The sequence below is a fragment of the Rattus norvegicus genome, chromosome 7 (genome assembly GCF_021556685.1).
Source record: "Rattus norvegicus strain SHRSP/BbbUtx chromosome 7, alternate assembly SHRSP_T2T, whole genome shotgun sequence".
Taxonomy (NCBI): domain Eukaryota; kingdom Metazoa; phylum Chordata; class Mammalia; order Rodentia; family Muridae; genus Rattus; species Rattus norvegicus.
The window spans coordinates 92374573-92518751 of NC_141540.1; the positions used below are offsets into that span (position 1 = coordinate 92374573).

At 39.3% G+C, this 144179-nt stretch overlaps 1 protein-coding gene across 5 annotated transcripts; it reads right to left on the minus strand.

The window, feature by feature from the left end:
* Positions 1-23086: 23086 nt before the first annotated feature.
* LOC148004792 (uncharacterized) lies at positions 23087-106714 on the minus strand. 5 transcript variants are annotated; one of them, XM_087559499.1, is made up of 5 exons: positions 106226-106692; positions 105693-105920; positions 41705-41757; positions 39375-39523; positions 23087-24198 (listed from the first exon to the last, which is right to left on the minus strand). In XM_087559499.1, exons 1-4 carry the CDS (start codon positions 106500-106502, stop codon positions 39479-39481), a joined length of 603 nt encoding a protein of 200 aa, XP_087415625.1. In that variant the 5' UTR covers positions 106503-106692; the 3' UTR covers positions 23087-24198; positions 39375-39478. The 5 variants fall into 5 exon arrangements, 1 of the variants encoding a protein (XP_087415625.1); XR_015624809.1 differs by lacking the exon at positions 106226-106692 and having other exon boundaries at positions 23088-24198; positions 41705-41881; positions 105693-105806; XR_015624807.1 differs by lacking the exons at positions 23087-24198; positions 39375-39523; positions 41705-41757 and adding an exon at positions 84994-85973 and having other exon boundaries at positions 106226-106714.
* Positions 106715-144179: the final 37465 nt, after the last annotated feature.

Sequence of the window (144179 nt, forward strand, 5' to 3'; positions counted from 1 at the left end):
ATAAAAGTCAAAAGGAAAAATCGTATTATTTTTATCTTATGCCAGAGAATACACTGAGTCCTTCAAACATATTGTCACCTTTATTCTTCACGGTTACCTCATAAAACATATACATGAATCTGTATATGTTGTAATTATATCAAGAAGTTACAGGATGCCAATAATTTGCTTAGGACCATGAAGTTGACAAGGCAAAGACAATTGCTCAATCTGTGCCTACCTGACTCTACATTTCAGACTTCCAGCTACCAGTGGCATAAGCCTTTTTCCCATGAGAGGCTGAAGCTGTCTTTGAACTTCCAGAGTAATAAAGCACCCCTCTGTTTGATACCCTAAATACAGTCTACCTTGTGTCGAATTCCCCTTCAGAGATTTAGATTTACTTCTGAGACTGATGTATTCTTCATGATGTAATATTTTCATTGTATCATATCTAGGTTTCCTTCAATACCTGTAGGTAAGATGGAGCACCAATGATCTATCTCACCAAATACATACATGCATACATGCATACATACATGTGCAAATACATACATATATTATATATATGGTATATATGTAGTATATGTATACATAATTTGTTCACTCTCACATTTTACCTGAGATGCTCTTAAGATGGAGTAATTCTCCCTCCTCATATATCTCTTTCCAGTATGCCAAAGAAATAACATAGGAAGAATTCCAATAAATATAATGATATGGCTCTGTGTTACCCTATAGTTCATTGAATAAGAGAAATGAGACATCGTTTTCTCAGTCTGGCCTTTTTGTTGTTCCCACAGGACTAGAGAGTCTGTGTTCCTAAAGGTGCTGAGCAATATTTTATAGATAGTAAATAATCTCAGGACCAGGGCAGAAATCTCCCTATTCATGTTTGATGGCTCCATATTCCAAGTCAGAAATGGTGTTCGATATGTTCCTGTAAATACAAGTAAAGAAAGGAAAGAGAACTAAGAAACTAGGTAAAAAACCAGCAGGTGCACAGACTACTGGGATCTGTAACTTTAAGAGACACCTACCAGATAAATTATCCATGTTTACTAGTACATGTTGACTACAAAACTGGAAGATCAAAAGAAGAAGAAAAGTTAAATTAAGAAATAATAATATTTCATTTCTTTCTGAGAAGTATGCAGTCTTACTATCTAGATCCCTGCAAAGTCTTTGGTCATAATTAACTCATTCACCCAAGCCAATTCCACCCAATTCCCATCCAAAGACATGCGGAACATTCAGTCTTCTTCCTATTATCTTGTTCTTGCATACTTCTTTTCCACTTTAAATTTAATTTCTCATCTAAATTATTCCCACAATCACTTTCTTCACAAAATAGATACAATAGATTCCAAAACAAAGCTCAATCAATGGAATCATGGCTAGTTTATGGCACATTCAATGCTATTCCTTCTTAAAGACAAGCTATTACTCTGTACCCTGGCTCTTCATTTAAAAAATGGGGGAAGAGGGAGTTGTATAGAGCAGTTGGGCTGTAAACTTACAGCACTATGCCTCTGTCTGCTTTTCAAGTGCAAGGATTACCATACGTGATGTCACACCTGGCTGACATATGTCATCATTTTAGGAATGTGACATTTTACTCTCTTCAGTCAGCATTATTTCTCACTTAAATCAAAAGCTTCTCTAGTGTAGATCATTCATGTTCCATAGTTTGTGGGATATACAGCATTTTAAATGGTAGAAGAGACCCCGATTAAAGATAATGACAGAAAGAAACCACATATTGCATTGAAGTAGGAAAATTCCTCCTACCCTAAATTTCACAGCAAGGTCCATGGCAGTGCTGGGGAATGAGTAGGGAGCAGGCAGTGGTAGATGATAAAGAGGAAGAAAGGTACCTTTAGCAAATAAGTGTGAATCCTAGAAAACCAAGAATTATCTAGAAAACTCTCTAGTTTGTAGACATTGAAGAACCTCCATGATAAAATTGGGATTTAGTAGGCCTGGGTATAGGCACAGATAAACATCTTTAGGAAGGATTTTGAGGAAACTCTTTTTATAGTTAGAAGCCCATTCTGTGAGAAGCACTAGGGAAGAATGTTATACCATGGCACTTCTAAATTTTTGCTGTGTCTAAGAATCCCTCCTTCCCCCATGAAAACTTGGTAACACAGATTTCAAGTGTAACTGATTCCCTATGTCTCTAAAACCTGCATTTTTGCAAAACCATAGGTGACCTTTCTTAGATGACTGAAAATACAGGAACAATGATTTTCAAACATACAAGAGAGTCAACTAGGAGATCTAAAGAACCCATAACTGACACCCAGATACTGGCCCCTAGAATGCCGATTGTTTCGGCATAATTTATACTATGATTTAGAAAGAAAACACCAGATTATCATAATGTGGAGCAAATGAATATCTCTCATGTGGCAAAAATTCCATACCTTCTGACCAAATGAGTTAGATGTTTTAATAAATAAGCCAACTTCCACATGACTCAATACAATAAAAGTTTGCTTTTTGTATAATACACAGTCTGGTTGTATCTTAGTTAGGATTTCCATTGTTGTGAAGAGGCACCATGACCACAGCAACTCTTACAAAGGAAAACATTTCACTGGGGCTGGCTTATAGTTTCAGAGGTTTAGTCCATATCATCATGAAGGGAAGCATGGCAGCGTGCAGGCATGCAGGATGCTGATGAAGGAGCTAAGAGGTCTGCATCTTGACCTGAAGGCAGCAGAAGGAGACTGTGTGACTGGGCACAGCTGGAGCATATATAACATCAAAGCCTGCCTCTACGGTGACACGCTTCCTCCAACAAAGCCACACCTCCTAATATTACCACTCTCTATGAGCCAAGCCTTCAGGCACACAAGTCTATGGGGGCCATACCTATTCAAACCACAACAAATGGTGTCCCTATTGGCATGGCTGTCCAGAAAAGTCTGCTCCAGGTAAAGACTTAGAGACTGAAGTGATTTCCACCTTTGGCTGCAGGATCACTCTGGTGCCATGTAGTTGACACACGAAAGATGATGGGCCATGTCCTTCAGATTCTTGACAACCTTAATCATTCCACCAACCTGAGTAATCAAGCACATGAGTAATGCAATTGCAAGAAAGGGTGAGGAAAGTAGGCAGCATTAACAATTTGTCTCTCTGAGTGTGTTTCGGGCACCACGCTAGAAGCAGGAAGAGGTCACAATAAATATAAGCCAAGGTATTGATATTAGTTATTTTTACAATAAGCTCTGACCAATGCAAAACATACTAAATAAACTCAGAATATCTGTTAGAAGCTATAAGATTGTTATCTTTGTTTCTGTTTTACCCAAAATACTATATTCAGCAACCAATAAACATTCACTCATCCACAACTCATTACAGCAGAACGCCATTGATGGTATTAAAAGCTGTTAAATGTAATTGCTTTCTATGAATGTTTTTATTCTAAGCTATAACAACTAATTTATTTAGGAGAAAAACAGAAAGACAAGTGTTTTTTAACCCTTCAAGGTAGTATGGAGGAAAAGGAAAAGGAATCTGCTCAGACCACACTATGTCATTCAGTAATGCTTCAATACACTGACATTACTACTTTATATATTCTCCCCCATCACTTTATTATCATGGATGCATTTTTAAAACTCATTCTGGAGCTTCTTCCAATAAGATGTCAACTCTCAAAACCAGAGTACTCATCTCACAATTTTCCCATATATCTCAGACTATCCTTTGATAAACATCTGTTGAAACTGGGTTCACCGGGGTGAATGTGACAACCTGGGGCTGGCTGTTGCCTCAAGTGTTTCCTGTGAGAATCATTGTTTCTTAAGTCGCTATCCCTATGAGAAAAAGATACCCAAAACTCCTCGATGAACTCACATGAGAAAGTGGAACTTCTGCGAAATGAGAGTAAATTCAGACTCATGAAAATGATTAAACATCTTCAGAAGGTTTGTAGGCTTAGAATTTTCCATTGGTTCAAATCATTCTTTTCAACTTAACACAAAACAAATACACACACACACACACACACACACACACACACATGTATGTATATATATACATATATATACATATACATATATATGCACACATTATGCATATAAACCCCAGCTGTAGATTTAATTTTCCAACAGTCCATTTATAACCAAGGATCTATATTCTACAAATATTTGGCCAGTTCCAGAACATGCCTATTTGTTTGGCTGGTTTCCTCATTTGTATTTCTTGATTTCTTCTCTCTCTCTCTCTCTCTCTCTCTCTCTCTCTCTCTCTCTCTCTCTCTCCCTTCCTCCCCTCTCCCCCTTTTTCCCCACGTGTGTGTTTGTGTGTGTGTGTGTGTGTTATTTGCAGAAACTGGAGAAAAATACTGGGTTTCAACTCTATTGTTCTCTGTCTTATTCCCTTTTTTCTCACTAGACCAAGAACGAGGCTCAGCAAGTCCATGTATTACCATCTCTGCCTCCAGCCCCGTAGCACTGGATTTACACGTTCACACCATCATATCTAGCATCTTACATGGATTCAGGGATTTGAACTCAAATCTTTATACTTGTCTAAGTAACACTCATACCACTATGCTATCACTCCAGGCCATTTTCAGGAAATTTGAAAGAGAGAAAATAAAATTCAAATCTAGTTTCCCAATTTCCAAACTACAACCATCTCACACTAGTAACAGAACCAATGTGCAGGATAAAAATGGCACATGTGCCTGCAACATTAACTAAAATCTTAAGACATTTTGTACCTAAGGAAGCACTCATATGTTATGATGTGGAATGCAAATTTTCCTTACTATGTGGTTACAGAGAAATCTAAAATGTTTGGTGGGCTGCTTTAGACAATGCCACTAGACCCCTGAGGCCAATTGTATTTGCTTCTGAGGAAACATATAAGACACATTGCCCCTCTCTATGCCATAATGGCCATTATGAAATGCCAAGTAGAGCCATTATTAGAGCCCATTACCGGAAATCTGTCTGCAAAACTCCGTTCAGATGCAATAATGATTTAGGCAAGTCAGACTTCCCAGAAATGAAGGAAAGTGCTGAAAATAAATAGAAGACAATAAATCTCTTAATGGTACAAAGGGGAAAAATAAAACGATTATGTTTTATCTGGCAAACATATCATGGTCACTGCTTTTGGTAATTCTCATGTTTTCCACTCTGTAGAAAAGAGTTTAACCTTGAAGAAAATTCAGATTGTAATTCAGAACACAATGGCCCAATTCAGCTTAATCTAAGATATAGAAACCAGCCATCTGTAGAAACCTGTGGGTCAATAGTCTCCTAGGTATATGACTCTAGGTAGGTAGGTATTTTATGAGTTCACAATGTAAATTATGTAACGTCCTGATGCTACAAAATATTGAAGTGAATCTCTATCTATGAGGGCCCTACCAGAATTGTCCTTAGATGGAAAAAGGGCAGAAAACAAAGTAGCTTCTTATCTAATCATATCTTAATCCAGCATCAATTGCAAAGCTCCTGTCAAGCTAGTTCAAGACAGTTAGCTAGCCGCAAAGTGAATGAAGGTTTTTATCAACCTTAAGACACAAGTATTACAAACAGACCAGTCTTGGGGTAGCTGAGTCGCAAAAAAACCAACAACAACAACAACAACAATGTGCATGGTTAAGATGACATATACAAAAAGAATGAAAACAAAAAATAAAGGCTTATTATTTACTGACCTTACAAGTGAACTTCCCTATGTCCTGAAATAGGGTAGATTTGATTCTCAGTTTCTCCTACTAGATTTTAGAACTTTTTAAATTTGAAGGTAGATATTTTTCATACAATATATTTTGATATTCCATCCCTCATAGAAGATGAGAAAAAGGGACAGACAGAAAGACAGAAAGAAACCCATGAAGGAAACATTTTCAAGAACAAACTTGGTTGCTACAAAGAGGAATAGAAGAACTGTGGACAGCAGGCAGTATTTGGAAATACCATATTTTCTTGTTTCCTATGTATCACACTGGTTTCTATCACATATTTTTAATTGAGGGAAGAATTCAGGAAGAAATTAAAGCATGTGTACATTGTAGTTAATGTGGGATTCTAGCCATGATCAGTTCTCCCCTGGCATTCAGGGAATTGAGATTATATGGAATTTGGGTAAGACAACTGGACCATCCTCACCTGCCCTGAACTCTACCCATCTCAAAGGTGCCCAGGTCCCACAGCAATGATTCTTATAGATACTAGCTATGTCTGGTGGCATAGATCATTTTCAAGGAAGACAAATGTTGAAGCAATAATGTTTATTTTGGCAATTATAATCAAATAATAATAATAATAATAATAATAATAATAATAATAATATAATAATGCAAGAAACAGTTGTTGACTAGTTCCTAAACCTGAGTGAAGTCCCTTTAGAGGTTAGAGGAAATCATTGAGAGAGCCTGTGAGAATCACAAATGATAATGAACATGTGCATATTATTTCATAATTTACAAATCATGCTTTCATACCTCATTAGCTTCTAACAATAGCCCTGTTAGCCTGATACAGCAAGAATTATTAGTGTTTGCATTTTACTGAGTCTCAAGTTTTAAGAAAGATGCCCAAAGTCACTCATCTGGTAAGCATCAAGGATAGGAACTCAAAAGCAGAACTTCTGGCTCTAAATTTTGTGATTTTTTTTTCCCCATTGAAATGTATTGCCAGTTTGGAACTATGATAGCTCAGTTAATCAGTCATTATGAAAATAATTATCAAAACTTACTTAACAGAGAGCTTGGAAGAATTAATTTCCGATGTTGTAAAAATCACAGGGGTGGGCTACAGAGAGGACTCAGAAGTTAAGAGCACCTTGCCTCTTTCATACAACCAGAGCTCCAATCTCATCTCTCATAGGCGATGGCTTAAAGGCCTACAACTCTAGCTTCACTCACACATTCTGGTCTCTGAAGGCACCTGCATGTACACACACTCAAAGTCAAGCATACACACATACACATGGATAAAACTAAAATAGTTTTTTAAACAACAGTGTTAACCATAGCCAAAATGTAGATGGATTATGGGGAGATGACGTCTCACAGGGCCATGACCTGTTCAAGAGGCCAGGGAAACCTGTTAGCACTTTATTTGTATCTATGGGCAACCTTCTACCAAGTGCAGGACTTTTGGTAGGTCTAATAGAAGAAAACAGTGTTCTAATTCAGAACACAATGTTTCTTGTGCTCTTGGGTTGTTGGTTTCCTTTCGTGCAACACCTGCATAGAATGTGGAGAATGAGAATGGATTCTCTTACAGAATGAAGAACCTATTATTTCCACATCTTTGGCCTGGACTCTTAAGGATGATAATTTAGAACAGATGATGAGAAATCTTCTCTTCATATAGCCATATAGAAGTTTTGTGAGGATGGAGGCTGCATGCTTTTTCTACAAATGAGTCAGTTCAATCTGCCATTGCAGCACGAAAATGACTGTTGACACATGAGCATGACTCTGCTCCCATAAAACCTTATTTATAAAAGAGTCAGTAGCATGGGTTTGACACAAATCTCCTGCTGTTTTCAACATTGATTTGGGTTTGAACCATATCCATATGGCTAAACCCCTATGTATCCTCACCTAAATTTTTTTTATTGGATATTTTATTGATTTACATTTCAAATGTTATCCCCTTTCCTGGTTTCCCCTCTGGAAACCTCCATCCCATCTTCCCTCCTCCTGCTTCTATGAGGTTGCTCCCATCATAAATTTCTAAGTGATTTTGGGCCTTAGCGAAGGGAGGACATGGAGTACACTGTTGGCTAACACCTTCAATTACTTCAGCATGTTGTTTTACACACCCTATGATGATTTGAATAAGAATGGAGCCCATAGGTTGATATAACTAAATATTTGGTCTCCAAGAGTGGCACTTTTTGAAGGGATTAGGAGGTATGTCCTTGATGAGGGAAGTATATCACTGTGGAGTGATAGCCTTTGAAGTTTCAAAAGACCATGCCAATCCCAAAGAGCCTCTCTCTCTCTCTCTCTCTCTCTCTCTCTCTCTCTCTCTCTCTCTCTCTCTGTGTGTGTGTGTGTGTGTACACATGCTACCTATAGTCTGAATGTAGTTTTCAGCTATTTCCCAGCACCATGTCAGTCTGCATGCCTGCCATGGTTCTCAACATAATAGACTAATCATCTAAAATGTTAAGCTAGCCCAGTTAAAAATTTTATGGCCTTCCAGTCTCCATCTGCACCCAAAGCTAAGGTTATTCTACAGCAATCTGGACCTGCCAGGGGAGAGCTGGCAGCACAGGAACACTCTTACTCCTAAGATCACAGGCTCATAAACCCACAGGAGGGACAAGTCAGAGACCAACTAACATCAAAGATAACCAGATGGAGAGAGGCAAGCAAAAGAACCTAAGCAAGAGATATCAAGAATCCTGGGCATCATCAGAATCCAGTTTGCCAACCACAGCAACTACTGGATATCACAAAACACTGGAAAAGCAATATTTGGATTTAAAAATCACATTCATGATGATGATGATGATGATGATGATGACGATGATGATGATAGAGTACTTTAAGAAGGACATAAATAGCTCCTTTAAAGAAATACAGGACAACACAGGTAAACAAGTAGAAGCCCTTAAAGAGGAAACACAACTATCCATTAAAGAGTTACAGGAAACCACAACCAAGCAGGTATAGGAATTGAACAAAACCATCCATGATCTAAAAATGGAAATAGAAACAATAAAGAAATCACAAAGAGAGACAACACTGAAGATAGAAAACCTAGGAAAGAGATCAGGAATCATAAAGGCAAGCGTCACCAACAGAATATAAGAGACTGAAGAGAGAATCACAGGGGCAGAAGATACAGTAGTCAAAAAAAAATGCAAAAAGCTCCTAACACAAAACATGCAGGAAATTCAGGACACAAGGAGAAGAACAAACCTAAGGATAATAGGTATAGAAGAGAGCAAAGATTCCCAACTTATAGGGCCAGTAAACATCTACAACAAAATTATAGAAGAAAACTTCCCTAACCTAAAGAAGGAAATGCCCATAAACATACAAGAAGCCAACAAAACTCCAAATAGATTGGACCAGAAAAGAAATTCCTCCCATCACATAATAGTCAAAACACCAACTACACCAACTGCAAAAAACAAAGAAAGAATATTAAAAGCAGTAAGAGAAAAGGGTCAAGTAACATATAAAGGCAAACCAGTCAGAATTATTCTAACTTCTCACCAGAATCTATGAAAGCTATAAGATCCTAGACAGATGTCATACCTAAAAGAACACAAATGTCAGCCCAGGCTACGATATCCAGAAAATCTCTCAATTACTGTAGATGGAAACATCAAGATATTCTACAACAAAAACAAACTTACACAATATCTTTCCAAAATCCAGTCCTACAAGGATAATAGATGGAAAACACCAACACAAGGAGGAAAACTACACACTAAACAAAGAAAGAAAGGAAGAAAGAGAGAAAGAAAGAAAGAGAAAGAAAGCTTTCAGTAAACACAAAAGAAGAGAGCCACATAAACATAATTCTACTTCTAACAACAAAAATAACAGGAAATAATAATCATTATTCCCTAATAACTCTAAACATCAATGGACACAATTTCCCAATAAAAAGATATAGATTAACAGACTAGATACATAAGCAGGAACCAGTGTTTTGCTGCATACAGGAAATGCACCTCAGTGACAAAGAAAGACACTAGCTCAGAGTAAAAGGCTGGAAAACAATTTTCTAAGCAAATCATCCAAAGAAACCAGCTGGAGTAGCCATTCTAATATTAAATAAAATCAAATTTCAACCAAAAGTTACCAAAAAAGATATGGAAGGACACGTCATACTCATCAAAGGAAAACCCTATCAAGACAAACTCTCAATTCTGAATATCTATGCTGCAAATGCAAGGGCACACACATTCATTTAAAAAGAAACTTACTAAAGCTCAAAGCACACATTGCAACTCACACAATAATAATAGAAGACTTCAACACCCAATGCTCAGCAACAGATAGATCATGAAAACAGAAACTAAAGAGAGACACAGTGAAACTAACAGAAGTTATGAACCAAATAGATTTAACAGATGTCTATAGAACATTTCATCCCCAAAAAAGAGAATATACCTACTTCTCAACACGTCATATAATTGACCATAAAGTCAATCATAAAACAGGACTGAACAGCTACAAGAAGACTGAAATAATCCTATCAAGACCATCATGGACTAAGGCTGGTCTTCAGTAACAACAAAAACGACAGAAAAGCCCACATACACATGGAAATGGAACAACGCTCTATTCAACTTGGTCAAGAAAAAAATAAAGAAATTAAAGACTTTTTAGAATTTAATGAAAATGAAGGCAAACATTCCCAAACTTATGGGATACAATGAAAGCAGTACTAAGAGGAAAATTCATAGCTCTGAGTGTCTCCAAAAAGAACCTGAAGAGAACATACACTAATGGCTTGACAGCACATCTGAAAGCTCTAGAACAAAAAGAAGCAAATACACCCAAGAGGAGTAGATAGCAGGAAATAATCAAACTCAGGTCTGAAGTCAACCAAGTAGAAACAAAAAGAACTATACAAAAAAAAATCAATAAAACCAGGAGCTGGTTCTTTGAGAAAATCAAGATAGATAAACCCTTAGTCAGAATATCGAGAGGACACAGAGACAGTATCCAAATTAACAAAATCAGAAATGAAGAGGGAGGCATAACAACAAAAACTGAGGAAATTCAAAAAACTATCAGATACTACTACAAAGCCTATATTGAGCAAAAGAAGTCAAAATATCACTATTTGCAGATGATATCACAGTATAGTTAAGTTCCACCAGAGAAATACTATAAACAACTTCACCAAAATGGCTGGATATACAATTAACTCAAACAAATCATTAGCCTTCCTTTACTCAAAGGATAACAGGCTAAGAAAGAAATTATGGAAACAACACCCTTTACAATAGTCACAAATAGTATAAAATACTTTAGTGTGACTCTAACCAAACAAGTGAAAGATCCTTATGACAAGAACTTCAAGTCTCTGAAGAAAGAAATCAAAGAAGATCTCAGAAGATGGAAAGATCTCCCATGCTCAAAGCTTGGCAGGATCAATATAGTAAAAATGGCCAACTTGTTGAAAGCAATCTACAGATTCAATGCTATCCCCATCAAAATTCCAACTCAAATCTTCATAGAGTTTGAAAGAGCAATTTGCAAATTTATTTGGAATTACAAAAAAAAAAAAAAAAGGATAGCAAAAACCGTTCTCAACAATAAAAGAACTTCTGACGGAATCACCGTCAGACTTCAAGATGTATTACAGAGCAATCATGATAAAAAATACTACATGGTATTGGTACAGAGGCAGGCAAGTAGAACAAGGGTATAGAATTGAAGACACAGAAATGAACCCACACACCTATGACTACTTGATCTTTGACAAAGCAGCTAAAATCATAGAATAAAAAAAGACAGCATCTTTAACAGATGGTGCTGGTTCAACTGGAGGTCAAGAGGTAGAAAATGCAAATCAATCCATTCATATCTCCTTGTACAAAGCTCAAGTCCATGTGGATCAAAGGCCTCCACATAAAACCAGATACACTCAAAGTATTAGAAGAAAAAGTGGAGAAGACCCTTGAACACATAGGCAAAGAGGACAATTTTCTGAGCAGAACACTAATGGCTTATGCTCTAAGGTCAAGAATCAACAAATGGGACCTTATAAAATTTCAAAGCTTCTGTAAGGCAAAGGACATTGTTAATAGGACAAAATGGCAACCAGCAGATTGGAAAAAGATCTTTATAATCCTACATCCGATAGAGGGTTAAAATCTACTATACACAAAGGACTCAAGAAGTTAGGATTCAGAGAATAAATAACCCTATTGAAAAATGGGGTACAGAGCTAAACAAAGAATTCTCAACTGAGGAATACCAAATGGCTGATAAGTACCTAAAGAAATGTTCAATATCCTTAGCCATCAGGGAACTGCAAATCAAAACACCCCTCCTCATACCAGTCAGAATGTCTAAGATAAAAAACTCAGGTGACTGCAGATGGAGGCAAGGATGTGGAGAAAGAGGAACCCTCCTCTACTGTTAGTGGGATTGCAAGCTGGTACAACCACTCTGGAAATCAGTCTGGAGTTTACTCAGAAAATTGGACATAGTACTACCTGAGGACCCAGCTATAACACTCCTGGGCATATACCCGAAAGATGCTTCAACATATAACAAGGACACATGCTCCACTATGTTCATAGCAGCCTTATTTATAATAACCAGAAGCTGGAAAGAACCCAGATGTCCTTCAATAGAGGAATGGATACAGAAAATGTGGTACATTTGCATAGTGGAGTACTACTCAGCTATTAAGAAAAATGGCTACATGAAATTCTTAGGTAAATGGATGGAGCTAGAAATTATCATCCTGAGTAAGGTAACCCAGTCACGAAAGAACACACATGGTATATACTCACTGAGAAGTGGATACTAGCCCAAAATCTCTAAATATTGGTGTAATTTAAAGGGATAGCATTGTCTCTGAGGTAGACAAATGATAACAGAATGGACATGGAAATTGGGAAACATAAACAAAAATGAATAGAGGGTTTCTATTTCTGATTATTCAGGTCTTGATGGAATGTTCAAATGGAAAGAGAAAACAAACAGCTTGTTACTTAAAACAATACATCCAATTAATTCCAAATAGATTATAACCTAAATGTGAAAAGGTAAAAGTAGGGTTTTTAGTTATGTAAATACATATTCATATTATCTGAGCTGAGAAAGCATTCTCAAAAAAAATTTCCTCTAAGTACAAATCGCAAAGGATTGTGTTAATAATGACTTCACTAACATTAACCACCACAATAAACACTTGAGATTTTCCATGCTCACAAATAATTACCCATATTTCTTTATAGCCAAATTCTCCACCAGTCCCTGGCTCCTGACACTTGTCCATCTTCTTTGTCTTGACAAAAAATTTTGGTAATTCCAAATTTGTGGCATACACTGTTTCTTATTTCCTTTAACATAATGCTTGGAAGATTAGACAAGATTATTCTCTAAGTGCCAATTTATTTCTTCTTTTAATTCCTAAGTGTTTCTCTAACTAGACTGAACTATAAAGTTCATTAGTCTTATAAAGGAATGGATCAGCGAGTGCAAAGTCCCACTGCACTGACTACAGTGGTGGATTCTGCCGGTTGCCAGTCTGATGGATGAAATGTGAAGAAAAGAAGACATGGAAGAAACCAGACTCGGGAGACAGAAAACAACATTTCAGAATATTTTAATTAAGAATATTGGAGATATGAAAAATTTTTAACACAAGAAGAAACTACAAGAAAAACAATTAGTGAGAAATCACTCTTGGAGTTTAAAATAGCAGTGATTCTTATTAAAAGATAAACATTCAGAACACATGAAGTTTCCAAAAGCTAAAATAGGAAACACAGAGAGAGAAAATGGGAATGGCCAAGTAGAGAGGTTTAACATTCCGTGCACATGAATGCCAGAAGGAAAAGAGGAGGGGACAGTACAGCAAGATTACAAATAAATACCATGGCAGTGGAGGGACCAGGAAATCCACTGACATTGGGGTACAGGCATGTGAACGCAGGAGAGCAACTTAGTGCACACCTACAGCGCACACATATCACTGGGCATTCCAGAAGACTGGGCTACAAAAGAAAGACATGGGGACTAGAAAAATAAATTAATTAAAGAACCAAGAAAAAAGTAACAACAGAATTTTCACCAAAAGACTATCTTCAAAACACAGAGGGAAGGAGAAGCCACTGGCCAAGCATTAAGTCAATCAAGCTAATAGTCAAAGTCCATAAAAATGAATGTCTGCATGCAAATAAGCAGAAAGTCAAACTGGCTTGTTCTTTCTGATATTCCCATTTTGAAATGTGCTCTAGCAATGCAAGAGAAAGAGATGAAGGGAAGATTAATTTCAAAAGTGAAAGACAAAATTAAGTCCCAGAAAAGACACCCTAACTTCTTAGGATGAAGCCATAAAACACGATCCCAATTGGAGCAGGAGTGTTGAGGCGTTTGCAGGGAACTACAACAGAACACATGAGATGAACATTTGAAAATAATTAAAATCTGTGGCTAGCAATTTAAAAACTGGTCCCAGCTAGAAACTTGAAGGAAAACAAAAGTCTTTGTAACAAAGACAGGCAGGCAATCACGGTATACTATTTAGTTTCACAGAAAACAATATTTATGAATCATGATGACAAAATAACCCATTATGATTTAACATGATTAAAACACCATCAAACCATAAATAAGCAAGAAATCAATAAATACTCTATCAAGACAGAACAAGCAAGACAGCCACTGAGAAGGAACGGTTGGGGGTAGAAGGTGACATTGGTAGTAGTTCTCATGTCTCAGTACAGATCTTTTGATATTGCTTGAGTTTTTATGTAAATACACTATTCAGCTGAAAATTCAAACACCGAACTATTTTAGAAGAGCCTTACTTTCACAGTTATACCAAGAATCAGGTCAAAGGAAATATGGCTTCATAGAAATTTCAGAATAGACTATAGTGTTAACAGCCATGTTTATAGTTACAAGTATCGACTGGTGTTTCTGTTTGCCAGGTCCTATTCTAAGTGCTTCTGAAACACAAAGCCAAATAAAATCTGATATATACCTTTATGTAGGCCTTTCTACCCATTTCTCTACATACTAGCTACCAATCCCCAAACTCACCCCTTCCACATTCATTTTATGTAGAATTTTTAGATTAGCTTTCTTAAAATGGTAGCTTGATTTGATTGTACTCTATACTTAAAAAAAACCAAGTCTTTATTGTATCAAATGAATCACACAGAAACCTCATTAAATCTCTGCTGGATTTCCCTATGAATTATTTCTCCTACACATTTCCCAGTGAATTTCCCCCAAACAAGCCCTTTTGTAACTTTAGAAAATATGCACTGGTTACATTTTCTCCACATGGTCTCTGAGCTCTCTTACCTTGAAGATAAAATGCTTCCTCACCCACTACCTTCACTTCTCAAGGTATCTGAAGAACAGGTGGATGGCCCAGCTCTGCCTGTCATCTTATGTCACAGAGAGCATTTCCCCTTCAGTTGCATGGTGCTCTATTTCTTTGTCTAAACTGCACACTTTCTGACCAATGTCCCCCAGTTGATCAGTGCCACCAACTCTTATCTCAGGTCTGTCATGTGAGTTCTCACCAACTCCTTCCTACTCAAATGAAATGCCTTTGACTACAGCTACTTCCACTGATGACCCAAACAGTGGCCTCTCTTGATGGTTCCAGTTCTCCTGGGCTGTGCTGACTCCGTTTGCCCTTCTTCTTTCAGCCCTGGCATATACACTGTTGTTGCAGTCTTTTGATCAGTTTAATTCCCCCTTGATCATATCCGCATCTCTTTAAGTACACACATCAGTAAGTTTTAGAGCATGTGAAATGGTGAGAAACTCTGAATGCCACCAAGAAGAAAAGCTATATGAGCCATCTGGGGTGAATTCTCTGGGCCACCAAGATGCTCGCCCATATGACATTCATCTGTCTTCCCTTCTATCTAAATGCATGCCCTCTTTGTCCCAGACCGTGGGCTTTCTGAGTAATAACACACTGGATTTATTTTTACATAGGTGTTTAGAAAATTACTTCTAATGTGTATGTTCTATATTCTCCACTGGTCCTGGGCAGTTCCTGGATGGTCCAAGCATTTTGCAGGCACTTTCTGTGCATCGATGTCACTTTGATTAGAACTACTGAGAGAACACAGTCCTGACAGCAGTGAACAAAGGGAGAACACAGAGGATTCTGAGGATGAGAGCACTTTGAACAAGAGATGTGTGAACCCAGAAGCATTCTGAGATTGGCATCATGTCTTTAACTAGTTTTCAAAGGAATCAGACTTGGCCAAAACCAAAGAGAACTTTGCCAAGCACTTTTCCCCTTAATTTTTAAACCCATGTGTATTTTAAGGGAAATTCAATCCATATGTTTCTGATTCATTTACACTTAACTCATCAAAATGTTGTTTTGTAAGAGTTATTTGATGTCCCAGTCTTTTGAGCTTTTGTAAAAAAAAAAATGTTTTTGCATCCTTAGAAATAGAAACTCTCGGGTTGGGGATTTAGCTCAGTGGTAGAGCGTTTGCCTAGGAAGCGCAAGGCCCTGGGTTCGGTCAGCTCCGGAAAAAAAAAAAAGAAATAGAAACTCTCTCTTTGGGCAACACACATACACACACACACACACACACACACACACGCACACACACACAGGATCCCTCAAAAAATTGAAGTCATTGCAAACCTCAAGGCCCACAAGGTTCCAGAGATGTCTTCCTGGTCTGATGTGACTTCAATCTCTGTAGTAATCTTAGGGATTTTTGTCAAAGAGGCACAGAGTTGCACAAGGATATAGGTCTGACTGACAAAAAAAACTGTAAGACAAGGATAATTAAAAGCTCCAAAAAGGGAGACATAGATGTCGAGGTTGGTAGAAAGATGAGAGGAAGCTATAAATCAGGTACCAGAAACAAAGAGGATAGAAGAACAAAATGTCTGCGTACAGTTCAAAGATGAGGCGGGGAAAGAAGAAAATGTGCAAATATATGTCATGGAGCAATTCCAACAGACCTGCAGGATCCTGACTTAGAAAAGCAAATGCCCTGGCCATTAGGGAAGCTATCCTTAAAATATGTTCCTAATTATTCTGATGCGAATGGGTTCTTGAGCAATGGTCATTTTTACTACCCACTCTAGAGGCTTGCTTCCTTGGCTTCTGTCACTAAAGTTAGTGCCACCAGTGCTGATTTCTGTAGGCTTGGCATATTTCCCTCTCCCATCTCCATTATGGAACACATACAGTCAAAATACCAGTCTCCAATGTGCGAGAGAAGTGGATATTTACAAAAACAAATGACCAAGCACAGAGATGGCTTATTCATGCTCCACATTAACATACCAGCAAGTCATGACATTGATGCCCACAAAACAAAGCCAAATCATACTTCTCCAGCTCCCTTTTGGTAAAACATACTACTTGAGATGCCATAAAAATAATAAAATACAAGAAAGCATAAAGCACTGAGCAAAGACAAGGAGGAAAGAAAGCTTCCCTACAGAGTGGAAAGGTGAATAACAATCACTCCAATGGTGGGAGAAAATTTGGGTAAAATGTTTTAAATTTGTAGGGAAGAATATCCAAGGAGACTAGGAAGGGGACAAGCAAACAAAGAATGAGAAAGCCACACCAAAATGCTGCCAACACAGTTACATGTTTACAAAGTGAAGAAGGTGGGACATCTAAGGAAGATGACACCACAGTAGGGTAGCAAGGGCATCAGATGAACATTGTCAAATCACACTATGTGCTTGTATGCAAACAGAATAGTGAAATGCATTATTTTGTAAAAATATTAATATATGCTTATAAAATGAGAAATGAAGGAAGTAGGAGAGGAAGAGAATGTGGAGATGGGGAGGAAGCAACAATGCCTCTAGAAGTGGTGGCTCATAGGAGAACTGTAAGTTCAAGGCTGCATTGTAAAACTCAGAAGATAAGCAAGGAAAGACATGACAGGAGTTTGCTTTTTCTTTGAGAGTAACTTCACCTAGGAAGTCTAAAGTAAGAAAAAGTCAAGCTAGAAAAGGATTACTCATGAAAATATGAGAGACCTTTCACAGCTATCCTGCAAGCATGGTAAATGAGGAAGACATTCCTACTTGGGGGCTAAAATCAGGTAGTGTTCTCAGATGTTCACTATGAAACAGAATTACCTAGTCCTATTATCTGCTCTGTCAAAAGTAATGGCAGTATTTATCTATGTTTATTCTCCCCCGCGGATATGAATTCCTTTAGGAGATAGATATTGGTTCCTTTCTTTGTACCATAGAGGCTGACTCATCTTTAACATTTAACTCATAATTAGGGAATATTTGTGGAACAGAGTTAATAAGCCTGCTTAAGAGAACAGTGCCATATTGCATCTTTGCTAATTCTTTCCTTGTGCATTCAACCTCCATCAAGCAAATTGGAGGCCATTCCCCCTCCCTCCAAAGCCAATATTGATTAAATGTGAATATCTATTCATTGGTTGTCTTCTTTGAGAATATAACCACACACCAGAAAAATAGACTCATGCTCCTTTTTTAATTCCCACCCATTCTTTGCAGAAATGAGTGGACATTGTTAGTGTCTAATTAATCCATCTCTGGACCTGATTCTCCATCACCACTGAGCTCCCTCATGCTTTGTCATGGCCAGTTCTTATTTGTCAACTTGACATAGTTAACTGGGAAGAAGGAATCTCAGCTGAAGGACTTCCCAGATCCATTGTTTCTGTGGCCATTTGTCTAGATTGTTAACTGGTATGGGAGGGTCATCTTACTGTATATGGCACAGCTCTGGCATGTGCTAGTGATGATGATATTATATATATCATCCTCTCAATGTCTCTCAGTCTTGATTCCCAGTCTTTACCTTGAGTTCTTGCTCTGACTTTACTCAGTGATAGAATGTATCTGGAAGTGTCAGCTAAAATAAACTTTTTACTCCCCAAGTTGCTCTTGTTCAGACTGTTTTATCACAGCTACAGAAAAGCAAACTCTAACACCCTAGCATGTTTTTTGCAATTCTAGAATTGAGCCACAGTCACCCAGCACACTCTGGGATTCCTTATCATCATCTGCTCCTCCTCCCATGACCTCAGATGAGTGTCTTGATTTGTTTCTGGTTATTAACATTGTTTCCCCATGCTATAATCTGGCATGCTATAATCCAGTCCATGTGAATGACAATGTCACCTAACACCAGCAGTCACCAAACTGCTCTAAAAGGGACACGCCTCCTGACACAGAAAAATCACAGCCAGAATCATTGGGAAAGACAGTGAGCAGTGTGCTACAGGTCAAGCCAAAATGAGCATTTCCTTTTTTGTCCTTTTCTAATTACTAATTTCTTATAGATGTAAGAATATATTGATTTACACAACCATTTAGAGTCATAAAAAAACTCAATCTAAAAAGACCTTCCAAAAATGATGTTCAAAATGTGATTAGTGATGAAATCTCTGAGAATCTGATGGAATCCAGGAGCTCTGATCATACTTTTAGAACAGTGTGCTGCATATTAAGAGCTTGACTTTAGTGTTCAGCTAAGCAAATGAAACCCTATGTCAGTGATGGAAACCACAACATGTTAATGTCAATGACATCTCAACTACCTTCAAATACTAAGACCCTATGGTTTAAAGGTATTAATAATATGAGAAGTCTATTTGTTAATGTTTGTCATATGTCAGGTCCTATATCAACTGCTTTGTTTGTGCTGTTTTTATGACAAAATGGTTAGCTTGGTTTTATAACATCTCAGTAAGGTAGTAATATAGATAGGAAACTAAGTTGTGGAAAAGCAGTGTGCTACTGTGAGAGTTACACAGTGTGTTAGAAAGCCAAAATCAAAACATAATAACTGTCTACCAATGTAACAAAGAAGGTTAGATTATGACCCCAAGTACCAGTTGAATATTGCCATGCCAACACTAATGGTGTCTTGTGGTGTTGGTCATGAATGCCTGAGCAACGATTACTTCAAATGTTTCTGATCACTTTTCTTGTGGAGTTAACCTCCAAGAATATCAGGGCACTCATGAAAGCACTATGGTCCAGAGGAAAGGTATATGCCATCCACTAGCATCTCAATGGTCAGAATGAATCATGTGGTCAGAAGGAAGAGAGATAAGAATTACAATCTTAACCAGGTGGCAGCTTTCAAAAAGTCTACTTATTATTGAAAACTCAAAATCTACACTAGTACCAAAAGCTCTGTATGCCATCAGACAAGAAATGAAGTGTCATTTAGTCATGAGTTTTCATACATAATACAGTCACGGTGTGGGGATTAACCCGTCTAATACCATTGCTCACTCCTACCTACTTGGGATGTTGAAATTGGTCTAGGCTTAGACCTACAAAAAGCATGCCATTTTCTATACTACCACAATCCACTAAAACAGGGTTTCCACGTACCCCCTTTACTACACAAATCATTCTAATCCAGAAGCTTAAAGTAATAGAAACAAATTGCTTTGATTTTTATGTCCTCAAGTCTTTGTGGAAGGTCCTTTCTGGTTTGCCAACTGCAGACACTTTTTCCATCAACTATCTCATTTGGTCAGCCTTTCATATAGAAGTTATTTCCTTTGGGACTTTCCACCTGACAAGATGGACTGCCAGCATGCTTAGCAAAACAAAACTCCAAACTCAACCCCCAGTCATAGCCTAGGGCCATGTTAATAAGCAGGGCTGGGGGTGGAACTGAAATTCACCTTTTCTTCTAATTGTAATGGCACTGCACCCTTCCTGTCACAACTCCCAAATCTGCATGACAATTATCTTGAACTGCTAATGAAAGCTATCACAGGCTGACCTCTCTGTTGAGCAAGGTGATCTGAAAACAAAAGGGACTATCACAAAATGATTCCGACAGAGGCAGCCATCCCTGAAAAGGGCACACTAGTTTCCAAGAGGCAACGTATATGCCTTCTTAAAAAGCATGAAAATTAACACACATCAGATTTCCCCCTTCTGAAAAGATTTTATTAGCAGGTAATAAATAAGTAAGGCCCTGAGTGGGCAGGTATAGAAATGGAAGGCCAGTGCCTTAAGGACCACCTTCTATAAGCCTCGTCTTTAACACTGTGTTAATGATGGCTACAATCTGTACAAGACTATTTAGAAAAAGTACAGGCTAAAACAGTTTTCAAGCATCATTACTCTTTACCTCATAATGACCCCATAGTGTGGACATGGTCAGTATTCCTTGCTGCACATGAGCTGTCCAGGCCTTGCAGACCATGTGCTAACATCATGTACAGCTGACAAGCACCAAACAGAGATTTGAACAGATTGTCCCTTGCTGTGACTTCATGAGCCTGCTTATACTTATTCTTTCTTCCTTAACACCCAGGGTAAGGCAACAGCAAAAGGTTATGGGACTCTCCCAAGTTGTACAGCCTGAGCGATTGAAAGAGACCCTATGTCAAAACTTTTAAAGACATATAGAGGATTGGAGACATAGCTGGAGGATAGGGAACTTGTCAAACACACACAGAGCTCTGAGTTCAAACCCTTACACCTTTAAAAAGTAAAAAGGGAAAAGGAGAATTATCTGTAGAGCCAGCAGTGATGGACGTGATGATCTCTTCCTTAGCAAAGACCACTTACAGCAGACAGGAGAGGGTGGGCTTTCCCCAAGCACTTCTGTCCCTTTTATCTTATAAACTCCTTCAAAAGAGAGGACATCACAGAGATGAATCCCTACAGGACGGCACAGTCACATCAGATCTGCTTCCCTACTGTTGTTCTCAGTCCACTGATCCCTCCACTGTTAACCTTGGGGGCTGATGACAAACGGGCTTCCCACTGGTTTCCAGAGGATTTTGAGGCACGTTCTGTGGGAGCCTGGTACAGGTGGGTGAGAAAGCCTCACAGGACTTGCTGCTGTTCAGAGCCATTCTCTTTCTGCAAGTTTAAGGCAGCACACCTCAAGCCCTTTCTAGCCACATCTCATACCACTCGGGGTCACCACTACAAGGATATTTCCATCCACAAAGGCAATGCGTGTCCTATACTTCTAGGACTAAGTGTGGCACCTTTCAAAGAATGTGCCACCTGAAGTTTGGCTCTCTGTGCTTTTCATTTCCCCAGCAGGCAAGGGGAATAAAGACAGCCAGTCACTTGTGAGTCTGGCAACCTTACAAGAATCATCTTAATAGCTGAGGAACTGTTGAACAGCAGTGTTGAAACATTTTTCTGATTTAAAAATACTGCACCAATTGCTCCCCCAAATGTCCCGCCTACATAGAAGACTGAGCTGGGAGATGTAACTGCAGCAAGACAGCAAGGAAAGCAAAGGGACCCATGAGGCCAAAGTGACAGAAACATGACCTATTCCTGTGGTTCATGGTACTTCGCAGGTAGAAGCAGTGAGCACACAATTCTCTCCTATAATTTATGTATCTGGGTAAATCTGAGAAGAAAAACAAGAGCTGAAGACTTAGGGAAAAATTAAAAATCACACCCCATAAAAGGTGACATACTACTTTCAATAAAGACGAATAGAATGTACATACCTCTGAGACAAACCATGTGGTCGCCTGGGCTACGGATGTAATTGTAGTGACGGTGGTGGTGGCCGCTAATATTGACTTAGGTTCGAACCTCTCATTCTGTGATTTGATTATCCTCAAATACCCAAGCTGCAAGAGCAGCAGCCAAAGCAACCTCATTGTTGTCTTACTGACTCCTCCAGCATCCTGAGGTTGTGCTTTAGACTCATCTCTTGGATACAGAAGAGTAAAAGTGACGCTGGCCTTCTGCTGTCTTGCCTGGCCTCTCCACCACCTCAATGCAATTGATAATTTTACCTCTGACTCTAGTGGCTACAGGCTCCAAGAAATAAAACTAATGTCAAGAAAGAATAAGTGCAGCTGGGCAGGATGGCACACAACTGTAATCCCAGCTGCAGAAGGTAGAAGCAGGAAGAACACCACACCTGAGGCCAAGCTGGGCTACATAGTGAATTTCAACCAAGCATACACAGCAAGACCTTATCTTAAAGAAAGAATGAAAGAAAAAGAAAGAAAAGAGAAAGAGTCAAAAGCCCCCCTCCCCACTTAACGCATCATCTTTGGACTAGAATATTCCTAGGAATATTCCAAATATGTCTATCTCTCTCTAAATATCCCTGGATCTTTCCACCATGTGAGTTAACGCCTTAGTCTTGGAGGACACAGCCGTTCCTCCCAAACTGATGGCAGACTGTGTTTAGCGTCTCCTACTGCTGTGCTTTAGCAGATGTGCTTTATTTTCTGAGCTATAATCTTAATATTACTGACATCCCCTGGAACATTACTAGGCAAATGTTAAAGGAAGCCTTTGATACAGTTTTTGAAATGTGTAAATCCTGTGGTCAACATAGCCTGACATTTCAGTTTTTAACATTTCAGTGGGGGCTCGTCCTCTTCCTGATGGTAAGTATACAGAACTTCCCTGAGTTGTTTGGAAGCAATTGTTTTCTTTCGTGAGCACTTGATTTATTTACTTTGTCATTCAGCAAACAGTTGATGAGTTCCTATTAGGTCTTCTCAGCATTGCAGTTATAACAGTGGTGAACCTATTAAAAGAGACATTTCTTTACTCCCGCAAGACCTCACAATGTTGTAGAAAAAGACATAGTTTTACATTATGTAAACAAAGTATAAGTGTAGAACAAATTTACAATACAAACCAAAAACCTAGAACGTATCTGTTATATAATAAAAGCAAGATAAGGCAGAATTTATAATCGCATTCAGTTGGTGGTGAGATCAATATAAAGGGATACGCCCACATATTTCTTTGATGACTCAAAAAAAAAATCATAACTACAGTGGAATGTGATACATTTATAAGGAGATGGAATGTATCAAGTGAGTTGTTCTGGAGACACTGGTCTCCAGAATTTTGCTACAGTCATCTCTATCCATCATATGACAGCACAAGCACCAGTGGTTAACAGGCATATGAATTTAAAAATCATTGATCTGAGAGGTCAAAGAGTGCAGAGTGTTTCTTAGTTTAGATATAGTAGCTGAGAAACGCATTTCTGAAGAAATGCCATTGAGAAAAGCTCCTAGTGCACTGAGGAGAGTGATCCTGACAGCCAGTAAAAGAGGAAGCTTATATCTCCTAAGCCCTGAGGCTCCCTGCTACACAGACGACTCACGAGTCCCTGACCACACCCCCTGCCATCAGGATAGACGTCCCATATCCCACCTTCCACACTACTCCATATTCTAGTGAACTTGTCCAAGCTATTTGCCATGTCCCCATTACTGTCAGGTGCCAAGTTTGGAAGACGAAAAAAGAAATCAGGTGTGGAGTAAACGAAATTGACAAACAGAGGAAGAATAACTCATACAGTACAGAATGCTTTCAGGCAATCTTCAGGATCCCTGCACAAATCACAAAGAGTCATCAGAACTCAAGCGGGCATCAGGACGAGAACAGAAGCTACCAATGCAGATCTGATGCGGGGTTCAAAGCGGACGGTGCTCACTCCACAGATGACTTTCTGACACATTTGTACTTCCTTGTATTAAGCATCAGCATGGAAAGCTGTGTGTAGAATCCTTTGAAAACTGCCTCCCATTCTGGAAAGAACACCAGAGAGAGAGAGTGTGAGAAATCAAGAGATAGACACGGAGGACAAGATGTCTAGAAAACAAAATAATAAAATTTAAGAATTTTCCTAACTTAGCAAAATGCACCAACCTATGACTGTTTTCTCTAGAAATCGAGTTCATACAAGTTCAACGTACAAAAGGGAAGTGAATATTCATAAAGTTTATTTTCCTGAAAGCCTTGTGTTTGAAAGGAAGTCAGATTGAATCATTTACAAGTCAGGTGTGGGAATCTGGGTCCCCTTCCAAGTACTCAGTCTGGTAAGAGTTTGTACTTCAGAGCTCGTGGGGGTCCCTGGCAAACAAAGGTTTTTGAGAGGAAAAGCTACAATAGCATTTGCTGCCCTGTCAACAAGGCAATTCCAGAGGTAGAGAATTCAGCTCTGAGGTGCAAATACTGCTGTGGACATGATGCTGGGCCCTTACAGATCCAAACGCAACTGCTTCTGACCTGGAAGTTGTTCTGGATCAGGCTGACAATCAGTTGGAAAGACAAAGCTGATGCTAACTGTGTTCTAGTAGTGTCCATGTTCAAAGGAACTGGGACGTCGAAGACTGAGAGTCAAGAACTGAGAAGCGATGCCAATTAAAGAGAAACACAGAATTAAGTCTGATCGGAGTTTTCCTTGGCTGCAAACAAGTGGGCCAGTTCATGCTACTTCATAGACCAACACTCAGTGCCTCAGTCTGGGCCATAGGAGTTTCTGGGATCTTCTTGAAGCTGTTTCTGGCCAAAGACTTAAGGCCTGAATTCAAGAACATGGAAATGCACAAGTAACCTGTCTTGTTTTCCTGAGCTAAGAGATTGGAATTCTAGGAAAACAGATAGTAAGGATAGTAGGAATCTGCTGCTGCCACTAAGAGCTGTCATCCAGGGTAAAGGTGAGGGAATGACTCAGGTTTAGTTTAAACAAAGTACCGAAGGTTCAAATATTTTAAAAATTGTTTATTTACTTACATTCCAAATGTTGCTTCCCTTCCCCGTCCCAATCCAAGAGTTCTTCACCCCATACCTCTTCCCCTTTGCCTCTGAGAGGGTACTCCCCTACCCACCCCCAACCACCCCAGAAGCCCCCTACCCTGGGGCATCAAGTCCCTAGAGGATTAGATGCATCCTCTCCCAGTTGGGGGGTGGGGGTGGGCATGGGGGATGGGGACAGACCAGTCCATGTGCATTCTTTGGTTGGTGACTTAGTCTCTGGGAGCTCCCAAGGATCAGGATTAGATGAGGGTCAAATCTTTGAGACTTTTTCTTTTTAAATCATTGACCAACCTGAGCTCTTTCTTACATCCTTCTCAACAAGTCCTTGAGTTGGGAGTTTGGAAGCGAACAGCTCCTCAGAACTTTTATTATGGTACCCAGTTTCTATACCCAATGAATAACGGAGAAATCATGGTGCATAATGAAGATTTATAAGACAATGTAAATGAAGAATTTAGCATGACACATGGCACAAACTGTGTACTTTTCAAAACAATGTCTGTTTGCTACTAATACCTAGATGATTCTTAATTAAAGTGTAGATGTGGGCTTAAAGAAAATCTCTAATGCAGCGTTTACAGACATTGCTGTTGGAAGAAGTGTTGGATTGTGTTCTGGGACATAAACTTTTGCTTGTGCCCAGTCATTATTGAAAATATATTTTAAATGTTTCCTTTATTTTAAGGCTATCATACAGGAATACAATGAAAAATAACTCTACATAACCCCTTTACTCCTCTCTAACTCTTCCCCATATCATAGTTCTGATGTACTCCCTCTACCAGCTGCTGATGTTTTTGTTTTTACAGGGCATTAAATTCAGTTAGTGCTGCCTAGTAGTCTATGGGTGTAGGCCTATCCATGGGAACATGGGAAATCTGTCACTTGTCACTCCATCAAAAAGAGAAGTGTTCTTCCTCCCCTGGACAGTTCCTATTGCCATCAGCTCCTCAGAAATGGGTGTGGCTTGGGGATCATCTGCCCAATCTATGCCGGCATTTTGGTTGGCTCGGTGTTTTATAGGTCTTGTATAAATAACCACAGCTGATAAGAGTTTGTGATTACAATAGCAGGCCTTCTCCACAAGATAGCATTTCATAGCAGGCACCCCATCCTCTGAACAAACATTCTTTCTACCTCCTCTCCTGCAATGTTCTCTGAGACTTCGAGTTGAGAGTAATATAGATCTCTCAATTAGGGCCAACCACTGAGTTTCTTTCTTTCTTTTTTTTTTTTTTTTATTAACTTGAGTATTTCTTATATACATTTCGAGTGTTATTCCCTTTCCCGGTTTCCGGGCAAACATCCCCCTCCCCCCGCCCCTTCCCTATGGGTGTTCCCCTCCCAAACATTGCCCCCATTGCTGCCCTCCCCCCAACAGTCTAGTTCACTAGGGGTTCAGTCTTAGCAGGACCCAGGGCTTCCCCTTCCACTGGTGCTCTTACTAGGATATTCATTGCTATCTATGAGGTCAGAGTCCAGGGTCAGTCCATGTATAGTCTTTAGGTATTGGCTTAGTCCCTGGAAGCTCTGGTTGCTTGGCATTGTTGTACATATGGGGTCTCGAGCTCCTTCAAGCTCTTCCAGTTCTTTCTCTGATTCCTTCAACGGGGGTCCTATTCTCAGTTCAGTGGTTTGCTGCTGGCATTCGCCTCTGTATTTGCTGTATTCTGGCTGTGTCTCTCAGGAGCGATCTACATCCGGCTCCTGTCGGTCTGCACTTCTTTGCTTCATCCATCTTGTCTAATTGGGTGGCTGTATATGTATGGGCCACATGTGGGGCAGGCTCTGAATGGGTGTTCCTTCAGTCTCTGTTTTAATCTTTGCCTCTCTCTTCCCTGCCAAGGGTATTCTTGTTCCCCTTTTAAAGAAGGACTGAAGCATTCACATTTTGATCATCCGTCTTAAGTTTCGTTTGTTCTAGGCATCTAGGGTAATTCAAGCATTTGGGCTAATAGCCACTTATCAATGAGTGCATACTATGTATGTCTTTCTGTGATTGGGTTAACTCACTCAGGATGATATTTTCCACTTCCAACCATTTGCCTATGAATTTCATAAAGTCGTTGTTTTTGATAGCTGAGTAATATTCCATTGTGTAGATGTACCACATTTTCTGTATCCATTCCTCTGTTGAAGGGCATCTGGGTTCTTTCCAGCTTCTGGCTATTATAAATAAGGCTGCGATGAACATAGTGGAGCACGTGTCTTTTTTATATGTTGGGGCATCTTTTGGGTATATGCCCAAGAGAGGTATAGCTGGATCCTCAGGCAGTTCAATGCCCAATTTTCTGAGGAACCTCCAGACTGATTTCCAGAATGGTTGTACCAGTCTGCAATCCCACCAACAATGGAGGAGTGTTCCTCTTTCTCTGCATCCTTGCCAGCATCTGCTGTCACCTGAGTTTTTGATCTTAGCCATTCTCACTGGTGTGAGGTGAAATCTCAGGGTTGTTTTGATTTGCATTTCCCTCATGACTAAAGATGTTGAACATTTCTTTAGGTGTTTCTCAGCCATTCGGCATTCCTCAGCTGTGAATTCTTTGTTTAGCTCTGAACCCCATTTTTTAATAGGGTTATTTGTTTCCCTGCGGTCTAACTTCTTGAGTTCTTTGTATATTTTGGATATAAGGCCTCTATCTGTTGTAGGATTGGTAAAGATCTTTTCCCAATCTGTTGGTTGCTGTTTTGTCCTAACCACAGTGTCCTTTGCCTTACAGAAGCTTTGCAGTTTTATGAGATCCCATTTGTTGATTCTTGATCTTAGAGCATAAGCTATTGGTGTTTTGTTCAGGAAATTTTTTCCAGTGCCCATGTGTTCCAGATGCTTCCCTAGTTTTTCTTCTATTAGTTTGAGTGTGTCTGGTTTGATGTGGAGGTCCTTGATCCACTTGGACTTAAGCTTTGTACAGGGTGATAAGCATGGATCGATCTGCATTCTTCTACATGTTGACCTCCAGTTGAACCAGCTCCATTTGCTGAAAATGCTATCTTTTTTCCAGTGGATGGTTTTGGCTCCTTTGTCAAAAATCAAGTGACCATAGGTGTGTGGCTTCATTTCTGGGTCTTCAATTCTATTCCATTGGTCTATCTGTCTGTCTCTGTACCAATACCATGCAGTTTTTATCACTATTGCTCTGTAATACTGCTTGAGTTCAGGGATAGTGATTCCCCCTGAAGTCCTTTTATTGTTGAGGATAGTTTTAGCTATCCTGGGTTTTTTGTTATTCCAGATGAATTTGCAAATTGTTCTGTCTAACTCTTTGAAGAATTGGATTGGTATTTTGATGGGGATTGCATTGAATCTGTAGATCGCTTTTGGTAAAATGGCCATTTTTACTAAATTAATCCTGCCAATCCATGAGCATGGGAGATCTTTCCATCTTCTGAGGTCTTCTTCAATTTCTTTCTTCAGTGTCTTGAAGTTCTTATTGTACAAATCGTTTACTTGCTTGGTTAAAGTCACACCGAGGTACTTTATATTATTTGGGTCTATTATGAAGGGTGTCGTTTCCCTAATTTCTTTCTCGGCTTGTTTCTCTTTTGTGTAGAGGAAGGCTACTCATTTATTTGAGTTAATTTTATACCCAGCCACTTTGCTGAAGTTGTTTATCTCTGGTGGAACTTTTGGGATCACTTAAATATACTATCATATCATCTGCAAATAGTGATATTTTGACTTCTTCTTTTCCGATCTGTATCCCCTTGACCTCCTTTTGTTGTCTGATTGCTCTGGCTAGAACTTCAAGAACTATATTGAATAAGTAGGGAGAGAGTGGGCAGCCTTGTCTAGTCCCTGATTTTAGTGGGATTGCTTCAAGTTTCTCTCCATTTAGTTTAATGTTAGCAACTGTTTTGCTGTATATGGCTTTTACTATGTTTAGTTATGGGCCTTGAATTCCTATTTTTCCAGGACTTTTATCATGAAGGGGTGTTGAATTTTGTCAAATGCTTTCTCAGCGTCTAATGAAATGATCATGTGGTTTTGTTCTTTCAGTTTGTTTATATAATGGATCACGTTGATGGTTTTCCGTATATTAAACCATCCCTGCATGCCTGGGATGAAGCCTGCTTGATCATGGTGGATGATTGTTTTGATGTGCTCTTGGATTCGGTTTGCCAGAATTTTATTGAGTATTTTTGCGTCGATATTCATAAGGGATTTCTTATTTTTAGCATACTGATGGTAAAATCTTAATGTATAGAAGAGAACAGAATAAAAACCATTGTATATCATGTGGACAAGATTACATGCCAGAAAGGTAGCATATAGCATGTTATATTCATAGGATATTGGATCTAGAACACTCAAAGTACCAATCTTTGAGAGTAACTAAGTCCATAATATAAAATGAAATTATATTTGGGTATATATTACACATGTCATTCTATAAAATTATTTTGTAGATATACTATCTAATATTATATAAATCATTATTATGCTGCATTTTTCAGGGAAAACATAGTTCATGCTCAGTACATATATAACTTTGCATTTTCCAAATATTTTCAAAATGAGGTTGGTTAATTACATGGAAAGGATCTCATAGACATGAAAGACAGTTTGACTCCCTTTAAAATTATAAAAAGAAGGCACATATTAGTGATGTAGAAAATACATACCCAATATCTAACAAAGAATAAAAACTGAATTTTAGACAATTAAGTCTAAATATTTAATAATGGTGGTTGTTTCTTGACTCACTTTCTTCTTTTTGAAGTAATTTCTTAAACTAACTCAATATATTCCACTGTCTTCTATCTGGTTTTTGATTCCCAACAAACAAATACATGTCTGGTGAAAATGATTGTTTCTTTTCTTCAGAAGGATAAACATTTGAATGAAGTCCGTGTAGACTTGAGACAGAATAGCCTGTTTCTTTCTAGGAAATCAAGATCAAGATGCTGTATGGTTAGGAAAATGAGTTCTAGAGAATAAAATACCTTACAGCTGAAATGGGTTTAATGAGGAATTCATCTTTGGAATGAGAGTGTGTGCCAGTGTTTAAAATATATTGTGTTATTATCCATATGTCATTATTCTCATAGGTGATCTTAAGCCCTTGTCCTAATACATTCCCCGGCTTTTGTCATTGTCTTAATTAAAAGGATTATTGTCATAGTAGCAAAGCATTTGGTGAGGGGAACATTGTTAATGAAAGCTACAGAATTGACCCCACCTCTTGACCGCTTATCCTAAACCCTGTGACTAAGCAGGCATAATGTCGAGGTGAAACCTAGAACATTTTCCTAGGGGAAAGCTATTGAAGTTTCACTATTATATTTAACATTATCTATTGCTTTAGGATCATGAGATGGGTTCTGAAGGATTGAGAATGCCTAAAGTTTTCATTTGGGACAATGGCCTCTCCCAGGATTCAGCAATTTTTATATGAAGGAGAAAAGAAAAGAACAACAAATATCCATGTTGGGTCAGTTCATTCTGATTGCTTCTCACTGACAATTTTATGGTGAAAAAAAAAGCTGGATTGTTTAAAAAATATATTTATAAAAATAATTGCTTATGATACAACTCACCTATTATCACACAAGGAAAAATTTTAAGGACTGATGATATTAGGGTCATCAAATTTTTAAGAATTCCCTTTGATATTTAACATAATAGAGTAAATATGGTTGGTCTTCTCATTAATTTTCATATTTAATATTCAAATAACATCAGTTCTTTTAAAAATAGGTTTCCTAAAAGTTTGAGAACTGAAACTCAATGGTGGAGAATCACTTGTATGCAACTACTAAAGAATGACGATTCTGAATCTTAAAGTACAGTTCATTACCTATCTAGGAGAACCTGGTGTGCTAAATGGAGCATTCTGAAACTCTATCATAAACAATAATTAACACTTGTTTCAATAAATACAATTAACAAGTTAACTAAATAGTGACTACCAAAATATCAGTTCCTTCATGAGAACAGATGCAATGTTTTCATGTAAGTGGAATTGTTCTTCAAATAAAACAGTCCAGAAATGTAAGTACTTTTTAATTAGAACAAAATTCTATAATATCTTATAAAGCATCTCTTTACATGTCTATTTTTTCTACTGTAATTCTGTGAAATGGGTTGCTTTCATTATATTTTTCAGTGTACTGGGGAACGAACCTGGTGTTGTAGGCACATGCATCCATGTCTCCAACACTATGTAAAGAGGAAAAGCATGAACTTTTGAATTAGAAAGTTGCTTCTCAGAACTACTATACTAATCAGTTCTTATACTCTGTCTTACTAACCTTTCCCAGTGCTGAGATGCCAAAATAAAAACAAAAACAAACAACAAAAACTTGACAAAAGAAAATTAAGCAAGGAGGTGTTATGTTTTGGCACTAGTGAAGGGCTACTCCATCATGGTAGGGAAGTCAAAGCACAGAAGCTTGAGGCAGCTAGTCACATCACACTACACTCTGGATGGAGAGGAAAGAATGCACAAAAGATTTTTCTCTACATTTTATTTGTGGTTGCATGTGTTTTAGTGAGAGTTTCTACTACTGTGATGAAACACCATGACCAAGTGGTAAGATGAGGAGGAAGGGGTTTATTTATTTGGTTTACATCTGCAGATCACAGACCATCATTGGAGGAAGTCAGGACAGGAACTCAAACAGGGCTGGAACCTGGAGGCAGGAACTAATGCAGAGACTACAGAGAGGTGCTGCTTACTGGTTTGCTTTCTCATGGCTTGCTCAGTCTGCTTTCTTATATATAGAACCCAGGATGACCAGCCCAGGTAGGGCACCACCATTGATGGGCTGGGCCCTCCCTCATTGATGAGTCATTGAGAAAATACCTTACAGGTGGACCCCACAGAGGCATTTTCTCAAAGGAAATTACTCCTTCCTCTTTGACTATTGTAGCTTGTGTCAAGTTGACACACAAAACCAACCAATATTTAGTATAACCGGGTGTTTCAAACTCCTGCCACCTCAAGTTCTCTACCATGACAGACATTATGTGGAGCCATGATGCAAGAAATACCCTCCCCTAAATCCCCTTTATCCAGGTGCTTATCTTAACATACCTGTGTAGGCACTTCAATTAATGAAATCAAGAAAATCCCTCACAAGTGTCCCCAGAGACTTGTTTCTTCATTAAATACTGGTCCAGTTAAACTGACAACCAAGATGAAATTTGGTTTTACGAACTCTATGACAAAACTTTTGTTACGGGTTCAGAGTAAGCACCTATGACTTACACCAACAGCTGTTAATGCTTAAATAGCAGTAAGCTTTTTCCCTCAGTGTTACTATTAGAGCCTGTGAATCACAGAGTTTTGAAAATGTTTTTGATGATTTAAGAGGAGTTGCGATTTAGTTTTTGACCACTGTTTTAAAAGGTATCCAAATGTATGAAGCATTATCAAGTTATTCCCTCAAATAAAAACAAAAATCCATCTTCGAATCATGAAGATTCTTCAAATCAAAAAAAAAATATAGGCTGGTCTTACCAAAAATTCCAAAGCTGAAATTCTAGAACTGTTTTAATCAGTCCTAGTAATAGAAGTATACATGCAGCCGCTTATGGAGATGTACTGCAATCCCTCACAATGACCTGTGTCTGACCTGGGAATAAATGACCTGTAATTTTCCTTCACTCTTTACATTTTTGGTAAAGCTTATATCAGATCCAGGCCAAACTGATTATTGTTCAGACAAATTTCATGAATGTTAGAACTTAGTAGGGTAGAGGGCAGATCCAGTTGAACTAGATATTTCCTATCAAAACTACCTGAAACTTTTAAAAATCAGATATTTTGAAAATATTCATGGATGAGATTGACCAGGAATGGCAGAAATCTAATAACAGAACTAATTTTTAGTGTATGTATGGAAACTACAATGAGTAAGCAGCCTTACTACCGACGGTCATGTAATTTTAATCGCATTTCATTTCTACATCATGGAACTGGTCATAGCCACATTATTTTTAATTCTTCTAGCCCAAGAGCTGAAATATTAAGGCAAGAAATCTGGAACCTTTCTCTCCTGCAGCTATTTAAAGTTGACTTTTTAGCTAGGGCAATTCATCAACTGAATCTCAGTAGTCCTTAATTACATCCAGCCACTGTACACTCCATGAAGCAAAAACAGAAAAACATGTAGTGCTTCATACTTTCTAGCTCTTCCCATACTATGCTTGGCAAACAGGTGATTGTTAGTGTATTTTAGAATTAGTTAAAAGTCATGTTTAGACTGTAACCATGTAACTGCTTGTGAAGTTCATAGTCAAAGGCACTTTCTACTCCATGCAGAGCCCCTGTATCACCCTTGGGAAAGGCAGAAAAATATTCCTTTGTCTACACTAGGTTAGTACACCGAATGAACTCCCCTTATTATTTTTAGATGATGATAACTTCCCATATGAACACAAAAAAGTTCTTTCACATAATTCACCACATTGTCACAGCTCACTACCACAGTCAATTAATGGTCCCAGAGTTTCCATTGTACTTCACTCCCTTGCCTTGAGATCAAAAATGTTTCAGAACAGTCTCTTTCTGATCATTGATAAATTTTCTATTAATTAAACAAACCCTTCTGAGAAGTTGCTATCATGTTTTTCTTTGCAAATATCTTGGAAACATTTGTTATGCTGAACTCTTTATCCTCAGGATAATGACATTCTACAATTATTCTAAGTCTAGAGATAGCTGGTATTTCCAGTTTCTTTTGTGGCTTGATAAAAGGCTGTAGATAGCTACCTGGCAGACTAGTGGAAATGTTAAGAAAACATACTTCAGCCAGAAGACAGTTACTAAATATGGTGCCTTGGGTTTTAATAAAGATAATATTCTCTCTTACTTTATTATTCCTGCTTTGTGAAATGGCTAATTGGACTCCTGGTGATTAGGATCCCTCACTCTCAGAAACATTTATAGTAACCTGCTATGTTAGAAAGAATCTCTACAGTTTTGCTTCTTTCTTTTCTGCTCATTACTAGGATTAATGAAGATCCAGCACTTCCCCTGACCTCAGACATATACCATGACTGGCTGAGAAAATTGATAAGTACACTGTTGTCTTTGATTTTCCACGCTGTCAGTGTTCAGAAAGAGGCAGGATGCAGGAGATAAAGAAATAATGAATTAGAGTTACCTGCGGGCCTTTCATTCTTGTGCAAGTCCCAAGTGAAGAGTTTCTACACTATTACCAAGAAAAATACATTGTTCCCAAGGGTCAAGAACTTGTTCTGACAAGCTGCCCCTTCAGTGCTGCCCTGTCTGTCCTGCTTTCTGGAGACTCAGCTTTCAGCATGTTAGCTAGGTGGAAGGCCTCTGGGGACCAGAATGCTGGGTTTATGTGGTCTTGTACAAGGTGCGTTTTGTTGGTATTCCTTTTGATTATGCTAAAAGTAAAAATAATAAGTAAATAAATAAATGAACAAACAAATAAGTTGAATGATCTATTAAAAGAGAATGAACTCTAAACCAAGCCAGGCTAGCAGATTTGTTGTCATTGTTGATGTTGTTGTTTGTTGTTTTTGTTGTTGTTGTTGTTGTTGTTGTTGTTGTTGAACTTCTAGGAGAGTGAAGTTGCATATTCCTGTGAACTTTACACTCACTATTAGGGAGAGGCAGAGATTCCTATATACCCCTTGGTTCTTACATAGCCTCTTCAGTTGACTGCTAGAAGAAAGGCATAAAAGTATTGTCACTTTTGCATAGACCTCAGAATCTCCATATCAGACTATGGGCCACAGAAAAGACCAAAGCAAAATCACATTGTACTTTTTGAAGAAAGAACAATAACAATGTGAAAGCATCAAGCAAGCTGTGCACCACAAGGCATTTAAATTTGTGAGACAATGGCAGGGCAAATGAATAGGAGTCGCGAGTAATAAAATTCTAGCTCTTACTGACAGATCTGGAAAATGAAAGATCCTTCAGGTTACCTCCTAGAGTCTGTTTACTGGGGCATAATGTGGTCCCAGTTACCAGGATCTTGGGGTGGATGCTAATTTCTAGCCTTGGGAATGACATCCTGCTGGGAAAAAATCATTATGGCGCACAACATACAGGAAATCACAGAGCAAGTGGCTTTTTCTGAGGTTACAGCTCTTCAGTTGATTTCAGTCTGAAATAATCAATACACTAATTTGGCATGTTTTCTGGTGGCACACCTTTAACTCTTTCAGCAATTTAAAGCAGCAGGAAGCAAACTATGGGGCACTTTTTGAGCAGGAGGCTCTTGCCGTCTCAGATTCCACATACAGGATGAAAATTCTAAGAGTAGTCTCTGTACTTTATGTTCAGTGTTTGGTAATTAAAACTGTTCTACAAGTGACTTAAAAGGACCAGTACCGAAGTGACATGGAAGTTATAAATATGCAAGCCTGCATCTTGAAATTTTATCAAATATAAGCTCCTTAGTTTCATCCTGATATTCATACTGCTCTAGAAATCAAATTTCCTAAGAAAAAATAATTGCAAGCTCTTGTAGTTATTTAAACAAAGAAGGTACTCAGCAACAAATGCTGAGGAAATGCATAAATGAGAGAGAAGGGCAATTCTGACAGGCAAGGAGACGCTGAGCTGTAAGAGCAAAGACAGAAAAGCAGGGGGAAAAGGCCAGTCACACAAGATTTCTCTTAGAAATTCTGACAGTGGAAGAAATGTGGCACAGAAATGTTTGTATTATCAATGCAGAGTGATGGAAATGTTAGCTGCAGGAAGCTGGGAGCCAGACTCCTGGGGGAAAGGCTTTGATATATCAGTGAAGAAGAAAAGGAGGAAGAAGGAAAAGAAGAGGAGGAAGAGGAAAGGGAAAAAGGAGAAGAGGACAAAAAGAGAAAGGAGGAGAAAGAGAGGAAGAAGAAAGAGAAGGAAAAGAGGAGGAAGGAGAATGAGAGGAAGAGGAGGAGGGAGAAGAAGAAGAAAAGAAGGAGAAAGAAAAAGAGGGATTGAAAGAGAAGATTAACTAAGGAGGAGGTCCTATTTGTGCTGTACATTAAAGTTGTCTGGAGCGCTTTAACTCATTATCATGTCCGGGTCATATTCCACATCGAATTTCCTAGAATGCCTGGGGATGGGAATACGATGCTAACAGCAGCAAACATGCCATATGATCCAGTGTGAGTGCAACCAAAGTTAAGGACACTTATTTATACCAAACAGGTAAATTGTTTGTGATCTCTTCTTTCAGGCAATCTCATTGAGGTGGTTGGTTGTGAACACTGGCAATGAGAGAGCGCAATAAACACTTCAAAGGCACCAGCTCATGTTGAGGTTGACTTAACACAATATTACTTCTCCAAGTCAGCATCTCCCTGCCTCCAGGGAGCTCTGTGAAAAATATATTCGTAGCAGTACAGTCATTTCTGGGAGGCTTCTTTCCAGAAAGATGCAGACAAACTGGAAAGGGCTCAAAGAAGAGTAACACAATGATTATAGGCCTGAGGGGATGGACTTATGGAGAAAGATGAAAAGAATGAAATATGTGAACCTAAGGGACAATTAATGTGGGGAGGGGTCACGATAACATTCTGCTAACACCTGAAGGGTAGGAACAGCAAGGGCAGGAGCAGATTGCTCTGGACTCTGGAAAGGGTATTCACCAAGAATAATAGGATGGCTTTAGGAAAGAAGAAATGAAGGCATACTGTCAGCTAATCCGTGCTGACCAAATGAGCTAATGAGCCATGCAACTGCCTCCAAAGGAAAGGCAGCAGCCACATCACTTGAGTTCCTATTAAACATGTTTGAACAAACACTTAGGAAGCTGATTATTAAGAGCAATTCTGTATGACCTAGACAATGACAAGGGGTTAGACCAATAGAAAGAGACAGAAAAAAAAAAACCTCCATAAATGTTTAAAGAACACAGAAAAGGACCTTTTTTTTTTTAACTCACTGTGGTTGAAGACCAGGAAGATGCATAATATTTTACATTCATTTTTATGTGTAATAAGTTTCTTCCTTAGTTTTTAACAGAAACACAGTGGTGGTCTGGATGGAAAGTATTTGAAAAGAATTTATGTATAGAAATTGCTGCTATTTTCTTATACTTTTAAGCATAATTTTTCATATTTTTTCTTTAAAAATATTCGTAATAGTTACTTGAGACCTCTGTATGATATTTTTATTTATTCTTTGAAAACTTCATGCAAGTATACACTATATCTTGATCACATCTATCCCTTAATTCTCTACAAACTACCCCAAGTACCCACCCCTCATCGACTCCTCCAAACTTCCAAATACCCTCTTTTTGTTCTAAACAAGGATATCTTATTTCCCTGAAGTAAGAACAATTGTTGAAATCATGAACAACTGTTGGTAGTCTTGAGAAGCACAAAATTCAGAATGATAATCATAGCTAATCTTTAGAACATTTTCTATGTGCCAGATACTGTGTTATGATCATTTCTACTTACTGTCTAACTGAAGTAAGTGCTCTCTGCAGACCCCAAAGAAGGCTTTCCCATCATTCATAAAAAGAAAGCCACTTTTCAGAGACCAAGTACTTTAATCAAAGTCACATAGCTAGTAAAAGAGTGGTGAGAGGTGACATGAAAACCGAACTACAGGGCTGTAGAATTATCCTTCCTTCTTGTCTTTATGGAATGCCCACAATTGCAAACCAAATAAAAGTCGTCGTCCCATAAACCCCCCTCATAAACTTCATCTATAATATTGTCATAAACTTTATCTATATAATACAAAGGACTCTATTTCAGAGTTACTGTGTTAAGTAAATAATTTTTAAAACACTTATAATGATACCTACATTTTAAGATGACTGTCATGATAAAAAATAAATCATTTTAAAAAATCCATCTAGCTCAACTTGACACTGAGTAAGCTTTGAAGAAATAAAACACATCACAGCCTCAAACCTATAAATCAGCTCTTTCAACACCAATTCCTCCTCCTATTTTTTTGTGTAAATCTGGCGATCATCTTTTTTTCTATCTCCCACTCTCTGAGTTTCTAATAGATCAGGGGTTTTTCTTTTCACCCATATGAAAAAATAAATTAATTAATTTCCATGTTTTCATACCTTGAATACTAAAGTGTTTTAAGAGAAGAAAGGGACTCTTGATGTAAATGGAGCATCCATAACCTGAAACTCCAAAATTTGAAATGCTTCAAGATGTGAATTTATTTTATAGTTATCATGATGTTACAAATAAAAAAATCCATTCCATGAAGCTTTGTTTCATGTATGAAGTTCTTAAGATTGTTGTATAAAATGTCCACTAAGCTGTATGTATATGGGGCAAATGAAACAGATGAATTTTGGTTTCAGCCTTGATAGCAGGAGGTTGAATCTTTACTGGATCCATGTTTTCATGTTTTCTGTATCCCTGACAAGCTGGTTTCTAGGTCCTCACTGATAAGACATAGGCTGCCTGTCCTAGGTCTAGCTGATTCCTAGAGGTACCACAGGATGGCCCTCGGCCCTTCCTCCATATGCACATCAACCACTTTAGAGTCCATTCTCCAGCGGCCTCCTTAACATACCTAATATCTTCTCTGACCTAATGAATAGGGCATGTTAACGAGAGAGTTCATGCCAATAATCAAGAGTTGGCCCAAATTATTCATGGTCTTCAGTCCCAAACCAGCTCAGTTTGTTTATCCTTGCTTGCTTGTTCCTTCCCATGAAAACCATAATAAAGGATGAGACCATGCTCCCCAATCCTCACCTCCTCTAACCCAGCCCTATGACCAACTTGCTCCTTTAGTTCTGTGTGAGGTAACACAATGACATGTTCCTTCCCAAGAACTCCTTTAGTGGTCATCCTCTCTTAATACATTGATAAAAATAACCTCATTGCCTTAAATCAATGATATCATCTAAGGGAGGACTAGCATCTGAGGGACACAATAGCAGAAACTAACCAGAGACCTTAGAAACTGAAGGAATTACCATCCAAGTTTCAGATTACAAGTTGTGGAGTAAATATTTAAGTATAAATGTATATAATCAAATTTTCTCAGCACCACACAAATCATGCTACCTAAACAGCTGCCTACTCCTCCTTAGCCTAAGACTGATCCTGTTTCAAAATGAGTAATCTACATTAAACTCATAAACACAATGAGTTATGATCCCAGAGCAACACTATGAAGTTCAAAGCCATCCTTGGGAGAACACACCCAACAGGCAGAGACACTTGAGGCACAGAAAGACCTTTCCAACTTACTGATAAGATAGTGAAACTCAGAAGTAAAGCTCTCAGGATGACACATCCCCAGTGAGTCCTGTTGAGATGTGGAACACATGAATGGGCACGGAGCTATTCCCAGATCATCGCTCAGACTTGCTTGCTTCCAACAGAAAGTCCTCACAGGTCTGTATGGAAGTAAGAAGTACATGTATTATATCATTAAATCAGAGATGAGATTTCTGTTTTCTGCAATTCCGATGTGTCTGACCATCTTTAATGAAACAGCTGCAAAAGAAGAGTTCCCTTTTTTTATTTAATCAAAGTAAGTAACCAAATAATAGGCAGCCCTCTAGAGTCATGTTAACTTTTGCACAAGTATTTCTAGGGACTGCAAATTTAAGAGTTCAGGGACTGTTAATCTAATGATTTCCAAGATGCAGATGTTTGGGGAAGTCTTTTTATGTACAGACTCCACACTTCTAGTCTCCATGCACCTGGAGGACTGGGCTCTCCTAGATATTCAGAAGCACCTGCCGTTTTGGAGCGTCCTCAGAGGCTGGCTGTGCATGAGGAAGTATTACTGTGCTGGGGAGGATGCAAAGGTATCTTGAGCAAAAATGTTCATTTTCTCAGATGCTGGCAAGTAAGGACAAAGGTTTGACAGTGACTAATAAGGAAAATGTTAAGGTGGAGTTGAGACTTAATGGTTTAAAAGCAGTCACTCCAGGCATGTAGCTGCAGTCACTCTGAAACTGAGTTAAGCCCATGGTGATGTGACAAGGAAGGTCATATTACTTATTATATGAAGTATACTGCTTTATCTGCTTCTCCTTTAAACAACTCCAAGGCGTGAAGTGTTCTGAAGCATATGTTGACTTGTTTGTTTGGTTTTTTTTATAATTCTGGGACTAATCATAAACATTGAATGTCTGGGCATGTCCACCAATAAGTAGGTCACATTCATATGTCTGAATACTATAATTAAAGAGGAGTATCTGGTCCAAAGGATATTAACAGGAGGAAAGGGATCAAAACACAGAAAGTGATTACTTATGATACAACTGGGCCAGTCTTCTTTCTCATGTAGGGGTTAAGAGGTCACAATATTAATTTAGCGCTGGGCACTTTGTTAGATGAAATGTGATAAAAAAAAAAGTTATCAAGAAATGTTCTGTTTCCAATGGAGGAAGTGTGATGGAACCTGAGAAGCTGGCTCGAGAATTCCAAAATGTCACTTCCTGTCCATCTACAGTTACAGTGAATCCAGACTATCAAAGGAAAATGAAGACACTTGTCACTGGCCCCTGGCCTCTGGCTTCTCCAGTGTCTCCATGAGGAAGAATGGAGATGTGAGGTAGCCCTAGAGGGATGCATGCTGTACTAAGAAAGAACAGACGCCTCAGTCTGTACAAACCTTGCCATGCAAGCAGGGGGATCTGAGTTCAGAGGCTCAGCACTTGGGGTAAAGCTGGACATGGCATTGCAAGCCTACAGTCTCAGTAATAGAGAGGTGGAGACAGGTCTTCTCCAAAAGCCCAGCCAAGCTAGGCAGAGAGATCCAGTCTCGGTGTGAGGGTCCAGCTAAAATAGGACTGTGCATGGGGTTGGAAAATGGTTCATCAATTAAGCATGCCATGCTCCAGAGGACCAGAGTTCAACTGCCAGTGTCTACAGCAGGCAACCCCTAACTTCCTGCAACTCTAATTCCAGGGAATCCAAAGCCCTCTTCTAGACTCAAACACCCTTTCTGGCTTCCGTGAGCACCCACATATGTGTGACATATACTCACAAAGATACACATAAAAAATAAAATCTCTTTTAAAATAAATAAGGTGGTGAACAATTGAAAGCTTACACAATATCAGTTTCTACCTTCCATATGCATACGTACATACAAGTATGCATGTGCGCACACATGCACACACATACACACATACTTTTAAGTACCCATATATAATTATCTCAGTGATAATTCAGAACAATTTACAGCAAAAGCGATGTATTTCAAGTTCAAGAAAAAAAAGACACCAATACAAAGTCTTTGGGAAGTTTTTGTCATTTAATTATTTTGGACTGAGTTAAATTCTTTTGAATTTTTATAGTAAGTAACACAAAAATAATTCACTCCAAATAGTCCAAATTCAAAGACACAATAGAAGAAACAATGGCTTGTTCGCTTACTATAAATTTGGACAAGAAATCCTTGCTTTCTAGCTTTAATGCTACTTATAGAAGCTCACCTCCTTTATTATATTATTCAATTTTAACAAATTTTGAAAAATAAGGTCTTATTTATAAAAACAAACAAACAAAAAGAAAAGTACTTTTTACAAAAGGAATCATTGTAGCTGTGGTCCATAGCTCACCTGGTCTTCCTCTGGCTTCCAGTGGCTCATCTCCGATAGTCTCAAGTTGCATTCTGGGAGAACCACAGAAGGATTGGCTTTACTTAGATAGAAGAGGTGAGCTGAGGATCTCCTGTGGGAAAACGTGATGTACTCCAGAAAATAAAATGTCTTGCATGATATTAAAGGTATCACACTCTTTAAAGAGAAAGTGGAGAGCAATAGTCAGAATAAGAAATATAACTGAAGTATGTACCAGGTGCTAGCATTACTGAGAGGCCCAGAAAGCAGAATCCCAACAAACAAAAGAACAAGCAAGGGTAAGTTTGGGAAACCATAAGTTCTAGGAGCCTACCAGATTAAGAGTTGAAGGTGTGCTGTCCTAAGAGATCAGAGACAGTAAGCTTAACGACTGTTGTAAAGATGCAACGGAACGTTTCCACAGAACCCCATTTTTAGCTCTCCAGTTTCCCTTTGCAAATTAATTGTCTACAATCAAAACTTGAGCCTGCAGATCTGAAAACCTTCAATGCTCTTCTCACAGAAATAGATGTGAGTGAGAGCTAGGGTCTTAGGAGGTTATGCACCAGAAACTACTTTAAAACAGCACCTTGAAACTAAAAACATTTGTGAGATTTTCCTCCCGGAGATGCATGTGACTATTCTCACTTAAATGACTGAGTTTTGCAGGCATAATTAAGAAGTTAAAAAGAGCTTAGGAGAGTTATCAGACACTGAAACAAATCTTAAAACGCATTGCTCCAATAACCCTTCTACTATAGACTTGTAGCAAATACTCTGTCCCTTAAATCTACTTAAAATAGTGAGACCAAACTATAGCAGACTATCTGAGAAGCATCCTGAGGTCCTAGAAGTTTGTAGTGATCGTGCATCATTACACATGTGACCTCTTCATTCACCACACTTGAAAGCGAGGGTTCCGACCAACTCCTGTGGCATGTCTGGCTCTGTCACAGATGTAGGTTCATCAAACAACTCTGCTACTGACATGTTCCCCAAGCTAATCAGCCAATAGGCTCAGCTGTTTTTGGAAGGCCGCCCTTTTTATGTGCTGGCCCAGTGACAAGGAAGAGGAAGGAATACTGAAGAGAGTCCTTTATCTCTTGAAAACTTGAAATTAAGCAAAAAAAAAAAATGTTCTGAGTTGAGTAGAGAGATTTGCAAATAAGGAATATTTTCCTAATTTTCAATCCTACACACATGAAAGGAACACACCTCATTATTTTATAATAGCAACACTTACTAGAACATTCAACAGTATGTCAGGCATTATTGGAAGTGCTCTACCCTGTAAGTCTTGTTTTGATTCAATCCTTAAGGCCACCCTAAGGAAACTAGAGCTTTGCATGTGACCACTGAGCAAAGGCAGCCTGACAAACCAGTTAGGCTGAGCTGTGTGACTCTAGAGGATTTGTTTTGCCTCTTAGCTTTATCTATCCCCAGGTAACTGCGCTCTCCCCTTAGGAAGAATAATTGCACATTCTCCCTCAAATCTCCATCGTCGCCATCTCCTCTTTCCTCCATTTACACAGCCACAACACTAGTTTAAAAGAGGGCTCACGTTCTGAGGCATCTGTTTTGTGTACTTGAGGGGACAGACTTAAATGAAGTATATAAAAAATCATGGACCCAATAGATTTCAAATATATATATATACATGTGTCTATATAGGCAAATGCACATATTCACATATATACAAACACACTCTTAAAGTGAGCAAGGATATCACATAATTGAAAAATCTACTGCTAGAAGTTGAATCAGGGATCTTGATTTAAGGCTCAGAGGCAAGCATCCCATCACTGAGTTGTATCCTGCGATGAAAGGCAAGTGTTCCATCACTGAGCTGCCCCCACAGCTCTGCCTAACCCCCGACTTTTTAAACTATTGAAATCACTGTACACGTACAAAATGTGAAAGCATGTTATTTGTATTCACTGACATATTCATACACTTCCATAATTTTTCCTCTACCCTTTGCCACATGCCCTTTGATGAGCTCTTCAGAGGAGAGCAGCTTTGTGAATAGCCTTGGGTAAAGAAAATGAGAATTAACTCTTTCTCCAGCAGGTTGAGGGCTGTTAGAAATGACTGAAATTGTGTTTTCAGCTTTCTAGTTCAGCCTTGTAGCCATACGGAAGTGTGAGACTTCTGTCAAGTTTGGTAAAGTCTTTCGTGGGGAAGGTATAATATTTCTTTTGGAATAGTTTAATTACTTATCCTAAATATTTTTTGAACCATCAAGACTTGTTGAATAGTCTATTTCTGATGTTCTCCTTGAGAATGGTACAATTTTTATGTTTCATCTCACCAATAGTAAGAAATTAACAGTTTCCTAATTTAGACATATAACCCACTTCACTTCATTACTTAAATAATCAAATTGTCCACGAACTATCAATTTACTTCTACACAAAATTTGTCTCTTCTGCCTAATTAATGTCTGAACTTTGAAAATACTAGCAGCATTAAACCGTTCACTTCATGGTATTGGGATATTGTCTAATCATCTTCTGGTTTATTTTTATCAATTTGTTGTGGATTTTATTCTTTAACCTGGATTTCATTGATTCTGCATCAAAAATAAAAACTATGAAAGAAGAATCTCTCATTTACATAATGGAACATTTGGAAGATGTATTTTCAGATTACACTTAAAAGGGCATATGCTTGCCTCAACTGTGACTCCTCAACATGTTAAAATATTCCAGAGCCATTTCAATGTCACTCCCATGTAGAACTGTGGTAGAAGGAAGGCTGAAGAAATGGGCATCTTTGTATTCTCAACAAGGCTGTTGGGGAGCTTCATGACTGATATTCATGCTTTCCCAAACCCCTCTACAAGCTGTTTTCATACGGCATCTTACAATGCTTCTAAATATGGAAGTTAATTTATATCACACTCAGCATAAAACCTATCTTTGTCTTCTCATTTGATATGAACCAAAGGGCAAACTACTTCTTACTAGATATGATACTCATTCTGTAATCCAGTTCACTGGCACATCTCCTATCATCCCTATTGCCCTTCTGCCCTCCATGACTCATGTTCCCACAAATGAGTGAGTTGCTATCCTGGTGAGAATTCACAACTTGGGAAACAACACATCTAGTCCAGCTCTGAGGTTGCAGCATCATCGTGAGGACACAGGTGCTTAGGATGGAGAATAAAGACAAGTTGCACATTTTCATTCTTCCCAAAGCCATGGTTGCAATCTTTCTTACTATTACAAACACCATTCTGGAGAAAGCACCCCCTCCAGAAGACCAGATCTATTGTGAATCACCGTATTGTGCATATGGTACCCATGTATACATACAATATGAATAAACAAATGGCAAGGGTATTTAGCTATAGTAGCTTGCCTACATTACAGATATTTTATCAAATTACAGTCTGCATTTAGAAACCTAGCTAGTAATTAAAATACAACGTATGGCAGAATGTTGCTTAAATTAAAATAGCAATGAGAATCTCTACAGTTTTAGTCAATGATTTCTTACAATCCACCGCAATCAGAAAGAGTCAATGTTTTCCAACATTTTATCAAGCAATAATGTTACTGCTCTCCCTGGTTCGGAGATGAGAAAATGAAAACAAAAGAATTGATTCAGGTCATGCGTGATCGATACAACCGCCAAAAAGAAGAAAGAAAAAAGAAACTACTCTTGCTATTCTTGAGTGTTTGTTCCCTCACCATATTGGATTTATTTCCTCTAGACAGCCACATCAAGCATTTTTGGCCATATAAAACCCAACTCAGACAAACAGGAAAATTTGGTGACCAGATGAATTTAAAGAATTGATCAAAAGGAAAAAATGGAAAGGAAATCTCCCCTGTTATCTGTCCACAGGACATGAGCAACATGGAGTTTGATAATGTCTACAATGGCTTTTCTTTCTTGTATCACATGACAGGACATTTGACAGGCAGGTCATCTTTCAAAGGCAGTCTCCACAGCATTAAACCTCTTGGCACTTAGCTGATGATAGTTCCTTCAGTGATTCCCATCATCTGATAGAAATTTAAGTGCAACCTAACTCAAGCCTCTCTTCACAAAATGACGAAAATGAGGATGCTTCACTCCTTCTTTAAAAGGGGAACAAGAATACCCTTAGGAGGGGATAGGGAGACAAAGTTTAGAACAGAGGCTGAAGGAACGCCCATTCAGAGCCTGCCCCACAAGTGGCCCATACATATACAGCCACCCAATTAGATAAAATGGATGAAGCAAAGAAGTGTAGGACGACAGGAACCAGATGTAGATCTCTCCTGAGAGACACAGCCAGATTACAGCAAATACAGAGGCAAATGCCAGCAGCAAACCACTGAACTGAGAATGGGACCCCCATTGAAGGAATTAGAGAAAGGACTGAAGAGCTGAAGGGGCTTGAGACCCCATATGAACAACAATGCCAACCAACCAGAGCTTCCAGGGACTAAGCCACTACACATGGACTGACCCTAGGCTCCAACCTCATAGGTAGCAGTGAATAGCCTAGTAAGGGCACCAGTGGAAGGGCTGCCAAGGCTGGACCCCCAGTGAATGGGATTCTTTGGGGGAGGGTGCTAATGGGGGGAGGATAGGGATGGGAACACCCACACAGAAAGGGACGGGGAGGGGTTAGGGGGATGTTGGCCTGGAAACTGGGAAAGGGAAGAACATTTCAAATGTAAATACTCAATTTAGTAAAGATGGGAAAATTTAAAAAAATTATATGTGGAGCTAAAATAAGTATTCTGAGATGGTCCATATTATTATTATTATTTCCATATTGTTCATTATTGATCATCTGCTCAATGTTCCATTAAAATGTCTAATACTTTGGATACTATGATCTAAAGTCATTTAACTTGAGACAACCACAAATACATTTTGATTGTCTGCTATATAGTATGTACCCAAACAGTTTCACAATGTCATCTCCTAGAAGTAAGCACAGTCCCCTGAAGGCATGATATTGTTGTTATATATATCAACTTGCCTAAAATATCTTTATTTTACTATTAAAAGTAGATTCTTCTACAGCTTACCGCTCTTCACTTCTTCAAGATCCCCACCCCTAACGTACCCACTGTATTTGATCCAGTAGCACTCTTTCTCCCTTCAGAAAAGAGCAGGCCTCGAATAAACAACAGAACACACCAAAACACAATTTTTTTTTATTTTTTTTTATTTTTAATTCCCTTTTATTTTTTTTATTTTTTTTATTAACTTGAGTATTTCTTATATATATTTCAAGTGTTATTCCCTTTCCCGGTTTCCGGGCAAACATCCCCCTTCCCCCTCCCCTTCCTTATGGGTGTTCCCCTCCCAACCCTCCCCCCATTGCCGCCCTCCCCCCATAGTCTAGTTCACTGGGGCTTCAGTCTTAGCAGGACCCAGAGCTTCCCCTTCCACTGGTGCTCTTACTAGGATATTCATTGCTACCTATGGGGTCAGAGTCCAGGGTCAGTCCATGTATAGTCTTTAGGTAGTGGCTTAGTCCCTGGAAGCTCTGGTTGCTTGACATTGTTGTACTTTTGGGGTCTCGAGCCCCTTCAAGCTCTTCCAGTTCTTTCTCTGATTCCTTCAACGGGGGACCTATTCTCAGTTCAGTGGTTTGCTGCTGGCATTTGCCTCTGTATTTGCTGTATTCTGGCTGTGTCTCTCAAAACACAATTTTTTAAGCTAAGGCAAAAGCTTTCATTCTGAGGCTGGGCAAGGCAACCCAACAGAAGGAAAAGAGTTCCAAGAGCAGGCTAATGAATCAGAGATATATACCTGCTCCCACAGTTAGGAGTCCCACAAGAATCCAAGCTAACAGCCACATCATATACACAGAGGCCCTGCTGCAGACCCCTTCAGGCCCTGTACATGCTACCTTAGTGTCTAAGAGCCCATATGTGCCTTGCTTAGTTGTTTCAATGAGCTGTGTTTTCCTGGTGTCCTCCATCCCCTCTGACTCTTAACAATCTCACCTATATCTCTTCAACTGGATTCCCTAAGCTTCAATGTTACGGACCTGGTGAAGATCTCGATTTAGACCACCTCTCTGTAGGTTTCTGCACCTGCTTCCATCTGCTGCCAGATAAGGCAGTGACCTAAGAGTATAGCAGAATATCATTAGAAATAATTTCATTGATCCCGGCCCGCAGCAGCTCTCTGCTTCCAGACCCCGTGAGAGAGAGAAACCCAACCGCCTGGTCAGGTGGGCACTCCTGAGGCTGCAGAGCGGAAGAGACCACCAACACTGCTCACCCCTGCCCACATCCCTGGCCCAAGAGGAAACTGTATAAGGCCTCTGGGTTCCCATGGGGGAGGGCCAAGGAGTGGCAGGACCCCTGCCTGAGACACCTCCGGAACCTGAAGGAAACAGACCGGATAAACAGTTCTCTGCACCCAAATCCCGTGGGAGGGAGAGCTAAACCTTCAGAGAGGCAGACAAGCCTGGGAAACCAGAAGAGACTGCTGTCTGCACACACATCTCGGACGCCAGAGGAAAAAGCCAAAGACCATCTGGAACCCTGGTGCACTGAAGCTCCCGGAAGGGGCGGCACAGGTCTTCCTGGTTGCTGCCGCTGCAGAGAGCCCGTGGGCAGCACCCCACGAGCGAACGTGAGCCTCGGGACCACAGGTAAGACCAAATTTTCTGCTGCAAGACACCTGCCTGGTGAACTCAAGACACAGGCCCACAGGAACAGCTGAAGACCTGTAGAGAGGAAAAACTACACGCCCGAAAGCAGAACACTCTGTCCCCATAACTGACTGAAAGAGAGGAAAACAGGTCTACAGCACTCCTGACACACAGGCTTATAGGACAGTCTAGCCACTGTCAGAAATAGCAGAACAAAGTAAAACTAGAGATAATCTGATGGCAAGAGGCAAGCGCAGGAACCCAAGCAACACAAACCAAGACTACATGGCACCATCGGAGCCCAAATCTCCCATCAAAACAAACATGGAATATCCAAACACACCAGAAAAGCAAGATCTAGTTTCAAAATCATTTTTGATCATGATGCTGGAGGACTTCAAGAAAGACATGAAGAACTCCCTTAGAGAACAAGTAGAAGCCTACAGAGAGGAATCGCAGAAATGCCTGAAAGAATTCCAGGAAAACATAAATAAACAAGTAGAAGCCCATAGAGAGGAGACACAAAAATCCCTGAAAGAATTCCAGGAAAACATAAATAAACAAGTAGAAGCCCATAGAGAGGAGACACAAAAATCCCTGAAAGAATTCCAGGAAAACACAATCAAACAGTTGAAGGAATTAAAAATGGAAATAGAAGCAATCAAGAAAGAACACATGGAAACAACCCTGGATATAGAAAACCAAAAGAAGAGACAAGGAGTTGTAGATACAAGCTTCACCAACAGAATACAAGAGATGGAAGAGAGAATCTCAGGAGCAGAAGATTCCATAGAAATCATTGACTCAACTGTCAAAGATAATGTAAAGTGGAAAAAGCTACTGGTCCAAAACATACAGAAAATCCAGGACTCAATGAGAAGATCAAACCTAAGGATAATAGGTATAGAAGAGAGTGAAGACTCCCAGCTCAAAGGACCAGTAAATATCTTCAACAAAATCATAGAAGAAAACTTCCCTAACCTAAAAAAAGAGATACCCATAGACATACAAGAAGCCTACAGAACTCCAAATAGATTGGACCAGAAAAGAAACACCTCCCGTCACATAATAGTCAAAACACCAAACGCACAAAATAAAGAAAGAATATTAAAAGCAGTAAGGGAAAAAGGTCAAGTAACATATAAAGGCAGACCTATCAGAATCACACCAGACTTCTCGCCAGAATCTATGAAGGCCAGAAGATCCTGGACTGATGTCATACAGACCCTAAGAGAACACAAATGCCAGCCCAGGTTACTGTATCCAGCAAAACTCTCAATTAACATTGATGGAGAAACCAAGATATTCCATGACAAAACCAAATTTATACAATATCTTTCTACAAATCCAGCACTACAAAGGATAATAAATGGTAAAGCCCAACATAAGGAGGCAAGCTATACCCTAGAAGAAGCAAGAAACTAATCGTCTTGGCAACAAAACAAAGAGAATGAAAGCACACAAACATAACCTCACTTCCAAATATAAATATAACGGTAAGCAATAATCACTATTCCTTAATATCTCTCAATATCAATGGCCTCAACTCCCCAATAAAAAGACGTAGATTAACAAACTGGATACACAACGAGGACCCTGCATTCTGCTGCCTACAGGAAACACACCTCAGAGACAAAGACAGACACTACCTCAGAGTGAAAGGCTGGAAAACAACTTTCCAAGCAAATGGTCAGAAGAAGCAAGCTGGAGTAGCCATTCTAATATCAAATAAAATCAATTTCCAACTAAAAGTCATCAAAAAAGGTAAGGAAGGACACTTCATATTCATCAAAGGAAAAATCCACCAAGATGAACTCTCAATCCTAAATATCTATGCCCCAAATACAAGGGCACCTACCTATGTAAAAGAAACCTTACTAAAGCTCAAAACACACATTGCACCTCACACAATAATAGTGGGAGATTTCAACACCCCACTCTCATCAATGGACAGATCATGGAAACAGAAATTAAACAGAGATGTAGACAGACTCAGAGAAGTCATGAGCCAAATGGACTTAACGGATATTTATAGAACATTCTATCCTAAAGCAAAAGGATATACCTTCTTCTCAGCTCCTCATGGTACTTTCTCCAAAATTGACCATATAATTGGTCAAAAAACGGGCCTCAACAGGTACAGAAAGAGAGAAATAATCCCATGCGTGCTATCAGATCACCACGGCCTAAAACTGGTCTTCAATAACAATAAGGGAAGAATGCCCACATATACGTGGAAATTGAACAATGCTCTACTCAATGATAACCTGGTCAAGGAAGAAATAAAGAAAGAAATTAAAAAACTTTTTAGAATTTAATGAAAATGAAGGTACAACATACCCAAACTTATGGGACACAATGAAAGCTGTGCTAAGAGGAAAACTCATAGCGCTGAGTGCCTGCAGAAAGAAACAGGAAAGAGTATATGTCAGCAGATTGACAGCACACCTAAAAGCTCTAGAACAAAAAGAAGCAAATACACCCAGCAGGAGTAGAAGGCAGGAAATAATCAAACTCAGAGCTGAAATCAACCAAGTAGAAACAAAAAGGACCATAGAAAGAATCAACAGAACCAAAAGTTGGTTCTTTGAGAAAATCAACAAGATAGATAAACCCTTAGCCAGACTAATGAGAGGACACAGAGAGTGCGTCCAAATTAACAAAATCAGAAATGAAAAGGGAGACATAACTACAGATTCAGAGGAAATTCAAAAAATCATCAGATCTTACTATAAAAACCTATATTCAACAAAACTTGAAAATCTTCAGGAAATGGACAATTTCCTAGACAGATACCAGGTATCGAAGTTAAATCAGGAACAGATAAACCAATTAAACAACCCCATAACTCCTAAGGAAATAGAACCAGTCATTAAAGGTCTCCCAACCAAAAAGAGCCCAGGTCCAGACGGGTTTAGTGCAGAATTCTATCAAACCTTCATAGAAGACCTCATACCAATATTATCCAAACTATTCCACAAAATTGAAACAGATGGAGCCCTACCGAATTCCTTCTACGAAGCCACAATTACTCTTATACCTAAACCACAAAAAGACACAACAAAGAAAGAGAACTTCAGACCAATTTCCCTTATGAATATCGACGCAAAAATACTCAATAAAATTCTGGCAAACCGAATTCAAGAGCACATCAAAACAATCATCCACCATGATCAAGTAGGCTTCATCCCAGGCATGCAGGGATGGTTTAATATACGGAAAACCAGCAACGTGATCCATCATATAAACAAACTGAAAGAACAGAACCACATGATCATTTCATTAGATGCTGAGAAAGCATTTGACAAAATTCAACACCCCTTCATGATAAAAGTCCTGGAAAGAATAGGAATTCAAGGCCCATACCTAAACATAGTAAAAGCCATATACAGCAAACCAGTTGCTAACATTAAACTAAATGGAGAGAAACTTGAAGCAATCCCACTAAAATCAGGGACTAGACAAGGCTGCCCACTCTCTCCCTACTTATTCAATATAGTTCTTGAAGTTCTAGCCAGAGCAATCAGACAACAAAAGGAGGTCAAGGGGATACAGATCGGAAAAGAAGAAGTCAAAATATCACTATTTGCAGATGATATGATAGTATATTTAAGTGATCCCAAAAGTTCCACCAGAGAACTACTAAAGCTGATAAACAACTTCAGCAAAGTGGCTGGGTATAAAATTAACTCAAATAAATGAGTAGCCTTCCTCTACACAAAAGAGAAACAAGCCGAGAAAGAAATTAGGGAAACGACACCCTTCATAATAGACCCAAATAATATAAAGTACCTCGGTGTGACTTTAACCAAGCAAGTAAAAGATCTGTACAATAAGAACTACAAGACACTGAGGAAAGAAATTGAAGAAGACCTCAGAAGATGGAAAGATCTCCCATGCTCATGGATTGGCAGGATTAATATAGTAAAAATGGCCATTTTACCAAAAGCGATCTACAGATTCAATGCAATCCCCATCAAAATACCAATCCAATTCTTCAAAGAGTTAGACAGAACAATTTGCAAATTCATCTGGAATAACAAAAAACCCAGGATAGCTAAAGCTATCCTCAACAATAAAAGGACTTCAGGGGGAATCACTATCCCTGAACTCAAGCAGTATTACAGAGCAATAGTGATAAAAACTGCATGGTATTGGTACAGAGACAGACAGATAGACCAATGGAATAGAATTGAAGAGCCAGAAATGAACCCACACACCTATGGTCACTTGATTTTTGACAAAGGAGCCAAAACCATCCAATGGAAAAAAGATAGCATTTTCAGCAAATGGTGCTGGTTCAACTGGAGGGCAACATGTAGAAGAATGCAGATCGATCCATCCTTATCACCCTGTACAAAGCTTAAGTCCAAGTGGATCAAGGACCTCCACATCAAACCAGACACACTCAAACTAATAGAAGAAAAACTAGGGAAGCATCTGGAACACATGGGCACTGGAAAAAATTTCCTGAACAAAACACCAATGGCTTATGCTCTAAGATCAAGAATCGACAAATGGGATCTCATAAAACTGCAAAGCTTCTGTAAGGCAAAGGACACTGTGGTTAGGACAAAACGGCAACCAACAGATTGGGAAAAGATCTTTACCAATCCTACAACAGATAGAGGCCTTATTTCCAAAATATACAAAGAACTCAAGAAGTTAGACCGCAGGGAAACAAATAACCCTATTAAAAAATGGGGTTCAGAGCTAAACAAAGAATTCACAGCTGAGGAATGCCGAATGGCTGAGAAACACCTAAAGAAATGTTCAACATCTTTAGTCATGAGGGAAATGCAAATCCAAACAACCCTGAGATTTCACCTCACACCAGTGAGAATGGCTAAGATCAAAAACTCAGGTGACAGCAGATGCTGGCGAGGATGTGGAGAAAGAGGAACACTCCTCCATTGTTGGTGGGATTGCAGACTGGTAAAACCATTCTGGAAATCAGTCTGGAGGTTCCTCAGAAAATTGGACATTGAAATGCCTGAGGATCCAGCTATACCTCTCTTGGGCATATACCCAAAAGATGCCTCAACATATAAAAGAGACACGTGCTCCACTATGTTCATCGCAGCCTTATTTATAATAGCCAGAAACTGGAAAGAACCCAGATGCCCTTCAACAGAGGAATGGATACAGAAAATGTGGTACATCTACACAATGGAATATTACTCAGCTATCAAAAACAACGAGTTTATGAAATTCGTAGGCAAATGGTTGGAACTGGAAAACATCATCCTGAGTGAGCTAACCCAATCACAGAAAGACATACATGGTATGCACTCATTGATAAGTGGCTATTAGCCCAAATGCTTGAATTACCCTAGATCCCTAGAACAAACGAAACTCAAGACGGATGATCAAAATGTGAATGCTTCACTCCTTCTTTAAATGAGGAAACAGAATACCCTTGGCAGGGAAGGGAGAGGCAAAGATTAAAACAGAGACTGAAGGAACACCCATTCAGACCCTGCCCCACATGTGGCCCATACATATACAGCCACCCTATTAGACAAGATGGATGAAGCAAAGAAGTGCAGACCGACAGGAGCCGGATGTAGATCGCTCCTGAGAGACACAGCCAGAATACAGCAAATACAGAGGCGAATACCAGCAGCAAACCACTGAACTGAGAATAGGTCCCCTGTTGAAGGAATCAGAGAAAGAACTGGAAGAGCTTGAAGGGGCTCGAGACCCCAAAAGTACAACAATGTCAGGCAACCAGAGCTTCCAGGGACTAAGCCACTACCTAAAGACTATACATGGACTGACCCTGGACTCTGACCCCATAGGTAGCAATGAATATCCTAGTAAGAGCACCAGTGGAAGGGGAAGCTCTGGGTCCTGCTAAGACTGAAGCCCCAGTGAACTAGACTATGGGGGGAGGGCGGCAATGGGGGGAGGGTTGGGAGGGGAACACCCATAAGGAAGGGGAGGTGGGAGGGGGATGTTTGTCCGGAAACCGGGAAAGGGAATAACACTTGAAATGTATATAAGAAATACTCAAGTTAATAAAAAAAAAAGAAATAATTTCATTGATTTTTCTATTTTAACCAGTCATATTTGGCTCTATCTTAGGTCTCTGGACTATAGTCTCCAGCAGCCAGACAATGTTGAATGAACATGGACTCCCTCTCATGGGTGAGGGTCTCAAGTTAAACCAAACATTGATAGGTCACTCCCACAAGTTCTACCTCACCATTGACCTAGCACACCTTGCTAGGATTTGTGGCTGGGATGGTGTTCATGTTTCTTTTTCCATAGCCTGCAGAGAACGTTCCCTCACCAAAGAGACTAGAACATAGGGGTAAAGTTCCATACAGACACCTGTTTGACCACTCTGTATTCTATGAAGTGGGTAAATGTTGCCCTCAGCAATGTAGACTGTTGTAGTTAGCATCGACTTGGGTTGTTTGAGGGATCTCCAAGGGACTGCTTGGCCAACAACTCAACCAAATACAACCCTGCCTGGCCATTGGAAGCCTTGCTGGGTTACAAGAAATGGCCAGTTGAGACTCAGTTTCCCCATTACTTGGAGTCCTCACTAAGATCATCCTCATAGATTCTAAGAGGCTTCCACTGCACTACATTCCCACACAGCCCCACAAATGTCCACCAATTCCACAGTCTCTCCCCATACTTTCCATCTATCCCATCTCCACCACACCTGATACTTCCCCTTCTTGTTCCCATCTCCACCTACTCCAGAATCCACCCATAAAATCTATTCTAATTCCCCTTCCCCAGGATATGTCCCTCACAGCTATTTCTTTACCAAACCTCCATGAGTCAATAGTTTACAGTTTGGTTCTCATTTACTTAGCTGCTAATATACACTTATAAGTGAATACTTAACCATATTTATTTTTCTGGGTTACTTACTTGGGATTTTTTTTTCTAGTTCCATCCATTTCTTTTTAGGTTTTCCCAAATGGTAGAGCACAGGTGTTTAAAGTTTGTTGTTGTGATTACCTGAATTTCCTTGGTATCTGCTGTTATACTCCACTTTAAATCTTATTTATTAATTTGGATATTCTCTCTGTGTCTTTTGGCTAGTATAGATAAGTGTTTGTCTATCTTGTCGACTTTCTCACAGAACCAACTCTTCCTTTCATTGATTCTATTTTACTCTTCTTTCTCTTTGTTCTATTTTATTAATTTCAGTGCAAATTTTATTATTTCTCCCCATCTACTTCTCTTGGGTTTGTTTACTTCTTTTTGTTCTAGAGACTTTGCTGGGTTGTTAAGCCGCTATTATGAGATAGCTCCATTTTTTATGTATGCATTTAATGCTATGGATGCTCCTGTTTTCATTGTGTCCCATAAGTCTGAATATACTGTATATTCATCTTCATTTAATTCTACAAAGTCTTCCATTTCCTTCTTTATTTCTGCTTGACCCATTTTTCATTCAGTAGAGATTTGTTTGGTTTCTATGAATTTGTAAGATTTGACCCATTTTTCATTCAGTAGAGACTTATTTGTTTTTATCAGTTTGTAAGATTTCTGTTGTTGTTGATGTAATCTTATGTCATGCTGAGATTTATTTCAATTTTCTGTATCTTTTTATACTTGTTTTGTGTCCAAATATATAGTCAATTTTGGAGCAAGTTTCATGAGGTATAAAGAAGGTATATTCTTTGTGCTTGGGTAAAGTATTCTGTAACTATCTGTAAGATCCATTTGGTTTATAATGTTAGCTCCAGTATTTCTTTGTTTAGAAATACCCTGGTCATTGGTGAGAGTGGAATATTGAAGTATCCCACTATCAGTGTGCTTGAGTCAATATGTAATTTAATGAGTAGAAGTGTTTCTTTTAAAAATAAGTGAATGCCCTTGTGTTTGGGCATAGATATTGTGAATTGAAATGTGTCTTGGTGGATCTTTCCTTGAAGAAATATGAGTTTTCCTTCATCAAATCTTTTGATTAGGTTTGGCTTGAAATCTATTTTGTTAGATATTAAAATGGCTACACCAGCTTACTTCTTAGGTCTGTTTGCTTGGAATATCTTTTCCCAACATTTTATGCTAAGGTAATATCTATGCTTGATGTTGAGGTATATTTCTGTGTGTGTGTGTGTGTGTGTGTGTGTGTGTGTGTGTGTGTGTGTGTGTGTGTTTGTGAGAGAGAGAGGGAGGGGAGAGTGTGTGTGTTTTCCTTCTTTTGGCTTTACTGGTCTGAGATTATTTATTTCTTATGTTAGTTAGCCTCCTTGGGTTGTAGTTTTCCTTCTAGTTCCTTCTGTAGGTTGTAGACATATATTGTACAAATTTAACTTGTAATATCTTGTTTTCTACATCTATGATGATTGAAAATTTTGCTGGGTATAGTAATCTCAACTGGCATCTGTGGTGTCTTAGTCTGTGGCACATTTTTCCAGACCTTCTGACTTTTAAGAGTTTTCTTTAAGAAGTTAGGTGTGATTCTAATAGGTCTGCATTTATATGTTACTTAGTCTGTTTCCTTTGCAGCTTTTACTATTCTTAGTTCTGTAGATTTAGTGTTTTGGTTACTATATGGTGAGGGAACTTTTTTTCTGTTCGAATCTATTTGGTGTTCTATAAACTTCTTGTATCTTTACAGGCATCTCCTTCTTGAGGTTAGGAAATTTTTCTTCTATAATTTTGTTTAAAATATTTTCTGGGTCTTTGAAGTGGGATTCTTCTCCTTCCTCTATTCCTATTATTCTTTTCATAGTGCCCTGGATTTCTTGGGTTTTTGTGTCAGGAATTTTAAAGTCTTAATTTTTTTTAACCAATGTATCCATTTCCTCTATTCTACTTTCAGTGCTTAAAATCCTCTCTTCTCTTTCTTGTAGTCTGCTGGTAAAGCTTGCCTCTTTAGTTCCTGGTCAAATTCCTAATTTTTAAATTTCTGGAATTCCCCTAGTTTGTGTCTTTTTTATTGCTTCTATTTCAATCTGAGGTCTTGAACAGTTTTATTCATTTCCTTCAAGAATTCCTTTGTTTATTTTCTTCTTGGTTTTCTTAAAGGGATTTATTCATTTTTGTCCAAGTATCTGTCTGTTTTTTCATGATTTTCTTCAAAAGATTTGTTTCTTTTCTCCAGTTTGTGTGTGTGTGTGTGTGTGTGTGTGTGTGTGTGTGTGTGTGTGTGTGTACGCGCGCGCACCTCAGGATTTTTTAAATACTCGACCTCCTGTGATAGACTAATTGGGCACATGTTGCTCTGGTTATTATTTATTTGTGTTTTGACTTTAGCATCTAGGCATCTAAGTTTGGGATGATTAAAGGTCTAGATGCTGACTTATGGAAGATCATAGGGTATGGTCTCTGGGATCCACTAGAGGAGAGGAGGGGGAGAAAGGGAGTCTATAGCTGGGACAAACATGAGAAATTGGGTCTTCTCGGGAAACAATGAGATCAGAAAAGGTCTGTGGGCATCCTACTTGCCTAAGACTTCTTAAAGGACTATGAACATCCTAAGAATTAATTTTTTAATTTACCAAAAAGTCTACACCTGAACTGAGAACAAACTGAGGATGTGTTAGATACGATTTTTCCCCTTAGCAAAGTTATTGCCCAATACTACATTTCTATTTTCCATCCTTTGGTTCTGTCTTCTTTCCCCTGCCTTCCCTAACAGTCAAGTTGAAAGGTATAGTACCACAGTTCCAATATGTGAGAGCTCAGATATCTCAGAGCCTGCTAAATATCTCTGCTAAATTAGATTCGGCTGGGCATAATTTAATATTGTGCTGGTAAATTTAGGAGGAAAATCACTTATTCCTCAAATTTATAGGATATTTGGGACCAATCAATACACTCTATTGGTTGATTGTTCAACTAAGACTTTTAAAACAATAATTCTTTATCAACTGTCCCACAATCTTTCAGGAATCAGGGCAATATATTCTATTAGCTGCAATGATAATGAAGAATAACACAGGTGTTTAAGACAAATCCTTAAAGAGATGGTTGCTCACCACTTTACTTCGTCTTCAAAGCATCCTAGCAGACATAAAGGAGCTAAGATCATCTAGACAGAAAATATGCATATTAAGAAGAAAGAGTGTGGGCTGGAGAGATGGCTCAGCGGTTAAGAGCACCCGACTGCTCTTCCAGAGGTTATGAGTTCAATTCCCAGCAACCACATGGTGGCTCACAACCATCTGTAAAGAGTTCCAGTGCCCTCTTCTGGTGTATCTGAAGACAGCTACAGTGTACTTATATATAATAAATAAATAAATCTTTAAAAAAAAAGAAGAAGAAGAAAGAGTGTGTTTCAGAGATGTTCAGAGTGAGTAAAGCAAGGAGAAAGAAACAGGAAAGAGGCAATATGGCAATAATATAAATCAGGCTATATTGTATACAAATCCCCATTTGTACTAATGTCATCATTTGGGAGGTTTTACCCTTTCTTGACTGAGGTTATTATGAGAATGAAATGAGATAATGAATGAATGATGTAAACCTTAAATCCTGACATGCAACAAATAATACTTAGAATTGAAGGAAACATCAACATGGAATACTCTGTCCCCATAACAACTCTCATCCATCTTGTCTACCTACGGCCATCACCGTGGCCCCACTAGTAATGTCTATTGCTCTTGGATGCTGCAGATTTCTTACCTTGATAAACTGTTTTCCAAAGTCTCTTTTTCTCCTGAAATTACTTTCAAGGATGCATAAGATTACTTGTGAAAAGAGTCTATTTGTGCTCAAATTTAAATGGGAATTCATTAAGTTAGTATTGCTTCTATTTTCGAAGCATGTTTCTTAGTGTAGTGAAGTCTTAGATAAAGAATTTACTGTAATGGCAAGGGTTTCAAACACAATGGCAGCCTTATAATGAAGTTGACATGCATTCATCTTCAGACCCCTCTAATGAACTCTAAGTAGGTGGCTTACTCTTCCAATAAGAGGAGTCATCCCTACAGCCAACACTAGAGCAGAGATCCAGTTTTGCATTCCATGCATTTTTGATCAGTGTGGGTGGAAAATTTATGCCATCATCCAATTTATTCCTGGCATATGTGGGTCATGTGTTATTCAGCATTTTGAGATGTCTACATAAATAATAAGGTTAACTTCATGTTTAAGGTCATGGAGCTAACCAAGCTGTAGATGTTGTTCAAAGACAGAGTCAATGAAGTTATGAGTTCTTACAAGACACAAGCAATAAAGTCGAGCAATTTTTATAAGGAAGTTAAGAGGAATCCAACTGGTTTCTTCCAACATGGGAAACTCCAACCGTCACAATGCCTGAAGGCCTTGAAGGGCCCCACAGTTGCCAACTCATTCTTCCGTAAGAGATGTGACTATCCTTGTTGCCCACAGTGCATTCTTCAACAGCAACATTTCCAAAAACCTATGAGTTTTCTAGGATCAGATAAAGGAAGTTACAAGAGTCTATAAATAAGAACATCTTAATATGGTTATGTGTCTTGCCCACTTGTAATGTGAAAAGGATGCTGTGTAGTGGTCCTTGCCCTGGGTCATCAATTTGTCAGAGCTCACCTATACAATGTTTGAACTGTGGAGCCTTTTACTCCACAGTTTCTGAGAGAAATAAAAAATTACCTGGGGAGCTATAGAACTTGGTTGATTAATACAGTGATAGGTGTGGCTGGCTGCTGTTTCTAGGTGCTTTGATTTTCTTTTTTAAAAAAGTGCTCACGCTAAAGACACTATTCATTATAAGCAGGACAGGGTGTGGTACTCCGGTGTTTCCATGTTTAGCAATTACAGGCAGAAACTATTAAGTCCTTTGAAACCAAGTCAAAAAGCAAGCCTAAAATAAGAAGGGCCACACCCCTCTCTGTGGACTTCCTTCCCCTCCCATCTTGATTTATAGCAAAATGTTTTCAATCTTCCTTACCGGAGATTTGTTAAAATCTCAGCCCTGAAACCCTGAATGAAAATAAATGCTAACTTGATAACATCTTCTTCAAACAAAATAAAAGTAGCATTAAAGTAAAATAAGTAAATTGTCAACATAAGTAGAATTAAATCTGCCCAGAAACCTTTATTTTAAAGGTTGGTATTCAAATTTTGATTCTTCATGTTGAAACAGATGGGCAAAACAGGAATAATTCTTACAGTATATCACTTACAAACTCATTATTCATACAAAAGATTTATGCCTATAAAGTATCAGCAAAATGACTTTGCTCCTCATTTTCCAAATATATATGAACATAAAACTCCACCTGAGGATCCAGCTATCATCCCGAGGTAAATAACCTCTGTTTTCCTCTCCCTCTGACTAGAGCTGACAACAATCTTCTGATTCTGCCCTCTGAATCTCACATTTATCTCAGGCTGGAACTGGGGGAAATGACTCATTCCTTCATCCTATGCTTCCGCAGAACTTTTGGACTTTTGGTTCACACTAAAATCTCTATGTCTGGACTCAGACTCCAAATCCTAAAGGTACTCTTCTCTTTCTTGTCCTGTTTCTCTACAGCAGACATTCTTAACCCCTACCCTACCTTGACACACACAGCCTAAAAGTCGTTTGTCCTGAGTTATAGCGCTACAGTTGCTCTGGGTACTCTATAGTGCTTGGCAGCATCACCAGCCTCATCCTACTGGTTGCCTGAAGCAGTAGCCACTCCCCAAGTTGAAACAAAGATACCTGTAGACCTCAGTTAATTCCTATGAATAAAATCTCTCGGCACTGCCAGAAAAAATCGGCTGCCAATTGCATCCTACCTGTTATTCTTTTACAGCTCCCTAAAACTGTCCCTTGCTAATGTTCTTCCTCTTTCATTACTGTGCAACCAACCCCAGACAGTCAGAGAACACAGAGTATACTTTATCTTTCTTGAATACATTTTTGAGATTCGATATGTTAAGATATGTCAAACTCAACCACCCACACCCAATACAGAGGAAGAGAAATTTTTAAAAAGAAATCTAAAAAATAGTTCTGGTGCCTCAAAGTCCTAAGTGGCTTAGGTAAAATGTTTGTAATCTGGGAACTTTAATATTGACTTTATCTCTAGGAGCTCAACACTGTGAGTTTAGAATAGAAATAATCACATTATCATTTAGCCGTTAGATAATCTCGAAGTGTGGTGTTAGGAAGGATATTGTGTTACACTAAGGAATGACCAGTTGAATGAGCACAAATGTATGATCTTACATACACTCAGACGAAATCTCACCTTAGCTAGTGTGAAATTGGGAAATAATTATGTCTAATGAATGAATATTTCTATATTCTAACTTTTTCCAAAGTGACATTTGAAAGATTCAAGTGGCGAAATGCACAGCAATAACCAGTGCTTGGTAAATGTGCTCATAAGAACATGAATGTTTCTTAGCAATGACATGAAGCTCCCTGCTCTCAGAGGCCAAGCCAGTACCTTGAACCCTATGTAAGACCATGCCTATAACACCCCAACACTCCTTGGAGCCTGCCCAGCTTCCTGCAAAAAGCACCCTCTCCTCATCTCCACATCCTAACCCAGGACTACTGCAAAAGCCCCCCTGCTCTACCAGAGGCCACACTGGAACCTGTAACCCTCAGGTCATGTTCCCAGAACCACAAAGGCAATGCTTGTACCCAGGATCCCAAAGGTCATACAGACCACCAAAACAGCAGTGGAGGGACCCTACTAGACCAGAGGACTCAATGTCACTACAAGAACAGGCTACTCAGACCAGAAGACCAGAGAGGAAATAGAAACCAAAGAACAATGCACTCATCAAACAAAGACCAACTCAGAAATCAGCACCTAAACCTACCCCAAACCCAGATGCTTAGAGGACAGTGTAAAAACTCAATCAACAGCATCCAGTACAATATGGTGCAGCCAGATCCCAGCTATCCTTCCGCAACAGCACCTGAATATTCCAATACACATTTAGTACAAGAAAACAACCTTCAAATCAACTTTATGAAGATAATAAAGGTCCATAAAGAAGAAATGAATAAATTCCATAGAGAAATCCAGGAGAAGACATTCAATGAGAGGGAATGAATAAATCCCTTAAAGAAAGCCAAGTAAAATAAACAGATGAGAAAAAAAAGTTCAAGATCTGAAAGTGGAAATAGGAACAATAAAGAAAACACAAACTGAGGTAATCCTGGAGATGGGAAATCTAGGTAAGTGAACCGGAACTACAGAGGCAAGCATCGCCAACAGAATACAAGAGTTGGAAAAAAAGAATCTCAGGTGTAGAAGATACAACATAAGAAATTGATACATCCATAAAATAAAAGGCTAAATCTAAAAAATTCCTGACACAAAAATCTAGAAAATATGGAGCAGCATAAAAGACAATACCTAAGAACAATAGGAATAGAAGGAGAAGAATCCCAGTTCAAAGGCCCAGAAAATATTTTTAATAAAATCATAGAAGAAAATGTTCCTAACCTGAAGAAGAGCCTGCCTATAAAGGTAAAAGAAGCTTACAGAACACCAAATAGATTGAACCAGAAAAGAAAGTCCTCCTGCCACATAATAAAATGCTAAACATACAGAACAAAGAAAGAATATTAAAAGTTGCAAGGGGAAAAGGCCAAGTAACATATAAAGGCAAACTTATTAGAATTACACCTGACGGGTTGGGGATTTAGCTCAGCGGTAGAGCGCTTGCCTAGCGAGCGCAAGGCCCTGGGTTCGGTCCCCAGTTCCGGAAAAAAAAAAGAAAAAAAAAAAGGAATTACACCTGACTTCTCAATGGAGACTCTAAATGTCAGAAGGGCCAAGGTGTCTGAGATCACAGATGCCAGCCAAGAAAAAGTTATACCCTGCAGAATTTTCAGTCACCATAGATGGAGAAAACATGACCAAGTCAAATTTAAGCAATATCTATCCACAAATCTAGTCCTAGAGAAGATACTAGAAAGAAAACTCCAAAACCCAAGGAGGCTAACTATACCATGAAAACAAGGGAAATATATAATCTCCTAGCAGCAAAACATTTTTATAGGAAAAATGTGGACCAAGAACAGTCTTGAAGAGAAGCAGCGAACTTCCATAGGTCCAAACACCATATAAAAATAGAATGGCTTTAAAGTTACATATTCAAAAGTTTACTGGTGTCCTATTAATATTCACAGATACATGTTTTAAGCTTCTGCTATTAAAGTAATTTAAATCATTTCAGCATTCACCTGAGTCACCTTTCTATGAGCAATAAGGATCAAAGAAGAAATGGTGAGAGTGGCAAAAAACAACCCCTCACCTCCCAAGAAAGTGACATTATAGAATCTAAGAAAAGTTTGTCACATAGGGTCAATAGGCAAAATGTGAGATACCTAGCTGAACTGAGAACCATAGGACCCATTGGTAAGAGGAAGTCAGTTGTTGGAATAATTTCAGATGATACAAGATGGAAAGGAATGTGGTGGAAGAAAGCTCTTGCAAAGGTGAGATTGAATGCCAAGAAGATCTAAGATGTTAGGCTGAGAAAGTTGACCCATCTACCAGTGAAAGGGAAGGGAAATGACGAAAAGATGGGTAGCCAGGTAATGACTCATTCCTGAGACATCGAAGGTGTTCTTGTTTAAGAAGTTAGTATATCATGGACTATTCTACCTCTTTCGAAAACTGCCACTTTTTAAAACCCATTTTTTTCATGTAGAGAAATAGACAAAAATTGATATGCTTTGTAAAGCATGGTATGGTACGGTGGGGGTGGGGGTGGTGCCTCAGTGGGCCCATGCTGAGGCATCCACCGCCATGAGATACCGGCAATATGACAGGTCTAGTACAGAATGAAGTTTATTTGGGGGCATGGGAAGGAGGGGTTGAGAGGGAGTAGATGCAGAGAAAGAGAGGAGACAAGAGGACAGTGAGCCAAGGCAAGAGCGAGAGCAAGAGAGATAGATAGATAGAGAGAGGGATAGAGAGGGAGAGAGAAGAAAGACAGGAAAGAGGTAGGGAAGAAGAGAGGGGAAGAAAGGGGTTAGAGAGAGAGAAAAAAGTCAGAGAGAGCTAAGAGAGGCCAAACAGTCCTTTTATAGCAAGCCAGGCCTACCTGGCTCTTGCTAGGTAGGTGTTGGGCAGGGCCTAGGAGGGATGTTAACATAGTTAACAAAAATGATTAAAGAACTGTGATTCTTTGTATTCCTCCGTATTGTTTTGCTAATGCATGATTCTTTTTATGCTCTATGAACCCACAGACACTGTGAGAGCATGCATACACACATAAGAACACCCGGAAGGAGATTTTCTAATGTTCTCTGGTTCTCTGCTCTCTGGTTCCTTAGCATTTTCTTGTGCTGATAACATTTATATTTGTAGTAAAAATCAATACAGAATGCATTCAACGAATACAAGACTTTAGTGAGAAAACTTTGAAGTAATTGTGTCATTTACAGAATTAGGGATTTTTCCTTTTTAGCATGATACTATCTGAGAATCTCCTGCTCAAACGGTGGTGTCTCTCTGTCTCTCTCTCTCTGTCTCTCTCTCTCTCTGTCTCTCTCTCTGTGTCTGTCTCTGTGTCTGTCTCTGTGTCTGTGTCTCTGTCTCTGTCTCTCTCTCTCTCTCTCTCTCTCTCTCTCTCTCTCTCTCTCTCTCTCTCTCTCTCTCTCTCTCCTGTGCGTGTACCTGTGCCCCAAATGGTAAAAGTAGTTGATACTGCACCTGGGTGAGACTGCCTAGCCACCTGCTAGGTTACACAGCCCAGTTGTTTCCCAGGCCTATGGCAGACTTCAGAGGTGGAGAGACCAAGCCTGACAGACCAGTTGCAAAGTGCAGAACATGCCTCAGGGCCTCCATTCACCATACAATTTGCCTTTAGTCCTGTGCCCAGCCTAAGCACTGTGAGACTGACCTTTCCATAAGGTGAGTTCAGCAACAATCATTTGGCCCAAGCCATTGATTCTGCCTGGTGCCAAATTCTACAGTCACTTGGTTGACAGCCACTTGGCATGAGTTTTTAGGATCTCTGAATAAGTGTGTGTGGGGGGGGGTCTGTGTTTCCCCATGCTCTCCTTAGTCGCTATGCAAAGCTTACTAGAATGGAGAATAATTTACAAGTGTGCCCCTTTTCTCTCCTCTTAGCCATTGATATAACACCCCAGCTGCACTGGAACTTCAGCAGTGGCCTCTAAAGATGGGGAAAGGGAGAAAGAAAAACAAAGACTGTATAAACTAGAGGAAAATGAGGGCAAAAATAGATAGAGTATTCTGAGTTAAGATATGAAATGAGGTCAATATGCCGCACAGTTGATGTCATTTCTTTTCTTCTGCCTCCATTTTTTCTTTTCTACTTCAAATGACAGAGGCACCAAAGTGAAGAAAAAGAAAACCTTCTTTTTATTATAATTTTCAGACATCCCTAATTTTGGGGTTTTTTTAGATTAATTTCTTCATATCAGTTAGAGTAGCAAAAGTTCATTGTAGAACTCTTTGAAGTATTTTATTTCAGACTTACACTATACAGAGATAAGATTTGAGCTAATATTGCCAGATAGACAGCTAAATGAATGCCTTTACCGTGTGACCAAGGGTCCATTTCCCACTGCTTTGAGAAGAAAACAGAGATTAAAATTATAATCAAGTTATTATAAACATGCTTATCTATCCTTATAAACATGTTCTTTCCTTGTCTTCCTAACTTCCAAGTCTAACGTCCTTCTGCAGTGAGTAATATACGCAAACTATTTCATCAGAATAATTTTATTTGTGAAAAGAAGCATTCGTTTCTCTTTTTTATGTCACAGAACTACTCCTAGAGTTGGCTTTACAAGAAAGTGATTATAGCTACTGTGCTAACCCAATCTTGGAGCACCCCTTGCTCTAATGAAAGCCACCTAAACATATCCAAAACGATGTTTCAAGGACTATTTTTAGGCACACGCTATAAACTCTACAAATATTTGTTGTTTTCTCCAATAAAGAAAAAAATCAATCTGTACAGTTAGTTTCTTACCACTGCCATAAGTACTTAAGATTAGTTAATTTAAAAAAGAAAAAGTTCATGAGAACCCATTTAATATAATTTTTCACTTATAGTAGGTTGCCACTGGTGCTTTGATCTGGTGTTGACACCATGTATATCATGGTAAAAATTGAAAGAAAAAAACAAAAGAGATCCAGGACCTCACTAACCCTTGAAGTGGAAGATTCTGGATGTGTCATGTGATGCAGACTCACATGGTGAGTCATAAGACAGATCCACATGATGTTTGCTGAGGGAAGACACGTGGGAGGACAGGTGATGTTTGGAGAGAGTATAGAAAGGATTCAATGGGCAGTCATGGAGCATTTGCATAGCTAGCCTTACAATGTTTCGTTGGCCTGAGTCTTCGTCTTTGCTGATTTTCACTTCATTGAGAGAAGCACTGCAAAGAACTTCTCCCGCCATCCCAGCTGGACCTGGTCACTCCTGTTGACTTGTGCAGATTTGGTGGTAGCTTAGCTATTTCTGCTAGATTGTGCCATCACTGCTGACTCGTGTTATCTTGACACTACTGATCTGGACTACTGGTATCCTGATGAACAAAGATTGGAATCAGCCCCAAGGAACTACTAAACATGTCCAAATCACCTTACCATCTTTTCTGCCCTACCTTTGGACGTAAAGTGAGGTCGAAGCATTTAAAAACTCTTATTAAAAATAGTTTTTTTTTTAAAAAATCTAAGCCTACAAACCTTTAAGGAAACATTCACAAAAACCTAATTTACATGCACTATGAACTTCCCACTAAAGTTTCTACCATATTCCAAGAGTGTCACAAGGTAGGAACCAAGCTTTTAAGACATGAGCCTTGGGGAGTAGGGGCACTTTCAATAGCAATATTAAATAAGACCTAAGTTTTATGCACATAAGAAAATAAACAATAGAAACAAAGTAAACATTGGTGAATCTTTGTAAATAGCCGGCAACTATAAAAACATTAATTAAATGAAGAATAAAAAACCCAACTTCCACAAACACAGTAAAACTGACATGACATAAGTAACCTGAGATGCTTAGGTACGACTCCTGAATTTGACAGCACAGATGGAGAACACCATGGGAGAGGAACCAGAAGGAGTGTAAGAGCAGAGGACCAGGAAGGATTATGTCTTCCAGATACAACAGGAAAACCACTTTTATAAAATATCAACAATATGGCTGCCTCAACAAAACTCCAACTGTGACAATGCCAGTTGACATGTCAAGGTGTTTAGGAGAAATCTCAGAGACCCTACTCCTAAATGAAGAGCAATTTGTAATTAATGATGGTGGAAAGTGGGACAATTCATCTTCCTCATGGATGAAACCCCAGTACCAAACAGTCAGTTCTGATAGCACACATGCATTGATATGAAACTAAGAATCAGTGGGTTTTATTTAAATATTTATTTGTATGTATGCATGTACATGTATATGAGTGTGTATAATAATTCTTAAGAATAAAAAATCATGAATTTGAGAGGGAGCAGGAAGGACAAAGGAGGTGTGAAAGCAGAAGGGGGATATAACTTATTTTAACTTTAAATTTTTAATATAAAAAAGAAAATCACAATGTGACAACAATCATGAAATCAGGGTTTAGAGTCTATTAGATGATTAAATGATAAGTCAGCTAAGCATTCTACTTCGATAAACACTTTCTTCTATTTGCACTCACACATAAGCATGTTTGTTTTATTTATTAATGAACGAAGCTCCTATGGTACACAGGTACAATTCCATAACAAGTAAGCTATAACATGGTGTCAGAAGTATTTTTTGATGCTTTTTGTATCTGCATCTTTTGCAGCCATTTGTTTTATGTATTTTTCCAAGGTTAACTCAAGATAGCTTATTATCTTCTGGGTATGATGCCTTTTCCAAATAAATCATTGTGGGAGTATCAATATTCAATTTCAAAGGGGACACAACTTAAACTCAATATTTTATAATGTGTTTGCATATCTTTCTATCTTCCTTTCTTTGAATAGACTCTGCTTAGTAAAGTTTCTTGAGATAACTCTGGCTCTGACCTGAAACCCCTGTGTGCTGTTAACCTGTCTTGCTCTTCAAAATTCACAGACGATGCCTGCACTGGCTAGGTTTATGTCAACTTGACATACGTAATGAGAAAGGAGAGAGCCTCATTTGAGAAATGCCTCCATAAGTGCACACTGTAGGCAGGACCATGGGGCAGTTTCTCAATTAGTGATCAATAGGGAGATGGCCCAGCCCATTGTGGGTAGGGACAGCCCTGAGCTAGTACTATAAAAAAGCAAGCTGAGCAAGTCATAAGGAGCAAGCCAGCAAGCAGCACCCCTCCATGGCCTCTGCATCAACTCCTGCCTCTAGGTTCCTGCCCTGCCTGAGTTCCTGCCCTTACTTCTTTTGATGATGAACTGTTAATTGAAACTGTAAGTAAAATAAACTTTTTTCCTCTGCAAGTTGCATTTGCTCATGATGTTTTGTCACAGCAATAGTAACACTAAGTAAGACAAGGTTTTAAGAACTGACAAAGAGAAAGGTGATTCCGGTAATGTACTTTCCCTCATCTTTCCAATTGTCATGTTGCTAGGTTAGGTGGTCATGGTGGTTGTTTTTCCTTATCTTCCACAATATTTTAGTAGGTTTGTTTTTGTTGTCCTAGTTGTTATAATCTCATCACTTTATTCCTCACCAAATTTTAGCCATCTAGATCAAATTTTATGGTCATCAAGGTGTCTCCTCTACTCACTGGCATACCATAGAAATGTTCTTCTCATACTTAGCATATATCTCCATCCACTACCACACTATTCAACTTCTGACTTTGTTCTTCTCTCCTCATTCTATAGTTTCTCCAGAAATAACTTCTCAACATGGATTAAAGGATGAGGTTACCATATGCATTAAAAGAATAATTACAAACGATAACAAATACAAAAGTCACACCCTCTCAACAAATAGCTTCCTTGTTTTCTTGTAGAGAATACTTTTCAGTTAGCCATAACATTGTTTCGAATATTTCTTACATAAGCATGTGTGCATATAATTAAGAAACAATAAATAGTAACAATAATTAACAAGCGTAATACAATACTCAGAGTTTTCTATTGTTTTACTCTATATAATGTAAGATTTTCATGATATGGGAGATACAGATTTTCCCCTGAAATTTGTACCATTTTTCTAAGATAATGTGTCAAAAATGCAATTAGTCAATTGAAGACCTCTTTCCAAAGCATGCTTCAAAAGTCATATGATTGGATTTCTATTATGGCAATAGCTATTCTGCTATAATTCATGGTTATAATGACTTCATTTCTAATGTTTTTTACCTTAACTAGTATTTGAATTATGTCAATATTGTACCCTAATGATGGTTATTAATATGGTATAATTTCAAACTTTAACCATTCTAAATTCTCTACTCCACAAATTCCAGAATTTTTCATACACTAATAAAGTAATTTGAGCCAAAGAGAGAAAAATAAGAGCAAATAAAGTCCTGCGATTATACTACTGTTTTTAATTATAAAGATGAGCTACCTATTGTCTGCCTATCATCCTGTGGTCTTGTGATTCCTGTGTTCTTTCCCACCTGCCTACTATGGATTGTAAAGCTCCATTAGGTCACTATTTCACATTTAAATATCTGACTAATTAAAGCTTATCAAGGAGAGATGACCGATGTGGTATGTTTTGTATAAAGAAGCTATAAAATCCAATATCCTTCAGTCTGTCATAATGTTTTATTGCATGAAAAGTCTAGATGGATCTCTTAATTGTTCTGCAGGCATTTAAAGGTCATTAAACCTCCTAAGTATGATCTTTCAAATTGTGGCCATACATTAACCCAGTGGTTCTCAACGGTCCTAATGCTGCAGCCCTTTAATTCAGTTCCTCGTGTTGTAGTGACCCCTAACAGTAAAATTATTTTCATTGCTATTTCATAACTATAATTTTGCTACTGTTATAAATCTTAATGTGAATATCTGTGTTTTCTAATGGTCTTAGGAGACCTTCATGGAAGGGTCATTCCAATCCCAAAGGGAGTTACAAAGGGGTTGCAACCAACTAGCAGCACAGTCACTGTTAGGTGCTGTAATAGTGACTGTAATAGCATTCGCATTATATATTTAATCTCACAACAGTATCTGAATCAAGGTTCAAAAATTCATTTCTATATCTCCTTATATCCACCCTTTGAAATGAAGGAGACAGTGTGGCCTGGCGACTGAAAATACACATTGGGAAATTCCTTTGAAAAATGGCCGACATGTGGAGAGATTTTATCTTGAGTATTAACAAACTCAACTACTTCCTATGAATTGTGTCAAGGATATTTAAGGAAACAACTGGAAATCCTACTTTGCTCACAGGGTTGATAAACTTTTAGGAATGTGTTAATATGATTCATCTGAAGATATACATAATTGGTCAAATTATGAGCATCAGCTAGTCTGCCCTGGCACCAGAAAAAAAAAACAAAAAAACAAAAAACAAAACAAAAAAAAAAACTCAAAGGAGTGAGCTACCTCTTGTTTTTCCAAGAGACTAAAAACTATTACTCCTCAGACTTGAACAGATCTTTCTCTCCTTGTAGAGTTAAGTTTGGATTTGTTACATCTCCTTCATGACCAGCATCACATCTTAGACTTTAATTTTTTATCCTTTAGAACACTCTTATTGACACTTACCAGACAAATATAAAGTACTCACACATTTCTGACATTAAACACAGAAGACTTTCTCTGGACAGCTACAAATATATATACCTGATGCTACAAAATGTCTCTGCGTGTGTTTTAATATGTGCTGATTTCATCTTTTAACATCTGTCCACCATGTTTCAGGGACCACCAAGGAGACTGCCTCAGAGTAAGCAGTAAGCTACACATTAAATCACTAAGACACAACTTCTGCAGGACTCTGGAAGAGGACAACAAAATCTGCTTCTATACTTAGGACTGCATTGCCAGCACAAAGAGCATGCTGGGAAAAAATTTGTTCCTTCATCTTTGAGATAGAGGGAGTATATTCAGGATTCGTGTTTCTGTATTTATCACTGCCTATAGGTCATCAAAAGATATCTGATTTTTAAATACATGCAGCTGTAGTCTGCTTACAGATCACAATGTAAGAGCGCATGCACTACTTTACACAAAGGTCAAGCACAAGCTGATTTTTTTTTAAGTTTATAGGATTTTTTTTTATTCTTCTCTCAGATATTACATACCCTGTACAGTGTCCCCTCCCCCCAAACCTCTCCTCTCTACCTCCTTTATCCCACAAGTTACCTGCCTTGTCTTTCTTCAGAAAAGAGATCTCCCAGGGATATCAACTAAACATGGTCTAGCCATGTTTATATAAGCTACAGTAACACACGATATCTCTTATAACTATACACCATCATATCAAGGCTGGGCAAGGCAAGCCAGTAGCAAAAGTGTCCCTGAAGCAGGCAAAAGGGTCAGAGACGGCCCCAGCTCCCACGTTTAGGAATCCCCGAAGGACAGCAAACTACTCAGCCACAAGCTGATTTTTAACAAACAAACAAACAAGGACATCAGAATTGTTTGATACACACGTTTTTCATTTTTTGTGGATGGAAAATGATGGGGACCAGTTCTGCACAGCCCTTTTGTGCCAGCATTATGCTAACACTGGTTGATTGACTCATGAGACTAGCCCAATAATTTCAGGGTAGGATTCGTGTGTAGGATTCGTGTGAATAGATACCCTGTTTCAAGGAGCCTGTTTTAAAAACATCTTGTCTGGAACTAACTTTTAAAGTATTTTGTAACTAATTTCCAAAACTTGGATCCATTGGATCATAAGCAATTAAAATGTTATGAAGGGTAAAGATGTAACTTGGTGACGGAGGATTGTCTAAGATGTTTGAGACCCTAGCTCATTCTCAGTACTGGAGAAAAAAAAATTTTTTTTAAATATATGTGAGATTTTATGAAGAGATTTGAGTCTTTCAGTTTCTTGCAACAATAGATTTGAAAAACATAAGTTACTAAATAGTGACTAACTCTAGCCCATTTTATTTTTTCTCCATCTTTATTAAATTGGATATTTCTTATTTACATTTCTTTTTTTTCTTTTTTCTTTTTTTATCTTTATTAAGTTGAGTATTTCTTATTTACATTTCTATTATTATTCCCCTTCCCAGGAATACATCCCCCTAGCCCCTCCCCTTCTATATGGGTGTTTCCCTCCCCATCCTTCCCCCATTACCGCCCTCCCCCCAACAATCACGTTCACTGAGGTTCAGTCTTAGCAGGACCAAGGGCTTCCCCTTCCACTGGTGCTCTTACTAGGCTATTCATTGCTACCTATGAGGTTGGAGCCCAGGGTCAGTCCATGTATAGTCTTTGGATAGTTAGCCCATTTTAAAAATACAGAATCTTTGGATATTTTCAAGAATCCTGAAGTCTATGTAATTTTTTAAAAGGTCAATATAATTTCTCTTATGGAGCTACTAGAAAAGACTTTTAAAACAGAAAATGGGACTCTACAGTTTGGGATAAAAAGCCAAAGATGCTGAGAATCACTATAATTTAAGCACTGATTTGAGACAGTTTTTATAAGAGAAGCTACTCGTCATAGACTTCTCCTGTAGCATCCCCAACAATGTAGGACATGGGGACCCGTCATCATGTAAAACATCACATGACTACCATTTGCTACAGAACTTGGTAGACCGCATTGAAGATTTCCATTTGCTAGGTTTGCAATACAAAGTGTAGCATTTTCAAAGAGTTTCTGTTTTTAACACTGCTGACAGGACACTTGTTTCAACCCATCACACAAGTGAATGATGCATTAGTGAAGGGATAGCACCAGGAAGACTGCTCCTGTCTTTCACTAGACTGGGTTAGTAAGAAAGGTGCATCAAGTTGCTCTTCCCCACTGTCACAGATGAAAAATTAAGTTTTGTCCTTTTAGCCACTGCTTAAAGTTCCCTTAGTAAAACTTGTGCCCGTGGTTTAGCACACATTCTTCTTGTTTTACTTGAAAATCTCATGGCTCATCTCACAAGAATTTGTGTCTAGTGCAAATTGGCATCTTCCTTTCTCAGGACTTGAATTTAGATGATAGTCTAACACTTACCAAGAAAGGAGTATGTATAAGGATGTTTTATCTACATATATGTCTTGTACCACATACATCGCTGGTGCCTATAAGTACCAAAGAGATGATTTGATCCCCTGCACCCAGAATTGCACAGAGTTTTGAGGTGTCATGTGGTTGTGTTTCTTCTGGAAGAGCAGTCAACATTTATGTGCTGCTAATCTATCTTTCCAACCCTCATATATTTTTCATCAATTATTCTGCATCTTGGACTTCATCAAAACAGCAAATCTATGAATAATAAAGATAGACCAGAAATCAGTAGTTAGCTGCAGACCTATTGTTAAATCATGTCATGTAATACTCTAGTGGATCACGTCTACATTAGATCATGAAATAGCTGTTACAGTCATTACTTGTCCTTTTCCAGTGAGGTACTTTCCAAGTAAAGAGGCTGTTAGGTTTCTGGTATAGCAATTCCTCCAAAGGACATTTTAAATATTTCTTGTTTATTTTCTGTTTAGATTCTGAAAGTCAATATTGAAGATTCTCTGAAGATGTGAAGTTGTCACAAAAACAATATATCATACATATCTACCACTCATCTATGATAGTTTCCCCTAGGTATCTCAGAAACAAAGGCTCAAGGGTGCTTTCTGATCAATTAGTTTCCTTTCCTTTGAAAACATAATCTACTCTTAAACCATTCTTGGAATAGTTGTCTTTTACTCTCTGGAATTAAACACTGTGTGATCCTCTCATGTAAGTAATAAAATTGATTTTTGAAAGACCATCTTGGGCATATGAAATCTCTGACAAGTTTTAAAGTTTAGTAATTTTAGAAAAGCAATCTAAGTGAATCTACTGGCATTGCCATTTTGAAGCACCTACAAAATTTTAACATCTGAGTAACAGCTAAACTCCCATGAGATTCTTGTAGTTATTAGAAAGTGATAAGTATTTTAACTCATTAACCTTGATTTATTAACACATGTAACAATCTTCAGAGTGAACAGTATGTTGCTTAGAAAATTCATTCAAATATTGTTCCACTTCTTATGTAATATTGAGGCTTTTTTCTTTTTTCCTTTTGCAACTCACATTTTTATGGGATATGTTATGTATTTACATTTCAAATGTTATCCCTTTCTCCTTCCCCCATCCCTCCTCTCCCCTCCTCTGCATCTATGAAAATGCTCCCACTCCCTCCTCAATTCCCTGGCACCAGGGAAAGGAGCCTTCACAGGACCAAGGGCTTCTTCTCCTATTGATGCCAGACAAGGCCATCCTTGCTACATATATGGCTGGAACCATGAGTCCCTCCACGTGTACCCTTTGGTTGGTGGTTTAGTACCTGGGAGTTCTTGGGGCAGAGGGTCTAGTTGGTTGATATCATTGTTCTTCTTATGAGGTCCTTGGAGTGACGAATTCTTGGCAGTACATGAGGCCTACTTTATACCTGAATTTGTCACCTTGTTTGTCATGGCTACCCATGGTATTAGGAAAGTTGTGTGTGTGTGTGTGTGTGTGTGTGTGTGTGTGTGTGTGTGTGTGTGTTTGTGTGTGTGTGTTCACATGCCAAAAAACATGTAGCAATACTATTCTTTATTTAGCTGTCATCAACATTCAAGCTCTGCCATTGGCTGTGCAGCATTTAGTTTTGAAATGAGACAATAGATATGTGTCGAACCTTAGAAATAGAATCTCAGGCAAATACAGAAAAAAGCTCCATTGATATTATCAGACAATTTGTTTTACAGCAAAGCCATCACCCATAACCTTAAAATACTTAGCATATATTTTCACAAATGGACAAGTGGTGAAGTGAGGGGAATTCAAATCCCTTACACTGTTGTTCCTGTCACATTAGCCCATAACATTCCTTAGTGGTCAGAAAAGAACAATAGTCCATAATTCCTCCATGGAGAAGGATTTGGCTACAATGTGCATATTCACTATTCTCTCAAATCTTATCAGAAAGCCAAGAATATTCCCATTGTAAGGACTATAAATTGAAGCTCAAAGAGATAAACCTTCGTAGTCCAATAGAAAACCTTCCAAAGGGGCTTAAGGACCATATTTCTTATTTTGTCAGGCACGAGATCATTTCCCTTCCCATATGGTTGGCTTGGTTGCTATCCAAGTGAAGCAGGATCTCTTACCTAAAAACATCATTTTCCAATTAACCATATTTATAGTAAAGGAAAGAGAATCTTCAAGGAGTCAGGTCTGATCTCTCCTGGAGGCAAGCTACTGGGTTTGATGGAGCAGAGGCCAAATGGGTAGTGACAAATCCCAAGTTTTTATGCCTGGGTTCTTTGAGCGCCTAAAAGCATATGGAATGAGATTCTTTCCCAAGACATCAGAGTGATGACAGAGAGAACATGAGTTTCAGACTCCCAGGATTTGAAGGAATGAAATGTAAGGGATCTTTGGGGAGGAAACAGTAGAAAGAAAAAATAAGAACGCAAGGTCTGTCAAAAGATAACTTCAACTTCCATGTAAGCTGCCTTTTTCAGAGAAGCAAACTTGATTCACAGAAGATGAGTCATGGGAAACAGTAGCTTGAAGGTGGCACCAAAACAATAGATAAATTATAAACCTATAAAAGTAGAGGGAGACACTGAAAGGAATAGAAAAAACATAGTTTAAAAGAAAATTTAGTTTTCACTGTAGACAGACCTTTGTGGACAAGAGGTTTTTTAGGACAAGAGGTTTTGTCTGTATAGATTTTTGCACAAATTCTTCATCCTCATCTTAACTTCTTCCCTAGTTTGAAAGTTGGGCTATTTGGCAGATAATTGTGAAGTATATTAGTCAAGAACTTAGCATGCTACCTGCCATGCTACATATTGGCCAACAAATATTAATTTTTGTACAAAACAAGTCTAACCTAGAATGTCACCTAAAGAAGTATACCTCAAGTTATGCACATTTTCAACTACTGCGTGCCTGAGTATATATTGCATAATAAAACTACATTAAGATATTTAGTCTGCTAGGCATACAATAATCTGACTCCAAGTTTGACTTCTTAACCTTATAATTTCTGACACATAGTAGAATATAACTTTATATTTAATAAGAAAGCAGTTTGAGATGAAAACATCTGGACCCCTTTTAGCATATTTGCTTCATATACTCTCTGTCTACAAGAAGGGATCTACTTCATAGGCATTTTGCAAAATGTTATTTAGAATAGACATGTAAGCATAAATGAGTAAGACTGTTTTGTTTTAACCAGACCTCAACTCAACCTGCTCAAAGGAAGGAAATGGAGGTTAGTTGCTACTATACCATTCTATTTTTTCCCCAATAAAATAGAAACTTTTAGTACTATTATCTACTGGATTAAATATTACTTCAAAAACTTTCCATGGTAATAATGAGATCAGACACTCACTCATCTGTAACCTCTGGCTTGACATTATTTAAGGAACAATGGTATCCCTGATGTTGGGTAGACATTCAAGATTATGTATCATTATTGTAGACAGGCCGTGGAGTAGCAGTGGCCTTTGAAAATGAAAGGTCAATAAGTGAAAACTGTTGATTGCTCCCAAAAGCCTCAGTAATTCATTTTGCTTGTAACTCAGCATTCATTAATTATAAGAATTCTTAGCACGAAGATCTGCCTAGCAGTCTTTGGCTTGTCTTAATTAGCCACTGTTAAAACTGTCAAACTATGTGCTATCATTACTGCTTACCAAGAAATGCCTACTGTATTCATATGGTATTTAAGAAAGCAACCATAATTGCTATAAACATTAAGTATTGTTATTATTTGCACTTGTCTATGGTCACTCCAAAATGTCCCTAAGAATATCAATGAACATCTCCTTTATGTTCACAAATTCTTCTAAACAGTCTTCCATACTAGTTGCTTATATCTATTAATATTACAGCTCAAAATCAACTCCCAAAAATTTGAATCGACAAGTGAGCTGTTCATCAAGAGTCAACTGCTTGAATGCACAACTGGCTGGATTTTATGTCTTTCCAACAGTTGTTAGCATCGAATGGAGAAAAACCATTGCTTCCAAAATGATGAATGAATAGATTTTCCCCCAATTTTCTCATCACTACAAGTAACAGCCATGAATATTATGTATAAAAATCAACACAGGTTGGGGCATGGTGACACACACCTTTAATCCCAGTATTCAGGAGGCAGAGGAAAATGAATCTGAATTAAAGGCCAGCCTAGACTACAGCGAGATTTCCAGGACAGCCAAACCTACACAAAGAAACCCTCTCTTGGAAAAAAAAGGAAAGAAATAAAAAAGAAAATCAACACAAGGAGGTATTGAGAAGTAGAAAAATGAAGGCAGGTTGTCTAAGACTTTAGCATGGTGATGAGGTAGCAATACTTCCTTTGCACGTGACGTATTATAGAATGGAAGCTAAAGCAATAGCATAAATGGGAGCAGACAGCAGGGAAAAGCCCAAGAAAGTTTATTCTCTCAGGCAAAGGACCAGGAAGGAAAAGAGCATCCTAGAAAAACAGAAAGCTTTGACATTGTACCAACACCACAGAAAAACATGTGGTTATACCTGTATTTGTGCCACCAAAGGCCAAGCAAAGGAAGTGCCCTCAATGGAAAGGGTCAAGGGAGGACAAGTAGAAGGCTGCAGGGGATGCTTCTAAAGGAAACCATGGTGTGAGTGGAAACCATTTGGCTAAATCTCCTTCTCTAATCCCTTATAAGTATGCAAATCTTCAGGCATCTCAAAATATAAGAAGGAAAAGCTCTCTTCTTTTTAAAATTCCTTTCCTTACTAGCCAGAGAGTTTTTGGATGAAGCAGCTTGACACAGTTCTCTCATTATGCACGGGGAAGCTGGTGTTCACATCTCCTAGACAACAGCAGCCAAGAGGACTCACTGAAGTGTTCAGCAGACAGCAGTTGGAGAAAGACCACAGTAGGACATGAGAAAAAATATAGAGAGTCCTATGTTAACTGTGCTTTGCTGAGAGTATATAGGAGTATATGGACCAATCCTTTGGCAACTGTCCCCAAAAAGCTAGGGAACATTCTAGCCATACCCATTTTGAACTAATAAAAGTTTATTCAATCAATAAAAGCATTTGGGATTTAATCTTAAAATTATGGACTAGTTAGAATGATGTTTTATACCTGTCCATTGCTTTTCATCTAGAACATACACACAACTTTTTGCATACACAAAATCATTCACAAAAAAACATTTCAAGACAAATAGAGACTGAACTATCCACAATGATTGGGACCAGAGATGTATGAAAAATATGGATTTTAATTTTTGCAAATATAAAATAGGATGTTATAAGCTATGGCCCCATGTCTAAACTCAAAAGTCATTTGTCAGAAATAGTTCATTCACACTGAGAATCATCCGATATACTCTTGTTAACACACCTGCACTTTGATTGATAGCAGTGTGTCCCATGAAGTCAGGTGTGGCATTTTTCACATGCGGTGTCATGTTAGTGCCCAAAATGTTTCAGATTTCAAATTCGCGCATTTCTAGTCTTCAGATCAAGGATGTTTAACCTGTGTAGAAATAGACAATGGCCTAAACACTGAGTTGTGCCCTGACTTTTACCGATCTACATCAACACGCTCAGTGCTCCACCAAGTCTAGTCCTTATCTCTGCATGTTTACCTTGGGTCTCATGTCCTCCGTTGCTGCTCAAACCTTCTGACCCTCAATGAGGAGGCTCAAAGGGTATTCCCCAAAAGCTAATTATACTTCAACCTCTGTGTCCACATCTCCAGTCTTGGTGTGCAACCATGTTGTCAATAAACAGCATGGATTAGAGTAACGAGTTCAACAAGGCATACCCAGAACTGTCAAGGCTAAGGTGAGGCTTAGAAAGAAAGCACACATCCATGTGCATGAGCACCTGTGACACACATGGAAATACCAACACAAACAAGTATGTGTGCACTATATACATGGTCATACAAGTATAAAAGAGCAATTCTACCATACAAGGAACATCTAATTTATGGGCATTACTAGCAAACTGTAGCACGTTTCTTTGAAATAACATGATGAAATGGGACTATCACGGTTATGGCAATCACCCAACGCTGCCTATTCTTCATGGAAGATACAAGAGCTAAATGTGCAAACTCCATTACCAATTTATTGGCATCGCCATTGATTCATCTGTAGTGTGAGCAAGGCCCACAGGTGTTTTAGTTCTCCTTTCCTTCACATGAAGAACAATTAGCATACAGATCTCTAAAAGTTCCTCCAACCTCAAACCTATCACTTAATAGCCTTATAAAAGCATCTAAAAGAATCCCAGCTCCTTGATTTTTAGCCCTGCAGATAAGGGCAAGGGACTCCCCTCTATTCCTCAGTTTTCCTCGTTTGGCCTAGTAACAATAAGGCATTCCATAAGTGCCCACAAAGATTCAAAGGATATTAAATATAAAGTGTCCTGAGAGTATGGTTACACAAGTGCCAGCAATGACTACTTTTTATTAATTAATTTGTAGGGATACATAAGTATTCTCCTCATGTATTCTCTCTCCTTAAGGTCAATGCAGATGCACAGTACAACGCATTTATATAATCTTTCTGATAATTCTCTTTGTGTTCTCTTCATAAATTATAAAGCTACTTGCTGTAGTACGTGCTTTTAATAGCGGCAATGAGGAGGCAAATATGTAAGATTATAAATTTGAGATCAGCCTGAGCTCTATAGTGAGTTCCAGGTCAACTTAATCTGTATTGCAAGACATAATAATAATGATGACGATGATGATAGTGATGGTGATGGTGATGATGATGTCAGACTGTCCCCAAAGCATACTCCTCAGAAGTAAGGAGTCCAAGAGAAATACATTATGACTCCCAAGATATTGCTACATTATATAATTCTCCCCTGACCATGAAAAATGTATAAGTATTTTCAAAGCTTTCTAACATGAAAATTACCTACACAATTTAGGAGCTGCCAAGAAGGCTGTTGGTCCTTGCTGTTCAAATATACTGGGAGATCATGAACACAGGCACTTGATTCATGATGTCTTTTGTGAGACCAAGTTTCTGCATTTCTAGAAGCCTTCGGGTGCTGCCTGTTTGTCCATGAGCAGTACTTTTAGGAACAGAACACTAGGCTGTGACAATGAAAAACAGACTTCTAAGTCACTAAGGTGATTGAATTCTTTGGACCAAACTCTTGTTAATTGACCAAATCTGGAAAATATCTTACTCAACACAGGATACAATGACAATCCTGTGTATAAAGTCCTTTAGAACTTAGGTGGAATTCTAAGACGAGTAAATCTAGGCACACAGAAGGCTCCATATTGACAGACGTGTTTCTTATGATTGAACAAATCATATATGGTATTCATGGTTTCATACGATTGAATAAATTATATAATAAAATTTGCACAACGACAGAGATGGACTGACATGGTCATCATAAATGAACATGTATAACTGGAAATACCTCCTGATTTTACCTTGGACAACTGCCAAAATACCTGTGTTCAAAGATGTTTCACTCTCGTTGGGTTAAAATTATGAGATTGCAATATTGGTGTGGGAGGGAAAAAAAAATGATGTGCCGTACATTTTCTAGGTTATAAGCTTTTAGTGGTGCCTGTGGTCTGCCATGATGTATGTGACTCTGCCCCAAAGAGCCGGTTCTACCATAATCTCACAACTTAACTGTACAATGTCTAAGGACTCAAGGCTGAGATTCTAAAAAGGCGGTTCAGGAAAGCCGTCAAATCTCAGAAGCTGGATGGAACACAATCCTAAGGGATCCCACTTTATGTGTGGACTTGTTATAGAAAATAAAACCTATCCCTTTTTTATCGAATATTCTATGTATTTACATTTCAAATGTTATCCCCTTTCCCCCTCTCCCCTCCCCCCTCGCCCTGCTTCTATGAAGATGCTCCCATAAAACTATGAAGAATAGCACTGTTTGCATGGAGGCACCATAGTAGAGAACAAATGAGAAGTATAGAAAGGAAAGCAAATGATTCCAGGACTGAGTGTTTCATAAAGGACTCCAGAAAAAAAGAGCGTACAGCACCTCCCTGAAGATGCAGCCGACTTAAGAGCTCTCAGAGCAGCTGGGTGCCTGTGATGCCTGAGGAAACCTTCCTCCAGGCCTGAAAGATGTATGACTTCAGGATTTCAGAGCTTTCCAAAAATACTCAAAACACAGAAAACACTTCTCCGCTTTGCCAAAACACACCAGGCCTTTGTTTATGCTACATTTTCCCCCGTCTATATGTTAGAAATAATAAGGTCTTCTTACAGCATTGATAAGACTGAACATGGGGCGAGGGAAACGGGAGGCAGCTCAGTCGATGCTGTCTTGGAATCCTCCTTCACACCTCTTTCTGAAATGTAAGTATGGACGGGGTCCGGCTTTTCCAGTCCAAATGATTATGGCTGAGGGCGGTTGGTATGGAAGTCATTTCCCTTCTAGGTGCAGTAGCTGCTTTCCACAGACTCAACAAAGACATGAAATATCATTAACATCTGATTCTGAAAAGGTTGACAACCACTTCTTTGTTTGAGCCAGCAGTCTGGGGAAAGCTGCTACACATTACTTGATCATGAGCAAAATTATACCTATTAGGCCCTGATATGAGTATTGGAATATTTCTCTCATTTGTGCACAGTGTTGGAGCCTGAATATGCCTATTGTTTTCACAGTATCCATTACATATTTTAAATGGCATGGAAAGATCATATATGTAAACATGACTTCAGCTGAAGCTGAGTGGTACTTGGCACAGCAAGAGAGGCTGTCGGACCTCCTTGGGCTCTGGTTTCAAGGCAAAAGGTGCCAAGAGATTTGGGGGGATGGCTGATGGTTACAAAAAGAGTGAGTGGGATTGATCAATAGGTGCCCCTGCATTAAGAAGTCTGGATTCCTTCCTCTGACACAGGGTGCACACAAAGCTACAGGGCTCACAAGCTCCTCTACTTTGCAGCATGCAGAAAGGATGAAAAGACTTGCCTAAGGGTCTGAAACAGCAAGAGGGAAGGATCTGGAAAAAGGAGAGAAGGCAGGCTGGGTGCAGCTCCAGGATTTATGAATAAAAATAGAAGGGGGCAGGGAAATGCCTTCAAATTTTAAAAGTGTTTCTAAAATAGCCATTAATAATCACATTCGGGAAGATAAAAGCAAGAATTCGAGCCCCCCCCCCTTGTTTCTCCGATGTTTTTCTTTCAGTCTTCAGACTAGGAAATGGAATTAGCCTAAGAACATGAAATCAACTGATTGGGAACTCTTGAAGCTTCCCGGGGTCAGGAGGCACACTTCATGCAGCACCTCCTCTCTGTGCTGTCACAGGCCTTGCAAGCTGAGACATTTCTGCACACAGGAGGGGGATGTTTCCAGCAACCTGTAATCTTAATCACTTGCAGAGCTAAGTACAAGCCTCCACCCCAAGATCTAAGTCCCTGGAGCCCCGGGTCGCATGTTGGAATGTTTATTGACATTTTTCTAAGAGCCACTCTCGAATTATCCCTGCATTTCACTCACCATTAGACCATATTTAGAGTGCATTTTCTGCCTTTTTAGATTAGACTTAGATTTCCCTGATAACCAGGAACATAAACATAAGGAATAAGTCGTTATTTGAAGAATCTGGGCCATACAGAAAGACAAAAAAAAATTTCCTCTAGGCCAAAAGTACACTAAAATGTTTATTGTGTTAAATAATTCTGTTTTCTTAATAGATGGCTGACACTCATTTTATTCTGAAAACCTGGCCTTAGGCAACCTTAAAATAACAAACTAATGGCTGTTTATTGCTGGGGAAGGGAGCAAAGTTACTTCTTTAACTCTACTGAAGTTATTCAGTAACAAATCAAATCAAAAGACGTATTTTTGAAGCATCACCAAAGTCCCTGTGTTCAGACAAAGCAAGGCACATAAGAGAGGGATTCCCTTCCAGGAAAATTGTGATCTTCTTACAATGTAAAACTGCAGGAAAAATTTAAATGATGAAAAAAAGCACATATGGAAACACTATGAGAGGCATTGACACATGCGTTGCACTGGATATCAGAGCAGAAGAGAGCCTGCCTGACATCTCTAGCAAGGAACAGAGACCTGCCTTACCGCAAAATCATCATTATTTACTAGAATTCAAACTTGGACAATGGGTGGAGATCTTTCCAAATCAATATTGTAAATAGTTTTCTTTCAATCCATCTTCTTTGCTTATGAAGAAATTTTCTTCTGAAGTATGAATTCTGTTTGTCAATAGGAATCTCTTTTCGAGGACATTAGCAGACATTTTAAAAATCTATCAATCCCATGACATTGAAAAGAATACCATATGGTACTAGACATTTAGGGAAAACCAGCTGCCCTTACTCCAGCCTGTTATGTGCACAAGGTTTGCACTGTGTTCTGGATTCTAGGCCCCTGGAACATGACTGTTTTTCTTTATAGGACTGTGTATCTGCACACCTCTACCAACACAGATGTGAACACATACACACAAACACATGCATGCACATATACACGTGCAGCCATACACACACACGCACACACACACACACACAAACACACATCATAACTAACACACATCATAACTTTACAAAAAAAGTGTAAATAACTTTTTCCCGTTAGTAGTAGAAGACAGCTATTATTTTTCCTCCCTCTAACACAGAAATGACTTAGAATATGCAAGAGTCCAGTGGGTAAACACCATACTTTCCACTGGGGTTATGGTTTTATTAGATCCAAATAAAAGGTTATTGCACAGTAACTCTTCAATTAGCTCACACCACCACTGGACAATGGTGGCAGTGTTTTCTAAGGTTTGATGAGGATTCCAGGTGTTCAGAGCTCCTGTGATTATTCTTACAACCCCAGTCACTAGCCAAGCTGCTATTTTAAGTCCTAAGCACAAGGAATTTGTTTATAATATTTAAGGCAGAACAATATCTAAGCTATTTGAAAAAATACTTTCTTGTACAAAGAAAAGAGCTACCCTGTACAAGCATTCAACAAGTGCGAGACAAAAAAGTTCACAAGCACCTATCTGAGGCATTGCTCAACCCATCGTGCCAAGCACAGCGAGAACTGTGTAAAAACTGACTACAACTCAGAGGAAATAACCCAAGGAGTTTGTAAATCTTCACTAGTTCTTAAGCAATCTAGTTGTATTTAGTAGTTCATAACATCGGCTGATCTCTTTTCCATGAAATGAAACCCGACCTAAATTCCATTAACACCTCCTCCTTAAGTCACTGTTTCTGCAGCCACTTGGGTCTCCTCTCATTTGAGTTCTTTCTATAGCCTCAAGTAGAAGAATGACAACCTGGGGAGTAGCCATGTTCAAAATTCACTTTGGAACAAAGTCTTTGCCCAACTTCAGCTCTGCTGGTGATGCAGATTCATTCCTGTGTCACTAGATTGAGTGATCACTTCAATTCTTTGTAACCCAAATCTGTGCTTCTGTCCTTTTCTGAGAAGCATGCTTTCTCCTCTCACTGACTTCCTCTTCTTCTTGGGATCTCCAGACACCAGAATACAGCTGTCTTAGTAATCATCTTTTACACCTGGAAAGCCAACATGTTTTTTGCTTGACTGAAATAAAATGCCTGGATTCAGGACATCGAGCAGCGTCAGAACTATAAACTCACCCATCACTAGCATATACAATAAGTATATAAAAATAATTAAATATAAAAGGTAAGTTATGTTTTATACTGACTAAAGAGGGAAAGCATGCAAATTGTATGCATTCAAATTGTAACAAGGATTTGATTTATTACATTAGAATCAAGTAGAGTCTCATGTATTAAGCAGCCAGTGGTTATATATCAGAAAGGAAGTCAGAATCCAAAGCCATGTAACACAGGAGGGGGTACATACTTAGTTTATTTTCTCAGATTAAATATCCAACTTTCCAATTGATGCAATCATAATTGACATTTTAATAACAATCCAGACAGAGAACCCTTTGCACACTGGATAATATACAGTCATTTGACACCGTGGGTGATAAAATGGTATTTAAATACCATAGATGCCAAAGAAAAAGCAAGCTCCCACTTAAAAGTCAGTCTAAGCCAGAAAATAGAAGAAGAAGGAAACTAATTTCTCTCAACAAAGTTACTTGCATCTTAAACTTAATAGGATAAATGATAAAACTTTCATTTATGCACACTACTATTTTCTATTTGCCTTATATTAGTTAAGAATAAACATTTTTAAATTTCCTATATACAGTAGAAGAAAGCAGATGCAAGGAATATTATCTACCCTCACACCCAAAATTTATCTATTTTACCAGTTTCTAAAAAGCCAAACCAAAATGTTCCTCTTACATGCAGAGAAAAGGGAAAAGTCAGCCTCAACCTGGTATATTGAACACTTTCATGGAAAGTTACAGAATTCTGATCTCAATGCAGTGGCAAGTGTATTCATGGAAATTCCCATTTACATGTGTTGACTCTTTACCATGTGTTAACCAATCATCAAAATACTACAGATATGTCAGTGATATTTTATGGGTGCAGTATCTGACATTCTTAGGAAATACAGTCTCATAGCAAACTCCTGGATCCGCTGGCTCTGACAATCTTCCCCACACCTCTTCCACACGATCTTTGATTCTTAGGTGTGGGAGTCTGCTGTAGATGTATCCACTGGGACTGAGTTCCCTCACTCTTCATTTTGGCTGATCGCTGTTTTCTGTCATTACAGAATGGTCTCCATCTGTTTGAAAGAGAAGTGTCCTTGAAGAGGCATGAGAACTACATTTTTCTGTGGTCAGAAGGACAAATATTAAAAATGTAGTTAAAGACTGGGTTCAGTTAGCAAAGTGGAAGTTGTAGGTCCTCCTCCATGACTTCACTAGCACTGGGGTAGTTGTTTATGTTTCTAGTAGCGGGCATAATTTCCCTCTTGTTGAACAGGTCTTAGAGAGTTGTTGATTATTGCCGAAGTACAGATGTCACTACTGTACTCTTGTGGCTATTGTGGCAAACTAGTCATTATTATAGTTCATCAATGTCATTATTAGGTAGGACTGTTGGTTGCTTCCCACCACTGAAAGCTGGCATGGCACCTTCTGGTTCCATGAAAGCTAAGCCTTAGACAGGGGCTTTCAGTCAGTTCCAGTTCAGGGGCCTCTGGACTGTGTCTGAAGTGAATGGAGTCTCTAGCAATAGGGACTTACCTTCCTCCTCTAGAGGTAAGCAAGGACAACAGCAATATCATGTAAAGTTTTGGTAGTCTCTTGGTCAACACTGACCAACAACTCAAAAGAGAGATGCCTCATGCCTGGTGTTGGGAGTTATTGTTAGATGGCCCTTGACTTTTGGAGAAAGCATATCAACCTAGATAGAAACTTTTTTATTGAAATGATATACACATATTTATATAATAACTCATGTATATTATAGGTATTTTAGGTAGACAGGTAATACTATGACACCCTATTACTTTCTCAGACTCCCTTACTGCTATTTTGCCCTCTTCCCTACTGTTCCCCATTCTACTGCTATCTCATCCCCCATCCTCATAGAATCTCACCGATATGACTGGCTAAACATGAGCTGAATAAGAACAACAGTAGGCATGCATATGTTGGGCATGGAGCACAGAAAGCATCAACATTATACCAAGACCTACAAGCAACTGAAGAATGCTGAGAACCTTAGAGATCATCTCCCTCAGGGAAGAGCACACTAATTGCTTATCTAATGCCAACTGGCCAATCCTGAAAACATACATACTAGTAGGATTATATAGACTGAGAAGGCTACACTTATGTACTTAGGAATATATATGTACACATACACGAATATATATACGCATATATATGTATGTATATATATAAACATAAATATGTATAGAACAACAATTAATGGAAAAAGGAGACCATGAATTTGAAAAAGAGTGAAGAGGGTGACTGGCAGGATAGGAAGGGAGCAAAAGGAAGGGAAAAATGATGTAATTACTGTATAATCTCAAAAAAAGACATAACTAAAACATGTGTGCGCACACACACACACATATACATGCACACACATGTACACTGTAGAGTTTTTGTCTCATATTAAAGAAGAATGAGAAGCCTAGTCATATCTTGGGCTCCTTAACTAGACAACTACAAAGCTACACTGTCCTGTGCCCTTCTCACTTGTAATCCAGAGCACTTTCTACCACACATTGCAGTACCTGCTTCATAGATGTGAGCAGTGACTGTGGATTCCTAGCCCCTCCACTCCAGAAAAGAGAACAGCTCTTGGGCAGCCCTGATGGGTCAGTTAAATCATACTCCATCATTTGATTTCTCACATCTTTAGAGTGTGCCAGATCTGCTTTGCAGGAATGAGAGCTGAGATGAAACGGTGGCAGTTTGGGGATGGAAGATGTTATAGGACTTCTACTCTAGGCAAGTTCCTGTTCTCCTTGAAGGCCAGTTACGGACATCACTTGGCTCTTCCTTTGCACTGAGATCCCATGGACCTTATTAAGAGAAAGATGTCTACACTACATGTGGAATTTTGGCTCCTTTTGCCTCTCATTTCTTATATAAACTAGAAAAGATGGGCACTTAGAGAAATGAAAAGTAGCTTCAGGTAGTTAATCTTGTGCAAATAAACCTTTAAGGTGGGACTCACTCTGGACCCAAATCCCACCACCATCACCAAAATTATCAGTAAGTAAAGACGCTTCTCTTCCCAGCGATCTAGCTCTATCAAGTTTAAAACATCATTCATGAATGAGGCTCCCTTACTGTCTTCTCCATCTAACCCACTTTCAAGTTTTTCCACCACCCTTCAGGCAGATGTTGTGGTTGTTGTTGCTGTTGCTGCTGCTGTTGTTTTGTAAATTTCAGTTATTTCACTTTAATTCCTCCTCTATTTTTATATTAGAAAATAATACTGTGTATATTTTTCATAATCCCCACAGTCTACCTGGTGAATGAAAGACTTATTTAAACGGAAAAATAGAACTACTACTCCAGACAGATTTAAAAGTGGACACCCCAGGAATACTGAATCATCTCCCCAAATAAACCTAGAGAGGAATTATCCTGATAGGAAATGAAGTTGTTTATAATCAAGGTGACTCCCCCCCCCCTCTCTGGATGAGGATGATGGGAGCATATGACCAACAAACATTGAAGTATTTTTCTGTGCTGTCATCAAACCGTCATTTAATCACCCTGTCCCCATTAGATATGTAGAACTGGTATAAATTGCTCTTGTGATGGTTTTTTTTTAATGTAATAACCTACCCACGAATCTACCACAAAACTGTTATAAATTCTGTCAGTATTTGTATGTATATCTAGAACAGACTGGCTTGGAATTCTTGCAAAATCTTGGATACTTATCAGCATTAGATGGAATTCCACTGCCATCCCTTCCGCACAGATAAGTGCAATCCTTATGCCTCACTGAGGAAACTCTATAACAGATGGAGACCATTCTGTCTTAGATTTGATAGAATGATCTTCTCACCTGCTTTAAGTCTTTTTTAGAGTTTCCTCAGCCACATTCTTCTCTTACCTTCCTTTGAACATTCGCCATCCCATAATTTGAGTCATTTCCCAATAGTCCTAACGCTCTTTCCTGCCTCAATTCTTCTAGAGGAGCAGACCTGGCTTTAGGAAAAATTGTTAAACCTTACATGGCTTTGAAGGATTTGAGAATATCTTGGCATTATTTCAAACCCTGAACACTCTTTTCCATTTTTATCAGTTCTATCTTCTCTCTCAAAAATATCTAGAATAAGGACAGCATCTGTCATCCAAACCCATCACCATTTGTATACCACAAGCATGTATGGGTATTCCACTACACAAGTAAAGTGACACTTCCTCTAGGAAGCCTTTCTAGCCACACCAGAGACTAAACTGCTGTATTTTTTTCTACAAAGAAGTAAATGTTTCTAGAAAACTGTCTTTACATTTCATGTGGCATAATCAAAAATTTTAGCCCCCAAAAGTTTGTCTGAAATAATAGATTTTGAGCTATCTTGTTTGTGGAAGGATTGCACTGTGAATTACAGAGGATGACTTCAGTTGACATTTGTTGAGTAAAATGAAAGGGTAAAAGGATGGAAATTAAAGGGTTTCAAAAAAGACGTTGATTCTCATCTTTTTGCTCATCTTCATGAACCTCTATCAACAACAAATCTTGAGATGATTTCTGAAAACTTTGTGTTCAAAGGTTCATCAGAGCCACATGGAAAAGTATGGCAAGCAAAGCTCCTGTGCTTTCCCTGAAAATGGATGATTCCTCTCACACACCTTTGCCACCACATCGCCCACAGGCAACCTCTATCAAAGCAAGAGGAAGCTCACTGAGGTAAGAAACACCTCAGTGAATAACAGCATAGACAAGTGAGTTGTGCGGAAAGGGTCAGACCTCTGTTTCTTAACATCTCATTGACAAAGACTCTTAATGATGCCCTATTCTAAGTAGGCAGGGAGGCAGGGAGGGGGGAAATGGAGTGTTTCTATTCAGAAACTTAATCTCCGAATTTGAAATGGCAGCAAGTTGAGTAAGCTGAAGTCACAGGCAAGAGAGCTAACAGGCATTTGCTCTGTTGCCATAACAAGACTAATTTCTCTGAGAGGATGCTAAGCAAGGCCGCCAATCCCGAAGGTAAAAAAGTGAAACCAAGATTGAAAGTAGTAGAAGATGGGTATCAGGTAACATCTTCATTTGTACTGAAACTTTAATTAGGAGGGTAAATGCTCATTGCAGGCTTCGTCCTTGTGTTTCTTTGGCTACAGGATTCCAGTGAGTGTTAAAATCATTACCGAATGGCCTCAATCTAAACAAGCACCCACCTTTTCCATTTTGCACTGAGATGAAATTACTTTGCTATATACAATTAAAAAGAGAGAGAGAGAAAAAGAAAGAAAGAAAGAGAAAGGCCTGTTGTCAGTTTCTCTTTTCCCAGGGGTCTTATAAAACCTCACACTCCCTACTCTCTGCTTTTCAAATTTGGATTGTAGACTTCTTGGAAGAGTTTTACATTAAGAACTTGGGCTCGAGCCTGACTTAAGTGACAGCAGCATGCCTGCCCAGTGCAAAGCTGATTTTCCATGTGAGCACACACAGGGCCATCCCATCTCAGCACAGCAGCTCTGACAAGCATCTGAGTGAGGGGAACTGAGACCCCAGGGCTGTTTATAACAAGAGTCATCAAGGAACTGAAGCTGGTTTAGCTGAGGGAACAAAGCTGTAAGAATTGACAAAGAAAATGATGCCCAGAATGTAAGGAAGAAGTATTTTCCTTGGGAGGAATGTCTCTCCTATATTTTCAATTTCTCGGGATGTCTGGGGCTCACTTCTAATTGACAGACCAGGAAATGCAAAGTTTTTCCAGGCAGCTAGGATCATTAGTATGCAGGAACCCAAGGCTTTGTGCCTAGAGCAACTTTTTATTATGAAGAAGATAAAAATGATGTATTGTATATTATATTCCATAAGCCGAGATCATGAGTAGCATAATACATGAAATGCAGCCTCGTCCCACCAACACCATCTATCAACAGGTTTCTTGGTGTCATCTGAGGGCACCAACGTCTTTTCTTCTCACTTTCTTTTTTTTTCTTTTCTTTTCTTTTCTTTTCTTTTTTTCCATTCTGTTTTTCTTTCAGGAAGTGCACACAATGAAACCTGTTAAGCAAATAACTCTAAAGAATGGTGGGAAACAAATTAAAATGAATAGTGTTTAAATAATTAGCACCTGCCAAAGGAAAAAGAGGGACCTTACTGCTGAAATTAAATCAGACCCTCTAACATCCAAAACAGATGACAGTAAGCCATTTCAAGCAGTCAAGACAGGAAGCTGTATTTTAGTTCTTGGAAAGCTGAACAACTTTCTGAAAAGTTGACCAAAAACGAGTCCTGTTTTGATTTAGTTAATTCCACTACAGAAAGCTGGGTTGTCATTAAACCTTTGCTCCAGTTTACTAATACTGCAAATGAACGGCTTAGGACATAGTTCAAAATATATTCCTTTTTCGGTAACCTATCGATATATGCTCCACCTGGTTGCTGTGAGGCCTTCTAAGTAACAACTGAAGGTAGTGTCTTGTTACTGAAAAAAAAAAATATTATCTTTGCCAAGATTCTAGTCAATAAATACAACTCCCAGAACTAATGCCAAATGGAGAAATAAGGACGCTTTTGCTTGCCCACCCAGGAGCTGTAGAAGGACTATTGTAACCTGGACAAAGATTGAAGTCTTCACACACAAAGCAAATAATCCATAATTCTGTAAACACACGAAGAAATCAGGGTCTAAAGGAACTAGTAAAAGTTCTAGCAGCTTTCTGCATTCCTATCCCACCTGGAGTTTTATGCCCAGTACTTGAACCACCATTGAGTGGCAGTCCTCATGGCTGTGGCTTGCTTCCAGCTCACCCCCTGAACTGCACAAGAGCTGAGAATTCCAGCAGAGTCCTCAGCTCAAAGTACCCCCACCTTGTCACAGCTTGTCTGCACAAGGAAAGGCCGACTGTGGGGGGCTGTAGTTGAGGAATGCAGGCAACAGTGAGGATGTTCTCCCCTCCTTGTATTAATGGGACCATTTGTTTCAATCAGAGTTAATATCATAAGCTCATTCCTATAAAGAAGAAAAGTTCATTGACAACCAAGATACTTAACATTAAAACATGTTTAGCAATTAACCACTTTCACTGAAAACAGTCTATTTTAGGTTTCCCCGCCTTATTATTTAACAGGCTTTTTTTTCCTTCCTAAATGATACAGAGACATCGTTTCCAGCAAGGCCTAACTGCTTACCAAGAGTTCAGTTTTGTTAGAATCAAGACAATGGCGATGTTTATACCATGAGAAGCAACAAAATTCATTGTGGAAACATTTTCTGGAAGAAATTATCAACAGATCTAATAGTATGTTATTCAAAAATTGAGTTGGTGCTGGCTATCATAGATCAGAAATAATCTAGTCACTACAAGGATGACGTGACAGAAGATCTTCAATCTTCTTTCCTAAGAACAAAACTTTCCCATACATTGAATTTTAACCTTATTAGAGGGTGTGCTAATAGTGATCAAGGAAGTCAAAGGTATAATCCTTGGAGACAGGAGTTTAATAAGCTATTTTCTCAGGCCAAAGCAATCCATATATACCCTTCCCAAACAAAGTGGGTTTACAAATACAGTGCAGGTTTCTAGTTGTTGTGGTAAATATTAAAAACATCTGAACCTTTTCTCCCGCGCCAGCAACAGCACTGCAGGGCCACATGACACTGTAGGGTATCTTTATCTGAGCCGCCAGTCCCAAGTACTCTCTGAACCAGGTGATCTGAGAGACTTTCCAGCATGACACCCTGCCGTGCTGCTCCCCAAAGTTAGTTCCGGCACTGCAGGGTCATATGGAACCAACCTAAAATCATGGTTCTAGAAGTCCAGCAGAGTCTGGTCTATCACGACTCCCTGCCATGGATTCTGCTCACACTCCCCGAAACTGCCCCCTGGTAGTTAAAGTATAAACTTTCAACTACCCAGTAAAATCAAGACTCAATAAGCTGTAATTTAACAATCAGATTTATATGTTAAATTCTCAATTCACAATACAGCCACACAATAAACTCACAACCAAATGATAAAGATATAAACAACCCACCTAGATAAGATAAATCGACCTATAGAAATCCATCCCTTAAAAAATACTCATAACAACCTGTATCTATGTAGAGATGCACGGCAAGGATCATTTACATCTGTCTCCATGTTGCCTCTATCGTTTCTGCTTCTCCCTCTCCTTTAAAACTTTGTTCTCTCGTACCCTTCCTTCTCGCCCAATGACAGGCCTTATTCTATCTTGTGTCTGCCTTCACCTACATAACGACATCAACCTACATCTAGTGCCATCTACTGCCAAAGATATAGCCCCAGCCTCATTACACTGGACTAGGCAGGAAGCACTAGGACCACAAAGAGCTCCTGAATCATGTCTTGAATGACAACTGCAGAAACCCAAGCCCATCTAATACCAAATAGGTATTTTTTTCTAATCCCACCTTTAGAAAAAGCTTTTAAAACTCTGATATAGATTCCCTGAGAACCCGCAGGCCACTCCTACCATGGAAGCAGGCAGGCCATCTGCAGATATTCACCTCTCAGTCAGTTCTTCCAAGTCCAACCCCAAGCTCTGCAGCAGACCACCTGCTGTGACTTTTCTTTTCTCCCCTCCATCTCCAATGGATCACACAGATCTTCCCCTCCTAAGTTGTTGTTATGCCCAGATAAAGAGGGCCCCACACACCACCAGGGACCACCAGGAATCCAACTTGTATGCAAAAGCAAAGAGTAGCAGGGTGAGGGACTTTCCAACTTCATAGCTACATGACTGGTTGACATTTACGTAGCACACTTCTATTGGCTAGTTATGATTTCGGTTTGATATGTCAATGGTTGTTAGCTTAATCAATCTACTTTCCTCTGAAGAACTGATTGATTGTTGCATGGCTATTTACCCAGGGGAATTGTGATTGTTACCAGAATGGCATGGCTCCTGGAACATGTTGGAGTTTTTCTAGTAGCTGAGTTCATTCAGAGGGCAAGTTAATTATAAAATGGAGTGTTACAGCAAAATGGAGTTTATAATGTTAAGCTGGGCCCTTCATTCTTTCCTCTTACTCATTGCTTTATCCCACTGCCAATTCCAGCAGTCATTTCTGTGAACCCACAGTTCATCCATGTCATAGAAGCAATTAGGTTAACTACAGATCTTCACCTATCCCCAGCTCTTCTGAAACCAATCAATCAGTCATGTCCTACTCTGTAGCAGATCATCTGCTGAGACCTCCTCACTCACTGACTCTACTCATACAGGACTAACAATATCCTGGTGGAATATCCTGCTTTCCTTCCTCCTTTGGATCCCCTCTGTACCTACTCCCCACCATAGTCCATCCACATCCCTAAGAGTCAGCTCCTAATAGCTAGGAACACATTTTACCTGTATACACACACACACACACACACACACACACACACACACACACACACACACACACACACTTCTTCAGTCAGTCACTGAAAAAACAGTAGGAGAAATAAATGTCATGGTCAAAGAAATTGTTAAGTCTAAACACTTCCTGGCACAAAACATGCAGGAAATCTAGGATACTATGAAGCGAGAAAATCTAAGAATAATAGGAATAGAAAGAGGTGAAAAAAAACAGATCAAAGGCACAAAAAAATTTTCAACAAAATCATAAAAGAAAATTTTCCTAACCTAAAGTAGGAGATGCCTATCAAGGTACAAAAAGGCATACGGAACACCAAATAGACCAGAAAAGAAAAGAGAATCCATTTGGCATATAATCAAATCACCAATAAGATCATCATGTGGCTTTTGTCTTTCGGTTTGTTTATGTGGTGGATTATATATACTGATTTTCATATATTGAACCTTTACTACATTTCTGGGGTGAGGCCTACTCCATCACAGCCGCACAACTCATTGAACATGGAAAGGTCAAGCTGGTGCACCTACATAGAGCCATCATCCCATGTTATAGTAACTCTGGTATGGGAAAGTACTCTTCAGGCTACTGAAAGAGAAACGTTATAACAGTCCAACCACAAAACTTTTGATAGTGTCCTGCCTGCAAGAAATACTAGTGCAATGGTGGAACAAAATTTGTGGGAGAAAATAACCAACATCAGATTTGACTCAAGGCCCACTCCAGGAGATGAAAGCCATAACTGACACTGTTTGAGTGACCAAGACTTTGAGACTAGCTAGCCCAGGACCCTAAAGTAAAGCCAAATATTACTGTTCTTTTTTTTAAAAAAAGTAGCAATAACATGACTCCTAATTGCATTCTGCTATATTCATAGATCAGTGCTGAGCTCAGCTATCAGCAGAGAAGTGTCTTTCTGTGGGAAATGGGAACAAATACACAGATCAAGTGAGAAGCTTGGGAACGCTCATCCCTAAATGCAATGTCTTCATCGAAACCCTCTCCTCAAAGATCAGGGAACCTTATGGAAGAGCAGGAAGAGTGTAAGGGACAGAGAAATGGGCACCATCATGGAAATAGGGCCCTCTAAATCAACATGATCCGCATACATGTGAACTCACAGAGACTGAGGCAGCATGCACAGGGCCTGAACTGGTCTACACTAGGTCCTTTGAGTATATGTTATGGGCTTCCAGTTTAGTGTTTCTATGAGATTCCTGAAGATCTGAACAAGGTGGTCTCCATTCTTTGTTCCTTTTCTTTGGCTCTTTTCCTTCTGTCTGTTTGTTTCTTGTTTGTTTGTTTGTTTATTCCAATGTGTTAGTTTTGTTTTGTTTTAATATATTTTATTTTAATCCTCTAGAAGCCTGTTTGTTGTCTAGTGAGAGAGAGAGAGAGAGAGAGAGAGAGGGAATAGATCTGGATGGGAGGAGAGATGGAAAAGAACTAGGAGGAGCAGAGGATGAGGAAACTACTCAAAAGATTATATTATGAATGAAAAAATACCTATGTTCAATACAAGGAAAAATAAATAAATAAAACTCTGTTATATGGTGTCAGCGCCAGCACCGACACGGTACCGAGAATCGGGCGAAAGCCTGTGGGATGAAAGAAGCACACACACACAGGTTATTCGTGTCAAGTCAGAAGAGGAAGAGAGCTTCTGGTTTCTTTATTGACCAAACTATATATCCAAAGAACACCACTTAGCAGGTATCTGTCAAGCACAGTGGGGAACCCTGGCTGAGACTTCCGTAACAAAGGACCGACTATGTGGCCTGAATAAATTAGGGAAATAACCAGGAAGGCCAGCCTAATTCTGACTCAGGTGAGAAGTACCTGGCCAGACTGCTCCCAGTTGGGGACAAAAGGCTTCCACATGCAAGGGCAGGGCTCAGCAGGGGTCAAACCTTGTTGGAGACCCAGAAGGGTCTTGTTTAGGCTGACAACATTCTGTGAATGTAAACTTCTTGTGCCACACAGTGACAAAGCAACCAGGCCCAAATCCAATATGGCTCCCACAATATGGGGAATCAATTGTAGTAGTGAATCGGTTAGTCTGTTCTATGCTTCCAGCAGATCATGCTTCTAGCCATCCACCATTACCTCTGGATTCATGAGTGAAAGACATACATACACCAGCTAATTTTGATATGCCTTGACTAGCTCAATAGTTGGGCCTTTCTAATCCTCCCCACAGCTAACAAACATCTTCCTTTGCTATTCCTGAGTTAATATCTTTTAAAATCTGTATTTTATCTTTGCTTCCCTGGCTTCTTCTGGGGGGCCCTCTATCTTTCCTGCCCAGTGCTTCTTGGCAGCCCTTCCATGGGATGCTTACCTACATTTTGGCCATGATATTCTTTCCTGATGAGGTCTGCCTATCTGGCAGCCCTCTATTTTTTCCCTGCATTCATCCCCTGGGAACCTAGAAGTCCCACCTCTTTTATCCTGCCCAGCCACTGGCTGTTTATTGATCAATCAAAAACCACTTGGGGACAGGAACCTTCAGCATTTGGACATGCAGATTCCAGATTTGAGGGGCCGAATTAATAAAAGCATTGAAACCAATTCCTAACAATCAATTATTAGTCTTATATAAATTTAAAGTTCAGTGAAACCACATAGGTTAAAATGTCAGTATAGCCTTCCAAACAAGCCTATAGTCTCTTTCATCTTTAATGAATGTAATTCTGGTCATACTATGTGGTAAAGCAATTCCTAAGGCTTAGTCATAATTTGTTTTGGAACTTGAGGACAAGCCTTAAGGCACAGATACTCGATATGAGAAAATGTAGGTGTCTTTCCATCTGTAGCACAAATTCACAAGATGTGTATAAAGTCACCAATGAGTTAGTTTTTCATATGAGAAATATATATTCATGTAAACAAAAGCCACCAAAAGCATTTAAAGCTATAATCACATGCATGGAAATTAAAAAAATGAATAAACTTTAATTAAGACAGTGGAAAATGGAGAGAAAAAACAAAAGGGATGGGAAAGGGATGGAATGTAGGGAGGGAAAGTGAAGTAAGATAAGGGGGGAGAAGGGAGGGATGTGGGGAGGATGGAAAGAAGAAAGGAGAGGGGAGAGAGAAGGAATGAAAGATGGCTCTTGCAAAGCAGCTCATTGTATTGTACAGTGTATATAAACGATTAGAAAAGCTGGGGATTTCGAGTAGGCAAAACTAGCTAATGCTAGCTTGGGGGTCATGCTCATGCTGCTATAGTTTTCTGACATAGAACTCATGTCTGATCTTCCAAAGATGTGAGTGACCTGATCTGCCCCCACCCTCCCCATTACTTGTCTTTCATCACTAGCATAGGACCAGAGATGTCTTTTTACTCTTTTTCTTAGGCCCAGCTTTCATCTTCCATCGTCCTTCTTCATTCACTTCCAGATCAACTCTGAATGCATCACAGTGTTTCCCACCGCAAAGCTACTTAGACTGGACTTCAATGCTGGTGTTCTGACCTCTGAGCTATATAGCTTACAGAAGAGCTTCATGTCTTCATTTTGTATCTATCATTGACTAGAACTTTACTGTCTGCCTACTGTGACCTAATCATTACTCCAGTGGCATTCAAGAATAGAAATATGATTAACTTACTTTCCTTAAGAAGTTCATTCCTCATCTTGCAGCACACTCTTGGGGATATAACCCAAGACCTACTGTTCTCTAAGCAAGGTTTCTACCACCTAGCTACATTCTCAGCTGCAATGTTACTTTTAACGTCCAGAGCAGTTCCCACTAACTTTCTTGAGCTGGCCTTAAATTCTCTGTACCCAAGGGCAGTCTTGAACTATCCTACTTCTGACTCCAGTTTAACTAGGACTCAAGGCATATACAGCCAGGCATGCCTTAAACTCATGCTCTAGTATAGTCCAAATGAGCATTTTGAAAGGATAAAATATGCTTGATTTCCTTAGCTCAAAGCTGAACTTGACAAGTATCCAGTCAGCTGCAGTGTAAAAGGACATCACCAAAAACAGCTGCATAAAGAGGGAAGCTCTGGCTCTTCCCTCAGAAAAACAGGAGAAGTCACATAACTGTCATTTTTATAGAATACGCCTGTGTCAATCATAGTCCCAAAAGGGCAACCACAGACAGTCACCTCCACCACAAGTCCAGGCAGAGTTACCATAGAGTGGCATTGCAACTGAGTGCACAAGAGGCCACAGACTTTGACAATAAGTAGACCCAAATCTTTTTGGTAACTCTCCTCCAGGTGGATCTAATAAGAGGGAAAAGAGAGCAAGATCAGTGAAGTCAGTGTAGACTCCATGGTAAGTTCGTGACATCGCCCACGTTTTTCACTCTTCTGTTTATCGACACAGCTCTTACATTCCATTTCTTTCTTTTACACCTAAAATGCTTTCCCTCCTTTGCCTCAGATATCTGCCTTTGATTTCTTTGCTTTTCCTCACACCATTTAAATGTTGCTCATCCAAGAGAACATTTAAGATGGACTGCATAAAATAACAGAGCTTTACCTTCTAGCATATTCTACCTACATCATAACTTCCACTACTCTATCTTCAGGGCACATAATTCCACACCAGGATGTGGACTTCTTTTTTCTTTGCCAAGTGACACTGAATCCTAGAACAGTAGTAGCAATTTTGACTTTGTGATCACCAAAGGGACTCTGTTATCTACAAGATTTTTACCCAACATGCTACTCTGTGAGACTTAAAGCAAGCACTCGGTGGTAGAGTTTTTATGTAGCACACAGAAGGTCTTGGGTTGGATCCCCATCACCCCAGAAGTAAACAACAAAGACATTCTGTCGATATCACATAAAAAGTCATAAAACCCATTAAAATCCCCTCTAAGATCACTAGGACTGTAGAGTCATTGAAGCCTGCTCCTGGCAGTCTTAGCAGTTAAAGGAGTCCCTTGGCCTACTAGTTCTGAATCTCTATTAAATTCTGTATTTATTTACATTCCAAACATAAGATAACATGCTTGTCATAAATTGTGCTTGAATTCTTTCTTTTTAGTGGAGACCTTTTTGGATAAGCTTACTAGCTTCCTTTAATTTATCCTCTGAAGAAGTGGTTCCCAAAAGTCAACTTGTGTCAAAAATATCTAGTAGTCCCTGAAACCCTGATTATTGGACCCCACCTTAGTGCTCCTGGTTCAATAAGCCTAGGGTAAGGCCCCCAAATCCTAATTTCTAACATGTTCTCAATGCTGCTGGTGGTTACATTTTGAGAATTCCATTTCATTTTAGTGAAGCAAAACACTCATGGCTATACACTTCTCACCTTCATTCTGATGCTGGCTTGGATGACTCTATAATGTATGAGAGAACAAAAGAAGAGAGAAAGGGAGGTAATTGTAGCATTTACTACTTAGTTTAACAAACTTGAAAGTTATGTTCTGGGAGTGTGGGTGAATATTGCGTTTTAGTTCCATAATGAAATCTGGGCTTCAGCATCATTAACCAATCTGCTTCATAATGAAAATTAATTATTATGGTCATTAGACTAAATGGTTTCTGTCATCTGCAAAGACATAATTGGTACAGAAAATTGTTTCACAAGTGTGAAATAATCAATCAGCAAAGCCTGGCTATACTCAGGATTTTCTTTTCCACTACTTACCAATAAAGCCACCCCAAAGTCACTTTGGAGCTGAATGAAAGGTGGGGAAAATGTGATTATTCTAACAGAGATCTATCCATTTTAATTCATAAAGCATTATGTTTTTTAAATATTTATTTTAAGTGTGTGTGTGTGTGTGTGTGTGTGTGTGTGTGTGTATACAGGTACTTGAGAAGGCCAGTTGGGAGTTACAGATCCCCTGGAGTGGGAGATACAGATGCTTTAAACTGTAGAATGTGGGTTCTAGGTGACAATATTCCTCTACAAGACCATCTTCACTCATAATCACTGAACTATCATTTCAGTCCTATAAAACATTGTCTTTAAACTATTGTGGTAGTTCAAACAAGAATGGCTCCATAGTCTCATATATTTGAACCACTTGTATCCCATCTAGAAGAAATGTTGAAAGGATTAAGAGTTGTGGCCTTGCTAGAGAAGGTATGTCACTGGGGATGGACTTTAAGATTTCAGCAATTTCATTCCCATTGTCTGTCTCTGCCTCCAATTCACAGACAAGATGCAATCTCTCAACTCTACCTGCCACCATGACTTTGCTTTGCCATGATGGACTCTAACCCTCTGGAACCATACGCTCTAAGTCAAAAATGCTTTTTTTTCTAAGTTGCTCTTGGTCACAGTATTTTATCACAGAAAAAGAAAAGAGTAAGGTAACTATACTGTTCTCAGTTCCGAGGGAAAGACAACCCCAGAGAAATTCTGAGATGGATTTACCAAAGCATATCCTGTAAATGGGGCACCCTTTAACAAGCTGAAAGGAATAATAATGTGACAGATGGAAAGAGAGTGGGGAATCAGTGAAGGAAGAAAGGGCAGCTGTTCAAAGTTGAAGTACAAGAAGACGGCCACCCTTGGGGCAATACCTATTCTATGGACTCACCAGTGTAAGGTGTCCCTTCCTTGTCCATACAACTAAGCTTTCTCCTTCTTCTGCCTGACTGAAATCTTCATTGATCCCTTGAGATGGTCAGGAGCCCTTGATTGACATTTGGCATTCTTCAAAGACTCCAACTGCATCTTTCATTTTATACCACAATCTTTAGGAATTTAACTCTTATTTTAAGGCTACTTCCAAACATACAAATCTGCCAACTCCTTCAATAGTTACTTATTAAAAACCTACCTCAACAGAGTATAAAGCTTAAAAACAGTTATTAATTAATGGGATATGTGAAGAAAAAAGCTTACAAAAACCCCCCTTTCTCCTTCACCCCTTAATTGTTTAAAATCTGATCAAAACGACTAAAATAAACAAGAATAATTCTATCAGAACAATGCAAGCTCATGCATCACACAGTGAGACTATAAAAGCAAGTTAATTAGTGAGGAAACTATTCCTTATAGATGAGCGTGAAGCGATATCAAATGCAGACAAGATGCATCTGTGAGTAGAGATGAATACCCCCATGAATAAAGCACTGATTTTGACCCCAATACACTCACGAAACAATTGGATGTTGAAATGCTCAGAGACAACTGGAATTATTGAAGTTGATAAATAAATTACTAAATCAAGCTGTCTCAATCAAGCATTATTTGTAAGGGTACCATACTACCAAAGTTTATCATGTTTCCTTTGAAGAAAAGTTCTCCATGAAGAAATGTGGCTAATTGTACATTGTTCTAAGTAGTATCAGATGGAGAAGGTAGCAATTTTGGGACGATTGCTCCAAGGATAACAATACTGAACAAACATACACTAATAATGGCTTAGTATGGATCCAAAAACGGGGTCAGCTGTTCCGTAAGTGCTTCTGTCCCTCCTGTGGGAGACTAAGAGGAGAGATACCAAACCCAAAGCCTGAGCTTTGCTCACTCTCCTTTTGGAGCATACTTGATGCCCTGCCTGCAAAGCAATCATTTGACTTTCTGAGAGTTCCTTCATCACTACCAATGACAAAAGGACTTGAACAGAGAAAAAACATACATAGTAAATGTGCAAAGTCTAATTGTCTTCATTAAACGGAAAAAAGTGACACACACATCCATCTCTTTGGGAATTAGCTGCTTGCATATATTTGAGGGATGTGGCTGAGTACAGCTTTTAATTTTTCCAATTCCCATTGTCTGTAACGAGTCTTTTATCATCTGGAAGTCTGAATTCACATTTCTGCCTGTACCAGTTTAGTTGTTTCTTTCCACTTGGCAAACTCTTAAGATTTTCCTGTTGTTCTCCCTGTGAGGCATGAATTAGCATAGTTGTGCAATGTTTATTGTTTATTATTCCTTTATATTTTGATGTCATCCCTGAGGATGTCAAGTCATCTTCCTAATGTCATACGGGAAGAGCCAAAGGTTTCCATCAAGGGGGAGTGAAAGAAGATGTAATATCTGATAGGTGCCAGAGGCTTTATTTGTAAAGTTGTTTTGTTTCAAATATATTTATAAAGTTGACCTCTGAAGGACTGTTTCAATAGCAACCCTGAACACACACACACACACACACACACACACACACACACACACACACACACCCCTCATTATTTCAGCTGTAGACTCAGCAAAGCAGCTGCAAAGAACAGAACTCCACATAAGGAGACTTCATAAACTCTGTGGTCACAAGGTCCACCTTTGGAGGGCATTATATTTTGGATTCAAATCCTAGCAAGGATCTTCTAGGAACATGACCTTGAACCTCTTATTTGGCCTCGGCAAGCCAGAGTGACAGTCTCCATGAAATCAAGAATAAGGGGTGTTCCACCCAGGATCATTGTGGGATACAAATAAGACAGTGTATATATAAGATGATTTGCAGGGTCCATGCAGAGCACATTACTAAAATACCCAAATATCAGAAAGGAAAAGGAAGCTTTTTAATGATTAGAAAAGCTTGGGAAATTGAATCAATTATGATGATCAAGAGGTAGACTATTCTTGTCAGTTACTCAGTCTCCAGTAGAATGAACCTTTATTCTTCCAACTGTTCACATCTCTATTCATTCAAATCATTTTGTTCATCATTCTAACAATCTTCCCTCAAGGCTGTCAAAAGACAGGAAGTAAAAATCATTTTAGGACTATTTCAGAGGTATAATACAGGTGGATTGGGGAGATAGTTGAATAAAAAAATGGGACATAAGCTATTAAAGATTCAATTATCTCTATTCTTACTTCTCCCACTTGAGGAAAGTCATGAGTGAGGTAAAAAATGACAATGCATTAAAGTGCCTCAGGGAATTCTTAGGGGAGAGTAAACATGCAATCTTAAAGCAAGGTACCATTATATTATTATCACACTGCCTTCGTTTTAATAAGAGATTAAAGGGTTCCCATTCATAACAACCAGAGTTGCTTCAAAGTTTCCCACGATTTCTTTGAAATTATTTAAAGTAGGCTTCCATTTAGAACAGTTGGGAGTTTACACTGAAAATCGGAAGTACCTTTCATACAATCATAAAATTAATTATGCACTTGTTTTCTCAGTTTTGTTTCTTCCCAAGCCAAGGCAACCTTAGCTTGTCCTATTAAGCTCTTAACAAGGAGACTCTAACCATGGCCCCTTACTCCATTGTGTTCTAGGATATACTCCCCAAACTCCTTTCTTCAAAGACCCCAATGTTAATCATTATAACAAAATACCTGAGAGTTTTCAGATTTGAGTTTATAAGATACAAGACTTACTTTGGCTCACTGTTCTAAAGGTCTCAATCTGTTCTGCATGGTCTCATATCTTTGACCTTTGCCAACGTGAAACACTTTGGGAGGAGGGCCTAGCAAAACTCTGCACCCTAACAACCAAGAAATATCCCATAAGTCTGCACCACCCAGTATCTCTTGTATCTCCCAAACCACCACTAACATCTTAATACAGAGATGTTTGGAGGTGACTGAGAGCATTGTAGAAACAGAGAGGACACAGTACAATCCCAGGAACACTGGGGGAGATTGCTAAAGAGATCTCCATCCTTCTGTTCGTGTACAGATTGAGTTTTGCACAAGGAGACAGTAGTGTGTGGAAATACAGAATGGCCTCAGTCATCACAATTGGAAAGGGGAGACATACATATCCATTACCTTTTTCCTTACTAATACCAAAAATCCAACAGGGAGAACTTAAGAGAGGAGGTTTTACTCTGCCAAATAGAGAGATTACATTGTGGAGAAAGCACAGCGGCTGTCAAACCTTCCAAACAACAGTGCTGTGTGGTGGCTCCTTGCTCACATCCCAGTAGAACAGGGAGCAGAGGGAACAAGAATGCTAGCATTCAGATTAATCCTACTCTTCTCCCCCTTATTGAGTCTAGAACCCCTGCCCATGATATGGAGACACCAACATTCAGCATACATCTCTTTCCCTTCAGTTGGTCTTATCTGTAAATTCTTTCATAGAAACACCCAAAAATGTGTAACACTAATCCCTTGGGTATTTCTTAATCCATTCAAGTGGACAATAAAAATTAACCATTACAGAAGGGAGGGAAATGATGAGTGATGTCAGAAAACCCACGACACTCCAGACATCTAGCAGAGCGGTGTCAGCACATTGCTTTATGCCATCAGTCTTTCCCATCTGACTCAGTGACCAGTTACAGGCATAGTGGGCTCTCTGCTCAGGAACCGAAGCTGGTCTGCCTTAGTACACATGTGTGACGACAGAGGTAAGGCCTTCCTTTCATAATACTGAGGTACCTCATCTCCACTCTCTTCCAGAACAATATCATCTCCCTGGAGAAAAATCCACAAATATATGGTGAATGTCCTTATCAGGACAGAGAAGTGAGTCCTTGATAATTAAGTAAGACAAAGCATAACTACAGAGAAGTGAGGTTCAGAAGTGAAGAGCAATCATTCTCTCTCTCTCTCTCTCTCTCTCTCTCTCTCTCTCTCTCTCTCCTAATGTCACTTCTTTTTCATAAATCCTTATATCCACCAGAGCAGGTGCCAGCTTCTTCTTAATCATCCAAGGCAGAAGTTGAAGAACCACATCTGATTTCCTCCTCCACATTCTGACTTTCACTCAATCATTTGCAAGTCCTACATAATCTGTCCCCCTAATAGTTTCCCTAGCCATGTCTTATATCACCATCTGCTCATACACTTTAAGGTTGACTCTCATTACTTCTGATAATAATTACATCTGTTTGTCCTTTAAAACTCAGAAAGTGCTAACTCCTTCCAAGATGCCTTTGAGAATTCCCAGCCACAAAGTTCTCTAGAACAACTCTAACCATCTTTATACAATGGCTGAGTTGATTGGTCATTTTCTGCACTAAAATTTAGGTTGGTAGAAACAAGGTCAAACCTTATGTAAGTCTGTATACCAAGATCTAACCATCTCACACCCAAAAAGACGCAGAACGTGTGTGCACAAGACTCATCTATTACCTACATATGTATGTGAAGTGTTGACCTGGGCTATGGAGCCAGGAAGAAGGCTCTCCCTTCTCGAAGCTTAGGTGCAATCTTGAAAATGTAGAGGATGGAGATGCCGCAACAAAGGAAAGAGAAGAATCAAAAACAGATCTCAGGAAGCTAAGAAGAAAATTAAATTAATGACAAAAGTGACCTACAACAGTGAGATATACGTGAATTTAGAAAGAGGAGACAATATAGAGGGAATAGGGATGTAGATGGCATGTTTCCTAACCAACAGTGGTAGTGACAAATTCATTTAGAAGAAAGCCAGAAAAAGATGTGGCCTGACCTAACAGGAGTTAATGTGGCCAGGGAAAAGAGTCAACAGGTGAATAAACATTTCGATTATCTAGTGTAAATCAAAAATTAAATATCTAGGAAGGCATGAATAAATTTCTTTTCAAATGCTGACTTCTCAACTTACAACAGTCTCTCCAAAATACGGCAAGAGATAGGCAAGATGATAAAAACATACTTCTGGCTTCCTGGTTGCTGCCGCTGCAGAGAGCCCGTGGGCAGCACCCCACGAGCGAACTTGAGCCTCGGGACCACAGGTAAGACCAACTTTTCTGCTGCAAGAAAGCTGCCTGGTGAGCTTGGGACACACGGAAGCAGAATTCCTCTAGGACCGGGCACGTTCTGTGTTTACCGGAAGTCCCACACCCTCGGATCCCGGCCCGCAGCAGCTCTCTGCTCCCAGACCCTGTGAGAGAGAGACCCAACCGCCTGGTCAGGTGGGCACTCCTGAGGCTGCAGAGCGGAAGAGACCACCAACACTGTTCACCCCTGCCCACATCCCTGGCCCAAGAGGAAACTGTATAAGGCCTCTGGGCTCCCGTGGGGGAGGGCCCAGGAGCGGCAGGACCCCTGCCAGAGACACCGCCAGACCCTGAAGGAAACAGACTGGATAAACAGTTCTCTGCACCCAAATCCCGTGGGAGGGAGAGCTAAACCTTCAGAGAGGCAGACAAGCCTGGGAAACCAGAAGAGACTGATCTCTGTACATACATCTCGGACGCCAGAGGAAAACACCAAAGGCCATCTGGAACCCTGGTGCACTGAAGCTCCCGGAAGAGGCGGCACAGGTATTCCTGGTTGCTGCCGCTGCAGAGAGCCCGTGGGCAGCACCCCACGAGCGAACTTGAGCCTCGGGACCACAAGTAAGACCAACTTTTCTGCTGCAAGAAAGCTGCCTGGTGAACTCAAGACACAGGCCCACAGGAACAGCTGAAGACCTGTAGAGAGGAAAAACTACATGCCCGAAAGCAGAACACTCTGCTCCCATAACTGGCTGAAAGAAAACAGGAAAACAGGTCTACAGCACTCCTGACACACAGGCTTATAGGACAGTCTAGCCACTGTCAGAAATAGCAGAACAAAGTAACACTAGAGATAATCTGATGGCGAGAGGCAAGCGCAGGAACCCAAGCAACAGAAACCAAGACTACTTGGCATCATCGGAGCCCAATTCTCCCACCAAAACAAACATGGAATATCCAAACACACCAGAAAAGCAAGATCTAGTTTCAAAATCATATTTGATCATGATGCTGGAGGACCAGTTAAACAACCCCATAACTCCTAAGGAAATAGAAGCAGTCATTAAAGGTCTCCCAACCAAAAAGAGCCCAGGTCCAGACGGGTTTAGTGCAGAATTCTACCAAACCTTCATAGAAGACCTCATACCAATATTATCCAAACTATTCCACAAAATTGAAACAGATGGATCACTACCGAATACCTTCTACGAAGCCACAATTACTCTTATACCTAAACCACACAAAGACACAACAAAGAAAGAGAACTTCAGACCAATTTCCCTTATGAATATCGATGCAAAAATACTCAACAAAATTCTGGCAAACCGAATCCAAGAGCACATCAAAACAATCATCCACCATGACCAAGTAGGCTTCATTCCAGGCATGCAGGGATGGTTTAATATACGGAAAACCATCAACGTGATCCATTATATAAACAAACTGAAAGAACAAAACCACATGATCATTTCATTAGACGCTGAGAAAGCATTTGACAAAATTCAACACCCCTTCATGAAAAAAGTCCTGGAGAGAATAGGAATTCAAGGCCCATACCTGAACATAGTAAAAGCCATATACAGCAAACCAGTTGCTAACATTAAACTAAATGGAGAGAAACTCGAAGCAATCCCACTAAAATCAGGGACTAGACAAGGCTGCCCACTCTCTCCCTACTTATTCAATATAGTTCTTGAAGTTCTAGCCAGAGCAATCAGACAACAAAAGGAGGTCAAGGGGATACAGATCAGAAAAGAAGAAGTCAAAATATCACTGTTTGCAGATGATATGATAGTGTATTTAAGTGATCCCAAAAGTTCCACCAGAGAACTACTAAAGCTGATAAACAACTTCAGCAAAGTGGCTGGGTATAAAATTAACTCAAATAAATCAGTAGCCCTCCTCTACACAAAAGAGAAACAAGCCGAGAAAGAAATTAGGGAAACGACACCCTTCATAATAGACCCAAATAATATAAAGTACCTCGGTGTGACTTTAACCAAGCAAGTAAAAGATCTGTACAATAAGAACTACAAGACCCTGAAGAAGGAAATTGAAGAAGACCTCAGAAGATGGAAAGATCTCCCATGCTCATGGATTGGCAGGATTAATATAGTAAAAATGGCCATTTTACCAAAAGCAATCTACAGAGTCAATGCAATCCCCATCAAAATACCAATCCAATTCTTCAAAGAGTTAGACAGAACAATTTGCAAATTCATCTGGAATAACAAAAAACCCAGATTAGCTAAAGCTATCCTCAACAATAAAAGGACTTCAGGGGGAATCACTATCCCTGAACTCAAGCAGTATTACAGAGCAATAGTGATAAAAACTGCATGGTATTGGTACAGAGACAGACAGATAGACCAATGGAATAGAATTGAAGACCCAGAAATGAACCCACACACCTATGGTCACTTGATTTTTGACAAAGGAGCCAAAACCATCCAATGGAAAAAAGATAGCATTTTCAGCAAATGGTGCTGGTTCAACTGGAGGTCAACATGTAGAAGAATGCAGATCAATCCATGCTTATCACCCTGTACAAAGCTTAAGTCCAAGTGGATCAAGGACCTCCACATCAAACCAGACACACTCAAACTAATAGAAGAAAAACTAGGGAAGCATCTGGAACACATGGGCACTGGAAAAAATTTCCTAAACAAAACACCAATGGCTTACGCTCTAAGATCAAGAATCGACAAATGGGATCTCATAAAACTACAAAGCTTCTGTAAGGCAAAGGACACGGTGGTTAGGACAAAACGGCAACCAACAGATTGGGAAAAGATCTTTACCAATCCTACAACAGATAGAGGCCTTATATCCAAAATATACAAAGAACTCAAGAAGTTAGACCGCAGGGAAACAAATAACCCTATTAAGAAATGGGGTTCAGAGCTAAACAAAGAATTCACAGCTGAGGAATGCCGAATGGCTGACAAACACCTAAAGAAATGTTCAACATCTTTAGTCATAAGGGAAATGCAAATCAAAACAACCCTGAGATTTCACCTCACACCAGTGAGAATGGCTAAGATCAAAAACTCAGGGGACAACAGATGCTGGCGAGGATGTGGAGGAAGAGGAACACTCCTCCATTGTTGATGGGATTGCAAACTGGTACAACCATTCTGGAAATCAGTCTGGAGAATCCTCAGAAAATTGGACATTGAACTGCCTGAGGATCCAGCTATACCTCTCTTGGGCATATACCCAAAAGATGCCCCAACATATAAAAAAGACACGTGCTCCACTATGTTCATTGCAGCCTTATTTATAATAGCCAGAAGCTGGAAAGAACCCAGATGCCCTTCAACAGAGGAATGGATACAGAAAATGTGGTACATCTACACAATGGAATATTACTCAGCTATCAAAACCAACGACTTTATGAAATTCGTAGGCAAATGGTTGGAACTGGAAAACATCATCCTGAGTGAGCTAACCCAATCACAGAAAGACATACATGGTATGCACTCATTGATAAGTGGCTATTAGCCCAAATGCTTGAATTACCCTAGATGCCTCGAGCAAATGAAACTCAAGACGGATGATCAAAATGTGAATGCTTCAGTCCTTCTTTAAAAGGGGAACAAGAATACCCTTGGCAGGGAAGAGAGAGGCAAAGATTAAAACAGAGACTGAAGGAACACCCATTCAGAGTCTGCCCCACATGTGGCCCATACATATATAGCCACCCAATTAGACAAGATGGATGAAGCAAAGAAGTGCAGACCGACAGGAGCCGGATGTAGATCGCTCCTAAGAGACACAGCCAGAATACAGCAAATACAGAGGCGAATGCCAGCAGCAAACCACTGAACTGAGAATAGGACCCCCGTTGAAGGAATCAGAGAAAGAACTGGAAGAGCTTGAAGGGGCTCGAGACTCCATATGTACAACAATGCCAAGCAACCAGAGCTTCCAGGGACTAAGCCACTACCCAAAGACTATACGTGGACTGACCCTGGACTCTGACCTCATAGGTAGCAATGCATATCCTAGTAAGAGCACCAGTGGAAGGGGAAGCCCTGGGTCCTGCTAAGACTGAACCCCCAGTGAACTAGACTGGTGGGGGGAGGGCGGCAATGGGGGGAGGGTTGGGAGGGGAACACCCATAAGGAAGGGGAGGGGGGAGGGGGATGTTTGCCCGGATACCGGGAAAGGGAATAACACTTGAAATGTATATAAGAAATACTCAAGTTAATAAAAAAAATATAGAAATAAACAAAAAAAAAAACATACTTCTGTTTGGCACAGTACATACATACAAACACACACCAGTAAAAACATATTCGCAATTTATTATTTCATTAGAAAACATCACAAGTGTAATAGAAAACTTCATTGAACAGAAAAAAAAAAACAGCAGAAGGCCTCTGTCCTTAAGAACTGACAATCATATGTTTAGTAAATTGAAGATAATATAACTGCTGAGAAAGAATATGAAATAGGCTTCAATTCCTTGCAGATACTCTAAACACACAACATAGGGAACTGTAGCACAAAACACCAGCTTGTGGCAATCCAGATCTTGTTCATCAGCCTAGCACCAAGCCGGAAAAAAGCAAGGTGGCAAATCAAGAAATCAAGAAGGAAAGTCTCTAAAGTGATACAGCATGCAAATGTGCCAAGGAGGGATGATGCTTTCTTCTTAGAAGACTAACGCATAGATTATCCTAACCACAGCTTGAAAGAAATAGACATATAAACACAGAGTTATTGAAATAAGAACTTCCTTTCATAGTACTGCATTTCTTCTTCAAATTCATAGGTTTTCTCTATTTCCCCTTGTGTATTTTGTCATTATAGATTTCTAACTGGTAGACACTGCTCAGTTCTAGGGCATAGGCCTCTGATCTTTAATTCTTCTTCACCAACTATACATCACGTTCAAAGGAATCCTAAGATTTGGAGATTTGCTTCTGTGTAGCTTTTTCATAGAGATAAGATTTGGACACTCCAAATTTGAAAGTCACATCTCATGATACCTTTAAAGATAGCTTTCCCTTTTGGTTTACACAGCCTGAGTCTAATCCACACAATCTCCTCTTCATAACAGCTGTCCACATCTGTGTCATCCCAGGCACTGCTGCTAAAACATTCCCTCTAAAATTCTCCTGGGTTATCCCTGCTAAAATGCTTTCATGGGTCACTCCAAGAATCAAAATAAACTCCAAACTGCTGACATGCCTTAAAGACCATCCCGTTACTAGCTACTCCTGACATAGTCCCCACGCCAACAAACTCATCAAAGTTCTATTCGTCTGATGTCTCTAAAACTACACAAGCAGTACGTACACCACTCTGACTGCTCATTTGTGCACTTTATGAAGACATTGTTACATACAAGACTGGAGACATAACTCAGCTATTAAAAACTTTGCTTAGCATGCTTGAAGCCATGGGCTCTATTCCCTAGCACTACACAAATGGAACATGCTAGTTCATTTAATCAAAACACTGTGTAGGTAGTAGGAGGAGAATCCTGAGGTCAAAGTTTCTCTGTGAGTTGCAGGTCAAACTGGCTACAGTAAACCCTGTTCTTAAAGGGGAGAGGTACCATGATTTATCACATTCTATAAATGAAGAAATGTGTGATTCAATCTCATGTCTTGCTTAATTCCAAACCAACCTCTTAACCATTAGTGTTTCAGCTTTTCATGGAAAAGCTGGTATTTGTAACCATCTTATCCTGTCTTTCTTATTAACTTGACTGTGTATGTATGCATTCCGTTTCCTACCAATTCCCACCCCCCAAAAAGAATCAATCAAGCTCTACTGTAGCTAATAACTGTGTTAACCGAGACTTATAACCAGCATTCCAAAACAAGCACATGCACACATGTGTGCTTGCGCCCTCACCCGCGCGCGCACACGCACACACGCACGCACACAGACACACACACACACACACACACACACACACACATTACTTATTTATTTAGGTCTTGATGTTTTTAATTGATATAGAATTACATCACTTTCCATTTTCCTTTCCTCCCTCCAGCCTCTCCCACTCTCCCAGGTACCTTTCTTTTTACTCCTCCAATGTCTTTGCAATCTACACACACACACACACACACACACACACACACACACACACACACACACATATATATATATATATATATATATATATATAAAACAATAATAATCAAAACAGGTTATCAACAAGTATACTTTTAAAGACAAATATAAGCTAAAACTGAAAGGAAATGTATTTGACAAATTCCCCTATAAAACTGTTTGAATTAAAGCTCCCTGTGAAATCAGGACAATTTTCCATGAGCTAAAGAAGACTTTTAAGTAAGTCTTAGGAGAGAAAAGTTGAATAAACAGAAATCCGGCCTTTCTTCTTTGGTAAGCGAGTAAATGATGTTAGGTCTCTTTCATGCAAATGCATGTCTTTGTGAATTTGGTTCAGTTTCATTAACTCCTCATAATAAACCAAAGCATATGAGCAGCAGTTTCTCCTTCCATACCGCCAGAGTCCCTAGAGCCAGCATCTCTCCAAGAGAAGGCAATCTGTCAGAGACTGCGCAGTGGTGCACTGGGACCTCAGTGTGCCCTCCATGTGCGAACCATCAGCACTTGCAATACTCTGGCTTTAACTAAATTGATCTTAAACTTTAAAAACAACACAAAACTTCACATAAAATCTGTATTTCCATATTTTCTTGGAAAAAGTAGAGATCAGAAAAGACTGGGACAAATTCCTACATAGTAACAGTCCCCTAGGATTGTGAGGACCTCCTAGTCTCTCTCCAGTTCCCCCTAGAAGGGAGTAAGCTGTCTACCTCCCCGCAGGCTTATGGGACACTGTCCCCCCATACATGATGCTCCCCTAGATTTCTGTAGGTGTCCATTGTACCTCCTCTGGTTTCCAAGGTGATCAATTTAAAATTGCATTTGAAAAGGGAAGAACACAATAAAGAACAGAATGTAAGACTCTCCATGTCTTTCCAATTTTTTTTTTGCTTTGTTTGATTTTGTGTGATTTTGAAATCATTCTCTGAAATAATGTTCTATGAAAGGAACAGACCAGCCAAGCATCTGGGACAACTTTTCCTTCTCCCTTTCATCAACTCTTTACAAAAGGAAAGGCCATTAGAGGTAAGAGAACCATCTCAGGACCCTTCTCCCACAGCCTTCATGCCTGCTGTTATCCCCTTCCTCCAACCGAAGAGCAAATAGAGTTATGGACCGATCAAACCATAAAGTCATAGAAGAGACTCACACGTTAGCCATCAGTTACAGAACAAATTCTAGGAAAATTGCAAATTGAGATGAGGAAGAACCAGATTTCAGGCAATGCAAGCAACCCCGGAGATGGAAGAGACAAAGCTTTTTGTCATAATAAGAAGGTAAAACAAACCGAACGTGGGCAAATGAGGCAAAGGATATTCTTTAAAACAGAGCCAAGCGCTGTGAATCGGGTCTTTGGTTTCAAAGACATCTTAGTAAGGGCCTGCTCTTTGAGATGTGTGTTTTAAAATAAGCAGTTTGGAAACTTCCTAAGGGGTGTGATGCCACGCTGCTAAACAAAAGGAGCCTGTGACTAAGTGGCCATCCAAGATTTCGCCAATGATAAAATTCACTGAACCTTTCAAAAGAGCATTCCTCGTGGCTTCCCAGCTCTGAGAAAGCACTTCAATTTATATACTGTAATTAATCAAACACAGCTAGAGAGAATTCATCAAAGAAGAAAATGGAAATTTATTTTTATGTAATTAGCTGTTCTGGTGACCAATCAGTTAGTTTCTTTTTTTTTTTCCTAGTTCACAGTGCTGGCTATATATTTTATCTTATATAAGAATATCCCAAGGCAGAATTGCAAATAATTTCTTACACCCTGTTTGTCAGTGGGAAGAATTAAAAGACAGGGGGGGAGTCTTTGAAAAATTGGCTCCTATAACCTTGTCTATGAACACCCTTTGAAATTCGCAGATTTGGTTCAACATTCCCAGGGAAGTGGCTTTGCCTGCAAAAGTAAGACTAAATGAACAGATGCATCAACAAAGCAAGGACTTATGGGATAATCAGGACATTAGGGAGGACAGTGGACTCTCTGGCTTGAGGTTAAGACAATCCATTCAAAATCTTCTGAGAACAAAGAGGGAATCTAACTAATTTGAAAATTATTGCCATTCTGTGTTTTCCTCCTGAACTACCATCAATTCATTAGTGCCTTTTGAGAAACCCTTACATTTTTCATTTGGCAAACAGATTTTCTCCATTGCTTCATACTGATGGGGGGTAAGAGGGAGTGATCGCTTCTTATGTATAAAGTAAACCATATGAATGTGTAAATTTAGACAAATGGGAAAATAAATGGATGGTTATTATGCAAATAGCAAAAGCCAAATGGATATGTAAAATTTTTAGACCACAGTGGCGCCTTCTCAAAGAAATGTTCTCGTTGCTCTTGTTTCTGAGCCACACAGCCTTAGGAATCAAAATTGAGAGATTTAGATCTCGGCCCTTGACTTACATATATCAGGAGCCTCCTTCTTCTTGAGCTAAATTGTATTGTATGGACATGGATAGGGACCATAAAAGAATTAAGGAAGAAAACTGCTACAAGGGTAAACTAAGATTATGTTTTTCTCTCTAGTACACCAAACAAATACAAACATTAAAAATTCCCTATGTCCTCTGGAGCCCCATGTATTCATCAAAATATATAACAGCATTGCACCTCAAACTGTCAAAATGTTCACAGCCAGTTCAATGCTGGCAGTGGAGTTAGTTAATGTCTGACATTACTGCTTGGAGTCGTGGTAAAAGCAAAGACTGGGGTGTGTATTATTCAAGGGATAAGAAGATGAACAAGGGTTATTTTACCCAAAATTTTGCCTCTCTATGCTTCTTTTCAAATTATCTTATCTTGCCCTTCAGCCTCTCTCCAGCTCATACTTGCAAAAGTCACCTTGGATGGAAGGTCCCTCAACATCACAGACACATATCTTCCAGTGACCTTCCCAACAAGTCCCTCTCTCCCAAATTCCAGCGATTCCTCCTCTCAGATTCCTCTCTCTGGCAGTTACAGACCTCCAGCTGATATCACTAGATTTCGAATGTGGTCTTACAGCTAACTTGTCCCTGACCCACATTCTAATTAATTGCCAAATCAGTTAATGCTCAGAATTGCAGCTCTGTGAGACTTTTTAACTTTGGTGTGCTTTTTATTTCTACTTGGAACTCCAAATGATGTGAGTAAAGAAGCATAGATGATGCTAGGACAGTATGCAAATTCTACATCTTACCCTAGACTTTCAAAGTTGGAAGGAAGCCTTGGAAGTCACACCTAAGAATACCATTTAAGTTGGCCTTTATTCAATATTTTGAGGTTACAAATCTAAAGCATGGGGTTGAAAAACAATGGCCTTGACACAAAAGAGTAACCTGAACTCGGTTTGGGGATAGCCCAGAAGCTAATAATGTTTTTCACACTGGTAAACAAAATAAAATCTAGAAAATTTATGACATAAAATTCTGTTTGTTTAGACAGGAACAATTCTGTGTTAATATTTTTGAGATATGTGGGTGGCCCCATCCCTCAAGTAGGGATCATGCCTAACCTCTGGATCTGGTTTCTCCAGGTTCTACCTCCCCTTTGTTGGGTATTTCAACTAATGTCATCCCCATTGTGTCCTGGGAGCCTCTTGCTTTCTTGGCATCTGGGACTTTCTAGTAACTACCCCCAGATTCCCCCACTGTCCACTGCTACACACCTCCATTCAACAGAATTGTTGCTGTCTAAAGGAAATACAGGCACAAAGTTTGGAGCAGAGACTGAAGGAAAAGCCATCCAAAGACTGCCCCACCTAGGGATCCATCCCATCTGCAGACACCAAACCCAGACACTTGCTAATGCCATGAAGCTCTTGCTGACAGGTGTGGCTGTCTATCAAGAGGATCTACCAGAGCCTGAACAATACAGATGTGGATGATGTTTGCAGCCAACCATCAGACTGCATGGGGACCACAATTGAAGAGTAAGGGGAAAGACTGAAGAAGCTGAAGAAGTTTACAACCCCATAGGAAGAACAATACTATCAACCAACCAACCCCCCCTCCCGAGAGCTCTCAGCAACTAAACCACCAAACAAAGAGCCATGAAGGGACCCAAGGCTCCAGGTGCTTATGTAGCAGAGGATGGCCTTACCTAGCATCAATGGGAGGGGAAACCCTTGGTCCTATGGGGACTTGATGAGTCAGCATAGGGGACTGCTAGGGCGGTGAGGCCTAGGGCGGTGAGGTCGAAGTGGGTTGGCATGTGGGGGAGCTCCCTTATAGAAGCATGAGGGAGGGGGGATGGGATAGGGAATTTGTGGAGGGGAAACCAGGAAGGGAAATAACAATTGAAATGTAAATAATTAAAATAACCAATACAAAATTCTGTTCGTAAACAGTGTTTTTCACTGTTTTGGTTTTTTGTTTTGGTTTCATTTTTAAAACACTATAAACTACCTGATCTTCCACTTCCCGTATTCTGGGATCACAAACATGCTAGTTATTTACAGAGCTGGGAATCAAGCCCAAGGCTGTAGGCAGGCAAAACAAGCATTCTACCAATGGACGTACATCCTTAACCCCAGGGATAGTTTCATCGAAATTCATCTATGGGTGCCTTGCATTAAGATGGCAGAATTAATGATGTGCAGGCTGCAGAACCTAAAACAATTAACCATCCAGTGCTTACAGATAATGTTTGCACGAGCTGAGACAGTATTTCAATACTAGAGTATTTGCCAGAGTGTATGGGGCCTAGGCTTTAATCCCTAGTACTGACAAAGGAAGGAAGAGGAGCAGGAACAGGGGGACGAGGAGGATGGGGGAAGGAGAAGTAGTAAGAGAAGGGGGAGGAGGGGGAAGAGGAGGGGAAAGAGGAGGAAAAGAAAGGAAAAAAGGAAAGAAGGAAGGAAGGAGAGAGAGACAGAGAGAGAATATGTTTACTAATCCTTGGTCTTAGAAAAATATAGTACTGGACTCAATTCCTTTCTACATATTCATACTCAAACCAAGGTTACTCCCCACAATATATAGACCACTTGTGGCCATGTGTGTTTTGAGTATTTCCATGATTTGGGGGATTTGCTATAGTCATATGGGCATTTGCATGACGAAGGGTCAAGTGTTTCCAGTATTTGAACAGTCAACCGATGCTCCAATTTCATGCTTCAACAACCTGACTTAGAAGCCTATTCTGCTATGTACTTGTGTGCCATTGAAAGTTTAGCTCTGCCCCTAATTTGTCATGAGGAACAATACAGAAATCTTTATGAAGAGTACACTATATTCAAAGAAGAGTCACTGGCTATTAATTTCTTCCTTTATTCCATCTTGCTCCTACCTTTGCTCTTATATGCACTAAAAAGCCAACAAGAGGTAGGGATAAATCCTTCAGTGGGTACTGTCTTCATTGAGTTAAGAGTTTCCAAGCTATTCAGGAAGGCAACACAAGCTGTGGAAATTCACTACAGAGCACTGAGCACTGCAGAGGTTTTTATCTTGTCTAACACAATAGCACGCACCCCGTGGGCACTCAATAAACACTAACTGGATTGGATTTTATTATGCTCTTAGACCACATCCAATTCTTTTGCTCCCTCCATCATCAGAACAGCGGGCTCAAAGTGTACGGAGATAAACTATTTACTCATCAAGCTGGGCTTTAAAACAAAAACTTGCATGTAACCATTGGGAAACGATGCTTTGATAGATCCCACCCCCGGGGCCTGTTTTAAAACTATAGCTTCAATTTCTCTTTTATCAGGAAACAAAAGTTTTCCAAAAGACACAAAGACTTTTAGGACTTGCCACATAGCATACTTCGTGTTTCAGGATCCCTACAGCACTAACAGTTGCACTGATTACAATTGGCTTGGAGGCAGATGAAAACTTCCTACAACCTGAGAATGGGAGATTGGAAATGAGATTAACCTATCACTGGATTCTACCTCTTCAGTGCATATTTCTTAAAACATTAGCATCTCCCTGGGGAGCTGCAGTGTTCTGACAGATCTTGCAGATGTTCTTATGTGGTACTCCTTACTTGCCCTTACCGGGAGCCTAAGAGGGAGAGTCAAACTTCATGCATTTCTTCCATTTCTAATGCTTCTCGGACCGCATGAACTTTGTTTTGCCTTGTTTTGTATTTGAGAGTTTTACTTAAGATTTTGTTTGAAATAGGAGTTTTTACCAATTTTAAAAAGTCAAAAGCTAGTGACTCATCACCCTTGTGTTATAAATAAAAGAAAAGACACTTCTGCAAGGAGCCAGATGTGAAATGTATTTAAATTTATGTAATTTTTGTTTTACTTTGAATAGACAGATAAAATTATAGCTCGTTATAGTTTACAACATATTTTGAGATTATATATATAGTGAAGTGGCTAAATCAAGCTCATTAACATATACCCTGCCTCACAACATCGTCAGTTTTTCCAGATAGAATATTTAAAACGTACTTAAAGGTTAACCATTTTAGACTGAGCCTGTCAGAGTTACTTACCTTCACCATCATAGAAAAAAGCAGCCACAAGCTATGGGCAAAGGCATAAGCATGGCTCTAGCCAATAAAACTTTATTCGTATAAACATAGTGCCCAGCTATGACCTGTGGGTTATAGTTGGTAGATGATTAGAAACAAGTTCTGGATTTGCTACAATGACTAAGCTAGATCACTAGTCAAATAGTCAATAAGCTATGGGAATAGATATGATTCTTTCTAACACAGTGCCAATTTATCAGACAGGAAAAACAAAATGTCTTTGAAGGATAATACTGGGAAAGATTGTACTCTAAATGTTTCATGAATACATAGTCTGTAGTTAGTACTACGGCTGACCACAATCAAAATCTGGCTATAGGCTTGATCTTTGACTCAGTAACACAGCATCTGCCTAGCGTGTATGAAGCCCTGGGTTTGAAATAAATTCATTCAAGTGCGTTTGTTATAATATTTTGTCTGATGTTGCACTGATGACCCAAAGTGAAAAGGAAGTCTCAACTATTCTTATATAATCTGAATCATCCGATTTTGCCAACATTGTTCAAATAAAAGGATATGTAACTTCTTGGGCTGTTCATTTAAGCAACACACTGATGGGGAAAAATGGCATCCATTGTGTGATAAGTAAAAACACACTTGGTCTCTACAAACTGTTGAGTTGTGTCTTTATGTGAACTTTAAACTAGAAGAATTCTCTAATTGGAAATATTTTTGCTCCTCCTTTCCAGTTTGGACAACCAGTCTGTGATGTCAAAGAACAGACCATAATCACTTGTATTGGATTAATTTTCTTAAACAACAGGAGTCTTGCCACACAATCATCAAAGCACCATTTACTCCAGCTCACCAGTAAAACTGAACAGCTATCTTTGGAAATGTGCTCTTCATACCAGCCGCTACAAACATTGTCTAAACAAATGGAAAGGAAGTCTCCAAGAGCAAAGACAGTAGATGTGACACTGGCATTCATTCCTCTTGATAGTTTATTCACTCCTGAGTGCAGTCCGATTTGACCTACCCTGGAGCATTGAGTTTCTTTCAGACCCTTTCCCTTTACACTATAACAAAAAGGAAAAAAAGAGCAATTGGAAAAAGCCATCAATCAAGTCAGAGCACAGGAGACATTCCACATACTCCTGGAAGTCAAAGAACAGACGAGTCAATGAGCAGGAGCAACTGAAATTATGATTATGTACAGCTACTCATAGGACACTGGTAATGAAGAGGAAAGCGACTTTGGCATAGCATTCCAGCTACAGTCTCATGATGGTTGTACTGTGCTTTCCCCTGGTCAATCTGATTTGCTCACCAACCATAAAGATCTGAAATTTTGTCAGAAAATAATTACAATAATTTACAATGCAAAGAACCATGAAATATCCACCTGAGTTTTAAAGCAATTTAAGAGAATTTTCATATTCATGCTACCCCTACAACACAGAAAAGGGAGATACTTACCCCTAACTCTCTGCCCTCAAACTTTGCCTTTATTTGCAAAGAAATAGTCAGTTATTTACTCCCTATATACATTAGAATAATGGGATCATAAAGCTAATGCTGATCATAAAAATCTCCCAGTGAGATACTTTGACATCATTTGTGAGGAAATGGAGGTAGTTAGTTCCCTAAAATTGATTTGATTAGCTGCAATCCTGGTCCAGTCTTGGGCTTTGCCAGTCTCTACTTCAAAGTGTTATCTGTTAAAACAAGAGTCCTCTTCCACACCAACCATATATGCCATAATTACAGTCTTCCAAGGAATGCCTTTTGGTTTTTTAGCTTCTTTGACTCATTCACTCCAACATCTTCTAATAGATGATGACTGAGAGGCCAAAAGTCTGTCAGGTTGAATATTCTTCACGATTGCTCAAATGGTTTAAGGTAAAAACAGAACAGAATCCTTTGACTTTTATTTGGCTTTGCTTTTCATTTTCAATGCATAATTCTGGGCGGATTCTAATCAACCCACCCAGAATTATGACTCTTCTGAATGAAGTAACTTTTGATTTCTGTGAATTCCCTTATATTTATGTCATAGCTACAGAAAGTTTAATTAGCTTTTGATTTCTGTGAATTCCCTTATATTTAGGTCATAACTAAAGTAAATGTATTCAGCCCAGCTTTTCCTCACTGGCCTTTACAATCACCTCAGATTGGCATTGTGGCCCATGCACAGGAAACCCACCCTTAACACAGCCTCTTCCTATTATGTCTTTTTGACAATTCTGCTTCTAGGAAAACCTACTTAAAAGGTTTTCGTTATCACATTTCCACGTTTTCCTCTCCTTGCTGTAGCCCATGGTTAGTACCTGGTTAGTCCCTCAATACTTATCTCTCCTACCATACACCCTTGCTCACTATATATATACTAGAAAATAAAAAAGGGAGGGAGGGAGGGAGGGAGGGAAGGAGGGAGGGAGGGAGGGAGGAAAAATTACTGCTGCTCACAGTAAACACTGACGAGTCCAATCAACCAGAGAAATTGGTCAGAGAAAGACAGGCTACAGAGCAATGAAGGGGGTAAGCAGACTTCCACTCAACTGAACTAACAGAGATCTTTTTCACTCCTTAGAAATGGAAGAAACCAAGTTTTGCATCTTCACCTTGCCTCTCCTACACACACACACACACACACACACACACACACACACACACACACACACACACACGCACGACTGTTTTGAGTTTGGCTTTTAATGAAGCCAACAGGCAGGTAGGATGTGTGCACACATGCATGCCAGCTCATACACTGACCTCCACAGGGAAGCCAAGTAACTGTTTGCAGGAGAGATAGTTGAGAGCTTCAGTATAGCAAGAGCAATATACTTACTATAAGCAACAGAGATAAAGCCACCATACATACACAGCTGGTGCTTACCGTCTGAACAGCACCCTCCTCATCTCAAGTACTTATAAGGACACAGAATAATTAAATTTCCATACTTGTGGAAGAGAAAATGGCAAAGCCATTCTGAAATATATGTTAGCACTTCCACATACAGTTAAACATGTCATTTATTGTGTATGTGTACAAAGGGTGAATTTACTATATTTATAGTCTAGCTTCAAAACAAAATCTACTTTGACACTAACAATAATGTCACCTTTGCCCTCAACTGTTGAAAAAATTATGGAAAGGAGATGCAATTTTTTTCTTACACAGAAAATCAAAGTAATTTTGCAAACTATATTAATTCCCAAGTAGATGAAAGATATAGTACATTCTCAAATCGTGGCGACCAAATTCTGACATTATCTAGGGCTCATGGTGGAAGCTGTATTTTCTTTTTCTTTTTTAATTTCAGTAGTTTTGTATGTTTGTTTGTATATTTACATATTTATTCCTCTCAAATCTGAGGTCACTTTTTAAATTTTCTTTTTTATTCACTTTACATCCAAATCAGTGCCCCTGCAAGCTATCCCCCCCCAGTCTCTCCTCCCTCCCCCTTCCCTTCTCCTCTGAAAGGGTAGAAGCCACCCAGGTATCCCCAAACCCTAGCACATCAAGGATCTTCAGGGTTAGGAGAATCCTCTTCCACAGAGGCCAGACAAGGCAGTCCAGCTAGAAGAACGTATTCCACAGACAGGTAATAGCTTTAGGGATAGGGACAGTTGTTCAGGACCCACACGAAGACCAAGTTGCACATCTGCTACATATGTGCAAGAGGCCTAGGTCCAGCCCATGTATGCTCATTGGTTGGTGGTTCAGTCTCTGAGAGCCCCCAAGGGTCCAGCTTAGTTAACTCTGTTGGTGAGAGGCTATATTTTCAATATAAGTCAATGCAGATTACCGGATTACCATATGTGGTCATAACTGTACCTTTCATTCATGTAGAGTAGTTTATACTAATGTAGACATAAGAAGTATGGTTAATATTGAATAAGCCTCTGAATTTTCCAACTACTCCTTACGAACTTTATATAGGTAATATTGTTCTCTCAATAATGTTTTGAAGCCAGGTAGAATTCCCCATTGCAGATGAGGAAACAAAAGAATCTCCCTGGAAGCAATAAAGACTGGAGTCACTAGGGTTGGACTGCCTAAAAGAGAAGGATATTCACTGGATCTTGAATACCATAAACATCAGGAACAAGGAAGGTGCCTGGTGTGGGAAGATGTGACTGGGTACAGAGGCATAAGACATAGCAGGAACCACGAGTAAAGGAGTGCAGTCAGAAATGGAGGTCTTCTTTAGGAAGGTGTAGGCCAAAGTGGAGGATCCCAAGGATGGCCCAATAATCTTAGGATTATTTTCTTAATACAACTAGGCTAGAGAAAGTTGATTTAAGAGAAACGGTAATTAAGGAGAGTCCAGGTCAACATAGATGTTTCTAGTCAGGCTCCCACCATTTCATCCCATTCTATCTGACCCTCATTCTTCCCCTTTAAGTAATAAAAAGTCGAGGCCAATTCTTTTAAAAGTGTTTAAAAGATTACCTAGGTGGTGGTATTAGGGCTTCTACCCAGTCCACTGTGGCTACTTGCCATAAACTCTGTGTCCATCTCCCTTCCCAGAGAAGACTCCTCTAATTCTTTTTATCATTGATATCACTGAGACTAGGAGAAAATAAATGGTGGGCATTAATATCCCATGACTGAGAAGGTGGAGATTAAAGACCAAAGTCCAAGAACACGTGGCTCTTCTTTGGGAGCACATAGTGTAAAGTTCTTAGCAATGATGTGGCCTACCTTCGGTGCTTTGGAAATTCTTCTGAAAGGAAGGAAGCATCATCATAGAAAATGTAACACAAGCATTGGGAGTACTCAATAACAACACAGGTAAGAAAGCAAAGACTCCAATGTGTTCAAATAGCCTAGGACAAAATTCTGGATCTCACTGACAGAAACGTGTACTCTTCAGAAGCATGCTATTCAAATGAACTTGGACATGACCCAAAGATCATGAACAAATTATTTAAACATTGAATTTTGATTGATGTTTACATTTTAAAATCCTGATGAATTTTATATATGCAATGTTGTCCCCTCAGTCATGCTATAGAGCAGGCACTACTCAACACTGCAGATAAGAAAACAGAGGCCAGAGAACAAGGGATAGTCATTATTAGGGGTAGACCTCGTTGGGGATAGACCTTTTCTAGCTATCTGCATCTTTCTCCCATGGACATTTTCACCAGTAATTCTCTGTGTACATTTGGTGTCTGCTTCTCTGAGAAATCAAGGAGTCTGCCCAAGCAGTAAGCATTGTCAATCTTTCCTTCTACTCTGTACTAGCCCTTGGTAATACCACCAGAAGGTATAGCCTTCAAGCCTTCAATTCCTCCCTCAGCTGTGAATCAAGCCTTCATCTCCTTCTAATACCATCTCAAAGCTTATGAACTCCCTAAACAAGAAGGCAAGAAAGGGTAAATATTTGAAAAATAAGCCAACCTATCAATAGACTGCAAAGCACAGGAGGTGCAAAGACCAAGTCTTCAGGTTCGAAGTTCCTATGCCAGGAAGGAGAAGTAGCTTTAATGAATTCTTATGAGTCCTGAGCTGCTCCCAACTCTAAGAACTTAAAAGTGACTATCATTTAATTAAAAAAAAAACAAACAACAACAAAACAAAAGCAGAAACAGCCTTGTAAATCATAAAACAGAAAAAAAAACCTGAAATTGAGAAATGAAAGATTCCCAGTTCTTCCTTGCATTACGGCCACATCTGTTAATGGTGATAACAAGCATCTAGTTTTATAATCAGTGTCCTGCATTTAGCATTTAGTTGTTGTTTACTTCTTAGTCTCAAAGATAAAGAAGATAAATGTTGATCATAGCATACACATGGTGACCATAAACATCCACTGCTTTACATATCTTCTTATGGAGACTATAATTTATTAAAAACCATGCTCTTAAATTCACTGCCACATTCATAGTAAAACCATATTTCCCACAAGCTTGTCTCAGACAGTAACTAAGCCCAGCGATTGTGTTAAAGGAGACCCTAGTCGGTGAGGTGTGACACTTTATTCCAGAATATTTAAGCTCAGAATTCCCTCCTGGCCTGGCTACAAATCCTAGAAAGGAACTCCAGTCTGTGATTTTTCTTTCTATACCATTTGCCTGACCTCTCTCCCCTCCAAAGGTCAACCCTGTAATATGTTCCGAAGACTCTGCTCACCTTCTCTGCTCCTTTCTCCCATAGACAATATTCCCAGTAACTCTTTGTATATCTTGAAATCTGCATCGCAGAGAACTCAAGCAGTTTTCCCAAGTAATAAGCCCTGTTAAATTAGTCTTTACTGTAAACTAGCCCCTTGCAAATACCTCTAGAAGGTACAGCCCTCAAGGTTTCTATCCACTCCTTAAGACAACTCACTGTTGGTGTTTTCTTAACAAATAGTGTTGACTTCAAGACTGTATATATTGACTTTAGAAATAAGCAACAAGAACTCTTTTTTAGTCCATGGGTTCTTTTTTGAGTTCCTTGGGTTCTGGTCCAAAGCAGATCTGATAAGTGCTAAAGGGAAGAAGGTAGCCATAAGCTGAGACCTTCACTCTCTAATCCTGGATATTCCTAGTAGTAATCGGACAAGCCAATTAACCCCTCTGAACCTGTTTCCTCTATAATATGGAGATAATAATACCCTCCTTGCTCACTTCAAAGACTGCTCCAAGGATCAAATGGTTTAATTATGTGAAAGTGCTTACAAACTAGAGCACTACACAAAAGTAAGTTATTATAATTATTGTCTTCTAGACGGTAAACATAATTGACCAACTTTATTCACATTTCCTGGGGAACCAGCCCACAGATACAACAAAGCCATTAAATATAAAAGTGTAGACCACCCCCTCAGAAGCAAGGTAGAGGCCACCAGAAAAATATGAAGATATTACACAGCAAGTTACATGAGCAAGTCTCAGGTGACTACAAGAGAGCCAATCTTAGTAGCCTTCCAAACCATAAGCCAAATCTCTGTTCAAGTCCCATTACCACATGCAGATCACAGTGAATATAAGGCACAAGTATAAGTGGAAATCTCAAACCACAGTGATTTTAACAAACCTTAGGACCAAATATAAACCCTCCAATCAGCTTGATTTAGGGTAAAATAATACATCTTACCACACTGGTAACTCAAGGTTTTCTTTGGTTTGGCTACACGTGAGTTTTCCCAAGAAGAAAAGAAGAAAAACATTCTCCAGGACCTAAGTATTTATGTGAGTATAAGTTCAACCCTCACTCCCAATATTATGGCTGAATGCAGGTATTTCTGCATGACATTAAAGTTGGCATAGAAAAAGAAATGGCTTATATGTACAGATGTCTAGGCCATAACCAACTTTATAGAACTGAAACCTATGAAAAGTTTCTTTACAATGCCTTTAATTCTAAAAACAGTAGTTCCATTTCAATTACAAGCTCTCAATCAAAGAGCTTCATTTAAAAATTTCCCTTTTTCTTGATTAATTGCCAAATAAATATCTTCCAGGAGGAGGCTGCCTCCTTTGCTAACACTGCCTTCAACTGAAAGCAATGTTTGCATGGTGCTTAGACTGTGGTAAATGATCCATCCCCTTTCCCTGAGTTTTGCCTTGGAGCTCTATTTCATTACCTATGCAAGTCTCTCCACATGCAAGTTGAATTCTCACACCTATCCATTAAATATGGTCACCATGCAAAGAAGTCAGACAGCAGAAGCAAAATCTCCTTCTCCATCTTCTCCAAATCAGCCCCGTCTTTTTTCCTCTCTTCTTCCATGCATTCTTTTATTGATGCTTCCCCAACAGAGGGAATACTTGTAACCTAACATACTAACAGCAGACAGCCTCACTGCTCTGAATCAAGCTTGAATGAGAGCAAAGCAAACAACGTGCTCCATCCACAGGATTTAAGACATCATTTAAGAAAATCTGAAACACAAGAGACTTAGTTCTTTGAGATGTCAAGTTCCAGTCCAGGACTGGTAATCTCTAAAACCCACCTGAAGGGACATGGCACCTCTGCAACTGTTAGTGACAGTGACATTGGGGGCGGTATGGGCAAATTTGCCTCAAGCACACTCTTTCTAAATACCAGGAAACCCATCTCAAGCACCAAAGGCATATAAAAATCCAGACCAAAGCACTGGGAGGCCTATGAGTTTCTACTCATCGAATGTTCTGGAACAAGAACAAAAAGAGGTCTGAGGTGATTAAAGGTCACATTTCTTCATCCCAAATGCCTTGCGGGGAGAAACAGCTTTCATCTGCTTTTCCAGGCTGCCATGTGCCAGATCACTCCCCATGAGCCCATTTAAACAGGGCATCTAAATAAATACAGACAAATGCAGTCTTAGTGGGGTTGCACTTCCAAATTAGACACTGTGAACTTGCTTATGTGCATGCAAATAAAATGTCATGCTCATCAGGGGAGCATATTTTGGCATCAAGAAGTATATGGTAAATGGCACATAATCTGATTGAGAGGAAACATCTCTATGCCTCAGGAGTTTCAATTTGGCTGAATCTGTTTGTGATAGAATCAACTGAGTTGTGGACACCACAGCAGAGACAAACTTACCCTTTAGCCTGCAACAACATGTAGTCTTTTCCCAACACCTCTTGCCTCTTTTTCCATCCATTTACTCAAGCATCAAATGAGTGATTCTACATTCCAAATATGTTCAGGACACCATTCTAAAACAAGGATACAAGACTATCAAAAGCCAATAAAACAATGTCCCTGACCTCTCCTTGATTCAAACATAGCATGCACACTTCTCAATCTAATAAGAAAAAAAAACAAACAAAAGCAATAATGCACACAGATGACTATAATAAAAGCTTGCCAAGTAATCAGTATTTAATAAGTGTTAACTGGGCATAGTGTATTAATACAGTTAATTCTTATTTATCCACAGGAGCACATGCAGAGTGCTAGAACTGATTATCAGCAAGTGGAAGAAAAGTTACCCAACACAGAAAGTGGTTTCCCAGTGAAGGAGACATTTAAGCTGGATGAGCGAGATGTTAGGGAAAACTGCTTGAAGAGAAAAAGACATCTACCAGTTTAACTATGTTATAAGTCACAGGAGCTAGGGCAGTAACTGCAGAAAACTTTGCCTGTGTTTACATCAGGCTGCTTGATTTATAAAACTCTGCAACTCTCTGAAACATAACCAGATAACAAGGTTCAATGAAGCCAAAGAGAACCAAGACTGCACGCTGAGGAAAGACCATCACTCATCCTACAACCCCCTCTTTAGCACTGAAAAACAATGCACATTAAATGGGATGAGGTTCATGAATTTTCCAAAAGGAAGCCTGATAACTCACCAAGGATGGAATTAAACGGTAAACAAAAGACAAGAGCAAAAAGAAGTCGCTTCCTTGAGTAGTTCTAACAGCCGAATAGAAACACCAGCCAAATAGACACGTGTTATACCAAAATATGTAACCAGATAAGATCACGTTGCTGCATTTCAAATAATTCAAGTCAAGAATAGTATCCCTTCAAGGAGCACCAAATGAGGAAAGTTGCTCTAGTGAAAACAAATGCCCAGGAAAAGCAACATTCACCTTGGCCTTGCAGCAAAGTTGTAGAAACAATTATTTCTTAGGATTCTGTGAAATGAAGGCTGTAAAGGGATATACAATATATAGTCAAAGAAAGACTCCAAGAGTATATGACCATGATTCTTACTACAATTGCTGCCATTTTGTTTTATTCTGTTTTCAGTCCTAGGGGTAAGTGCAGGTTTGAGGAATCCTAGGCTCTACCACTGAGCTAAATGCAGCCCCCTGTGAAACATTTATCTCCAAACGTATAACGACTCCAAATACACAAATGCAATCTACCTTAACAAAATTTGCTTTGCAAATATTCTTCAAGTAGTTATGAATTATGCCAAAAAATGGCACTTGTCTGTTTCTCTTCCAGGTAGGGTAACAATTCTTAACAGTCTTCACAGCTGAGAAGTCAGAGTTTGACCTGCGAAGCTCCTCGGGCATATGATTACCACCGTGTGACGTGTTATCTTCATAACCATCCAAATCTGATAGATATACAGATAAATAAGATCTGATTAAATACAGAAACAATGAGGCCCCTGCCTTGACTCAAAAGAGGCAGTGCTCACTTAAACATGTTTCCCTAATATGTCTGTTTAACATTCAGTTTGAACCGAACGTTGGTCTTTTTAGCATCAATTTATCCATATAAATGGCCATTTATTTCCCTAGGGGCCATCCCCTGTCTTGACCACTACATTTCACTAGAGCAAATGCTGGAGCAAATGAAGAAACATAACAGTACTCAAATTCAGCTACCTTTTCCCCTCAAAAATAGAAAGTTTCTTGATTTCTATAATAAGAAAAATGTAAATTACAAGAAAACAATGCCTGTCCTTATTTATTTCTTCACAGTGAAATGAATTTTTCCGCCATTGTGTCTTTTAGCCTTCATTAAAAAAATCCCCTGCCTATGAAGGCAGTTTTAGAAAAACATAATGACAGTGTTCAAGGATTTCTGTTCCTGGAAGATGCAGGAGATATGAACAGTCAAAACCCTGGAAGACACACATACAGTAAATACAAGAAGTCTGTTAAAGACAGAGAATGAAGCAAACATCAGGGACCTTGGAGCACAGGCACAGTGCAGAGCTCCCGGGCCTTTGTCTGGCTTCCTACATACAGACTTGGAGCTGAATGAAGCCAGCTACCAACTTGGGAACAGAACGAGCCTGGTGAAAGTAAAAATGTTTTCTCTATCATCTAAGGGGCATGTTAGGAAGACAAAACGGTCAGACAGTAACTGCTCTATTCCAATAAAAGACTGCAAACATATAACAGGTAGATAAACAGTAGATCCATCACTGAGCACTGCAGCAAAGACCTAGCAGAGAGTCTAGATAAACCTGACCCCACCCTCACACATAGCTAAGATGGAGAAGTTCAGTCCTCCCATAAACCTAGAGGAGCCATTAACACTGCTATACAGAGCATACATTCGGGAACACTAGAGAGAAATCACAATAGCATTGTATAAATGTGTAAGTAAGCTACACAGATGCAGGAAAAAGAAACAAAAAAAAAGGTTTTTGAGAAAATAAAAGAAAATGTGAAAAAGCGAGCTTGAGTCGACAGAAAAGAAAATGTATTAAACAGAATGGTTTAATTATGCCATAAAGTAAATTAAATTATTAGTCAAATATATGCTCAACTCAAAGATCACAAAAGGATAGCAAGGATAGAATAATCTCTACATGGGGGAAAAAAGCTAATCGATAAAGAAGACTTCAGATACTACCAAAGAATATACCAAAAAATTGAGAAGAACATTATAAGCTCACAAAAGATGTTGTTGTCATGAAAGTATGGCAGTCTTAAATGATTATTATAGAAGAGAGAGAAAGAGACAGAAAGACAGAGAAACACAAAGACACAGAGGGGTGGGAAGATGAAACTGACCAGCAAAACCCAAAATTAGACCCAAATCCCTCTCTCAGGAACATCACCGAGGAGCTGAGACACTCGGCATCTGTAACCAGGGACCAAATCAACACATATTGATTAATCTTTCTAACAACCAACAGGATGCAGATCATTTCCAGTATCTATGAATACTATACGAGACAGACTCTCCTAAGGTATAGAACACATCTGCACAAACATGAAGGAACTGAACTCAGGCAGGGCCTCCTCCAGACACAACAGAGTCTAACTACAAATCAATAATCGTCAGATAAGATGATAACAACCTCCAAACACATGAAGAGTAAGTAGCACACTTAAAACTAGGCAGGAGGTCGAAAGTAGTTTCAAGAGAAACTGTTTAAAACGCATCGAACTGAATGGAAATATAAATAGAATCTGTTAAAAATTTGAGCGGCGGCTAAAAGTAGTGCTGAGAGGAATTCCTTAAGACCAGGTGTAAAGTTTAGGAAAGAAAGAAGAGTAGAGTGAACCATCTAAATCAATAAACAGCTCCCACCCTAAAGAATCTGTTGAAAGAACAAACTAAAGCAAATGACAGTTGAGTACGGAGACAGGAGTGGGCAGGAATCGATGAAGCTGAACGCAAGAAGGCAAGAGTTACATAAACAAAGAGATGCTTCTTTTAGGAGATCAATAAAATTCTTAAATCCCCAGCAACGCAGACGAAGAAAAGAGAAGAACTTCAATTAGCAATTTTAGGAATAAAAGGGTAGATCTCACTACAAACACTACAGGCATCAGAAAGCTAATGGGGCAATAGTCCAAGCCATTCTGAACACATTGAGCTGGCAACTCTGAAGAAATAAAACAAGGCTCAGTAAAACACAAACCAGGAAAGCTCATCTAACATGCACTAGATCGTTTGAATGGCCCTGTACATAAGGGAGTTGAAAGTATTATCCAAAATGCAAAAATGGGGCTGGAGAGATGGCTCAGCGGTTAAGAGCACTGACTGCTCCTTCAACTGGTCCTGAGTTCAAATCCCAGCAACCACATGGTGGCTCACAGCCATCTGTAAGGGGATCTGATGTCCTCTTCTGGTGTGTCTGAAGACAGCTACAGTGTATTCATATAAATAAGATAAACAAATCTTTACAAAAACAAAAATGGAAGTAAATCGTCAAACTCAGGTAGCTTTTCTGTTATGGTCTACGAAATGTTTAAAGATGACTGAAAAGAAAATTAGAAGAGACAGGAAGGAAGGCATCCCAACTCATTTTATTAGGCCACTATTATTCTGATACCCAAACCCGTCACTGACAGTACAATGTACCTAGAAATTGGAAAATTAAAAATTCTTAACAAAATATTAAGTTGAAATTGTAGGAAAAGCACCATATACCATGACCAAGTGCAATTGACCTGGAAAAATGCAACTCACTTTATTAGTAAACAGAGAAGGAAAACTGATTATATCAATCTTCAAAAAATCTGACAATATTCTGCATTCATACGATTAAAAACTGGTCATGGGAGAAAGGCAGAAATGAGGCAGGCTCCGCTGTCAAAGAGCTGTCAGCCCAGATGCTATGGAGACTGTGGTAGGCACATGACAACCCGGAGGGAGCCCTACTGGGCGACAGACTTCCATCAAGAAGAGAATGTGGATCTTGGTGGTATTCTTTCTCAAAATAAAAAGTAGAAACTGGGCTAGGAACACAGTTCAACGGTAAAGAACTTGTCTAGCCTTTGTAGAGCCCTAAATTCAATCACTAGTACTAGGAGAAGAGGAAAGATACAGGGTGACTTCAATCTGATGAAAGGCATTCACAAAACCCCTGCAGCGCTAACATCATTCACAATGATGAACTACTAAACTAAAAGCTTTTCTTCTATGATAAAAAATGGGCAAAGTCGTTTACTTCTATTCAGCAGTACACTTGAGTTCCAGTCAGTGCAATGCTAGTTTAAATATACATATACATATACATATACATACATACATGCATACATACATACATATATATATGTATGTTCTCATATAATGTACTCTAATCATGCTTTCCCCACCGCCATCTCCCAACTCCTCCCAGATCCTCCCACTTCCGTATCCAACTCCATGCCCTTTCTTTCTCTCTTTATTTTCTTGACTATCCTAAATTGTTTATTGGATACGAATTTTACAAATATTACATGTATTATCGGTAACAGTGGAACTAGAGAGTACCGCACGAGTACCGCACCTTCTCTAGGCTACACCGCCAATAGTGTTGTTGAACTTGTGGCCCTTTCCAAGACCACGGCTCTTGCGATCAGCAGATGTCAGTCCACCATCCATCTGTGTTTGAGGACTGGTCCGGTGATCCACTGTGTGTCAGGATTTCTTCTGATAGATTTATGGAATAGATCTATGAGAACAACCTCAAAACATTTACATGTAGAATCTTTACCAACCCAATAGGAATTCCGGACTCTCAAAGCCCCACAAAGGCGCCCACCTCACTCCTCAACAACAGACTAAAGGCCTCGGGCAAATTTTAGCTGGTTAACACCATAGTGGACAGGCTGTAAATTGCACCCTTAGGAAGCAGGCATTTGCGACCAGCACAGAGGACACGAACCTTGTAAATGACATAACCTTACTTAGTCTTGTATCCTAGCCTTTGAGCTTCATCAGGCTGGGTGGACTAGGGAGCCCTGTACAGCGCAGAGAGCTGGCGGTATTGCCAGCAGTGGACCCTCAGAAGAAAGTTCACCACATCTGACAGCTTCTTCCTGCATCGCTCCTAGATGTATTTGTGTGCACCCACCTTGACTCACCTGATGGCTGCTGCCACAGGAAAGGAAAAAGCCCTTCCCCTACAATCACTTTTGTGACTCCTCCCCCACGCACCTCGGACGACCCTCCTTCCGGTGGGAGCTCTTTCTGTCTTATAAAAACAAACAAAACACAAGGAGGGAAAGGCAATTCAATTTTTAAAGGTAATTAAATCCATGTAGACTAGTAAGAAAAAAAATCACTGATTTTATTTGCAGGTGACATAATCTACACATAAAACTCTACAGAATGTGTAGCCAAGAGATAGTATTATTTCAACAACGTGGTAGAATATTAAGCACATATTCAAAGATTCATTTTATTTCTATATATTAGCGATGAGCACACAGAAACCAAGTTTTAAAATATAGTAAAATATTTGAGTGCTTAAAATGAAATACAGAACTGTATGTTTATGAAGGCCTATGTAGGGTTTGAATATTCAAAAGTATAAAGTATCATTCAAATAAAACAAGGGGTATCAAAATACAAGAGAACACAAGCGTGTTCATGCAGTGCAAGCTGCGGCACAAGGTACAGCTGCCACAAAGACACAATCGTGATCCATCAGTGTCACAGGAAGAGAGAAAGAATATATAAGCAAAGGATTATGCTACTGGATTTGCATGATACTTTGAAGAATTTTGAATTCTTTAAAAGTTTTTGAAAAAAATAAATGGAGATGAATCTGCCTATTTAATTTCAAGAACTGTTGTGTGAGTTGGAGGGACAGTGGCTAAGAGTGCTTTCTGCTTTTGAAGAATTTGGTTCCTAGCACCAACATCAGAGAGCTCACGACCACCTTTAATTCTTCCCCTGAGGGATGAAACAGCTTCTCCTGACCTCCACAAACATCCTCTCACACATGGCATATGGTCACACAAACACACACAGATAAACAAATGAACCTTACAGATCTATTACGTAGCTAGAGTAATCGGGACTGGTATTAGTAGAAGGATAACCACATTGGTGGATGAGGAAAAATTCAGAATTCAGACACACACAAACATGACCAACCGATTGCTGTCAAGGATTCAAAAGCAATTCTGTGCAGGGAATGGTCTTTTCAATAGATGGAACCAAGACAAAGGAACTCATGGGAGAACAGTAAAATGGTGAGACTCATCTTTTCCCTGTGTAACATCTCTAGCTGTCAGCTTTCAGGTTACTATGGGGACAGTGAGTAAAATCTATATTATTTATCTATATTAATATAACATTTGTATATACAATGATCTTAAACATTTTTGCTTATTGGTTTTAAAACTATTTTCATACAATGTATTTTGATTATATCCTTTTTCTTTCCCCTAACTCTCCCAGTTCCTCCCTACCTCCCCATCCCACGCAGCTTCAAACTCTTTCTGTCTCTCTTTAAAAAAATATAATCATGACAAAAAATCCAAATCAAAATAAAAAACACAAAAAGTACACAGAGAGAGAGAGAGAGAGAGAGAGAGAGAGAGAGAGAGAGACAGAGACAGAGACAGAGATAGACAGAGACAGACAGAGACAGACAGAGAAGAAACACAGCATGGAGTCCATTTCATGTTGATCAGCTACTTCAGATCGTTATATGGGTAAATCCTGGCCTAGATTAAAATTAAAATTTTATTAAACAAATCTCTTGAATGTCTTAATTGGAGAAAGTTTTTAAGGGTATGAAAATATTTATAATAAACTGTATGTAAATAGTCAATCAAAAAGGGGGTAAAATTTCTTTAGAAAAATGGTATGATTATCAAGGGAATTTCCAAAGGCCTTCCTTCCAACAAGCTGGGTTTGGACTGACTCTTGAAAGACAGAAGGCGTTTGTAGCTTTCTACACATCTTAACAGTGGCTCTTTGGAGGAAAAGCCAGTAGAGTAGATCTGAGTCCATGAGCCAAGGTTGCATAGTTTTCTACTGTAATATCAGCCTTGTTATAATGTTAAATCACTTAGGCTTCATCATAGATGTGAAATGTTAGGGAGGCCATAAATTACGACAAAATACTGTTTTTAGAGGGGAGTGCTTACTTAGGCATTTAGTAATCATTCGTTATTTTCTGATACCAGTTACAGTAAATAGAAAATAAAAATCATAAAACACACAAAGAGGCACATTCAGAACCAGATATGTCTTCTAGACACTGATTTCTAGATTAGTTTCCATATAAGAAACTCTCACATGGGATATCTCTTCATAATGCAATGATTTGGGGGATTTGCAAAGATTTTAAGACCCTGTGGGGGAAGCCAAAGCACCTGTACACATTTATAGAATTTCTCCCTAGAAACTTAAAAGTCTTTTCATAGTGGGATTGCAACCAGCCTCCCTAAAAATGAAATATGATGAAGGTCACTTCACACTCTTCATGATTATTTTATTAGGCTAGAAAAGGGTTTCTCAGCCTTGGTGCCAGTGCCACTGTGGGTCAATATACTGTGCTCGGTGACTAAGGGCACTTGGTGCTCTTGCAGATGGCCTGATTTCAGCGTACTGTGCAATATACGCCATTTAGCAACACTTCTTCCCACTAAGTAAGGATGCACTCCCCACACCAAGCTGGGTCAATAAAAAAATAACTCTAAGATTACCAGACACGGCCTGGGGGAGTGCAAAATTATCCCTGGATTAGAACACCTGGTTTAGTAATGTTATTGTCATTCTGAAAATAAGAACTGAAATAGGAAATGTTGAGTAGATAGCCAGAAGTCAGGCTCTGCCAACTGATAAAGCCAAGTACAAAAGATAGGTAGCCATGATTTCAAAATGCTTCCACTACAAATACTTCTTTATTAAAGAGTTCCTGTCCCAGAGAGAAAGAGAATTACAACTTGGAGTTGCAAAATAATTTGAAAAAAAAAAACTTTTCTGTTTACTTAAGGATTGATCAAAACACTGTGGATTAAACTGAGATCTGTCCAAGGTAGACAAGGAGAGTAAGTGGCTTCAATTTTTCTTCCTTAGAACAAATTGCCAGGAGTGTACTAGCTAAAAACAAACCCCACAGATTTAATAACTCACATACATCTCAGATAAGGTTGGGATGATAGTGTGGACCTTAAGACCTTGTCTCCAGAGGCTGTGGTTTTCCTTACAACTCCGAAGCCTTCTGAACACACAGATTGGTGAAAACACTCATTTTCTTAGGATATGACCGAACTCTGCATTTTCTTACTGGTTCCTATGCATGAGCAGGGATCATGTCTGAGCTATTACGACCACGATGACATACTCGTCACATAGCCTACTCATCTAAAGATGTGGTAACTGAATTTTCAAGATCAACCCAGGAGATAGTTCTTCTCTGGTCTCTACAAAGGACCCACCTAGCTGGGTCTGACCTACACAAGGTATCCTCCCAGTGATCAATAGATACATTTTCCTGAATTATTTCTGCAAAAATAATTTTTACCACATAACATAAAATTACTATGGGAAAGAATCGATATCATAATTATAGGTATCACCCACACTTATGAGGAAAGACTTCTGCAAAGGTATGGGACAATGGTACCCATATCAGGACCTTATCTATAAGAGTTAAAACATAGTACATAATCCTTCCTCCTCACAAATCCTTGGAAAGCACCTGCTGTACCTGACTTGGCACATGTTCTGGTCATCACATGCCTGGTTTCCCCAGAGATCATCTCTTGATTCACTTTAACTTCCTACTGCTTCCTAATGTGTTAGCTCCTGGGTCTTGAGAAAACCTTACTCATACTATTTTTATGTGCACTGTCACACTCTGATTCTAGGGGAAAATTTTAACCATACTTAGTTCTTCTTGTAAATACCTGGTGTTCAAAATGGGGGGAGTTGGTTTATTGAGTAAAATCATTTGCTTCAAAAGCATGAGAACCTGAGTTCAAATCCCCAGAAACTGAGTAACAAATCAAGATAGAAGGAATATTTTCAATAGCAACACTTCTAAGTAAACCTATGAGGTGAAAATGGCAGAGTCCCTGGAAACTCAGAGATCAGCAAGCCTAGCTTACACCATGACAGAAGACAAGAGCCAACATACAAACTTATCCTCTTATCCTCATGTATACATGCCTGCATTCACACATGTGAATGTGTATGGACACAAACACACACACACACACACACACACACACACACACACACACACACACACACTTCCTAGTTATTAAACCCTGATGTTTAATAAATTTTCTTAATATCAGGCTACTTTTGTGGGTCATGTTAACTTACATGTCTTAATATCGTGATATTCTGTTAAAATCCAACTTATCGCTGCCTTTTGATCAAGAAATTTAGTGTGAATATGATTCTGCAGTTTTCCCGACGCCCTCAGCTTTGTTCACTGAAGTGACTTAGCCACGCCCACACTAGCAATAGTGCTGCTGCTTCCATTTGATGGAAAATGGCTAACAGAAGGTGAGAAATTCATAATTCTTAGCTTTGTCATCTCCTCAAAACTCCTCGCCTAGCTTGTCCCAACTATCTACAGAAAGTCCATCTAAAGTGATCATTTTTCTGTTTATATTTGGGGGTGGGGTTCAGGGTTAAGACAGCGTATTGTAGCACACACACACACTCACCTAGAACTACTTGCATAACCCAGGCTGACCAACTAACTATCTTGCCTTCCAAGTGCTGAGATCTAGGATACCTCACATAGCTCATTTTACTGCCTAAATGATATGTCTATTCCTATCCCGTTTTCCAAACTTCCCAAGATCTCTTAGGACGAGAAACATCTTCTGTATTCCCACTGGTGCCTATGCAGCCTGATAAAAATGACAATTAAAAGTTACTGGTACATATGACAAATGAAATCCCTTGTCACACAACTGAATGCCACATGTCATATCTGTCAACCTGGGAAGGGAAAGGATGTGTGCATAAATCCTCCTTACGTTGCCCACATCCCCAGCACCTTTCTTCCACTTGCTAAGTCTCTATAAGGAGCTGTAAATCAGTTCTGCTCCACTTTCACTACCTGCAGACTCAACAGGGAACTTCATGCTCCAGAAGCCTGGCTTTCCAGAGACATTTTCATAAAGGAGCCTTCCCTATGTCCAACAAAGACTCATATATCCAGACAAATCTAAATCAAGGATTGATGTTTATAGGATAAAAGAATAGAGGGATGGGAGCTGTAAAATAATATATTTATTAACAAATACTTTCTAAACTCGAAAAATGTGCCACTCTGTAAGGTACTGGAGCATTTCCCTGATAGAAGGCGTTCAATCTATGCCAAAAGCAGCAGAACTTGGAATGCAGCACAAGCAAACCTATGCAGGGAGTGAATTACAGTGCAGAGAAGAACCCCTAACTACATTTAACCCGGAACTCAGGGCACTAGTCGAGGAAGGCACTCCAGGGATAACTATCTCTCCTAAGCCCTGCAAGAGGAATGAGGTTTTGTGTCAAGCAGACTAAAGAATATTTCCACACACAATGAATAGACTAGATTAAGGATGCAAAGCAAAGTGTACTAATATAGTAGGCTAGTCAGAGTCTAGAGTCTTAGAGACCAAGATAAGAAGATTTAAGCTCTTTTTTTCCAAAGAGGCAGCAGGAAAGCCTCAGAACACAAGAGGCAGCACAAAGATGGTGTGAAAGATAACATCGACCACGTAAAAGAAAATGACTACAGTAAGTGTAGGGATGATACAAAGTAAGTAGGAGACCATCGTGGATATCCACAAGATAAAGTGAAACTTGGAGCTATTCTAGATTAATTAGTTTTGGTATCAATGACAACAAGGCATTGACTTGGTCATCTGAGTAGATGTTGGTGACACATTAAATGTGGAGCACTTTTTGAGCTGATTCAAACTTAACACTGGCATGCAAACTGGGGTGTCCTAATAGAAACAATTCAGGAGACCTGCCTTTCCCCTGTCATGTGTCCCAGGACGGGTGTTGTGACCACCATCTACACCACTACCATAATCTATTTCTCAGTTGTTATATGGACGTACCCACCACATCGAAGGTGCTTCACACTCACCATAGAGGACAGCTTCATGACCTTGGAAATTAATGTAAAATGAATGAGCTTCTGGAAACTGCAGAGTTAGATTGAGTATGACTTGAAATATGGGAATGCATTATATTCATCATGGGGCAAACCCAGGGCAAGTTGTTGAATTTGAGGCCTTTTAGTAAAAGAAATAAGAGACCGCAACCAAAATTTTTAGAAGACAAGGTAAACTATCTACAGAGAGGAAGCCATGTACATTCACATTCAGGTCGACAAAAATGTTCACCCAGACCATAACATTTTACTAGATTTCCCCACATTTAGCAATGCCAGTCTCACCTTTCACACTACCCAGTTTCCTGCTGCAGTAATGGCTAAAATACATACTCAGAAGCTGAAGTGCCCTGGATCAAACTAAGGTTGCCATCCATGGGAGAAGATCATAATCTACTTTTGTAGTGACGTAGTAAGTCTTCGTTGAGACAAAAGGTAACTGTTATCACTTATTCAAAACAGTACAGCCGATCACTTATAATTTTGAATTTTGCTTTCTTTTTTCCACCGTGGTTTTGGGGAAATAATAGATTGAAATAGCAAGTAATTAATCCTATCCAGTCATAAAAATAGCCTGTGGTCTACACAGAAGTTACTTTCAATTGAATAACTATTTTGTGAGAACTATTTATACAATTTCCATATGTGAAATTATTTTGTAAATATTTGCCCCTTCTAACCCAAGAATGATGTCAGGCTCTTTATAACTCTCCAATAAAACAGTACTCTCTAGGTAGACAGGTGCCATTCCTGGGGTTTATTTGCACCTTAATCCTGACAAGACTTTTCTAGTACTTAGATATTCCCTTGATTTTCTAGATAAATAAGTGAAGTCCACAGAAACTTGAACTCAGGTCACACAGGTAGCAAGAAGAAAAACCAAGAAGCAAACTCAAGTTTGTCTCCCTCCAAAGTCCTGCTTCCCATCCACATTGTTGGCCACACTGAGTTTGTGACGTCCTGGGATAGGTGTACAGATTCTTGGATTAACAAATCTATTTATTTTATACCTATATATGTGTACCTAATTAAAACTAACATAAGGCTATGAACATAGTTCAGTGGCAAAACACATGGTACCCACGCACAAGGTCTTGTATTCAATCCCTAGCACAAAAAAAGAGGAAGAAATATTAATACTAATATAGGAATCACATGGCTGTGAACAAGTTTCTACAGAAAACGTTCTTGCCAAACATGTGTGATCAGATGCCCAGTGATTATTTAAATGCCATGATAAGCCACCTATAATTCCAGCATTCACAATGTGAGACATAGGACCGCCCCCCTCCCAGAGCAAGCTGACAAGGTACATTATCTATAGCAACAATCTATATTCAATCAAGAGACCCTACATTTATGACTAATGTGGACACCCATCAAGGAAGACTCCCAGCATGAGACTCTGGTTGCCACAAACTTGCATATACACAAAGAATTAAAACACATGCCAAGCATGGTGGCACATGCTATAATTTTAGTATTCAGTGGACAGAGGCAGGACAATCAGAAAGACATGCCTACACAGTGAGTTTGAGACCAATGTGAGCTACAGGAGACCATGTCTACAGAATAAGACAAAATAGAACATTCAGGATAAAAAAATTCCAAACTGTTATATTCACTTGTATATTTTCTATTTTAATAAGCAATACTATGTGACCATGATATTTTCCACTGGATTTGTTTTTTAAAGTGTAGGAGTGCTACATTTAGAGGTTTAGCTGGCTCCCTCTACACACAATAGTCTTCAAAGTCACTTCAAACACGTGCGACAGTTAAATATAAAACAAAGTGCTAGACTTACAGTGATGGCTTTAACCTCTTAGTCCTGAAACAGTGACTTTTAAAGGAAGCAGCCGATGCATGGGAAAACACAATGACAGCTGAGTGTCTAACTCTGCAAAGGGTAATGCTAAGCCTCTACCTACGTTATCAGTTTCAGATGTCCTGGGTCCCAGTGATAAAGTCATCATTCTCTACTCTCTCGAGATCAAAGAAAAGTTCTGTAGGTACATAAAGTCGCTCATCCAATTACAAATAGCTGTAGACTTCCTTGCTAGAAATTCTGATTCACTCTGCCTACAGGGCTTGCGCCCATGAAATTCAGTGTCGCAGCAAGCTCTTCAGGACGTTTTATGAAGCTCGGAAATTTCCCGAAGATGCTATTGAAAACCCCAGGAAGTAGCACGTCCATTTTATGCCTGCCATGTGCAGGCAGCAGAATCACAGTTAAGTTCGTTGGCATCTGTAGTATAAGAACTAATGGATTTAGTATTCTCTGAAAATTATGGGGTTTTTTCCAAATGTCACCTTATGTTCCACACATATTTTCAACAAGGAATGGTAAGGTTTTAAAGAAGGACTAAACAAAATTGAAAATGTAATTTTATCCAGGTAAGAAAAAAAAAGAAAGGAAGAAAAGGCATAATGCACACGATCTCTTGCCTTATGACTTCTTCCACCGGTTGAGCTGTGATGACAATTTACTATTCTAGAACACAGTTATTCTCCCCATGTTGACATAACTGCCATGTTATTTCACTCGCATAGTCTTCTGTCTGTCCTGGTAGCCAGAAGCCGTTTTTCATTCCATCCATTTGCATCCTAAATTACAGGCTTTGATACCACCACCACAGCCTATGTTTTAACTTTGAAATATATTATAGCTAACTCTCTAGGATGGCTGGTCTAGTTCATGACTCAGTCTGACTGCAGTTGTGGTTTTCAACAGAGCCTCCACCTACAAAATGCTGCTCTGCGCTTATACAGAGAGACTCTCAGAGTCAAGTCTCCGGCTCATGCTGCAAGGGCCTCTGCAAAGCTGCCTTGAAGCACTGTCTGTTCTGCTCACAAAGGTATTCTATGACCTTGACATCTCTGAGCTTTATTTCCATGCCTAATTTTTTTAAAAAACTAACTGTAAATTGGAAAGGTAATTTAAAAAAATCTCCTGTAAGTAAATTGAAAAATAGATGTCTAAATAGACCGGACACCATTTGCTCGTGGCTCACGGTCACTTTTCAGTAGAACCAGCCAGGAAATCTATCTCCCTAGATGCCAGTGCTGTCAGGTACATCTCAGCTCCTACCCAAAATGTACTTGTGCCCAACTGGTCTGCACCTAATTACAGGTATATAGCCCCAATTTCCACAAAATACTGTCTTTCTTTCATTTTCCTTTCTGTCTTTCAGCTACCCAAGTACGTGAATCAATCTTTCTGAGGACTTAGATAAGAGCAGGTACCACCACTCTTCTAACCATCACTCTTAGAAGAAACTCAGGGCTATCTCTCATGCTCTCAGAGCAGAACTCATTCACCCCTCAGATTAAAGAAACTGCCTCAAAACCTTCAATCCACCTACAAGTTGTGCCCTACCCTTGTGCAGAGATAAGGACAGAGCAGAGATTGAGGGAATGGCTAGCCAATGACTGACCGAAATCGAGACCCATGCCATGAGAGAACCCACCCCTGACACTTTTAATGATATTCTGCTATACTTGCAGACAAGAGCCTAGCAGAACTGTCCTCTGAGAGGCGTCACCCAGGCAACTGATGGAAACTAATGCAGAGACCCACATACAAGCATTAAGCAGAGCTCTGGGAGTCTTGTGGAAGAGGGGGAGAAAGGATTGAAGGAGCCAGAGAGGTCAAGGACACCACAAGAAAAATATACAGAACCAACTAACCTGGGCCCATAGGGCCTTACAGAGACTGAACCACGAACCAGGGAGCATGAATGGGACAGACCTAGGTCCTTTCCACATATGTAACAGATGTGCAGCTTGGTCTTCATGTGGGACTCCTAACAGTAGGAGCAGGGGCTGTTTCTCACACTGCTGCCTGCCTTTGGGTCCCTTTCCCTAATCTATCTAATTGGAGAAGATGCATCTAGTCCTACTGCAATTGATATGACAAGGCTGGTTGATATCCATAAGAGGTAGCAGGAGAAAGGGAGCCGGCATGGAGTTAGGGACAGGGAGAGTAGAGGACTGGGAAGAGAGGAGGGAGAGGAAGCCGTGTTCGGAATGTTAATTAATTGATTAGTTAATTAATTAATTAATGGGAAAATATCTCAGATCTTGTTTGTGAGGCCAGAACAGGAAGTTAAAATTGCATCTCCATCCACACACAGGAAGCAGAAAAAGTGAATAGGAAGTGAGGAGAAGCTGTAAACTCAGGTCTTCAACCTGTGAATAGAACAACCTTTTTACAGGGGCCACCTAAAACCATCTGTATATCAGATATTTGCATTATGATTCATAACGGTAGTAAAATTACAGTTATGAAAAGTTTTAAGCCATCTCATGAGGAACTGTATTAGAGGATCGCTGTGTTAGGAAAATTGAGGAACACCATTGTAGGCCCTCAAAGCCCAATCACAGTGATGTACAACCTCCAGCAAGACTGCACACCCCATCATCTTCCCAAAAAGCACCACCAACTGGGAATAAAGAGCTCAAATACACTAGCCTATGGGGGGGAGGCATTTTTTCATTAAAACCTCAGCAGGTAAATTAGGAAGCTGCTCTGGTAAGCCCCTCTCTGTATCAGATATTCCAGCTCAAAGTCAGTAGACTCTCCCCACCCTCAATTTTCTCAAATGTTTCCGTTTAGATGACTTACTAAAATCACTTTATAGGTAAGTGTGATAATAAGAAGAATGCGAAATGGAGAGATAAAGGAGAGAATGCTCTTCAGTTTGTGTCATGATTACTTTTGTCAACTGGTCACAATCTAGAATTATCACCTGTGAAGTTAAAGTCAAAGAAGAAGAATATGTTTAAATTAGGTTGGCTTGAGGGCACACCTGTAAAATGTTTTCTAAATTCTTTTAATTGAAGTGGAAACCCCCTGAATGTGAGTAGTATGACTCCTGTACTTGGGTCCAGGGTTGGAATTCTGGACTTTAGAACAATGGAAAAGATGATCTAACTAGTAGGCATGTGTATACTTATTGTCTCTCTGCTCCAGACTGTAGCTGTGACTGGCTGCTTCACATGCCTGCTTTGGCTTCTCCATAGTGATGGGCTGTAACCTTATTTGGATTGCAAGCCAAATAAACCCTTTCTCAATGAAAGCTGCTTTTGCGAGGGTATTTTATCAGAGCAACAGGAAACAAGACTAGAACACTGTGTTCCAGAGAGATCAGATCCATTCACCCTCCGGAAGCCTATTTTGTTACCTTTGAGAATAAAATTTAAAACAACAACAACAAAAATGTCCTGTAGATGGATTGAGGAATAGATCTCTAAACTGGCTGGACCAATCTGTTACATCATTTGCTCAAGGCTTCTAGTCACTAGCTAGTTTTCAGTAGAGCCAAGCAGGAAATCTTATCTCCCTAGATACCTGCGCTGTACAGGGCTCTACTGTCATGTACCATCTGACTTCCTGCCCAAGATGTACTTGTGCCTAACTGGACCCCACCTAACTACAGACATTTCATGAGTCTAACTCACTAGTATTACCACCTATATCCTGACTATCTCTGAACACTCTTCCCCTACTCTGACATAAAACATACATGTAGAAAGATAAAAAAGTTAAGTGTCAAGTAGTTAGAGGCTAAATCATTGTAGCTCATACAAGGCTTGGCTTCTAGCAAGCTGACGAACTGACCGGAAGTAGAGCACAGTTGATTGGAGACTGATGGGAGTACACAGGATCATGGTGAGTGGCACGGACACAGAAAATTAACCACTTC

Excerpts from the sequence above, each read along its gene's own strand:
- LOC148004792 (XM_087559499.1), bottom strand. The coding sequence starts at position 106,502 with ATGGGAGCAGAGTGTTCTGCTTTCGGGCATGTAGTTTTTCCTCTCTAC. Across the intron at positions 41,758-105,692 it reads CAGCAACCAGGAAGCCAGAA|AATGCAACTTGAGACTATCG; the intron begins GTATGTTTTTAT and ends TGGTTCTCCCAG. Across the intron at positions 39,524-41,704 it reads GGAAGCCAGAGGAAGACCAG|ACCTGTGAGGACTTTCTGTT; the intron begins GTGAGCTATGGA and ends ACTTCCATACAG.